The 144,179-nt window shown below is 38.1% G+C and overlaps 33 non-coding genes across 33 annotated transcripts; all 33 read right to left on the bottom strand.

Moving 5' to 3' along the window:
* Positions 1-34,264: 34,264 nt before the first annotated feature.
* TRNAR-UCG (transfer RNA arginine (anticodon UCG)) lies at positions 34,265-34,337 on the bottom strand. The gene has a single exon. It is a non-coding gene; the product is annotated as a tRNA-Arg (tRNA).
* A 2,248-nt stretch (positions 34,338-36,585) lies between these two features.
* TRNAQ-UUG (transfer RNA glutamine (anticodon UUG)) lies at positions 36,586-36,658 on the bottom strand. Its single transcript has one exon. It is a non-coding gene; the product is annotated as a tRNA-Gln (tRNA).
* A 6,233-nt stretch (positions 36,659-42,891) lies between these two features.
* On the bottom strand, positions 42,892-42,964 carry TRNAR-UCG (transfer RNA arginine (anticodon UCG)). The gene has a single exon. It is a non-coding gene; the product is annotated as a tRNA-Arg (tRNA).
* A 4,902-nt stretch (positions 42,965-47,866) lies between these two features.
* TRNAR-UCG (transfer RNA arginine (anticodon UCG)) lies at positions 47,867-47,939 on the bottom strand. The gene has a single exon. It is a non-coding gene; the product is annotated as a tRNA-Arg (tRNA).
* A 5,668-nt stretch (positions 47,940-53,607) lies between these two features.
* TRNAR-UCU (transfer RNA arginine (anticodon UCU)) lies at positions 53,608-53,680 on the bottom strand. Its single transcript has one exon. It is a non-coding gene; the product is annotated as a tRNA-Arg (tRNA).
* A 2,051-nt stretch (positions 53,681-55,731) lies between these two features.
* Positions 55,732-55,804, bottom strand: TRNAR-UCG (transfer RNA arginine (anticodon UCG)). The gene has a single exon. It is a non-coding gene; the product is annotated as a tRNA-Arg (tRNA).
* Positions 55,805-59,533: 3,729 nt separating this feature from the next.
* TRNAR-UCG (transfer RNA arginine (anticodon UCG)) lies at positions 59,534-59,606 on the bottom strand. Its single transcript has one exon. It is a non-coding gene; the product is annotated as a tRNA-Arg (tRNA).
* A 3,592-nt stretch (positions 59,607-63,198) lies between these two features.
* On the bottom strand, positions 63,199-63,271 carry TRNAR-UCG (transfer RNA arginine (anticodon UCG)). The gene has a single exon. It is a non-coding gene; the product is annotated as a tRNA-Arg (tRNA).
* A 4,970-nt stretch (positions 63,272-68,241) lies between these two features.
* TRNAR-UCG (transfer RNA arginine (anticodon UCG)) lies at positions 68,242-68,314 on the bottom strand. Its single transcript has one exon. It is a non-coding gene; the product is annotated as a tRNA-Arg (tRNA).
* Positions 68,315-70,580: 2,266 nt separating this feature from the next.
* TRNAR-UCG (transfer RNA arginine (anticodon UCG)) lies at positions 70,581-70,653 on the bottom strand. Its single transcript has one exon. It is a non-coding gene; the product is annotated as a tRNA-Arg (tRNA).
* A 2,265-nt stretch (positions 70,654-72,918) lies between these two features.
* On the bottom strand, positions 72,919-72,991 carry TRNAR-UCG (transfer RNA arginine (anticodon UCG)). Its single transcript has one exon. It is a non-coding gene; the product is annotated as a tRNA-Arg (tRNA).
* A 1,064-nt stretch (positions 72,992-74,055) lies between these two features.
* Positions 74,056-74,128, bottom strand: TRNAR-UCG (transfer RNA arginine (anticodon UCG)). The gene has a single exon. It is a non-coding gene; the product is annotated as a tRNA-Arg (tRNA).
* Positions 74,129-79,030: 4,902 nt separating this feature from the next.
* Positions 79,031-79,103, bottom strand: TRNAR-UCG (transfer RNA arginine (anticodon UCG)). Its single transcript has one exon. It is a non-coding gene; the product is annotated as a tRNA-Arg (tRNA).
* Positions 79,104-82,139: 3,036 nt separating this feature from the next.
* On the bottom strand, positions 82,140-82,212 carry TRNAR-UCG (transfer RNA arginine (anticodon UCG)). The gene has a single exon. It is a non-coding gene; the product is annotated as a tRNA-Arg (tRNA).
* Positions 82,213-84,478: 2,266 nt separating this feature from the next.
* TRNAR-UCG (transfer RNA arginine (anticodon UCG)) lies at positions 84,479-84,551 on the bottom strand. Its single transcript has one exon. It is a non-coding gene; the product is annotated as a tRNA-Arg (tRNA).
* A 1,061-nt stretch (positions 84,552-85,612) lies between these two features.
* TRNAR-UCG (transfer RNA arginine (anticodon UCG)) lies at positions 85,613-85,685 on the bottom strand. Its single transcript has one exon. It is a non-coding gene; the product is annotated as a tRNA-Arg (tRNA).
* A 1,061-nt stretch (positions 85,686-86,746) lies between these two features.
* TRNAR-UCG (transfer RNA arginine (anticodon UCG)) lies at positions 86,747-86,819 on the bottom strand. Its single transcript has one exon. It is a non-coding gene; the product is annotated as a tRNA-Arg (tRNA).
* Positions 86,820-87,880: 1,061 nt separating this feature from the next.
* On the bottom strand, positions 87,881-87,953 carry TRNAR-UCG (transfer RNA arginine (anticodon UCG)). Its single transcript has one exon. It is a non-coding gene; the product is annotated as a tRNA-Arg (tRNA).
* Positions 87,954-89,016: 1,063 nt separating this feature from the next.
* Positions 89,017-89,089, bottom strand: TRNAR-UCG (transfer RNA arginine (anticodon UCG)). Its single transcript has one exon. It is a non-coding gene; the product is annotated as a tRNA-Arg (tRNA).
* Positions 89,090-93,991: 4,902 nt separating this feature from the next.
* TRNAR-UCG (transfer RNA arginine (anticodon UCG)) lies at positions 93,992-94,064 on the bottom strand. Its single transcript has one exon. It is a non-coding gene; the product is annotated as a tRNA-Arg (tRNA).
* Positions 94,065-98,967: 4,903 nt separating this feature from the next.
* TRNAR-UCG (transfer RNA arginine (anticodon UCG)) lies at positions 98,968-99,040 on the bottom strand. The gene has a single exon. It is a non-coding gene; the product is annotated as a tRNA-Arg (tRNA).
* Positions 99,041-100,903: 1,863 nt separating this feature from the next.
* Positions 100,904-100,976, bottom strand: TRNAR-UCG (transfer RNA arginine (anticodon UCG)). The gene has a single exon. It is a non-coding gene; the product is annotated as a tRNA-Arg (tRNA).
* Positions 100,977-111,599: 10,623 nt separating this feature from the next.
* On the bottom strand, positions 111,600-111,672 carry TRNAR-UCG (transfer RNA arginine (anticodon UCG)). Its single transcript has one exon. It is a non-coding gene; the product is annotated as a tRNA-Arg (tRNA).
* A 1,726-nt stretch (positions 111,673-113,398) lies between these two features.
* Positions 113,399-113,471, bottom strand: TRNAR-UCG (transfer RNA arginine (anticodon UCG)). Its single transcript has one exon. It is a non-coding gene; the product is annotated as a tRNA-Arg (tRNA).
* Positions 113,472-115,186: 1,715 nt separating this feature from the next.
* TRNAR-UCG (transfer RNA arginine (anticodon UCG)) lies at positions 115,187-115,259 on the bottom strand. Its single transcript has one exon. It is a non-coding gene; the product is annotated as a tRNA-Arg (tRNA).
* Positions 115,260-116,985: 1,726 nt separating this feature from the next.
* On the bottom strand, positions 116,986-117,058 carry TRNAR-UCG (transfer RNA arginine (anticodon UCG)). Its single transcript has one exon. It is a non-coding gene; the product is annotated as a tRNA-Arg (tRNA).
* A 4,827-nt stretch (positions 117,059-121,885) lies between these two features.
* TRNAR-UCG (transfer RNA arginine (anticodon UCG)) lies at positions 121,886-121,958 on the bottom strand. Its single transcript has one exon. It is a non-coding gene; the product is annotated as a tRNA-Arg (tRNA).
* Positions 121,959-123,672: 1,714 nt separating this feature from the next.
* On the bottom strand, positions 123,673-123,745 carry TRNAR-UCG (transfer RNA arginine (anticodon UCG)). Its single transcript has one exon. It is a non-coding gene; the product is annotated as a tRNA-Arg (tRNA).
* Positions 123,746-128,572: 4,827 nt separating this feature from the next.
* TRNAR-UCG (transfer RNA arginine (anticodon UCG)) lies at positions 128,573-128,645 on the bottom strand. Its single transcript has one exon. It is a non-coding gene; the product is annotated as a tRNA-Arg (tRNA).
* A 6,626-nt stretch (positions 128,646-135,271) lies between these two features.
* Positions 135,272-135,344, bottom strand: TRNAR-UCG (transfer RNA arginine (anticodon UCG)). The gene has a single exon. It is a non-coding gene; the product is annotated as a tRNA-Arg (tRNA).
* Positions 135,345-137,070: 1,726 nt separating this feature from the next.
* Positions 137,071-137,143, bottom strand: TRNAR-UCG (transfer RNA arginine (anticodon UCG)). The gene has a single exon. It is a non-coding gene; the product is annotated as a tRNA-Arg (tRNA).
* Positions 137,144-141,971: 4,828 nt separating this feature from the next.
* Positions 141,972-142,044, bottom strand: TRNAR-UCG (transfer RNA arginine (anticodon UCG)). Its single transcript has one exon. It is a non-coding gene; the product is annotated as a tRNA-Arg (tRNA).
* A 1,714-nt stretch (positions 142,045-143,758) lies between these two features.
* TRNAR-UCG (transfer RNA arginine (anticodon UCG)) lies at positions 143,759-143,831 on the bottom strand. The gene has a single exon. It is a non-coding gene; the product is annotated as a tRNA-Arg (tRNA).
* Positions 143,832-144,179: the final 348 nt, after the last annotated feature.

Here is a 144,179-nt window from a genome sequence, read left to right as displayed (position 1 = left end):
ATATATTGGCATAGAACAAATACCATGTCCTACCAGAGGTGGAAATAGAAATAGTATTTTAGACAAGAGAGAGCTTTTCTGGATTTTTACTCTCCAGACTCGTATCCCATATGGTCTCAACTCTGACTGGGATTTAGGGCCTCTCTTGCTATAAGTATATAATATTCTTTACAATTTTCTTTCCATAATAGATGTGATGGGTAGTGTTTCTATATCATACGTTAAACCTGGGAGCGCTGAACTTTTTTCATGTGGTCTTAATGTGATGTGTTATGGAAAAATAACATTATATATTATTACATCTGTTTAATGATACTGTTGTTTTTAGTCATTTTTATTTTTTAATCACATTATTCTTCATATGTTCTGAACTAATTCTATTAGTTTGGTTTTGACACATTGTTAGGATTATAATATATTTGCACTCTGTTTAAAACCATTTTTTTAAATTCTTTTGAAATAAAATAACTGTGTTTAATAAACGTATTGATATGGTTTTGAACAGACTGATGTATTTGCTTAATTTGGATTATACAGTATATATTCTTTGAATTATTTATTAGGAAAATTAATTAATAATATATTTAACAATATATTTAATTTGTTCTTGGTTTATATACTGTATTACTGGGTATAATTTAATGTGCACATTTCTTGGAATGTGCTTATATGTATGTTATCATTCAATATATAATGTACCAAAGCAATCTTCACTGAGCATGATCTTTGGTTATTTTACAGATATAGAACATACTTTATTCATTATTGTATCGTATATCTATGCCCACAATTGAATGAATTTACCATTTAATGTTATATATATGTTTTTAACCTTGTTTTTAATGTTCATTGTGTATTTTCTCAGTTTTTTTTCCTTAGGTAGTTAGATTGTTAGATTGTTAGTATTGAATAAAGTTTTTTCATATTAGCGGCTCCAACGTGCTGACGTCACACGGCCCGCGTCACTTTACACATCAGGAATTGACGGGGGATAGGTTAGAGCGGCGCGAGGATCCGGTACTTAAACACACTCCGGTAAGTGTTCTGAATCTTGACATTGTGTTCTTAATCCGTCCATAGCCGAGCTACAAAGCCTCACTGCGCCTGCGTGTAATTCTCTTTGAGATGGGAACTTTGAGGCTTTGTTTACGGCAACGGTTTGGAAAACCCCTTCTCGAATTTGATTTGCACAGAGCATAACCTCTCTATGCGCCTGTGTGTAATCCTCTTTCGGATGGGAGCTAGTTGATTCCTGCTTATGCGCCTGTAGCTTCACCCACCACTGCTTGCTTGAGTGCCCCCACTTTTAATTTTAATTATGATTTTTTAACTGTTATTTTATCCACAAGCCGGCAAAAACAGTCTTGATATTACGATATTCAATCTGTGCGTTTGCCTGCACATGGTTGATTTGTGTGCTTTTTATGTACTGTATTTGGGGGTGTAGGGATCAAATTACAGTATTATGATGAACTGCCTTTTGAAATTACTGTACTGTACTCTACTCTATGTAATTTCTTTGAACTGCTGCACAACTAATCCTTCATCCCTCCCCCACGCACACACAATCTCTTATCGACAGACACCTCCACAGAGTCATTCATTTTCTGAAGTTAGGCATTGTGTTTTTAATCCGTCCCTAGCCGAGCATCAATCGCCTCACTGCGCCTGCGTGTACTCTAATCCTCTTTGAGATGGGAGCTAGGTGATTACTTCACATGACTCACCCCACCCCCCCAACCCTTTGAGGCTTTGTTTATGGTAACACTTTGGAAAATCCCTTCTCGAATTTGAAATGTAAATCTGATTTGCACAGCATTGTGAGAATTGAGAGTTAAAAAAACCATTAACTGATTCATGTTGTTTTGTCATTCATTCTTATTCATTGGTGTACTGTGGGTGTGGGGGCGGGGGTGTGTGTTGTTGTCAATGATTATGATTAGCAGGAATGTAAATAAATATTTATTTTATTTTATCAGGAACCAAAAAATACAAATAATACATAATGCAGTCTTTATTAAGTTCTTCTGGCAGATTGAAATAGGATAAACATTTAGAAAACATTTGTAAAACATGGATAAACATGAATAATGCACATTTATAAGAATATTATTTAATAATATATACTGTAATGTATAATATATATATATGTACAGTATATAAACAGCAGTAACGATGTATATATATAGTAATATAATTTTTTCCGTCTTTATCTTGTTCCTCATTCTGTGTACAGTACAGTAGTTCATTGAGAGAGGAGAGGTTTTGTGCACATCGTTACTGCTGTTTATATACTGTACATTTTACTGTACAAACAGATTAGACTGGACATAACACCCCACCTCCCCCCAGGCCACCCTTTTTTCCTGAAACGACAAGAAAACAAAAAATTAGTGCAGTTATGTGCGTACTTTATTATGGCATTGTGTGATGTGTAGTACTACTGTACTGTAGATTGCTGGTGCTGCTTTCTCTGGAAAGAAAAAAATTGAGCAGCTAGTAGGCAGTTGCTGTACTACTGTCAAACTAGTCTATACTGGAACTACTGTATACTCTGACTACTGTTAAATACTATGTAACCAGATGGCTGGTGCTGCTCTCTCTGTAAAGAAAAAACTGTAACTACTGTATACTCTGACTATCAGCAACGAAAAAATCTGTGCCATACTTACCTGTATCATACTGTACTAACAATACTACAGTACAGTACTACTTTCCTGATGCTTGCCCATTACGTGCGATCACAATGGGCAACACAGTCGCAATATGATCTATGTATTTATTGCAGCGTTCCACGGTGAGTACATCGTTCCAAAAACTCATTATGCCTTTCAATAACTCGTCCTTTTTGGAGGGTTTCACCACTTTCCGGATATGGTCCTTTAGCTGATGCCAGACCATTTCGATCGGATTGAAGTCTGGCGATCTGTAATTGGAAAAAAAGAACAATTAGTTTAAGAGATACAGTACACAGTGGGAAAAAATGAGACACGGTTACCGCACTTACTCTGCTGGCGTCTTCACCCAGTTGATACCGCGCTCAAGGATATGCGCTGTTGACGCAGTGTGCTTCGGATCGCTGTCCTGGTAGAAACGGTGATCATCCAGGAACTCGCGTGTGATGTATTGCACTATCTCAGGGACAATGTTGTCTTGGAAGAAAGCTTTATTCATGATTCCTATAGCAAGAAAAGAAAAGTGCTCAAAAAACTGCACAATAGTCCAGTACAGTGCATACAGTGAGGCTACACTAGGAAAGTACAGTGCATAAGGCAACATTATATTTGATATATTTAATCTTCAAAGATGACAATGCATCCTGGTCCACGCCTAGAGATGGCACCCCACACATGCAGCTTTACGGGTGTTTTGGCCGCGACTTCAAAGATATGCAGCCTTTTTTGTGGAATGCAAAGGTTGCAAATCTCTCCAGCTACACAGTGGACTCGTCAGTGAAGATGCAATCCTGGAAAGTTTCTCCACTGTCGATCCATGCCTGGGCCTGGACCACTTTTTTTATTTTGTTTACGTCCCGTATCATGGGGTACGCTCTGTAATGACAAGGAATAAATAATTATAGCTGTACAGTACAGTTTCCTAAACAATACTTTTACCTCCTGTACTGTCCTGTACTAACCTCACACGTCCATATTTCCATCCAACGCTGCGTCTCATCTTCTTTATGCTGGTCTCGGATACAGTGAGATTGTGATTTTCCTGCAGAGTGTATTTGACCCTTAATGCACTCTTCTCATCATTCTCCTCACTTATTTTGTCCACCAGAAGAGTTGTCTCCCTACAATGTAAAGAAAAGCAATCCGATAAGTAAAAATATTAGAGACAGTAGATCAACAGGATACAATATATTGTTCTATTAATATGCAGCAATATAAAAAAAAATATATATACTGTTGTAATATAAATATAAAAAATATATATACAGTACTGTTGTAATATAAATATACAAAATATACAAAATATATATACTGTTGTAATCTAAATCTAAATATAAAAAATATATATACTGTTGTAATACAGTATAAATATAAATATAAATATATATACTGTTGTAATACAGTATAAATATAAATATATAAAATATATATACTGTTGTAATATAAATATAAATATAAAAAATATATATACAGTACTGTTGTAATATAAATATACAAAATATAAAAAAATATATATACTGTTGTAATATAAATATAACTATAAAAAATATATATACTGTTCTAATCTAAATATAAATTTAAAAAATATATATACTGTTGTAATACAGTATAAATATAAATATACAAAATATATATACTGTTGTAATATAAATATAAATTAAAAAATATATAAATACTGTTGTAATCTAAATATAAATATAAAATATATATATACTGTTGTAATACAGTATAAATATAAATATACAAAATATATATACTGTTGTAATAGAAATAGAAATAGAAAAAATATATATACTGTTGTAATATAAATCTACAGAAATAACAAAAATATTAGATACAGTACTGTAGATCTACAGTACATTATTTGATATAATTTTTTTTTAAAGTTGTATAAATATACTTACACGTTTGTTACTCTTGGTGCCCTTTTGCGTTCTCTGTTTTTTCCGTGTGCATGATAGCTCACGGTGGTTGCTGGCACAATGAGGCCAGAAGTAGCTAACCAGCGTTGGATAGCAGCAATTCGGTGTCCGCTCGTGTATATCTCCTTAATTCGCATGCTGAGTTCCTTGGAAATCTTTTTAACAGGCATTGCTGCGAGTAGAAAGAAATACAAACACAAGAATGTATATTCGATGTTTAGTCGATGTGTATTCAATGTGCAGTGAATCCACAAAATGGATGGTGTATTTATACGGTAATGACTCACATTAGAGTACGCCCACTTTCAACACCTGTACCTCGCCGCCATGCATAAAAAGTTACACACTTTGCATAGCCCACCACTCGATGATCTGTATCTGAACTTGCCCTTGTCCAGATACTGCATTGTGCCACCTGCTTCCATGGAGCAACCCCGATTCTACGGATGCAGGAACCCACTCGCCTCTGCCGTGCCTGTCATGCAGAAAAAGCGAAAGGTGGTTGCCGTTTCAACGCCAAGGCAAAAGCGACAGGCTAAGGCCAATAAAGAAAACCTTCTGCTGACCCCAAAGGCTAAGGGTTTTCATAGACGTCAGCCTTATTATGTCAAAAAGGGAGAAGTATAGGGTGATGAGTGCTGGTGCACCCCACAAGTATGCCTTGTTACTTTATAAGCACCATGTGCCCTACTCTTTGTACTGCGACTGGGCCTTCAGAGTGAACTACGAAGGAAATCGCGTAAAAAAGGCACTTCCTGCCAATTTAAGAAAGACCATTCTTGGGGAATTGCGGCGCTTTTATACAATTAGATATCCTGTAATGAAAGGCGTTCGAGACTGCATTAATGGCGTTTTGCGCCATGCAAGGAATCGGCCATGGACGGACAATGTGGTGGACTTTCTGGTTTAATCACGGGTACTGTAAGACCATACTGTTGTGCTGAACTGTGCTGTACTGTACATGTTTTGACCTGCTGTACTTAAATAAAGGAGATGTTGTTGTGTGTTTTTTAACTTTAATTTATACAGAAATGTTTTAACTTGCTGTACACACACACAGGATACAAAGGTTACCCTGAAAACCGGGCCTGTTTGCTGCCCTCGAGGACTGTAGTGGTGCAGGCCTGACTGACTGTTTTGCACACGATCCCACTGTACTGTATATGTTTCTTTAATAAAGGAGATGTTGTGTTTTGTATACTGTATTTTATGAATAAAGATTTTTTTTAATCACAGGTAAGACCATACTGTTGTGCTGAACTGTATAGTACATTATTTGACCTGCTGTACTTAAATAAAGGAGATGTTGTTGTGTGTTATTTTTAACTTGTACTTATACAGAAATGTTTTAACTTGCTGTACTTGCTGTACACACACACAGGACCTGCACAATTCCAGTCCCTGAGGGCCGCAAACAGGCATGGTTTTCAAAGGTTACCCTGAAAACCGGGCCTGTTTGCCGCTCTCGAGGACTGTACTTGTGCAGACTGTTTTGCACACCATCCCACTGTATATGTTTTGACTTGCCGTTCTTTAATAAAGGAGATGTTGCGTTTTGTATATTTTATGAATAAAGAATTTGTTTTTAAAACATGTGACTTTAAACCATACTGACTGACTGTAAAAGTTTTAACTTTCTATACACTGGCGACACGTTTTATTGAAGCACGGCTAGCACCGCAAGCCGGGGGATGCCCCGGCGTGCTAGCCGCACTCACTCAGTGTGCCGTGCATCACCGAGGGAGCCCTGGTGTCCCGTGATGTGGGGGACGGCGGCAGGGGGTTCCGGGGGACCCGGCGGACCCGGCAGCGGGAGGGAGAGCGCCCCGATCGGAGGGCGCTCCTCCGCTGCTTCGGCGCGCGCACGGCACCCTCCGGCGCGCGCCAGGTTACTGCTGCGGCCGAGAACGGGCAAATGCTCGAATAAACTCGGCCGCAGCAGTACATAAATGTTTTCACTACTGTAGCAGTAAACCATACACCTGTTGATGTTTTGAATTGCTGTGCACTTAAAATGTTTCTACATTGTACAGTATTTGTAAGTAAATGTTTTTGTACTTATTCCACCAATAAAAGAACATGTTGATTTGTTTTACATTGTTCCATTGGCTCCTTTGCTACTGTAACAAAATACAGTGTTTCTAGAATGTCGAGGCATACTGTACTGTATACTGTAGGCATGCTCAGTAGAACAGTATTGTACTGTATGTACTGGCACTGTATAGAAGACACACACTGTATGTACAGTACTGTAATACATGTAGAATCAATGCATAGTTTTAATTTTTTCGGGTTTATTACACAGTATACTGTATATAAAAATGTATTGTATACTGTACGGCCGGAAAACATCAGCAAACTGTTTCAGGTATTCTATCCTAATCAATAACAGCGGTCACTAAACTGTAGACTCCGGTACGTGGGTTTTTAAATCCGATTCAGCAATGTGCAGGCATTGTTACACAAAGCGATATTATCCATCGAAATCCCTCCATTAGCCGTTTTCTTTTCTGAGGAAAAACAAAAAGAAAAGTTTTACTGTAATGGTCAGCCCCCTAAAGAAGTTCCCAGCCAGTCCCACCAATAATTTTGTCGGGGGGCGTCTCCTGTTCACATGCGCACGCGCCTACCATCGATGTAATGACACGCATATGCGTTTCAAGAAGGTTCCAATGCGCATGCGCCTAGCGTTCCACCAATTGTTCAGTATCTGCAGCACAGTACTGGAGAAGCCGCTCAGCCAATAATATTGCTTACAGGAGAATCGCTTGACTTTTGAATCTCGCCGATATTGATACTGCATTGTCAAAATAAAAAAAACACAGAAAATAATACGGCAACAATACTCACCATAGAATTTCCCATTCAGCTGGCGCCGGCGCCGGGCCACTGCCAGTCCAGTGTTCTTGATCATCCACGTCGATAGTTTGCAGCGGGACTAGTACACCTGTAGTGAGCTGATGTGGCTGGAAATTGCTTAGGTACATGCAAGCTTGATCGAAACTGCACGCGAAATCCAGCTCAGGCTTGCTGGATAGACAGCAAGGGTTGTCACTGACGGTGGGACCATTATTGGAAGCTGATGCTGGTGCTGGTGCATTGCTTGGCAGCGACTGTCGTTTCTTAGTTGGTTTTAAAACGACCTTTCGCCTTTTGCCGTCTGCATGATCATAGATACAGGAAAAGCCGATGATACACACCAATACCCTCCAAAAAATTGTGGCTCAATACGATAAAAACATGGATCGCTACATAACCTTTTCCTTATTGCACGCTTCCACGTATGAGGAGCTGGCGAAAATTTGTAAAAGTCATAGTTTTCAATAAAATACTGATAAATTTGAACAACTGTTGCCATCTTATCATCTGTTGCATTAATCGCGGCCCATATCAAATACGCGTAACTTCTGTCGGGTTTTTGGAAAGCGGGCTGCACTTGAACACTCATGGCGGGCGGCGGGTCTCTGGAGAATATTGTAACAGAAACTGGTCTTTGTCTTTATTTAATATGAAAAGTCTAAATTGATACATTTTTGCAACCTCTTCCTTCAGTCTCAAGGCCAAGTTACAATAGCACACTGTGGTATCTTTTTTAAACGAAACACCTGCAAGTCGACACATTACTGAAGCGGGTGCGCATTACAATTCATGCATATCTGCCATCTGGCGGACACGCGAAGAATTGCAACCTATTAAATCTGAACCATTCTCAATAAACTCATCAACCGCGCGTCAACCGCGCATGACCCGCGCATGACCCGTGGCTGAGAACGCAAAATGAATGCGGCATGTTCCCGGTGAAGTGCGTCGCATTCCAGGAAAAAGCCAGGGAAAAAACGGCGATGTGTTAGAATAAAATGAGCCGCAGCAGTACATCTGTTCCATGCAAACGGAGGCACATTGTACCCCAGGACCTGTGGACAGCAACGGCTCTCCATTACAAGAAGATCATTGCTGCATGTGAGTCTGTTCCATTATTCTGTTCCATCATGGGCTACAAGGATATTTATTGCTTATTTACCCCATTTCATTGTGATGTTTCATTAGTGCTGGACACCGGCGGGTGTGTGTTATCCTTACCTCATTGCTATATGGGATTCCATTTTCCAGCTATACATCTTTCTTTGGGAGTAATTCATCCTAGCCTTATCACTTACATTGGAGGGGTACTCCACATAAGACTTTGCTTTTCAATTGATACATTTACTGCTTTTAGTTTTTGGAGTACCATACAACAATTTTCTACCTGCTGGAAGGGATGCAAAGTTTTGCAAGGGCATACCTAGATGACATCGCTATATTTAGCAACTCTTGGAAATCACATATAGTACATGTAGCAGCGGTGAAGATAAGGATTGGGGAAGCGGGGCTGACACTCAAACCGTCCAAAGGGCCTACTGTATGCTGTAAGCACCGAAAAAGCATTTTCGGCAGGGCTTTGAACTTGCCATGTTTTTGTCGAGTTGCTCTCACGGTATGCAGAAAGGCCCGAATATCTGTGAGAGTAACCTGAGCAAACATGGCGAGTTGCAGGTGGCGAGATGACCTGCCTGCCGAGAAGGGCTCCCCTGGCGAAATCTATCTGCTTTAGGAGAGATCCGCCTCTCTCAGCGATAATCTCGCCAGGAATAAAATAATTTTTAAATAAAAATGTTATTCCTATTGTATTGTAGCAGGGGGTCTCAAGAGCAGAACCGCATTGGTTTGAGTTCCAGGGAACCCACTGCTTCCCGAGATACAGGTCCCGGTATGGTGTGCCGGTATCTCCTATGCATTTAAAGGTCCCGGTCACGTGATTTAAATCCTGGAGGGGGATACCGGCACCCCACAACGGGGCCTCTATCTCATGAAGTAGGGGGTCCCCGATGCTGAAACCAATGCGGTTCAGCTCAGAAGACACCCTGCACATCTACACTGGTCTCAAAACACACATATCAATAAACAATAATTAATTACCATAGCGGCTATCCGCTATGGTAATGAAGCAGCATTAATGTAATTTTTATTAATAGTGTGCGGGAGCAGGGGGTCTCCTGAGCTGAACCGCATTGATTTCAACATCGGGCCCGCTGCTTCACGAGTTACAGGCCCAGATATGGGGTGTCGGTATCTCCTCCATTATTTTCATGTCACGCGTCACGCGACGTGGACGCAATAAAAATGGAGGCGACACTGGCATCCGATGCCCCAAACCGGGGCCTGTAACTCGGGAAGCAGGGGGTCCCTGAGCCATAGATCAAAGCGGTTCAGCTCAGGGAACTAAATCCCCAAGCTAATTGGCTCAAGTACCATTTGACTCCCTTTGGATGGCGTCACATCCTTTCTCCCCCAAACCTCTGTCACATGATCTACTACAGCCAATCAGATTGGGGATTTAGTTCCCACGATCTGATTGGCTCAAGTACCATGTGACGGTGGCCATCTTGCTTTTGATGATGTCATCTTAAAGGGAAATGAAGCACAGCCATTCTGATTGGCTGGCTTCATTTCCTTTACATGACGTCATAAAAATTTAAAAAAAACCCACAAAATTTCATGGTTATCACTGTCCAATCAGGGCAATTTGATGGAAATGTGACGTCATTGGCCTATAAAAGCCTATGTTGCCTCATTTTGAGCAAGAAGCCTCGGACGACGGACCTCCTCCAGCAAGAAGAGAACAAAGCCGTGCCGGAAGAAGATACAGATGAAGAGGAAGAGACAGATGAAGACCCCGAAGACCCCAGAAGACCCCAAAGAGTGATGGTATGGTTTACTAATGGAAAGAAAGAAGAAAAATACATGTTTTTTTTTTACCTGGTTCCTGTGCATGGATTGGTTCGTGAGTATGCAGTGTCCCCGGGATTCGGTGGTTGAGGTCATCTAAAGGTAATAGGAGAGAACCGGGGTGCTCGCTGCCGTGAGACACAATGAAGAAAGGATAATAGGAACAAATACTACCCTACAGTAACTGTCACAGAGGGCCACTTATGGGGTATCAGAGTCCTGCTGCTCACCCAAAAGGATCTACCTGGATCCTTAGAGACAATAAATACAAAAGATAAGGGGAGCGCTGGTATAGTTACAAATGAATACACATAAGATCCTACTATAGAATCATGGAAATGGGGTGGGGGGGAAATAACAAAAGCAATAACACTACTCACACGGCCATATGTGAGCACACATGAGATGTTGGTATCTTTTTGGCGTCCTGCAACCGGTGTCCTCCCATGTCCTAGATGGGCCCCAGGGACCACAGGACTGCCACGGACCGGCCTTCCTTCACAGCAAGAAGGAACCCTCCAAGGTTGAAACCAGACTCAGTAGTAGTGAGTGGCTAACATCTCCCCCGTGGTTCCAATAAGGAAGAGACGCAGGTCAAAAGTATACAAAATGTATTGCAATGACAAATAAATAAAGCACTCACACTTCAAAAAGCACTGATCAGCTCCTGTCCTCGCCTTGATTTCTCCAGTTTGCGGTGAGCTCCTGCAAACACGTCCGACCGCAGGACCACTTGTGGAGAGCTCTATGGGAGTACGGTGACGGATAGTGGACACACTTTGCACGCACCGGCAGGGAACTACGCATTTCGCAGATTGCTTCCTCAGGTTCCTGCCAACTGCGTGCAGGACCCCCTGCACTTATACCCTGTATACTACAGTATTATTGGGGTAAAAGTCCCCCCAAATGACTAGTGCTACAGAGCGTTATACCCACATGATGATAATCAATTGCTGCATCCGGAGTCAAATGAAAATGAACAGTGGAGCTTATATTGTTTAACCCCTAGTTGGGACGTGGTCTGGCAAGACTATGAAGGGTTGCCTAGGTGAAGTCCTAAGACCCACCAGACCCCATACATAAGTCCTGCAACACAATATACCAGTACACCTGGGGAAGCTCCGATTTCCAAGGTAGTATAAAAGTACTCACATAATGTCTTTAAATCATCCGGTTATTTGTGTGCTCCACGCTGTTTGAAGATACAGAGGGAAATCGCCGTCACTGAGAAGGAGGGTAAGACAGTGGGCACGGCCGCACAGCAAAAATAGCACGGCTGGACTGTGCTATGAAATAACTTTATTAAAGCATAGGAAAGTTTAAAACAAGAGGAGGGGTGGCACCCCCCCGCGCCTCTAACACCGATAATGGGTGAAACGTGTTAGAGGCGCGGGGGGGTGCCACCCCTCCTCTTGTTTTAAACTTTCCTATGCTTTAATAAAGTTATTTCATAGCACAGTCCAGCCGTGCTATTTTTGCTGTGTGCCGTGCCCGCTGTCTTACCCGCCTTCTCAGTGACGGCGATTTCCCTCTCTACCCTGTATACTAATTGACAAATATGTCAATCAGGACTTGAAATTGCCATTTAAAATCAAAATAATCAATCTTAAAAACAATGCTGTTGCACCAAAAGAGTTAAAAAGTCCCCCGACAATAGTAGGGATATCCGATTGCTCCAAAAGATAAAAATACCAAAACGAGTGATGTAATGGCTAACTGATAATACAGCCATACATCTCATATTATTAATAAGCACAGAAGTACATCCATTTTAGCATTTTGAACAGATAAAACAAATACTTTTAACAGCGAAAAAAATGCACACATAAGTATGAAAACGTTATGCTGACTGAAGCAGAAGACTGTATGCAGAAGTAATATACATACGCAGCACAATTACTCCACCTGGTGGCAAGCGCTCGAAATACACACCCTCTACCAGCTAAATGAAAAGTCTAATGACTGGACCCCTCTGCCCAAAATGATATTTAGACAACCACACTTTGAGATGCCTAGTAAAAGGAGATCCTCACTGTAGTATATAATGATAGGAATCATTCCTTAAAGTATAAAAGTCAATGTCAAGCGATATCAATCTATACAACAATAACCAAATAATCTGAAGTTTCCAATGAATAAAGCTCCAGACGCACAGTGTCTCCTGTCATTTTTCATTAGCACACCGTGGGAGTCCAGCAGGATAAATCTTTCAGGGGATTGAAACTGTCCCCTTAAATTGGAGAGGAGGCAATCAGCTCCAAAAACTATGTCAGACATCTGAGGGGATGACCCAGGGACCCCCAGACACCTGTGGGCACCCCCCTCTGGTGCACTGTGGGGCCTGTGGACACCCATCAGGACCACCGAGGACTACCGTAGGCCTGGGGTTTTAAGCCTGTATGCAAAATAATAAATCATGTTTTTATGGGGGGACACAGGGGGGTGGGTGGGTTATGTAATGTTTATTAAATATGGTAATGTTTATTGTGGGGCCTAGGAGGTGGGTAGTGGGGCTGTTTTGTGTAGTGTTTTTATTGTGGGTAGTGGGTGGGGGGGTGAAGGGGGTATTGTCCCCAAGGGTGGGTGGGTAGGCATCCCGGGTGGGTAGTGGGGGAGGGTGGTTAGGTCTCCCGGGTGTGTAGTGGGTGAGGGTGGGTTAACCCCTTAATTACTATAGCGGTTACTAACCGCTTGGGTGATTAAGGGGTTAGGGGACATTAGATTGGCTCTTTTTATTCTCCTGTATTCTTTGAAGTTAACCCACCCTCACCCACTACCCACCCGAGAGGCCTAAACACCCTCTCCCACTACCCACCTGGGAGTCCTACCCACCCACCCTGGGGACAATACCCCCTTCACCCACCCCCGCTACCCACAATAAAAACACTACACAGAACAGCCCAACTACCCACCTCTTAGGCCTCACAATAAACATTACCATATTTAATAAACAATACAGAACCCACCCACCCCCTGAGCCCTCCCATAAAAACATGATTTATTATTTTACATACAGGCTTAATACCCGAGGCCTACGGTAGTCCCCGGTGGTCCCAACAGGTGAACCAGAGGGGGGTGCCCACAGGTGTCTGGGAGTCTCCGGGTCAACCCCACAGGTGTCTGGGGGCCCTTGGGTGGTTCCCATGGGGGTCTGGGGCCCTTTGGTGGTCCTTGTGGGTTCACGTGGACCTCAAATCTCAAAATCAAAACACCACATAGCAAAATCAAAACATCACATAGCAAAGGTAATGAAGTCCACCCACAGTCCCCTCGAAAGGCCTAAACACCCACAAAGGGCCAAATACCCCCTTTACCCACCCTTGCTACCCACTTTAAGCCTGGCATGGGTGGTTAACCACATCATTGCCTTAGTGGTTCGCCGCTATGGTAATGAAGTGGCTGAAAATGCATTTTTCCTGCATCGGATGTATGCCGGCGGTCTCCGGTGCTGGTATTAATGGTTATCAGCTCCAGAGACCCCCAGCATCAATTCGAGGCAGGAAAAGGGCCTGATTTTTTCTAAGTCCCGTCTCACCGCTCATCCCCAGCTTCTTGCCAACTTTTTTTGCCGAGGCAATTTGGCGATAAATTCGCCATTCTAGAGCGGCGATCAGCTGTGAGATGCTGATCGGGGTCAAATAGAATACAGCGAATTTGAATAGCTGGCATGAGCGGCGAGATAGGGCTTCTCGCCAAGCGGTGGCGAATTTTTTTTACGCCCAAAAATAAAGGCGAGTATTCCTATTCTCGCCAACTTCTCTGGGCTTACTCAATAACAGTAGGCTTTTTTGGTGAGATAGGGCTTATCAGCCCTTACTGCATGAGGCTCCAAGTGTCTAGTCGGGATGCCAGAGGTACTGTACCTCGGGCATAGAGTAGGCAGGGGGCATCTCAAGCCGGAGCCGGCTAAGGTAGAGGCAATTCTCGATTGGCTAGTGTCACTAGGAAACAGGTTATGGCTTTTATAGACACTGTTGAATACTATAGAAAGTTTGTGCCCCAGTATTGTACCCTGGCCAAATCCTTGACTGACTTGACCTAGAAGAAACTCTCAGTTCTGTTTGCCTGGTCTCCCACTTGGGGGAGTCATTCCAGTCTCTGAAGTCTGCCCTGGCTAGTGCTCCCATTCTGGCAGCACTCAACTACAGCAAGTGATTCCTGGTGCAGACAGATCACTCGGACTATGGTGTCTGCGCTATACTGAGCCAGGTAGGCGTGGATGGGGAAGAACACCCGATCATCTACCTGAGTCACAAGCTGTTGCCTCGGGAGGTGGTTTATGACACCATTGAAATAGAGTGCCTCGCAAATGTGTGGGCTCTAAAGAAACTCCAGCCCTACCTGTATGATAAAGCTTTTACTGTAATAATTGATCACAATCCCCTCAGTTGGTTACAGAGGGTGTCAGGGGAGAATGGACAATTGCTTCACAGGAGCCTTGCCCTGCAGGAATTTGACTTTACTATTCAGCACAAGAAGGGCAGTGAGCATGGCAATGCTGATAGACTCTCCCGAAAGGACATCCCCAGTGATCAGCATACCTACTGCACCGACACACTTTATTCAAGCAAATACCCGGTATGTACCTGGCAGATACCTGGAATGCGCCGCTCCTCACCTCTGACAAGCCCCGTTGCGTTTGCCTTCCCAGCCTGGGTTCATGCCTGGCTGACGGGCGGCTGAACTGTTAAATGATAATGATTAGGATTTAATAGGCTGCAATGCTTCGCGTGTCTACCAGATGGCATAAATTCATGAATTGTAATGCAGTATATATATATATACTGTGCAGTATTGCAGCCAGCGGGAATAAAATGCTTCAACCCCTGCCTGGAAAATACCTCAATGCACTCGGGCAGAAAACAGTCACAAACCTCAATACACCCGGGTATACCCGAATTCGTGGGACTAGCCGAGCTCGAATAAAGTGTGTCGCCAGTGTACAGAGCATCCAGTCTTGCGGAGCCACCGGAAGAGGTGACTGTCCCAGAGCCTTCGTCTTGAGGGGGGAGGTGTGACGGTCGGGGGTAACCGGTCTGCATCATAAAGGTTAAAAACGACTGTTACACCTGAAAATCGTGGGTCCCTGGTAGCTAAGCTGCACCATAAACCAGGGGCCATGTACTGTAATGTAAAAGTTAAAGTGTTCCCTGCTTTTCCACTTTTCATGTTTCCCTTGCCCCAGAGTCCTGAAACTTCTGAGTGTAAGTCTTAGGTGGGATATTTGGGTAGAAATGCAGTTATCTTATTTGCAGGAGATTGGGGCCAAAGTTATCGGTAGTCTCCTAATTTCCCCCCAAGCATGATTTGCCGGTACGCGGGTTGATTTACACCGGGGCTACCCATTGTCCCCCAAACTCCTGGTTTTCGAGCCCAGAATCCCCAACCCATTGCCCTCAAAGTTGTGGGTCTCCCCAAGTCATATTATATATTAAAATATGTTTTATCATGTTTGGTGCATTTACTATAAACGTCTATGCTGTCAGCCCGGGCATAATAATAATAGCATGTTCTTGTATAGCGTGCCAGTTTTTTTTACGTAGCACTTTACAGAGACATTTTGCAGACGCAGTCCCTGCCCTGTGGAGCTTACAATCAATGTTAAGGCACAGGGAGGTAAAGTGACTTGCCCAAGGTTACAAGGAGCACCAGGAATTAAACCAGGTTCCCTTGTCATTACTCACTGAGCCACTCCTTCTCCCATCCACATCGGTGCCGGGATGTCGGGATAGATATCAGAGTTCAAAGGTGACAAAAACATTTGGCGGGCGATGAAGGGCAAATTGCCAGGTCCGAAGAACAAAGGGCACCCTGTGGGGACACCTTTTGGGTCTGCCAGACCTGGCGGAGCCTGCTGCATCGGGTGGCAATGAGTTAGCCGGGGGAGAAACAGTTCGTAGGCACATTTCCCATTGGCTAATTCATATTTTCCGCCCAACCGGCTGTCACAGGAGTACAGGCAAGTTCACTGGGCAAAACAAGATAGTAAAATAAATTGTAGTTTATTCACTTAAAATAGGCATGCACACAGTGGAACACAAAATACATGACAAAGACACACTAACTGGGGGTCTGTGCTACAAAACTAGACTTTCCCAGCTGAATTGAATGAAAAAACAAAGTCTTTAGTTGACCGGACTTTGCCCGAAATGTCCTGGAACTCAAATCGACATAAAGTTCCTGACACCACCGCTCGGTTTCCTCCAGAGGACTTGCAATCTCTTCACCAGGAGTTAGCTCCAAACTGTCATAGTAAACACAAAAAACAAAACTGTGCGCTACTACCTAACTACCTATAAAGTTTAAATGTATAAATATATACAGTGCAGTGACTATACCATCAATTTAGTGATAAAAAATTTATAAAAAATTAAACCACAACTCCCACAGTGAGATAATTATACATTAAATAATAAGTGCCACATAACCGTGTTGGGGATAATGGCGTCTGCAGCTGTAAACGCAGGGGTGGCTCAGCACCCCACACACACTAAGAGAATGGAAACAAAAGAAAACAGCGCACAACGCCAAATAGTGAAGCAAATTCAACAATATATTATAGAATTAAAAGGGGGTAATATATCTGCGTACATGAAAAAAGTTGGTAAAAGGCATGTAGTGTGTATCACACTGTTTACCACTCGGCAGCTGTTAACTGTAGAATTGGGTGCTTGCTTCCCTCTGCTGCTGCAGCTCAGTTGATTCTGGGGCAGGACGTCAGTCTTTTCACTCCCAAGGGGATTTCCCTTCATGCAGCCAGGTTCAGCAGCTGGTACTGGGGCTCGGTGAAATCGCTCCTGCTTCCTGGCCGATATGAAGCTGCTCCTGTACCTCGGCAGGTGTATCCTCTGCACAGAGGTTAAAACGCAGCTTGCTGGGGTGCCCTCAGCGTGCCACGATGCCGCTCCGTCGCGGGACGCTGTGTAATGACGTCACTGTCTACACAGCACTGGTGGATTCAATAGGGAAGTTTGAACAGTCTTACAAAGTCTCTCACAAGTGTCCAAAACAGCACACAGGATGAAATAAAAACAGGACAGGCCAATACATAGACAAAGGCCAATGTAAGCAGATATAAGGCAATAGAATGTTACATCCAACTAGTTTCGTAGAATTAACTACTTCTTCAGGGAATAATTAGGCCATTACCCAGAGGTCTTAAATACCTCACATAGATACCTTATTGGTCAATAATTAGGGATAGACCAATCATCTATAATAGGTAATGGTCTGCGTGATAGGGAAGATGTGTAGTTTACTTTTAAAACAACAACTTTATTAACAAAAAACAAACAAAAAAACAAAACAACACCTATTTAATATACTCTTACATATAGACAAAACCTAGCATAAATAATTAAAAACATGCTGGAATAAAAGAAACACAATATTAGTCGACTTAAAATAGACACCATCATTACTTGCATAAAAAGATGTAACTAGAAAAAAGCGTAGGATAAAGAAAGGAAAACAGAGATACAGAGATAAATGATACATCCACTAGGTACAGAGGGGCGGTGAGCTAAAGATTCAATAAAGTGCCCAAATATCCACATCCTAATTTAACCCCTTAGGGGACATAGTATCTAACTTATGTATCCAATATGTCTCTTTAGAAGGCAATGTTTTAACTCTGTCCCCTCCTCTTCTATTTACAGGAATCAACTGAATCCCCTTAAAAGTGAGACTTGACGGATCTTTATTATGGTGTATCAGGAAGTGTCTAGATACACTATGTTTTTCAAAACCATTTTTAATATTTCTGACATGTTCCTGAATCCGAACTTTAAGGCTGCGTTTGGTTCTGCCTACATATTGATACCCACACGCACATTCCAATAGGTATACAATATGTGTAGAGGTACATAGAATAAAGTCATCAATATTAAAAACTTCCTTCGTTACTTGTGAATAAAAAGTGTGTTTGTCAGGATGTTGATATTTACAGATCGAGCAGTTACCACAGATATAGTTGCCTTTTGGTTTAGGCCCTAGCCAGTTCTTTTTCGATGTAGTATTGCTCTTACTTATAAAAACATCACTAGGAGCTAACAAGTTTTTGATATTTTTTGCTCTCCTGTAAATAAACCGTGATTTAACGTCAAGATGTGATCCCAAAATGGGATCATTGCACAATATACCCCAGTGTTTGTTAAAAACATTTCAATGTATCTTCAATGTTATAGATCGACGATTAAAAATAAAGAAGGTCAAAACACAAAAAAGGACACTCTTAATGTGGCTTTCATTACAGACTTTAATTCGGTTCATAGAGACATTGAAAAGGTTTTTAACAAACACTGGGGCATATTGTGCAATAATCCCATTTTGGGATCACATCTTGACGTCAAACCACGGTTTATTTGCAGGAGAGCAAAAAATATCAAAAACTTGTTAGCTCCTAGTGATGTTTTTATAAGTAAGAGCAATACTACATCGAAAAAGAACTGGCTAGGGCCTAAACCAAAAGGCAACTATATCTGTGGTAATTGCACGATTTGTAAATACCAACATCCTGACAAACACACTTTTTATTCACAAGTAACGAAGGAAGTTTTTAATATTGATGACTTTATTCTATGTACCTCTACACATATTGTATACCTATTGGAATGTGCGTGTGGGTATCAATATGTAGGCAGAACCAAACGCAGCCTTAAAGTTCGGATTCAGGAACATGTCAGAAATATTAAAAATGGTTTTGAAAAACATAGTGTATCTAGACACTTCCTGATACACCATAATAAAGATCCGTCAAGTCTCACTTTTAAGGGGATTCAGTTGATTCCTGTAAATAGAAGAGGAGGGGACAGAGTTAAAACATTGTCTTCTAAAGAGACATATTGGATACATAAGTTAGATACTATGTCCCCTAAGGGGTTAAATTAGGATGTGGATATTTGGCCACTTTATTGAATCTTTAGCTCACCACCCCTCTGTACCTAGGGGATGTATCATTTATCTCTGTATCTCTGTTTTCCTTTCTTTATCCTACGCTTTTTTCTAGTTACATCTTTTTATACAAGTAATGATGGTGTCTATTTTAAGTCGACTAATATTGTGTTTCTTTTATTCCAGCATGTTTTTAATTATTTATGCTAGGTTTTGTCTATATGTAAGTTTATATTAAATAGGTTTTTTTTGTTTGTTAATAAAGTTGTTGTTTTAAAAGTAAACTACACATCTTCCCTATCACGCAGACCATTACCTATTATAGATGATTGGTCTATCCCTAATTGGTTGACCAATAAGGTATCTATGTGAGGTATTTAAGACCTCTGGGTAATGGCCTAATTATTCCCTGAAGAAGTAGTTAATTCTACGAAACTAGTTGGATGTAACATTCTATTGCCTTATATCTGCTTACATTGGCCTTTGTCTATGTATTGGCCTGTCCTGTTTTTATTTCATCCTGTGTGCTGTTTTGGACACTTGTGAGAGACTTTGTAAGACTGTTCAAACTTCCCTATTGAATCCACCAGTGCTGTGTAGACAGTGACGTCATTACACAGCGTCCCGCGACGGAGCGGCATCGTGGCACGCTGAGGGCACCCCAGCAAGCTGCGTTTTAACCTCTGTGCAGAGGATACACCTGCCGAGGTACAGGAGCAGCTTCATATCGGCCAGGAAGCAGGAGCGATTTCACCGAGCCCCAGTACCAGCTGCTGAACCTGGCTGCATGAAGGGAAATCCCCTTGGGAGTGAAAAGACTGACGTCCTGCCCCAGAATCAACTGAGCTGCAGCAGCAGAGGGAAGCAAGCACCCAATTCTACAGTTAACAGCTGCCGAGTGGTAAACAGTGTGATACACACTACATGCCTTTTACCAACTTTTTTCATGTACGCAGATATATTACCCCCTTTTTAATTCTATAATATATTGTTGTATTTGCTTCACTATTTGGCGTTGTGCGCTGTTTTCTTTTGTTTCCAAACTGTCATGCCTGTATGCCCGCAGACCAAGCAAGACCCCAGTACTGAGGTGGGAACGGTATGATACCACACACCCACAGCTGTGGGAGCAAGCCCGGAGTGTGGTATAGCATTGCTGGGCCTGTAGAGAGAGTTGTTAGTATATACTTGCAACGTTTGGGAGTGTCCGTGAGAATTGTCGTGTCCGTTAGCCAATGTTCAGGGGATCCAGAGAGTAGAGTCGTCAGTGAACAAGCCAGGTCCTAGGAAGCCAGAGGTCAGCGAAGTTGTATGCGTAGCAGGGTTCAAGGGGTAACCAGAGAGCAGAGTACTCCAGGGAGAGCAGAGGTCAAAGCCAGGGAAATCCAAAATAACACAGGAGCAGGTAATCACAGGAGCACGGAGGGAGCACAGCATAGGACAGGTAACACACAGGGAAACAGGAACTATGCAGAGCGAGGAAGAGGTGGACAGACAGGGATTATAAAGGGAGGTGCACCAATGGTAGAGAGGGGAGGAGTAGAGAGAGAAGTGGGAGAAGCAAGAGATAGGTCAGGGAGAGAAGAGGAGGAGACAGAAGGGGCAGTCCTGGGAATGACCTGAACAGCTTGGGAGGCGGAGACAGGGAAATCTTGATAAGGATAGTCTGTGCGCGCGGCCCATTTAAGCTGGGGATGCGCGCGCACAGACTGCAACACAGGTGCGGCCCGCACAGAGCAGGGAAAGGCAGCAGAAGGGGGACGGAGCCAAGCAGAGGGAAACGCAGGCAAGGACTGCGCCCGCACGATGGCCAGTAAGGGCAGAGATGAGCATGCACGCGCGTCCCCCATGGGCAGAGGGGACGCGCGCACCAGACGCGTCACTAGGCGTGCGAAACGCCGCGCTGTGGGCACCACAGGCGGAGGAGGCAACAGGATGGATGGGGAAGGTAAGGGAGCTACCGCGGGGGAGAGGGAGCGGGGAGGATTATGGCAGGGACTGTGGGATCGCGTGGGTACGCGAGACCTGCGGGGAACGCGCTGTGGCAAGGGGGGAGAGGTAGATGGTGAAGGAGAGAACTGAGAAGGGGCAGGAAGGATAACGGGAGATGGGAGAGAGGGAGAGGAAGAGGAAGGAATCTCCTGAGTCGTCACACAAACGTCCTGGAGCTAAATTCGGCTTGCAATCCCAGCCGTAACCGCTACAGGTTCGTTCCTTTTTGAGAAACCTGGTCCCAAAAAGCTGGAAAAAATGTTCTGCCTTGAAATTTCTGAAGCCGGATCACTGCTATTTCTCCAAGAGCATATTTTGGTTGTTTCAAATTTGTCTCTGCTATTCTGACACTTAGAATCTGATCACCGGATTGGCTAAGGGATTCTAATAGTATTTCAGAGTTCATTCATGAAATACTACAGCCAATCCCAGCATGGGTACTTTCTCACCTACCAATCAGAGCGATGCCAGTCTTCTGGAGCCGGGTAAGTGGATTTTCTTAATTTGCCAAGGTCATGTGCAAGCTTGCCACCTTAGCTACTTGGTATGCAGAAGCTACCCATTGGTTTAGGCTCCACACAGTCTGGTGCGGCAAATGGTAGTCTGAGGACTTCCATTTATCCCAGGACGTGGGTACTCAAACCTAAACCTCCTGTCCAAATGTTCTTCACACCTCTGATATCCTCTGTGGCTTTCATGTCCGATGTCTGAGGAAACTTGCTGGCACCAAGCTGGTAGCCCAATGACTCACAAATAATCACAAGGATTCTATAAAGTCCCCAGTAGTTGCACTCAAGGTAGATAACACTATAGGTCAAAGTGTCATCTAATTGGAAGCCACAAAATAGCCTAATCCCTCAGTAGGGTCAGCTGCAAAAGGTCATACTCAAAATAAAATAAAAAAGTTTTAATAAACAAGATAAAACCCGACGAAACACCATAAAAATGCATAGAGATGCATAGAATAAAATCCCCAGGTGTATGGAGGTGAGAGAAAGGCAGTGTATATAATATATCTAAAGCCTATGTCACTCAGATCAAAAGTACTAAAGCTGTCCACTCGTAAACAGTCCCACACAAGCTATGTGTGAGGCTGTACGGGCACCAAATGTGCAAAGTACACAGCAACAGAGAAATGCTTGTGAATGCAAACAGACACACTGTAAATCATCCGTGAGGTAGTATACGACCTGATAACGGGTGTCCTGCGTATGTTTACTGAACAGCTGCAGCCCTGGAAGGTATCCGGAGCTGATCTCGCCTCTGTCACGCTGTGCAGCCCATAGACCAGGCCAGTCCCCTGTACTGAGGTGGGATGTTGAATATACACACCGACAGCAGAGGGAGCGGGTCCGGGATGTGGTTGTAGCATGGCCAGGCCTAGGTTAAGATTTAGAATAGTCGTTGTACTTGCCGATTTCAGGAGTATAGAGAGTTCCGTAGTTTAAATCCGTTTCCGTGTCCAAGGGTCTGAGAGGTAAGAATCGTGATGGGTAAGCTGAAGTCGGGAGCCAGAGGGGTAAGTCAGACAAGCCGGTTCAAATCTGTAGGAGAAAAGACAAACAGGAGCACGACACAGTTTCCAGGCTACACAGGAAGCAAGGAGCTATGCAGAGCAAGGAAGTGAAGTCACAGCCGGATATTTAAAGCGACAGTGACCAATCCGGACGAGGGGCATGGCGGAGGCGTGTTGAGGAGCTGCTCGTGAGTGGCTGAGAGACCAGGAAATAGTAGAGCCCAGCTGAGGGTCTGTAACACCAGTGCCAGAATCCAAGATGGTGACGGCAGAATTCAAGGTATGCACTGGGCGGCGGCATGGGTAGCGACGGGGGGCAGGGGCAGCAGCCGCTGCAGTACTGGTAGTGGGTAAGGAGGGGTCACGCTGCAAGGGACTTGGCCCCCGATTCCTTACAGTACCCCCCCTTCAGGATCGACCTCAGGACGATCCATCCAAGGCTTCTGCGGAAATTTCTTGTGGAAGCGGTCCAAGAGAACTGGAGCATGGATGTCCTCCTTGGGTACCCAAGAGCGTTCCTCTGGACCATAACCCTTCCAGTGAACAAGGAATTGTATCTTTCCTCTGGATACACGAGAATCCATGATTGTCTGGATTTTGAATTCAGGTTGTCCTTGGACCGTGACTGGTTTGGGTCTTTGGGTCTTAGCAGGGAACCGTTTGCTCTGGACGAATGGCTTGAGCAGGGAAACATGGAATACGTTTGGAATCCTCATGGAAGACGGAAGTTGCAGACGAAATGCCACAGGATTGATTTGTTCCTGGATCAGAAAAGGCCCTAAGAATCGAGGTGCTAATTTCGGGGTCGGAGACTTCAACTTGATATTTTTAGACGAAAGCCAAACTCGGTCCCCTGGCTTGTAATTAGGGGCCTCTTGACGACGGTGGTCTGCCTGAGACTTGAATTTCTGAGCGGCGCTAAGAGCGCGGACTGAATCTTGATCCATGACTTCTGAAGAGTAGTTACCCATTCATCAGCCGCCGGCACTCCTATCGGAATGTTTGAGATTGGCAGTCGACTTGGGTGGAAACCATAATTCACGAAGAACGGGGTTTCATGCGTGGATTCATTACGAAGTGAATTGGTTGCAAATTCTGCCCAAGGTAGCAGGTCAACCCAATTATCCTGGGACTCGGAAATATAACACCGCAGGTATTGTTCCAGCGTTTGATTAAGTCTTTCTGTTTGCCCCTTAGTTTGGGGGTGATAGCCTGATGAGAAGGATAGCGCCATGCCAAGCCTCTTGGAGAAAGCCCGCCAAAATTTCGATATAAATTGTGTGCCTCGGTCCGAGACTATGGATGTAGGTAGCCCATGGATACGAAACACCTCCTTGGTGAAGATATCAGCTAGGGTGGGCGAGGAGGGAAGTCCTTTGAGTGGAACAAAGTGGGCCTGTTTTGAAAAACGGTCAACGATGACCAAAATGGTATTCATCCCTCTGGAAGGGGGTAGATCCACAATGAAATCCATTGAAATATGTGACCATGGACGTTCGGGTACTGGCAAGGGCATGAGCAAGCCAGAGGGTCTTTGATGAAGAGTCTTGTTTTGTGCGCATACTGGACAAGCACTAGTAAATTCATGAACCATCTTTGCCATCTTAGGCCACCAAAAAGTACGTTTGATAAGATCCAAAGTTCTTTTGAAACCGGGATGGCCGGCTGAACGGACAGAGTGACCCCATTCTAATATCTTTTGATGAAACCTGGGTGCGGCATAAAGAGTTCCCTCCGGTATCTCTAGACCACTCGGAATTTGTGTTTGAGCTTCAACGATCTTTTCGAGAATGTCAAATGAGTTGGCGGAAATTATAAACTTAGAGGGTACGATAGTTTCAGGGGTTTCTTCGGATCTTTCCTCCGGAGAAAATTGTCGGGACAAGGCATCAGCTTTTGTGTTTTTAGAACCAGGAATATAGGACAGAGTATAATTAAATCTTGAGAAAAATAGTGCCCAGCGAGCTTGACGAGACCCCAGACGACGTGCATTTTCGATATACAGAAGGTTTTTATGGTCGGTCAAAATAGAAATAGGTTCGCGGGAACCTTCCAGGAGATGTCGCCATTCCTGTAAGGCCATCTTGATAGCCAAGAGCTCTCTATTGCCAACATCATAGTTCTTTTCAGCGGGCGAAAACTTCTTTGAAAAAAAACCGCATGGATGAAGCTTATCTTGAGGGAAGAATCTCTGGGACAGGATGGCGCCTGCACCACAATCAGACGCATCAACTTCTAAAGTAAAAGGAAGACTAACATCGGGATGTCGCAGGATGGGTGCCGAGACGAAAGCTTGTTTCAGGGTTTCGAAGGACGAGACGGCCTGCAGAGGCCATACAGACTGGTCAGCTTCCTTCTTGGTAAGGGCCGTAATGGGAGCCACAGTGGTGGAAAAATTTCGGATGAATTTCCTATAGTAATTGGAGAAGCCCAAAAAACGCTGGATGGCTTTGAGAGAGTTGGGCTGAGGCCAATCCAAAACAGCCTTAAGTTTTTCAGGGTCCATTGAAAATCCTTTATCAGAAATTATATAGCCTAAGAAGGCAGTAGAGGTTTGATGAAAAAGACATTTCTCGAGCTTAGCGTAGAGATTATTGACACGAAGGCGAGCGAGAACGAGCCTGGTATGCTGGACATGATCTTGAAGATTTTTAGAAAAAATTAGGATATCGTCCAGATAGACGATTACGAAAGAATTGAGAACATCACGGAAGACATCATTCATGAAATCCTGAAAAACAGCAGGAGCATTGCATAAGCCGAAGGGCATTACAAGATACTCGTAGTGGCCGCTTCTGGTATTGAAGGCAGTCTTCCATTCATCGCCTTCTCGGATGCGAACAAGATTGTAAGCTCCTCGGAGGTCTAGCTTGGAAATTTTTTTTGCCCCTTGAAGCCTATCAAAAAGTTCGGAGATCAGCGGAAGGGGGTATCGATTCTTGACTGTGATGAGATTGAGCCCTCGGTAATCAATGCATGGTCTCAGGGATCCATCTTTCTTTTTGACAAAAAAGAAACCGGCACCAGCGGGGGACGAAGAATTACGGATGAATCCTTTTTCAAGGTTTTCTTTGATGTATGCTGCCATGGCTTCAGTTTCAGGGAGAGGCAAGGGGTAGGACTTACATTTTGGAAGAACAGCGCCGGGAACCAGATAAATGGGGCAATCATAAGGTCTGTGAGGAGGTAGAACCTCCGATTGTGTCTTGCTAAACACGTCGATGAAATCCGCATATGCTTCAGGAAGAGTGGAATCATTAGCCGGGGGCGTTTCCACTCCCGCGAGGACTGTGGTAGGAGAAATGACCGGCAATGGTGAGGCGTCTGACTCTGGCTCCCACTGAATTGTCTTGCCATCCCTCCAATCAATGCGTGGGTTGTGCTGCTGTAGCCAGGGTAATCCTAGGATAACTGGAACGGCAGGAGAGTGCATCACGTCAAAGGATATGATTTCAGTATGAGTACCGGCAGAAAGGGTGAGAGGAAGAGTCTCTAACGTGATGAAGGCAGGTTGCAAAGGGCGACCATCAATAGCCTCGAGGCCAATCAGTGATTTCTTAGCGATGAGCGGAATCTTGTTAAGAGTAGCAAAATCTTGATCCACAAAGTTACCACCGGATCCTGAATCAAGAAAAGCGGCTGTGGTTACGCGAAAATTCGGACCCTCAAGCGAGACTGGAAGCATAATTCTCTTAGGGAGTTCCTCTTCAGAGATAGGGTGAGAAGATATTGACCCCAAAATGAGTCCCTCTTGCCCCATTGGTCGTGTTTGTTCTTTGGGCCTTAAAGGACAAAAACGTACCGTATGTTCAGGAGATCCACAATAGTAGCAAAGGCCCTCATTCCGGCGACGAGCCCTTTCGGCAGTCCGGTCAGGAGTTCTATCGGCAGTCCTGTCGGTATTACGGAACTCTTGACTGGCAATCTGCATGGGTTCCACAGTGTCTAGAACAGGACGAATAGCTGGGAAGGATCTGGGGAGAATAGGGTCAGAAGAGAAAATTCTGGGGCGCTGGCGTTCATGACGGCGCTGTTGAAGGCGCTGATCCACTCGTATGCATTGTGCGATCAATTCCTCCAATTCCTGGGGCCTGGGCTGAACTGCAAGTTCATCCTTTACAGAGTCGGACAAACCTTGCCAAAACACAGCAATAAGGGCTTCTTGGTTCCAATGCGTCTCCGCCGCGACAGTCCGGAATTCCAATGCATATTTGGCTACGGACCTACGACCTTGAGACAATTGAACAATAGAAGCAGCGGCAGTATCACTGCGGGCGGGAATATCAAATACCTGCTGGAATTCTTGGCGGAAGAGCTGGTAATCCTGGGTGGTTTCCGCACGCAACTCCCAGATGGGAGAGGCCCACGCCAAGGCGTCCCCTGTTAAAAGAGAGTAAACATAGGCTACCTTGGTGCGTCCGGTGGGGAACAGGCTGGGAGAAATCTCAAATTGTAATTCACATTGATTCAAAAAACCACGACAGGCTAGAGGGTCACCCGCATATGCTTTAGGCGTAGGAATCCTGAGTTCTGATGGCCAGTCGCCACCCTGCGCGGCTGGGGCCTATTGGCTGTAGTGAAAGCTGGGAAAGCTGTTGTACCAGGCATGTGATCTGAGTTCACAAAGTACCAATGCATTGCGCAAGTCCCCTGATTAGTTGGCCCACCTCAGTCATTTCTGTTGGGCTCTGCATAATGTCACGCTGTGCAGCCCATAGACCAGGCCAGTCCCCTGTACTGAGGTGGGATGTTGAATATACCCACCGACAACAGAGGGAGCGGGTCCGGGATGTGGTTGTAGCGTGGCCAGGCCTGGGTTAAGATTTAGAATAGTCGTTGTACTTGCCGAGTTCAGGAGTATAGAGAGTTCCGTAGTTTAAATCCGTTTCCGTGTCCAAGGGTCTGAGAGGTAAGAATCGTGATGGGTAAGCTGAAGTCGGGAGCCAGAGGGGTAAGTCAGACAAGCCGGTTCAAATCTGTAGGAGAAAAGACAAACAGGAGCACGACACAGTTTCCAGGCTACACAGGAAGCAAGGAGCTATGCAGAGCAAGGAAGTGAAGTCACAGCCGGATATTTAAAGCGACAGTGACCAATCCGGACGAGGGGCATGGCGGAGGCGTGTCGAGGAGCTGCTCGTGAGTGGCTGAGAGACCAGGAAATAGTAGAGCCCAGCTGAGAGATTCCAGTTCTTGTATTCTTTACCTACAATTCAACTCCAATTTGAACTCCATAGACACTTCATATGTAACACTTAAGATGTTATACAGCCAATGTGCAGTCTCACACTCTCATTGGCCTGTAAGGAATCAGGGAACACTTCCCCCACGGCATGTTCCCTCCTTACCTGCTGCTACACAAACCTCTGCACTTCTTATAGAGCATGTGCGTCCACAGAGAACTTTCAATGTTTACACGCAGCTTGGCTCCGTCCCCCGCGTGGGATGCATGTCCGCAATGCGCGCACTCGTGACACATATGCACCGCTCCCCAGCTGCGGGTAAACCTTCATTATCACTCCCACCTGTCTCCTGCACCTCCCTGTCCCCACAGAGGCCGCTCCTCCGCTCCACCCCCTCTCTCATTGGTCACATCCCTTCATTTATGCTCAGCAGTTCCCTTCATTCTTTGGCTGAGCATAGTTCATGGTAGCCTTGTGTTTTCACGTCCCTGTTCCTGCTGCGTTTTTGTGTTGTACCTTGCCTTACCTTGCTTTGCTAAAGTATTTTTTAGTTTAACTCTTTATAATATTTTTCATTTAGCCAATTTTAGAAAGCATCTAATTATTTTTGGTTTGTACTGTGGATGACTCCAGTACCGCATTACCCTTCGTTTGTGAGCTCTTTCTCACATAAGCAATTATGAAAAAAACACTTTTAACATATGTACATTGAGTAACACAGTGAACAGAACAGCACAAGTTCTGAACAGTTCCACCTTTGTTGAATATGTGTCCCAGTGTGTCCCAGCAGACACTAAAACTAAAGCAAAAACTTCAAGGGAAACTTTCACTTTATCTATCCTAAAATAATGAACATGTGGTGTGTGCTGGTACTGCAGTGCCCTTCGTGTCTCATCCACATACTGTACACATGAAGTACAAACATAAAGTGCGATTGGTTTTTTTTTTCATAACAATTTTTTTATTGGACACATTCAGATATTACAGTACATACAGGGGTGTCATGAGCCCATGGCATTGATGCTTATTACAATCTGTAAGTGACCAAATAACGGTTTCCGTTTCCTTTGGTGGGGGGGGATAGAGGGAGGGGTGAGAGAGGGGGGGGTGGAAGACATACAGGGGGGAAGGAGGGGAAGGGGGGTGGGGAGTCTGGAGGGTCAGGGGGGGGAGGGAGAGGCGTCCAAGCGACTCCCCCTCACCCACCCCCTCCCAAGAACTGGGGGGGGAGGCGCGCGCGTGCCACCGCGACCTAGCTCGGTTGGATCTAATTTTCTAACCAGGGATCCCAGGTATTCAGAAACTGGGGCATTTTCTTTTGGAGCATGGCTTTTAATTTCTCCATAGTCATAACTTCATTAATTCTCCTAGTAACGGTCGTTCTCGAGGGGGCTTTAATCTGCTTCCATGCGGCTGCTATAGAGCATCTGGCCGCCGTCAAAATGGCTGTAATTAATCTGGACATTGGGGGGGGGCAGGTCCTCGATTGGTTTGCTCAGCACCAGGGTCAGCGGGTCCAAAGGTAGAAATAGTCCTGAGACTTCGTGTATGAGCTTCAGGATCATGGTCCAGTACTTCTGAATCTCCGGACATGACCACCAAATGTGGGCCATGTCCCCCTTTTGACCACATCCCCGCCAGCACAGGTCAACTGTACCGGGGTAGATCTGTCTCAGCCTAGCGGGAGGCAGGTACCACTGAAATAGGATTTTATATATGTTTTCTTTTATTGTTGTGCAAATTGATGTTTTAGGGGCCTGCTCCCAGATTCCTTCCCAGTCCTCCAGGTCTATTGGTAGGCCTAGTTCCTCAGTCCATCTTTGCATGTACTGATGGTTCGGTGGAGTGGAAGGAAGGAAACTCCAGTCCTTTGTATATTTCGGAGATCAGTCCTTTTTGGTAAGTGCTTTTGACACATAAAGTTTCGAATTTAGTTAGTTGGGGGAATTTGGAGGTTGGGGAAAGGGACAAAAGGAAGTGCCGAACTTGCAAGTACTTAAACAAGTGGAGGCCCTGGATCTCGAATTTATCTCTAAGCGCCTGGTAAGTAGCGATCTCATTTTTCTGCAGCAGATCGGCCACCATCCTAATTTTGTGACTCTGAAATTGGTCAAATTGACTTGGGGAACACCCTGGTGGGAATTTGGGGTTCCCGAAGATGGGGGTGAGCTGTGAGGGGGATGCTACCAGACCATACTTCCCTTTGCATTTAAGCCATATTTCCCACGTGCATCTCATTGCTCCCAGGGCAAACCTTGGCGGCTTAGCCCCACTGCTGCTAGTAGACCACATTGCCACCTGGAAGGAGAGGGGGCGGGCGTAGTGAGATTCTATCTCTAGCCAAGAAGCTAAGGCCGGGTCGCAATTCCAAACTACAGCCTGCTTCAGCTGTGCTGCGATGTAGTATTTTGCTATGTCGGGGACCCCCACACCTCCTCTTGCTCTAGACGAGAGCATCACCGACCGAGGGACTCTGGGCCTTTTATCGTTCCATATAAATTGGAGAAGTAGAGACTGCATGTTTTTAAGCGATGTTCGTGGGACCGGGATTGGGAGGGTTTGAAAATTATACAACTGCCCCGACACAGAGATATCAGTACGCCAAAAATTGATAACGTTCTTTCAAATCAATAGAGGCTCCGCCTCAACCCCAGCCATGCTCTGGGAGGCTCATAAAGCCACCATCAGAGGAGATCTAATTTCCATTGCCTCATACAAAAAAAAGCAAAAACTTAAACTCCAAAAGGAGCTCACAGAAAAGATCTCCCAGCAAGAACACCAACATAAAATCAAGGCGTCTAAAAAGACGCTGAAGCAACTATCCTTAGCCAGAGCTGACCTTAAACATACCCAGCTTGAAGAAGTTGAGAAAGCTCTCCGATGGTCAAAACAAAAATACTTTGACAAGGGCAACAAAGCTGACAAGCTCCTGGCATCGAAACTAAGAGGCACCAGAGTAAAGTCCCAGATAGCTAAAATCCAGACTGCCAAAGGACAGGTCACATACTCAGAGAAGGAGATAGCACAGGAATTTGCAAAGTTTTATTCAGACCTGTACAACCTCCATCCCCCAGGGCAGGACCCAGTTAGCATCAATAAAATTACCCAATATCTAGAGCAATGCAACCTTCCCACCCTTGCCCCGGAAGAGACAGAGAGTTTGAATAAACCTATAACTCAAGAGGAACTTTCCCAAGCTATAAAATCCCTTAAGACAGCAAAAACACCGGGCCCAGACGGCTTTTCGAACATCTATTACAAGATGTTCATGCCAATTTTTTCCCCCTATCTTCTGGAAATGTATAACTCCTTTCTACAGGGAAAACCGATACCTGCCTCCATCTCAGCAGCAAATCTAGCGATCATTCACAAAGAGGGCAGAGACCCACTCCTTTGTGGAAATTATAGGCCCATCTCCCTGCTAAATACCGATCTCAAAATCTACAGTAAGATTCTGGCAAACAGGCTAAATCCAATTCTCCCTAGACTTATACATGTAGACCAAGTAGGATTTGTGTCTGGAAGACAGGCCTCCGACAACACCCGCAAAATAGTGGATATAATCGACCACGTGCATTTCTCTGAGTCCAGGGCAATGATTCTGAGCCTAGACGCTGAAAAGGCGTTCGACAGAATCAAGTGGGCTTTCCTAGATCAGACCATGCTACGGTTTGGATTCTCTGGCCCATTTCTAGAAGGTGTGAGAGCCCTTTATCAAAACCCAACAGCATATGTCAAATTGTCAGGTGGTTTCTCAGACCCAATAAAAATTAGGAACGGGACCAGAAAAGGCTGCCCACTCTCCCCCTATTATTTACCCTAACCATAGAGCCTTTAGCAGCTACGATCAGAAAAGAACCCAGTATAAAGGGTATCAAAATTGGAGATAGAGAACACAAAATCTCACTGTTTGCTGATGATGTAATTTTGACTCTCGCTGACCCCCACACGTCCCTCCCCAACCTCCAAAGGCACCTGACCAAATTCGGTCTAGTATCTGACTACAAAGTAAACATGGACAAATCTGAGGCCATAAATTTATCCCTCCCACCCCAGGATTGGAAACTCATTCAAGCCAACTATAAATACAGGTGGAGTTCCCCCATATTAAATACCTAGGGGTCAAAATCTCTAATTCTTACAATACCCTATACCAATACAACTACCCCCAATTATTTAGTCAGATTAAAAAATATCTAGAAATCTGGAAAAACCACCAAATTTCATGGTTTGGGAGAATGACGGTGATTGTTTTTTTATGAGAATAAAAAAAAAACGACCACGAAGTCAGACGCCTTATCCATTAGGCCACGCGGTCAACTGAAAAAGTGCCGATCTATGCTCAGAAGTATGCTTATGTTCATATTGATAATAGGCAAATTTATTTAATATCCTACTTGGTATTCAATTTTACCCAAACTGACGACAAGATGAGGAGCTAACTGCAGTTAACCAACCAATATAGGCATGTAATCGGGTAAACCAGGTGTTAACCCTCGCAGGGCATCAGAAGAAGGTTAGCAGCTGTATAATGCTAAAGATGCAACCCCACATGTGTTTATTGGTTTTACACCCTTCATAGGAGCACAAAAAGATCTTACTCCGGGTGAATTATTGTGGATTTAATTCACATTTGCTTATTGCATTTATACATTGATTGCCTTTTCACCTCTTCCTGAGCTCTACTTTGGGAGGTCTTTTCCTTCATTTCCCAGTCTCCTCATAAGTTAGATTGTCCATCCCCTTTATTAATTTGGTGGCTCTTCTCTGCACTCACTCTATTTCCAGAATGAGTTTTCTAAGGTGTGGTGCCCACAATTGTACGCCATATTCAAGTTGTGGTCTAACTAATGCTTTGTAATTATGTTTACTTCCCTTCCATCCATTGCCTACTTAATGCAGGATAAGATCTTGTTTGCCTTTGCAGCTATTGCATGACTTTGGGCACTATTGCTAAGCCTGCTGTCTACAAGCACTCCTAAATCCTTCTCCATCAAGGATTCCCCCAATTTATCCCCATTTAATGTGTAAGTCGGCAGTTTATTCTTGCATCCCAAATGCATAACCTTACATTTATCTGTATTAAACCTCATCTGCCATTTACCTGCCCACGTTTCCAGTCTCTCCAAGTTCTTCTGGAGAGAAATGACATCCTGCTCTGATTGTACTACCTTACACAATTTATTATCATCAGCAAAGATGGAGAATTTGCTCTCGATGCCAACCACAAAGTCATTAATAAGCAAGTTAAAAAGCAGGGGTCCCAGTGCCGATCCCTTAGGTACTCCACTCACAACTTTAGCCCAACCTGAAAAAGTTCAATTTATGACAACCCTCTGTTGTCTATTCTTCAACCAGTTTTCAATCCAGGTGCAAACATTTTACTGAGTCCAATTTGCTTTATTTTGTACACCAACCTCTTGTGTGGAACCGTATCAAAAGCCTTTGCAAAATCTAAGTTTACCACATCAACTGCATTACCCTGGTCTAAATTCCTACTTACCTCATCAAAGAAACAAATAAGGTTAGTTTGGCATGATCTATCCTTCATAAATCCATGCTGACTATTACTAATGAATTTGTTTTCCAATAGGTATTCCTGAATATTATCCTGTAAATAAATGTTTGCACTGAAATGAATTATGTAACGCTGCAAAAAATATGTTTCTATAGCCTGCTTCCTATAACTATTTCCTTAGTAAGAATGCAAGTAAAAACCATATTCAGGTGAAGATTAAACTCATTAAACTCAGGCACATAAGTAACATGCACTAATCAATTGCGCCACTGGAGTTTAGGAATGCATTGACTTGATATGTTGTAGGATTACATAGCACATGCATGTTTTCTGGCCATGTACCCATCTATTGTAACAATACACCTAGCTATTCAACTTTAAAGTATTTTTTAGTTTAACTCTTTATAATATTTTTCATTTAGCCAATTTTAGAAAGCATGTAATTATTGTTGGTTTGTACTGTGGATGACTCCAGTACCGCATTACCCTTCGTTTGTGAGCTCTTTCTCACATAAACAATTATGAAAAAAACACTTTTAGCATATGTACATTGAATAACACAGTGAACAGAACAGCACAAGTTCTGTACAGTTCCACCTTGGTTGAATATGTGTCCCAGTGTGTCCCAGCAGACACTAAAACTAAAGCAAAAACTTAAAGGGAAACTTTCACTGTATCTATCCTAAAATAATGAACATGTGGTGTGTGCTGGTACTGCAGTGCCCTTCGTGTCTCGTCCACATATTGTACACATGAAGTACAAACATAAAGTGCGATTGTTTTTTTATGAGAATAAAAAAAAACAACCACGAAGGGACTCAAACCCTCAATCTTCTGATTCGAAGTCAGACGCCATATCCATTAGGCCACGCAGTCACCTGAAGTATGCTGACTGTATGCTCAGAAGTATGCTTACTGTATGTCCATATTGATAATAGGCAAATGTATTTAATATCCTACTGGTATTCAATTTGACCCAAATTGGCGACAGGATGAGGAGCTAACTGCAGTTAACCAACTAATTTAAGCAAACCACCACTCCTGAGTAAAAAACAATAAAAATGCAAGTTTGATAGATTAATCAATAAAGAACAAGTGAATGCATATATAATAATGTTACTTAATTTGTGCTGTTGATTATCTTTGAAAGCTACAATTGAAATATGCTGTGGATATATAAAAAATAAAAGGAGTATTGGATCTAAACAAAGAATAAGGCACATGGGGCACAAGATTCAGTGAGTACAAACATTATTTCTCACTTACATGTTCATGTGATCCAGCTCCAGGGATTAATTTACCAATCAGTTGGGGGTCAGGTTGATTTACATTATGGTCTTCCAAGACATCTCCACATGTGTTTATTGGTTTTACACCCTTCATAGGAGCACAGTAGGATCTTACTCCGGATGAATTCTTGTGGATTTAATTCACATTTGCTTATTGCATTTATACATTGATTGCCTTTTCACCTCTTCCTGAGCTCTACTTTGGGAGGTCTTTTCCTTCATTTCCCAGTCTCCTCATAAGTTAGATTGTCCATCACCTTTATTAATTTGGTGGCTCTTCTCTGCACTCACTCTATTTCCAGAATGAGTTTTCTAAGGTGTGGTGCCCACAATTGTACGCCATATTCAAGTTGTGGTCTAACTAATGCTTTGTAATTATGTTTACTTCCCTTCCATCCATTGCCTACTTAATGCAGGATAAGATCTTGTTTGCCTTTGCAGCTATTGCATGACTTTGGGCACTATTGCTAAGCCTGCTGTCTACAAGCACTCCTAAATCCTTCTCCATCAAGGATTCCCCCAATTTATCCCCATTTAATGTGTAAGTCGCCAGTTTATTCTTGCATCCCAAATGCATAACCTTACATTTATCTGTATTAAAACTCATCTGCCATTTACCTGCCCACGTTTCCAGTCTCTCCAAGTTCTTCTGGAGAGAAATTACATCCTGCTCTGATTGTACTACCTTACACAATTTATTATCATCAGCAAAGATGGAGAATTTGCTCTCGATGCCAACCACAAAGTCATTAATAAGCAAGTTAAAAAGCAGGGGTCCCAGTGCCGATCCCTTAGGTACTCCACTCACAACTTTAGCCCAACCTGAAAAAGTTCAATTTATGACAACCCTCTGTTGTCTATTCTTCAACCAGTTTTCAATCCAGGTGCAAACATTTTACTGAGTCCAATTTGCTTTATTTTGTACACCAACCTCTTGTGTGGAACCGTATCAAAAGCCTTTGCAAAATCTAAGTTTACCACATCAACTGCATTACCCTGGTCTAAATTCCTACTTACCTCATCAAAGAAACAAATAAGGTTAGTTTGGCATGATCTATCCTTCATAAATCCATGCTGACTATTACTAATGAATTTGTTTTCCAATAGGTATTCCTGAATATTATCCTGTAAATAAATGTTTGCACTGAAATGAATTATGTAACGCTGCAAAAAATATGTTTCTATAGCCTGCTTCCTATAACTATTTCCTTAGTAAGAATGCAAGTAAAAACCATATTCAGGTGAAGATTAAACTCATTAAACTCAGGCACATAAGTAACATGCACTAATCAATTGCGCCACTGGAGTTTAGGAATGCATTGACTTGATATGTTGTAGGATTACATAGCACATGCATGTTTTCTGGCCATGTACCCATCTATTGTAACAATACACCTAGCTATTCAACTTTAAAGTATTTTTTAGTTTAACTCTTTATAATATTTTTCATTTAGCCAATTTTAGAAAGCATGTAATTATTGTTGGTTTGTACTGTGGATGACTCCAGTACCGCATTACCCTTCGTTTGTGAGCTCTTTCTCACATAAACAATTATGAAAAAAACACTTTTAGCATATGTACATTGAATAACACAGTGAACAGAACAGCACAAGTTCTGTACAGTTCCACCTTGGTTGAATATGTGTCCCAGTGTGTCCCAGCAGACACTAAAACTAAAGCAAAAACTTAAAGGGAAACTTTCACTATATCTATCCTAAAATAATGAACATGTGGTGTGTGCTGGTACTGCAGTGCCCTTTGTGTCTCGTCCACATATTGTACACATGAAGTACAAACATAAAGTGCGATTGTTTTTTTATGAGAATAAAAAAAAACAACCACGAAGGGACTCGAACCCTCAATCTTCTGATTCAAAGTCAGACGCCATATCCATTAGGCCACGCAGACAACTGAAGTATGCTTACTGTATGCTCAGAAGTATGCTTACTGTATGTCCATATTGATAATAGGCAAATGTATTTAATATCCTACTGGTATTCAATTTGACCCACATTGGCGACAGGATGAGGAGCTAACTGCAGTTAACCAACCAATTTAAGCAAACCACCACTCCTGAGTAAAAAACAATAAAAATGCAAGTTTGATAGATTAATCAATAAAGAACAAGTGAATGCATATATAATAATGTTACTTAATTTGTGCTTTTGATTATCTATGAAAGCAACAATTGAAATATGCTGTGGATATATAAAAAATAAAAGGAGTATTGGATCTAAACAAAGAATAAGGCACATGGGGCACAAGATTCAGTGAGTACAAACATTATTTCTCACTTACATGTTCATGTGATCCAGCTCCAGGGATTAATTTACCAATCAGTTGGGGGTCAGGTTGATTTACATTATGGTCTTCCAAGACATCTCCATGTGTTTATTGGTTTTACACCCTTCATAGGAGCACAATAGGATCTTACTCCGGATGAATTATTGTGGATTTAATTCACATTTGCTTATTGCATTTATACATTGGTTGCCTTTTCACCTCTTTCTGAGCACTACTTTGGGAGGTCTTTTTTGGGAGGTCTTTTCCTCCATTTCCCAGTCTGCTCATAAATTAGATTGTTCATCCCCTTTATTAATTTGGGGGCTCTTCTCTGCACTCACTCTAATTCCAGAATGTGTATTCTAAGGAATGGTGGCCACAATTGTACGCCATATTCAAGGTGTGGTCTAACTAATGCTTTGTAAAGGGGCATAATTATGTTTACTTCCCTTCCATCCATTGCCTATTTAATGCAAGATAAGATCTTGTTTGCCTTTGCAGCTATTGCATGACTTTAGGCACTACTGCTAAGCCTGCTGTCTACAAGCACTCCTAAATCCTTCTCCATCAAGGATTCCCCCAATTTATCCCCATTTAATGTGTAAGTCGCCAGTTTATTCTTGCATCCCAAATGAATAACCTTACATTTATATGTATTAAACCTCATCTGCCATTTACCTGCCCGCGTTTCAAGTCTCTCCAAGTTCTTCTGGAGAGAAATTACATCCTGCTCTGATTGTACTACCTTACACAATTTATCATCATCAGCAAAGATGGAGACTTTGCTCTCGATGCCAACCACAAAGTCATTAATAAGCAAGTTAAAAAGCAGGGGTCCCAGTGCCGATCCCTTAGGTACTCCATTCACAACTTTAGCATATGTACATTGAATAACACAGTGAACAGAACAGCACGAGTTCTGAACAGTTCCACCTTGGTTGAATATGTGTCCCAGTGTGTCCCAGCAGACACTAAAACTAAAGCAAAAACTTAAATGGAAAATTTCACTGTATCTATCCTAAAATAATGAACATGTGGTGTGTGCTGGTACTGCAGTGCCCTTCGTGTCTCGTCCACATACTGTACACATGAAGTACAAATATAAAGTGCAATTGTTTTTTTATGAGAATAAAAAAAAATGCAAGTTTGATAGATTAATCAATAAAGAACAAGTGAATGCATATATAATAATGTTACTTAATTTGTGCTATTGATTATCTATGAAAGCAACAATTGAAATATGCTGTGGATATATAAAAAATAAAAGGAGTATTGGATCTAAACAAAGAATAAGGCACATGGGGCACAAGATTCAGTGAGTACAAACATTATTTCTCACTTACATGTTCATGTGATCCAGCTCCAGGGATTAGTTTACCAATCAGATGGGGGTCAGGTTGATTTACATTATGGTCTTCCAAGACATCCCCACATGTGTTTATTGGTTTTACACCCTTCATAGGAGCACAATAGGATCTTACTACGGATGAATTATTGTGGATTTAATTCACATTTGCTTATTGCATTTATACATTGGTTGCCTTTTCACCTCTTTCTGAGCACTACTTTGTGAGTTCTTTTTTGGGAGGTCTTTTCCTCCATTTCCCAGTCTGCTCATAAATTAGATTGTCCTTCCCCTTTATTAATTTGGGGGCTCTTCTCTGCACTCACTCTAATTCCAGAATGTGTTTTCTAAGGAGTGGTGGCCACAATTGTACGCCATATTCAAGGTGTGGTCTAACTTATGCTTTGTAAAGGGGCATAATTATGTTTACTTCCCTTCCATCCATTGCCTATTTAATGCAAGATAAGATCTTGTTTGCCTTTGCAGCTATTGCATGACTTTAGGCACTACTGCTAAGCCTGCTGTCTACAAGCACTCCTAAATCCTTCTCCATAAAGGATTCCCCCAATTTATCCCCATTTAATGTGTAAGTCGCCAGTTTATTCTTGCATCCCAAATGAATAACCTTACATTTATATGTATTAAACCTCATCTGCCATTTACCTGCCCACGTTTCCAGTCTCTCCAAGTTCTTCTGGAGAGAAATTACATCCTGCTCTGATTGTACTACCTTACACAATTTATTATCATCAGCAAAGATGGAGACTTTGCTCTCGATGCCAACCACAAAGTCATTAATAAACAAGTTAAAAAGCAGGGGTCCCAGTGCCGATCCCTTAGGTACTCCACTCACAACTTTAGCCCAACCTGAAAAAGTTCAATTTATGACAACCCTCTGTTGTCTATCCTTCAACCAGTTTTCAATCCAGGTGCAAACATTTTTACTGAGTCCAATTTGCTTATGTTCATTTTGATAATAGGCAAATGTATTTAATATCCTACTTGGTATTCAATTTGACCCACATTGGCGACAGGATGAGGAGCTAACTGCAGTTAACCAACCAATTTAAGCAAACCACCACTCCTGAGTAAAAAACAATAAAAATGCAAGTTTGATAGATTAATCAATAAAGAACAAGTGAATGCATATATAATAATGTTACTTAATTTGTGCTTTTGATTATCTATGAAAGCAACAATTGAAATATGCTATGGATATATAAAAAATAAAAGGAGTATTGGATCTAAACAAAGAATAAGGCACATGGGGCACAAGATTCAGTGAGTACAAACATTATTTCTCACTTACATGTTCATGTGATCCAGCTCCAGGGATTAGTTTACCATTCAGTTGGGGGTCAGGTTGATTTACATTATGGTCTTCCAAGACATCCCCACATGTGTTTATTGGTTTTACACCCTTCATAGGAGCACAATAGGATCTTACTCGGGATGAATTATTGTGGATTTAATTCACATTTTCTTATTGCATTTATACATTGATTGCCTTTTCACCTCTTCCTGAGCTCTACTTTGGGAGGTCCTTTCCTTCATTTCCCAGTCTCCTCATAAGTTAGATTGTCCATCCCCTGTGCCGATCCCTTAGGTACTCCACTCACAACTTTAGCCCAACCTGAAAAAGTTCAATTTATGACAACCCTCTGTTGTCTATCCTTCAACCAGTTTTCAATCCAGGTGCAAACATTTTACTGAGTCCAATTTGCTTTATTTTGTACACCAACCTCTTGTGTGGAACCGTATCAAAAGCCTTTGCAAAATCTAAGTTTACCACATCAAATGCATTACCCTGGTCTAAATTCCTACTTACCTCATCAAAGAAACAAATAAGGTTAGTTTGGCATGATCTATCCTTCATAAATCCATGCTGACTATTACTAATAAATTTGTTTTCCAATAGGTATTCCTGAATATTATCCTTTAAATAAATGTTTGCACTGAAATGAATTATGTAACGCTGTAAAAAATATGTTTCTATAGCCTGCTTCCTATAACTATTTCCTTAGTAAGAATGCAAGTAAAAACCATATTCAGGTGAAGATTAAACTCATTAAACTCAGGCACATAAGTAACATGCACTAATCAATTGCACCACTGGAGTTTAGGAATGCATTGACTTGATATGTTGTAGGATTACATAGTACATGCATGTTTTCTGGCCATGTACCCATCTATTGTAACAATACACTTAGCTATTCAACTTTAAAGTATTTTTTAGTTTAACTCTTTATAATAGTTTTCATTTAGCCAATTTTAGAAAGCATCTAATTATTTTTGGTTTGTACTGTGGATGACTCCAGTACCACATTACCCTTCGTTTGTGAGCTCTTTCTCACATAAACAATTATGAAAAAAACACCTTTAGCATATGTACATTGAATAACACAGTGAACAGAACAGCACAAGTTCTGAACAGTTCCACCTTTGTTGAATATGTGTCCCAGTGTGTCCCAGCAGACACTAAAACTAAAGCAAAAACTTAAATGGAAAATTTCACTGTATCTATCCTAAAATAATGAACATGTGGTGTGTGCTGGTACTGCAGTGCCCTTCGTGTCTCGTCCACATACTGTACACATGAAGTACAAATATAAAGTGCAATTGTTTTTTTATGAGAATATAAAAAAATGCAAGTTTGATAGATTAATCAATAAAGAACAAGTGAATGCATATATAATAATGTTACTTCATTTGTGCTATTGATTATCTATGAAAGCAACAATTGAAATATGCTGTGGATATATAAAAAATAAAAGGAGTATTGGATCTAAACAAAGAATAAGGCACATGGGGCACAAGATTCAGTGAGTACAAACATTATTTCTCACTTACATGTTCATGTGATCCAGCTCCAGGGATTAGTTTACCAATCAGTTGGGGATCAGGTTGATTTACATTATGGTCTTCCAAGACATCCCCACATGTGTTTATTGGTTTTACACCCTTCATAGGAGCACAATAGGATCTTACTCCGGATGAATTATTGTGGATTTAATTCACATTTGCTTATTGCATTTATACATTGGTTGCCTTTTTACCTCTTTCTGAGCACTACTTTGTGAGTTCTTTTTTGGGAGGTCTTTTCCTCCATTTCCCAGTCTGCTCATAAATTAGATTGTCCTTCCCCTTTATTAATTTGGGGGCTCTTCTCTGCACTCACTCTAATTCCAGAATGTGTTTTCTAAGGAGTGGTGGCCACAATTGTACGCCATATTCAAGGTGTGGTCTAACTTATGCTTTGTAAAGGGGCATAATTATGTTTACTTCCCTTCCATCCATTGCCTATTTAATGCAAGATAAGATCTTGTTTGCCTTTGCAGCTATTGCATGACTTTAGGCACTACTGCTAAGCCTGCTGTCTACAAGCACTCCTAAATCCTTCTCCATCAAGGATTCCCCCAATTTATCCCCATTTAATGTGTAAGTCGCCAGTTTATTCTTGCATCCCAAATGAATAACCTTACATTTATATGTATTAAACCTCATCTGCCATTTACCTGCCCACGTTTACCACATCAAATGCATTACCCTGGTCTAAATTCCTACTTACCTCATCAAAGAAACAAATAATAGAAAAGAAGAGAAAAAAGCGGAGCACTGCCAGGGGATAAAGAAAAAGGCTGGGGCAAAAAATGAATAAAGATTATTTATTGGGCATAATGGCCAAAAAAAACAAACACACAAGGTTAAAAAACTCTGACGCGTTTCCCGCCATGGAGGCGCTTTATCAAAGAGTACTGAGGTTCTCACAGTATCAGAATATATAGCAGTCTCTAAAGTATACGCCCTGATCTGAAACCAATGAATCAGAAGATGGTCTAATTGATTATGCAGACAGCTGTGATTTAAAGCTGTTGTAAGGGTCTTATGGTATAAGATGTTAACATGACACTAATCATCATACTGTATGAGACTGTGAGAGCCTAAATGGTTACAACAAATAACAATAAATATAAAAACAAAAACAAAAGAAGAAAAGGACTAATAGTGAACATCATAGCAACAATGTATCAAATGTGTTAATATAATAAAGATATATGTGCATGAAATATAATAAAAATAATATATATATATAATCAGATAGTGTATTGACGCTAGATAAACACTAATGAGATGTGATAGTATAAGTGAATATTCAAATAGCAATATAAACCATGTGTTTACCTAATGTATAGACATAGAGATATATAGTATAAATGCTTTATCAAAAAAAATAATTCATTAAATCTATAAATAATAAAATGTAAAAAAGTGATAATAAAATTAGTGAATAGAATTAGTCAAATCCTCAGATGTGAAATAAACAAATTGATACAGATAAATTAAAAAATGGTGATAAAAAACCCTAATAACAGAATAGTGCATATATAATATAATATAGTCACCTATGTATAGCTATGAGATAAATAATAAATACATATATAAATTTAGATCTATAATAGTTATAATAATGAAATTTATATAACGAATATAAATATATGAGAATAAAAAAAAACGACCACGAAGGGACTCGAACCCTCAATCTTCTGATTCGAAGTCAGACGCCTTATCCATTAGGCCACGCGGTCAACTGAAAAAAAGTGCCCGATCTATGCTCAGAAGTATGCTTATGTTCATATTCATATAGGCAAATGTATTTAATATCCTACTTGGTATTCAATTTGACCCACATTGGCGACAGGATGAGGAGCTAACTGCAGTTAACCAACCAATTTAAGCAAACCACCACTCCTGAGTAAAAAACAATAAAAATGCAAGTTTGATAGATTAATCAATAAAGAACAAGTGAATGCATATATAATAATGTTACTTAATTTGTGCTTTTGATTATCTATGAAAGCAACAATTGAAATATGCTGTGGATATATAAAAAATAAAAGGAGTATTGGATCTAAACAAAGAATAAGGCACATGGGGCACAAGATTCAGTGAGTACAAACATTATTTCTCACTTACATGTTCATGTGATCCAGCTCCAGGGATTAGTTTACCAATCAGTTGGGGGTCAGGTTGATTTACATTATGGTCTTCCAAGACATCCCCACATGTGTTTATTGGTTTTACACCCTTCATAGGAGCACAATAGGATCTTACTCCGGATGAATTATTGTGGATTTAATTCACATTTGCTTATTGCATTTATACATTGGTTGCCTTTTTACCTCTTTCTGAGCACTACTTTGTGAGTTCTTTTTTGGGAGGTCTTTTCCTCCATTTCCCAGTCTGCTCATAAATTAGATTGTCCTTCCCCTTTATTAATTTGGGGGCTCTTCTCTGCACTCACTCTAATTCCAGAATGTGTTTTCTAAGGAGTGGTGGCCACAATTGTACGCCATATTCAAGGTGTGGTCTAACTTATGCTTTGTAAAGGGGCATAATTATGTTTACTTCCCTTCCATCCATTGCCTATTTAATGCAAGATAAGATCTTGTTTGCCTTTGCAGCTATTGCATGACTTTAGGCACTACTGCTAAGCCTGCTGTCTACAAGCACTCCTAAATCCTTCTCCATCAAGGATTCCCCCAATTTATCCCCATTTAATGTGTAAGTCGCCAGTTTATTCTTGCATCCCAAATGAATAACCTTACATTTATATGTATTAAACCTCATCTGCCATTTACCTGCCCACGTTTCCAGTCTCTCCAAGTTCTTCTGGAGAGAAATTACATCCTGCTCTGATTGTACTACCTTACACAATTTATTATCATCAGCAAAGATGGAGACTTTGCTCTCGATGCCAACCACAAAGTCATTAATAAATAAGTTAAAAAGCAGGGGTCCCAGTGCCGATCCCTTAGGAATCCACTCACAACTTTAGCCCAACCTGAAAAAGTTCAATTTATGACAACCCTCTGTTGTCTATCCTTCAACCAGTTTTCAATCCAGGTGCAAACATTTTTACTGAGTCCAATTTGCTTATGTTCATTTTGATAATAGGCAAATGTATTTAATATCCTACTTGGTATTCAATTTGACCCACATTGGCGACAGGATGAGGAGCTAACTGCAGTTAACCAACCAATTTAAGCAAACCACCACTCCTGAGTAAAAAACAATAAAAATGCAAGTTTGATAGATTAATCAATAAAGAACAAGTGAATGCATATATAATAATGTTACTTAATTTGTGCTATTGATTATCTATGAAAGCAACAATTGAAATATGCTGTGGATATATAAAAAATAAAAGGAGTATTGGATCTAAACAAAGAATAAGGCACATGGGGCACAAGATTCAGTGAGTACAAACATTATTTCTCACTTACATGTTCATGTGATCCAGCTCCAGGGATTAGTTTACCATTCAGTTGGGGGTCAGGTTGATTTACATTATGGTCTTCCAAGACATCCCCACATGTGTTTATTGGTTTTATACCCTTCATAGGAGAACAATAGGATCTTACTCGGGATGAATTATTGTGGATTTAATTCACATTTTCTTATTGCATTTATACATTGATTGCCTTTTCACCTCTTCCTGAGCTCTACTTTGGGAGGTCCTTTCCTTCATTTCCCAGTCTCCTCATAAGTTAGATTGTCCATCCCCTGTGCCGATCCCTTAGGTACTCCACTCACAACTTTAGCCCAACCTGAAAAAGTTCAATTTATGACAACCCTCTGTTGTCTATCCTTCAACCAGTTTTCAATCCAGGTGCAAACATTTTACTGAGTCCAATTTGCTTTATTTTGTACACCAACCTCTTGTGTGGAACCGTATCAAAAGCCTTTGCAAAATCTAAGTTTACCACATCAAATGCATTATCCTGGTCTAAATTCCTACTTACCTCATCAAAGAAACAAATAAGGTTAGTTTGGCATGATCTATCCTTCATAAATCCATGCTGACTATTACTAATAAATTTGTTTTCCAATAGGTATTCCTGAATATTATCCTTTAAATAAATGTTTGCACTGAAATGAATTATGTAACGCTGTAAAAAATATGTTTCTATAGCCTGCTTCCTATAACTATTTCCTTAGTAAGAATGCAAGTAAAAACCATATTCAGGTGAAGATTAAACTCATTAAACTCAGGCACATAAGTAACATGCACTAATCAATTGCACCACTGGAGTTTAGGAATGCATTGACTTGATATGTTGTAGGATTACATAGTACATGCATGTTTTCTGGCCATGTACCCATCTATTGTAACAATACACTTAGCTATTCAACTTTAAAGTATTTTTTAGTTTAACTCTTTATAATAGTTTTCATTTAGCCAATTTTAGAAAGCATCTAATTATTTTTGGTTTGTACTGTGGATGACTCCAGTACCACATTACCCTTCGTTTGTGAGCTCTTTCTCACATAAACAATTATGAAAAAAACACCTTTAGCATATGTACATTGAATAACACAGTGAACAGAACAGCACAAGTTCTGAACAGTTCCACCTTTGTTGAATATGTGTCCCAGTGTGTCCCAGCAGACACTAAAACTAAAGCAAAAACTTAAATGGAAAATTTCACTGTATCTATCCTAAAATAATGAACATGTGGTGTGTGCTGGTACTGCAGTGCCCTTCGTGTCTCGTCCACATACTGTACACATGAAGTACAAATATAAAGTGCAATTGTTTTTTTATGAGAATATAAAAAAATGCAAGTTTGATAGATTAATCAATAAAGAACAAGTGAATGCATATATAATAATGTTACTTAATTTGTGCTATTGATTATCTATGAAAGCAACAATTGAAATATGCTGTGGATATATAAAAAATAAAAGGAGTATTGGATCTAAACAAAGAATAAGGCACATGGGGCACAAGATTCAGTGAGTACAAACATTATTTCTCACTTACATGTTCATGTGATCCAGCTCCAGGGATTAGTTTACCAATCAGTTGGGGGTCAGGTTGATTTACATTATGGTCTTCCAAGACATCCCCACATGTGTTTATTGGTTTTACACCCTTCATAGGAGCACAATAGGATCTTACTCCGGATGAATTATTGTGGATTTAATTCACATTTGCTTATTGCATTTATACATTGGTTGCCTTTTTACCTCTTTCTGAGCACTACTTTGTGAGTTCTTTTTTGGGAGGTCTTTTCCTCCATTTCCCAGTCTGCTCATAAATTAGATTGTCCTTCCCCTGTATTAATTTGGGGGCTCTTCTCTGCACTCACTCTAATTCCAGAATGTGTTTTCTAAGGAGTGGTGGCCACAATTGTACGCCATATTCAAGGTGTGGTCTAACTTATGCTTTGTAAAGGGGCATAATTATGTTTACTTCCCTTCCATCCATTGCCTATTTAATGCAAGATAAGATCTTGTTTGCCTTTGCAGCTATTGCATGACTTTAGGCACTACTGCTAAGCCTGCTGTCTACAAGCACTCCTAAATCCTTCTCCATCAAGGATTCCCCCAATTTATCCCCATTTAATGTGTAAGTCGCCAGTTTATTCTTGCATCCCAAATGAATAACCTTACATTTATATGTATTAAACCTCATCTGCCATTTACCTGCCCACGTTTACCACATCAAATGCATTACCCTGGTCTAAATTCCTACTTACCTCATCAAAGAAACAAATAATAGAAAAGAAGAGAAAAAAGCGGAGCACTGCCAGGGGATAAAGAAAAAGGCTGGGGCAAAAAATGAATAAAGATTATTTATTGGGCATAATGGCCAAAAAAAACAAACACACACGGTTAAAAAACTCTGACGCGTTTCCCGCCATGGAGGCGCTTTATCAAAGAGTACTGAGGTTCTCACAGTATCAGAATATATAGCAGTCTCTAAAGTATACGCCCTGATCTGAAACCAATGAATCAGAAGATGGTCTAATTGATTATGCAGACAGCTGGGATTTAAAGCTGTTGTAAGGGTCTTATGGTATAAGATGTTAACATGACACTAATCATCATACTGTATGAGACTGTGAGAGCCTAAATGGTTACAACAAATAACAATAAATATAAAAACAAAAACAAAAGAAGAAAAGGACTAATAGTGAACATCATAGCAACAATGTATCAAATGTGTTAATATAATAAAGATATATGTGCATGAAATATAATAAAAATAATATATATATATAATCAGATAGTGTATTGACGCTAGATAAACACTAATGAGATGTGATAGTATAAGTGAATATTCAAATAGCAATATAAACCATGTGTTTACCTAATGTATAGACATAGAGATATATAGTATAAATGCTTTATCAAAAAAATTAATTCATTAAATCTATAAATAATAAAATGTAAAAAAGTGATAATAAAATTAGTGAATAGAATTAGTCAAATCCTCAGATGTGAAATAAACAAATTGATACAGATAAATTAAAAAATGGTGATAAAAAACCCTAATAACAGAATAGTGCATATATAATATAATATAGTCACCTATGTATAGCTATGAGATAAATAATAAATACATATATAAATTTAGATCTATAATAGTTATAATAATGAAATTTATATAACGAATATAAATATATGAGAATAAAAAAAAACGACCACGAAGGGACTCGAACCCTCAATCTTCTGATTCGAAGTCAGACGCCTTATCCATTAGGCCACGCGGTCAACTGAAAAAAAGTGCCCGATCTATGCTCAGAAGTATGCTTATGTTCATATTGATATAGGCAAATGTATTTAATATCCTACTTGTATTCAATTTGACCCACATTGGCGACAGGATGAGGAGCTAACTGCAGTTAACCAACCAATTTAAGCAAACCACCACTCCTGAGTAAAAAACAATAAAAATGCAAGTTTGATAGATTAATCAATAAAGAACAAGTGAATGCATATATAATAATGTTACTTAATTTGTGCTTTTGATTATCTATGAAAGCAACAATTGAAATATGCTGTGGATATATAAAAAATAAAAGGAGTATTGGATCTAAACAAAGAATAAGGCACATGGGGCACAAGATTCAGTGAGTACAAACATTATTTCTCACTTACATGTTCATGTGATCCAGCTCCAGGGATTAGTTTACCAATCAGTTGGGGGTCAGGTTGATTTACATTATGGTCTTCCAAGACATCCCCACATGTGTTTATTGGTTTTACACCCTTCATAGGAGCACAATAGGATCTTACTCCGGATGAATTATTGTGGATTTAATTCACATTTGCTTATTGCATTTATACATTGGTTGCCTTTTTACCTCTTTCTGAGCACTACTTTGTGAGTTCTTTTTTGGGAGGTCTTTTCCTCCATTTCCCAGTCTGCTCATAAATTAGATTGTCCTTCCCCTTTATTAATTTGGGGGCTCTTCTCTGCACTCACTCTAATTCCAGAATGTGTTTTCTAAGGAGTGGTGGCCACAATTGTACGCCATATTCAAGGTGTGGTCTAACTTATGCTTTGTAAAGGGGCATAATTATGTTTACTTCCCTTCCATCCATTGCCTATTTAATGCAAGATAAGATCTTGTTTGCCTTTGCAGCTATTGCATGACTTTAGGCACTACTGCTAAGCCTGCTGTCTACAAGCACTCCTAAATCCTTCTCCATCAAGGATTCCCCCAATTTATCCCCATTTAATGTGTAAGTCGCCAGTTTATTCTTGCATCCCAAATGAATAACCTTACATTTATATGTATTAAACCTCATCTGCCATTTACCTGCCCACGTTTCCAGTCTCTCCAAGTTCTTCTGGAGAGAAATTACATCCTGCTCTGATTGTACTACCTTACACAATTTATTATCATCAGCAAAGATGGAGACTTTGCTCTCGATGCCAACCACAAAGTCATTAATAAACAAGTTAAAAAGCAGGGGTCCCAGTGCCGATCCCTTAGGTACTCCACTCACAACTTTAGCCCAACCTGAAAAAGTTCAATTTATGACAACCCTCTGTTGTCTATCCTTCAACCAGTTTTCAATCCAGGTGCAAACATTTTTACTGAGTCCAATTTGCTTATGTTCATTTTGATAATAGGCAAATGTATTTAATATCCTACTTGGTATTCAATTTGACCCACATTGGCGACAGGATGAGGAGCTAACTGCAGTTAACCAACCAATTTAAGCAAACCACCACTCCTGAGTAAAAAACAATAAAAATGCAAGTTTGATAGATTAATCAATAAAGAACAAGTGAATGCATATATAATAATGTTACTTAATTTGTGCTTTTGATTATCTATGAAAGCAACAATTGAAATATGCTATGGATATATAAAAAATAAAAGGAGTATTGGATCTAAACAAAGAATAAGGCACATGGGGCACAAGATTCAGTGAGTACAAACATTATTTCTCACTTACATGTTCATGTGATCCAGCTCCAGGGATTAGTTTACCATTCAGTTGGGGGTCAGGTTGATTTACATTATGGTCTTCCAAGACATCCCCACATGTGTTTATTGGTTTTACACCCTTCATAGGAGCACAATAGGATCTTACTCGGGATGAATTATTGTGGATTTAATTCACATTTTCTTATTTCATTTATACATTGATTGCCTTTTCACCTCTTCCTGAGCTCTACTTTGGGAGGTCCTTTCCTTCATTTCCCAGTCTCCTCATAAGTTAGATTGTCCATCCCCTGTGCCGATCCCTTAGGTACTCCACTCACAACTTTAGCCCAACCTGAAAAAGTTCAATTTATGACAACCCTCTGTTGTCTATCCTTCAACCAGTTTTCAATCCAGGTGCAAACATTTTTACTGAGTCCAATTTGCTTATGTTCATTTTGATAATAGGCAAATGTATTTAATATCCTACTTGGTATTCAATTTGACCCACATTGGCGACAGGATGAGGAGCTAACTGCAGTTAACCAACCAATTTAAGCAAACCACCACTCCTGAGTAAAAAACAATAAAAATGCAAGTTTGATAGATTAATCAATAAAGAACAAGTGAATGCATATATAATAATGTTACTTAATTTGTGCTTTTGATTATCTATGAAAGCAACAATTGAAATATGCTATGGATATATAAAAAATAAAAGGAGTATTGGATCTAAACAAAGAATAAGGCACATGGGGCACAAGATTCAGTGAGTACAAACATTATTTCTCACTTACATGTTCATGTGATCCAGCTCCAGGGATTAGTTTACCATTCAGTTGGGGGTCAGGTTGATTTACATTATGGTCTTCCAAGACATCCCCACATGTGTTTATTGGTTTTACACCCTTCATAGGAGCACAATAGGATCTTACTCGGGATGAATTATTGTGGATTTAATTCACATTTTCTTATTGCATTTATACATTGATTGCCTTTTCACCTCTTCCTGAGCTCTACTTTGGGAGGTCCTTTCCTTCATTTCCAAGTCTCCTCATAAGTTAGATTGTCCATCCCCTGTGCCGATCCCTTAGGTACTCCACTCACAACTTTAGCCCAACCTGAAAAAGTTCAATTTATGACAACCCTCTGTTATCTATCCTTCAACCAGTTTTCAATCCAGGTGCAAACATTTTTACTGAGTCCAATTTGCTTTATTTTGTACACCAACCTCTTGTGTGGAACCGTATCAAAAGCCTTTGCAAAATCTAAGTTTACCACATCAAATGCATTACCCTGGTCTAAATTCCTACTTACCTCATCAAAGAAACAAATAAGGTTAGTTTGGCATGATCTATCCTTCATAAATCCATGCTGACTATTACCTAAAAATTTGTTTTCCAATAGGTATTCCTGAATATTATCCTTTAAATAAATGTTTGCACTGAAATGAATTATGTAACGCTGTAAAAAATATGTTTCTATAGCCTGCTTCCTATAACTATTTCCTTAGTAAGAATGCAAGTAAAAACCATATTCAGGTGAAGATTAAACTCATTAAACTCAGGCACATAAGTAACATGCACTAATCAATTGCACCACTGGAGTTTAGGAATGCATTGACTTGATATGTTGTAGGATTACATAGTACATGCATGTTTTCTGGCCATGTACCCATCTATTGTAACAATACACTTAGCTATTCAACTTTAAAGTATTTTTTAGTTTAACTCTTTATAATAGTTTTCATTTAGCCAATTTTAGAAAGCATCTAATTATTTGTGGTTTGTACTGTGGATGACTCCAGTACCACATTACCCTTCGTTTGTGAGCTCTTTCTCACATAAACAATTATGAAAAAAACACCTTTAGCATATGTACATTGAATAACACAGTGAACAGAACAGCACAAGTTCTGAACAGTTCCACCTTTGTTGAATATGTGTCCCAGTGTGTCCCAGCAGACACTAAAACTAAAGCAAAAACTTAAATGGAAAATTTCACTGTATCTATCCTAAAATAATGAACATGTGGTGTGTGCTGGTACTGCAGTGCCCTTCGTGTCTCGTCCACATACTGTACACATGAAGTACAAATATAAAGTGCAATTGTTTTTTTATGAGAATAAAAAAAATGCAAGTTTGATAGATTAATCAATAAACACCAAGTGAATGCATATATAATAATGTTACTTAATTTGTGCTATTGATTATCTATGAAAGCAACAATTGAAATATGCTGTGGATATATAAAAAATAAAAGGAGTATTGGATCTAAACAAAGAATAAGGCACATGGGGCACAAGATTCAGTGAGTACAAACATTATTTCTCACTTACATGTTCATGTGATCCAGCTCCAGGGATTAGTTTACCAATCAGTTGGGGATCAGGTTGATTTACATTATGGTCTTCCAAGACATCCCCACATGTGTTTATTGGTTTTACACCCTTCATAGGAGCACAATAGGATCTTACTCCGGATTAATTATTGTGGATTTAATTCACATTTGCTTATTGCATTTATACATTGGTTGCCTTTTTACCTCTTTCTGAGCACTACTTTGTGAGTTCTTTTTTGGGAGGTCTTTTCCTCCATTTCCCAGTCTGCTCATAAATTAGATTGTCCTTCCCCTGTATTAATTTGGGGGCTCTTCTCTGCACTCACTCTAATTCCAGAATGTGTTTTCTAAGGAGTGGTGGCCACAATTGTACGCCATATTCAAGGTGTGGTCTAACTTATGCTTTGTAAAGGGGCATAATTATGTTTACTTCCCTTCCATCCATTGCCTATTTAATGCAAGATAAGATCTTGTTTGCCTTTGCAGCTATTGCATGACTTTAGGCACTACTGCTAAGCCTGCTGTCTACAAGCACTCCTAAATCCTTCTCCATCAAGGATTCCCCCAATTTATCCCCATTTAATGTGTAAGTCGCCAGTTTATTCTTGCATCCCAAATGAATAACCTTACATTTATATGTATTAAACCTCATCTGCCATTTACCTGCCCACGTTTACCACATCAAATGCATTACCCTGGTCTAAATTCCTACTTACCTCATCAAAGAAACAAATAATAGAAAAGAAGAGAAAAAAGCGGAGCACTGCCAGGGGATAAAGAAAAAGGCTGGGGCAAAAAATGAATAAAGATTATTTATTGGGCATAATGGCCAAAAAAAACAAACACACAAGGTTAAAAAACTCTGATGCGTTTCCCGCCATGGAGGCGCTTTATCAAAGAGTACTGAGGTTCTCACAGTATCAGAATATATAGCAGTCTCTAAAGTATACGCCCTGATCTGAAACCAATGAATCAGAAGATGGTCTAATTGATTATGCAGACAGCTGTGATTTAAAGCTGTTGTAAGGGTCTTATGGTATAAGATGTTAACATGACACTAATCATCATACTGTATGAGACTGTGAGAGCCTAAATGGTTACAACAAATAACAATAAATATAAAAACAAAAACAAAAGAAGAAAAGGACTAATAGTGAACATCATAGCAACAATGTATCAAATGTGTTAATATAATAAAGATATATGTGCATGAAATATAATAAAAATAATATATATATATAATCAGATAGTGTATTGACGCTAGATAAACACTAATGAGATGTGATAGTATAAGTGAATATTCAAATAGCAATATAAACCATGTGTTTACCTAATGTATAGACATAGAGATATATAGTATAAATGCTTTATCAAAAAAATTAATTCATTAAATCTATAAATAATAAAATGTAAAAATGTGATAATAAAATTAGTGAATAGAATTAGTCAAATCCTCAGATGTGAAATAAACAAATTGATACAGATAAATTAAAAAATGGTGATAAAAAACCCTAATAACAGAATAGTGCATATATAATATAATATAGTCACCTATGTATAGCTATGAGATAAATAATAAATACATATATAAATTTAGATCTATAATAGTTATAATAATGAAATTTATATAACGAATATAAATATATGAGAATAAAAAAAAACGACCACGAAGGGACTCGAACCCTCAATCTTCTGATTAGAAGTCAGACGCCATATCCATTAGGCCACACGGTCAACTGAAAAAAAGTGCCCGATCTATGCTCAGAAGTATGCTTATGTTCATATTGATATAGGCAAATGTATTTAATATCCTACTTGGTATTCAATTTGACCCACATTGGCGACAGGATGAGTAGCTAACTGCAGTTAACCAACCAATTTAAGCAAACCACCACTCCTGAGTAAAAAACAATAAAAATGCAAGTTTGATAGATTAATCAATAAAGAACAAGTGAATGCATATATAATAATGTTACTTAATTTGTGCTTTTGATTATCTATGAAAGCAACAATTGAAATATGCTGTGGATATATAAAAAATAAAAGGAGTATTGGATCTAAACAAAGAATAAGGCACATGGGGCACAAGATTCAGTGAGTACAAACATTATTTCTCACTTACATGTTCATGTGATCCAGCTCCAGGGATTAGTTTACCAATCAGTTGGGGGTCAGGTTGATTTACATTATGGTCTTCCAAGACATCCCCACATGTGTTTATTGGTTTTACACCCTTCATAGGAGCACAATAGGATCTTACTCCGGATGAATTATTGTGGATTTAATTCACATTTGCTTATTGCATTTATACAGTGGTTGCCTTTTTACCTCTTTCTGAGCACTACTTTGTGAGTTCTTTTTTGGGAGGTCTTTTCCTCCATTTCCCAGTCTGCTCATAAATTAGATTGTCCTTCCCCTTTATTAATTTGGGGGCTCTTCTCTGCACTCACTCTAATTCCAGAATGTGTTTTCTAAGGAGTGGTGGCCACAATTGTACGCCATATTCAAGGTGTGGTCTAACTTATGCTTTGTAAAGGGGCATAATTATGTTTACTTCCCTTCCATCCATTGCCTATTTAATGCAAGATAAGATCTTGTTTGCCTTTGCAGCTATTGCATGACTTTAGGCACTACTGCTAAGCCTGCTGTCTACAAGCACTCCTAAATCCTTCTCCATCAAGGATTCCCCCAATTTATCCCCATTTAATGTGTAAGTCGCCAGTTTATTCTTGCATCCCAAATGAATAACCTTACATTTATATGTATTAAACCTCATCTGCCATTTACCTGCCCACGTTTACCACATCAAATGCATTACCCTGGTCTAAATTCCTACTTACCTCATCAAAGAAACAAATAATAGAAAAGAAGAGAAAAAAGCGGAGCACTGCCAGGGGATAAAGAAAAAGGCTGGGGCAAAAAATGAATAAAGATTATTTATTGGGCATAATGGCCAAAAAAAACAAACACACAAGGTTAAAAAACTCTGACGCGTTTCCCGCCATGGAGGCGCTTTATCAAAGAGTACTGAGGTTCTCACAGTATCAGAATATATAGCAGTCTCTAAAGTATACGCCCTGATCTGAAACCAATGAATCAGAAGATGGTCTAATTGATTATGCAGACAGCTGGGATTTAAAGCTGTTGTAAGGGTCTTATGGTATAAGATGTTAACATGACACTAATCATCATACTGTATGAGACTGTGAGAGCCTAAATGGTTACAACAAATAACAATAAATATAAAAACAAAAACAAAAGAAGAAAAGGACTAATAGTGAACATCATAGCAACAATGTATCAAATGTGTTAATATAATAAAGATATATGTGCATGAAATATAATAAAAATAATATATATATATAATCAGATAGTGTATTGACGCTAGATAAACACTAATGAGATGTGATAGTATAAGTGAATATTCAAATAGCAATATAAACCATGTGTATACCTAATGTATAGACATAGAGATATATAGTATAAATGCTTTATCAAAAAAATTAATTCATTAAATCTATAAATAATAAAATGTAAAAAAGTGATAATAAAATTAGTGAATAGAATTAGTCAAATCCTCAGATGTGAAATAAACAAATTGATACAGATAAATTAAAAAATGGTGATAAAAAACCCTAATAACAGAATAGTGCATATATAATATAATATAGTCACCTATGTATAGCTATGAGATAAATAATAAATACATATATAAATTTAGATCTATAATAGTTATAATAATGAAATTTATATAACGAATATAAATATATGAGAATAAAAAAAAACGACCACGAAGGGACTCGAACCCTCAATCTTCTGATTCGAAGTCAGACGCCTTATCCATTAGGCCACGCGGTCAACTGAAAAAAAGTGCCCGATCTATGCTCAGAAGTATGCTTATGTTCATATTGATATAGGCAAATGTATTTAATATCCTACTTGGTATTCAATTTGACCCACATTGGCGACAGGATGAGGAGCTAACTGCAGTTAACCAACCAATTTAAGCAAACCACCACTCTCTGAAGTATGCTTATGTTCATTTTGATAATAGGCAAATGTATTTAATATCCTACTTGGTATTCAATTTGACCCACATTGGCGACAGGATGAGGAGCTAACTGCAGTTAACCAACCAATTTAAGCAAACCACCACTCCTGAGTAAAAAACAATAAAAATGCATGTTTGATAGATTAATCAATAAAGAACAAGTGAATGCATATATAATAATGTTACTTAATTTGTGCTATTGATTATCTATGAAAGCAACAATTGAAATATGCTGTGGATATATAAAAAATAAAAGGAGTATTGGATCTAAACAAAGAATAAGGCACATGGGGCACAAGATTCAGTGAGTACAAACATTATTTCTCACTTACATGTTCATGTGATCCAGCTCCAGGGATTAGTTTACCATTCAGTTGGGGGTCAGGTTGATTTACATTATGGTCTTCCAAGACATCCCCACATGTGTTTATTGGTTTTACACCCTTCATAGGAGCACAATAGGATCTTACTCCGGATGAATTATTGTGGATTTAATTCACATTTTCTTATTGCATTTATACATTGATTGCCTTTTCACCTCTTCCTGAGCTCTACTTTGGGAGGTCCTTTCCTTCATTTCCCAGTCTCCTCATAAGTTAGATTGTCCATCCCCTGTGCCGATCCCTTAGGTACTCCACTCACAACTTTAGCCCAACCTGAAAAAGTTCAATTTATGACAACCCTCTGTTATCTATCCTTCAACCAGTTTTCAATCCAGGTGCAAACATTTTTACTGAGTCCAATTTGCTTTATTTTGAACACCAACCTCTTGTGTGGAACCGTATCAAAAGCCTTTGCAAAATCTAAGTTTACCACATCAAATGCATTACCCTGGTCTAAATTCCTACTTACCTCATCAAAGAAACAAATAAGGTTAGTTTGGCATGATCTATCCTTCATAAATCCATGCTGACTATTACTAATAAATTTGTTTTCCAATAGGTATTCCTGAATATTATCCTTTAAATAAATGTTTGCACTGAAATGAATTATGTAACGCTGTAAAAAATATGTTTCTATAGCCTGCTTCCTATAACTATTTCCTTAGTAAGAATGCAAGTAAAAACCATATTCAGGTGAAGATTAAACTCATTAAACTCAGGCACATAAGTAACATGCACTAATCAATTGCACCACTGGAGTTTAGGAATGCATTGACTTGATATGTTGTAGGATTACATAGTACATGCATGTTTTCTGGCCATGTACCCATCTATTGTAACAATACACTTAGCTATTCAACTTTAAAGTATTTTTTAGTTTAACTCTTTATAATAGTTTTCATTTAGCCAATTTTAGAAAGCATCTAATTATTTGTGGTTTGTACTGTGGATGACTCCAGTACCACATTACCCTTCATTTGTGAGCTCTTTCTCACATAAACAATTATGAAAAAAACACCTTTAGCATATGTACATTGAATAACACAGTGAACAGAACAGCACAAGTTCTGAACAGTTCCACCTTTGTTGAATATGTGTCCCAGTGTGTCCCAGCAGACACTAAAACTAAAGCAAAAACTTAAATGGAAAATTTCACTGTATCTATCCTAAAATAATGAACATGTGGTGTGTGCTGGTACTGCAGTGCCCTTCGTGTCTCGTCCACATACTGTACACATGAAGTACAAATATAAAGTGCAATTGTTTTTTTATGAGAATAAAAAAAATGCAAGTTTGATAGATTAATCAATAAAGAACAAGTGAATGCATATATAATAATGTTACTTAATTTGTGCTATTGATTATCTATGAAAGCAACAATTGAAATATGCTGTGGATATATAAAAAATAAATGGAGTATTGGATCTAAACAAAGAATAAGGCACATGGGGCACAAGATTCAGTGAGTACAAACATTATTTCTCACTTACATGTTCATGTGATCCAGCTCCAGGGATTAGTTTACCAATCAGTTGGGGATCAGGTTGATTTACATTATGGTCTTCCAAGACATCCCCACATGTGTTTATTGGTTTTACACCCTTCATAGGAGCACAATAGGATCTTACTCCGGATGAATTATTGTGGATTTAATTCACATTTGCTTATTGCATTTATACATTGGTTGCCTTTTTACCTCTTTCTGAGCACTACTTTGTGAGTTCTTTTTTGGGAGGTCTTTTCCTCCATTTCCCAGTCTGCTCATAAATTAGATTGTCCTTCCCCTGTATTAATTTGGGGGCTCTTCTCTGCACTCACTCTAATTCCAGAATGTGTTTTCTAAGGAGTGGTGGCCACAATTGTACGCCATATTCAAGGTGTGGTCTAACTTATGCTTTGTAAAGGGGCATAATTATGTTTACTTCCCTTCCATCCATTGCCTATTTAATGCAAGATAAGATCTTGTTTGCCTTTGCAGCTATTGCATGACTTTAGGCACTACTGCTAAGCCTGCTGTCTACAAGCACTCCTAAATCCTTCTCCATCAAGGATTCCCCCAATTTATCCCCATTTAATGTGTAAGTCGCCAGTTTATTCTTGCATCCCAAATGAATAACCTTACATTTATATGTATTAAACCTCATCTGCCATTTACCTGCCCACGTTTACCACATCAAAAGCATTACCCTGGTCTAAATTCCTACTTACCTCATCAAAGAAACAAATAATAGAAAAGAAGAGAAAAAAGCGGAGCACTGCCAGGGGATAAAGAAAAAGGCTGGGGCAAAAAATGAATAAAGATTATTTATTGGGCATAATGGCCAAAAAAAACAAACATACAAGGTTAAAAAACTCTGACGCGTTTCCCGTCATGGAGGCGCTTTATCAAAGAGTACTGAGGTTCTCACAGTATCAGAATATATAGCAGTCTCTAAAGTATACGCCCTGATCTGAAACCAATGAATCAGAAGATGGTCTAATTGATTATGCAGACAGCTGTGATTTAAAGCTGTTGTAAGGGTCTTATGGTATAAGATGTTAACATGACACTAATCATCATACTGTATGAGACTGTGAGAGCCTAAATGGTTACAACAAATAACAATAAATATAAAAACAAAAACAAAAGAAGAAAAGGACTAATAGTGAACATCATAGCAACAATGTATCAAATGTGTTAATATAATAAAGATATATGTGCATGAAATATAATAAAAATAATATATATATATAATCAGATAGTGTATTGACGCTAGATAAACACTAATGAGATGTGATAGTATAAGTGAATATTCAAATAGCAATATAAACCATGTGTTTACCTAATGTATAGACATAGAGATATATAGTATAAATGCTTTATCAAAAAAATTAATTCATTAAATCTATAAATAATAAAATATAAAAAAGTGATAATAAAATTAGTGAATAGAATTAGTCAAATCCTCAGATGTGAAATAAACAAATTGATACAGATAAATTAAAAAATGGTGATAAAAAACCCTAATAACAGAATAGTGCATATATAATATAATATAGTCACCTATGTATAGCTATGAGATAAATAATAAATACATATATAAATTTAGATCTATAATAGTTATAATAATGAAATTTATATAACGAATATAAATATATGAGAATAAAAAAAAACGACCACGAAGGGACTCGAACCCTCAATCTTCTGATTCGAAATCAGATGCCTTATCCATTAGGCCACACGGTCAACTGAAAAAAAGTGCCCGATCTATGCTCAGAAGTATGCTTATGTTCATATTGATATAGGCAAATGTATTTAATATCCTACTTGGTATTCAATTTGACCCACATTGGCGACAGGATGAGGAGCTAACTGCAGTTAACCAACCAATTTAAGCAAACCACCACTCCTGAGTAAAAAACAATAAAAATGCAAGTTTGATAGATTAATCAATAAAGAACAAGTGAATGCATATATAATAATGTTACTTAATTTGTGCTTTTGATTATCTATGAAAGCAACAATTGAAATATGCTATGGATATATAAAAAATAAAAGGAGTATTGGATCTAAACAAAGAATAAGGCACATGGGGCACAAGATTCAGTGAGTACAAACATTATTTCTCACTTACATGTTCATGTGATCCAGCTCCAGGGATTAGTTTACCATTCAGTTGGGGGTCAGGTTGATTTACATTATGGTCTTCCAAGACATCCCCACATGTGTTTATTGGTTTTACACCCTTCATAGGAGCACAATAGGATCTTACTCGGGATGAATTATTGTGGATTTAATTCACATTTTCTTATTGCATTTATACATTGATTGCCTTTTCACCTCTTCCTGAGCTCTACTTTGGGAGGTCCTTTCCTTCATTTCCCAGTCTCCTCATAAGTTAGATTGTCCATCCCCTGTGCCGATCCCTTAGGTACTCCACTCACAACTTTAGCCCAACCTGAAAAAGTTCAATTTATGACAACCCTCTGTTATCTATCCTTCAACCAGTTTTCAATCCAGGTGCAAACATTTTTACTGAGTCCAATTTGCTTTATTTTGTACACCAACCTCTTGTGTGGAACCGTATCAAAAGCCTTTGCAAAATCTAAGTTTACCACATCAAATGCATTACCCTGGTCTAAATTCCTACTTACCTCATCAAAGAAACAAATAAGGTTAGTTTGGCATGATCTATCCTTCATAAATCCATGCTGACTATTACTAATAAATTTGTTTTCCAATAGGTATTCCTGAATATTATCCTTTAAATAAATGTTTGCACTGAAATGAATTATGTAACACTGTAAAAAATATGTTTCTATAGCCTGCTTCCTATAACTATTTCCTTAGTAAGAATGCAAGTAAAAACCATATTCAGGTGAAGATTAAACTCATTAAACTCAGGCACATAAGTAACATGCACTAATCAATTGCACCACTGGAGTTTAGGAATGCATTGACTTGATATGTTGTAGGATTACATAGTACATGCATGTTTTCTGGCCATGTACCCATCTATTGTAACAATACACTTAGCTATTCAACTTTAAAGTATTTTTTAGTTTAACTCTTTATAATAGTTTTCATTTAGCCAATTTTAGAAAGCATCTAATTATTTGTGGTTTGTACTGTGGATGACTCCAGTACCACATTACCCTTCATTTGTGAGCTCTTTCTCACATAAACAATTATGAAAAAAACACCTTTAGCATATGTACATTGAATAACACAGTGAACAGAACAGCACAAGTTCTGAACAGTTCCACCTTTGTTGAATATGTGTCCCAGTGTGTCCCAGCAGACACTAAAACTAAAGCAAAAACTTAAATGGAAAATTTCACTGTATCTATCCTAAAATAATGAACATGTGGTGTGTGCTGGTACTGCAGTGCCCTACGTGTCTCGTCCACATACTGTACACATGAAGTACAAATATAAAGTGCAATTGTTTTTTTATGAGAATAAAAAAAATGCACGTTTGATAGATTAATCAATAAAGAACAAGTGAATGCATATATAATAATGTTACTTAATTTGTGCTATTGATTATCTATGAAAGCAACAATTGAAATATGCTGTGGATATATAAAAAATAAAAGGAGTATTGGATCTAAACAAAGAATAAGGCACATGGGGCACAAGATTCAGTGAGTACAAACATTATTTCTCACTTACATGTTCATGTGATCCAGCTCCAGGGATTAGTTTACCAATCAGTTGGGGATCAGGTTGATTTACATTATGGTCTTCCAAGACATCCCCACATGTGTTTATTGGTTTTACACCCTTCATAGGAGCACAATAGGATCTTACTCCGGATGAATTATTGTGGATTTAATTCACATTTGCTTATTGCATTTATACATTGGTTGCCTTTTTACCTCTTTCTGAGCACTACTTTGTGAGTTCTTTTTTGGGAGGTCTTTTCCTCCATTTCCCAGTCTGCTCATAAATTAGATTGTCCTTCCCCTTTATTAATTTGGGGGCTCTTCTCTGCACTCACTCTAATTCCAGAATGTGTTTTCTAAGGAGTGGTGGCCACAATTGTACGCCATATTCAAGGTGTGGTCTAACTTATGCTTTGTAAAGGGGCATAATTATGTTTACTTCCCTTCCATCCATTGCCTATTTAATGCAAGATAAGATCTTGTTTGCCTTTGCAGCTATTGCATGACTTTAGGCACTACTGCTAAGCCTGCTGTCTACAAGCACTCCTAAATCCTTCTCCATCAAGGATTCCCCCAATTTATCCCCATTTAATGTGTAAGTCGCCAGTTTATTCTTGGATCCCAAATGAATAACCTTACATTTATATGTATTAAACCTCATCTGCCATTTACCTGCCCACGTTTACCACATCAAATGCATTACCCTGGTCTAAATTCCTACTTACCTCATCAAAGAAACAAATAATAGAAAAGAAGAGAAAAAAGCGGAGCACTGCCAGGGGATAAAGAAAAAGGCTGGGGCAAAAAATGAATAAAGATTATTTATTGGGCATAATGGCCAAAAAAAACAAACACACAAGGTTAAAAAACTCTGACGCGTTTCCCGCCATGGAGGCGCTTTATCAAAGAGTACTGAGGTTCTCACAGTATCAGAATATATAGCAGTCTCTAAAGTATACGCCCTGATCTGAAACCAATGAATCAGAAGATGGTCTAATTGATTATGCAGACAGCTGTGATTTAAAGCTGGTGTAAGGGTCTTATGGTATAAGATGTTAACATGACACTAATCATCATACTGTATGAGACTGTGAGAGCCTAAATGGTTACAACAAATAACAATAAATATAAAAACAAAAACAAAAGAAGAAAAGGACTAATAGTGAACATCATAGCAACAATGTATCAAATGTGTTAATATAATAAAGATATATGTGCATGAAATATAATAAAAATAATATATATATATAATCAGATAGTGTATTGACGCTAGATAAACACTAATGAGATGTGATAGTATAAGTGAATATTCAAATAGCTATATAAACCATGTGTATACCTAATGTATAGACATAGAGATATATAGTATAAATGCTTTATCAAAAAAATTAATTCATTAAATCTATAAATAATAAAATGTAAAAAAGTGATAATAAAATTAGTGAATAGAATTAGTCAAATCCTCAGATGTGAAATAAACAAATTGATACAGATAAATTAAAAAATGGTGATAAAAAACCCTAATAACAGAATAGTGCATATATAATATAATATAGTCACCTATGTATAGCTATGAGATAAATAATAAATACATATATAAATTTAGATCTATAATAGTTATAATAATGAAATTTATATAACGAATATAAATATAAGAAAATAAAAAAAAACGACCACGAAGGGACTCGAACCCTCAATCTTCTGATTCGAAGTCAGACGCCTTAACCATTAGGCCACGCGGTCAACTGAAAAAAAGTGTCCGATCTATGCTCAGAAGTATGCTTATGTTCATATTGATATAGGCAAATGTATTTAATATCCTACTTGGTATTCAATTTGACCCACATTGGCGACAGGATGAGGAGCTAACTGCAGTTAACCAACCAATTTAAGCAAACCACCACTCTCTGAAGTATGCTTATGTTCATTTTGATAATAGGCAAATGTATTTAATATCCTACTTGGTATTCAATTTGACCCACATTGGCGACAGGATGAGGAGCTAACTGCAGTTAACCAACCAATTTAAGCAAACCACCACTCCTGAGTAAAAAACAATAAAAATGCATGTTTGATAGATTAATCAATAAAGAACAAGTGAATGCATATATAATAATGTTACTTAATTTGTGCTATTGATTATCTATGAAAGCAACAATTGAAATATGCTGTGGATATATAAAAAATAAAAGGAGTATTGGATCTAAACAAAGAATAAGGCACATGGGGCACAAGATTCAGTGAGTACAAACATTATTTCTCACTTACATGTTCATGTGATCCAGCTCCAGGGATTAGTTTACCATTCAGTTGGGGGTCAGGTTGATTTACATTATGGTCTTCCAAGACATCCCCTCATGTGTTTATTGGTTTTACACCCTTCATAGGAGCACAATAGGATCTTACTCCGGATGAATTATTGTGGATTTAATTCACATTTTCTTATTGCATTTATACATTGATTGCCTTTTCACCTCTTCCTGAGCTCTACTTTGGGAGGTCCTTTCCTTCATTTCCCAGTCTCCTCATAAGTTAGATTGTCCATCCCCTGTGCCGATCCCTTAGGTACTCCACTCACAACTTTAGCCCAACCTGAAAAAGTTCAATTTATGACAACCCTCTGTTATCTATCCTTCAACCAGTTTTCAATCCAGGTGCAAACATTTTTACTGAGTCCAATTTGCTTTATTTTGAACACCAACCTCTTGTGTGGAACCGTATCAAAAGCCTTTGCAAAATCTAAGTTTACCACATCAAATGCATTACCCTGGTCTAAATTCCTACTTACCTCATCAAAGAAACAAATAAGGTTAATTTGGCATGATCTATCCTTCATAAATCCATGCTGACTATTACTAATAAATTTGTTTTCCAATAGGTATTCCTGAATATTATCCTTTAAATAAATGTTTGCACTGAAATGAATTATGTAACGCTGTAAAAAATATGTTTCTATAGCCTGCTTCCTATAACTATTTCCTTAGTAAGAATGCAAGTAAAAACCATATTCAGGTGAAGATTAAACTCATTAAACTCAGGCACATAAGTAACATGCACTAATCAATTGCACCACTGGAGTTTAGGAACGCATTGACTTGATATGTTGTAGGATTACAAAGTACATGCATGTTTTCTGGCCATGTACCCATCTATTGTAACAATACACTTAGCTATTCAACTTTAAAGTATTTTTTAGTTTAACTCTTTATAATATTTTTCATTTAGCCAATTTTAGAAAGCATCTAATTATTTGTGGTTTGTACTGTGGATGACTCCAGTACCGCATTACCCTTCGTTTGTGAGCTCTTTCTCACATAAACAATTATGAAAAAAACACCTTTAGCATATGTACATTGAATAACACAGTGAACAGAACAGCACAAGTTCTGAACAGTTCCACCTTTGTTGAATATGTGTCCCAGTGTGTCCCAGCAGACACTAAAACTAAAGCAAAAACTTAAATGGAAAATTTCACTGTATCTATCCTAAAATAATGAACATGTGGTGTGTGCTGGTACTGCAGTGCCCTTCGTGTCTCGTCCACATACTGTACACATGAAGTACAAATATAAAGTGCAATTGTTTTTTTATTAGAATAAAAAAAAATACCACGAAGGGACTCAAACCCTCAATCTTCTGATTCGAAGTCAGACGCCTTATCCATTAGGCCACTCGGTCAACTGAAAAAAAGTGCCCGATCTATGCTGAGAAGTATGCTTATGTTCATATTATTATAGGCAAATGTATTTAATATCCTACTTGGTATTCAATTTGACCCACATTGGCGACAGGATGAGGAGCTAACTGCAGTTAACCAACCAATTTAAGCAAACCACCACTCCTGAGTAAAAACAATAAAAATGCAAGTTTGATAGATGAATCAATAAAGAACAAGTGAATGCATATATAATAATGTTACTTAATTTGTGCTATTGATTATCTATGAAAGCAACAATTGAAATATGCTGTGGATATATAAAAAATGAAAGGAGTATTGGATCTAAACAAAGAATAAGGCACATGGGGCACAAGATTCAGTGAGTACAAACATTATTTCTCACTTACATGTTCATGTGATCCAGCTCCAGGGATTAGTTTACCAATCAGTTGGGGGTCAGGTTGATTTACATTATGGTCTTCCAAGACATCCCCACATGTGTTTATTGGTTTTACACCCTTCATAGGAGCACAATAGGATCTTACTCCGGATGAATTATTGTGGATTTAATTCACATTTGCTTATTGCATTTATACATTGGTTGCCTTTTCACCTCTTTCTGAGCACTACTTTGTGAGTTCTTTTTTGGGAGGTCTTTTCCTCCATTTCCCAGTCTGCTCATAAATTAGATTGTCCTTCCCCTTTATTAATTTGGGGGCTCTTCTCTGCACTCACTCTAATTCCAGAATGTGTTTTCTAAGGAGTGGTGGCCACAATTGTACGCCATATTCAAGGTGTGGTCTAACTTATGCTTTGTAAAGGGGCATAATTATGTTTACTTCCCTTCCATCCATTGCCTATTTAATGCAAGATAAGATCTTGTTTGCCTTTGCAGCTATTGCATGACTTTAGGCACTACTGCTAAGCCTGCTGTCTACAAGCACTCCTAATTCCTTCTCCATCAAGGATTCCCCCAATTTATCCCCATTTAATGTGTAAGTCGCCAGTTTATTCTTGCATCCCAAATGAATAACCTTACATTTATATGTATTAAACCTCATCTGCCATTTACCTGCCCACGTTTCCAGTCTCTCCAAGTTCTTCTGGAGAGAAATTACATCCTGCTCTGATTGTACTACCTTACACAATTTATTATCATCAGCAAAAATGGAGACTTTGCTCTCGATGCCAACCACAAAGTCATTAATAAACAAGTTAAAAAGCAGGGGTCCCAGTGCCGATCCCTTAGGTACTCCACTCACAACTTTAGCCCAACCTGAAAAAGTTCAATTTATGACAACCCTCTGTTGTCTATCCTTCAACCAGTTTTCAATCCAGGTGCAAACATTTTTACTGAGTCCAATTTGCTTATGTTCATTTTGATAATAGGCAAATGTATTTAATATCCTACTTGGTATTCAATTTGACCCACATTGGCGACAGGATGAGGAGCTAACTGCAGTTAACCAACCAATTTAAGCAAACCACCACTCCTGAGTAAAAAACAATAAAAATGCATGTTTGATAGATTAATCAATAAAGAACAAGTGAATGCATATATAATAATGTTACTTAATTTGTGCTATTGATTATCTATGAAAGCAACAATTGAAATATGCTGTGGATATATAAAAAATAAAAGGAGTATTGGATCTAAACAAAGAATAAGGCACATGGGGCTCAAGATTCAGTGAGTACAAACATTATTTCTCACTTACATGTTCATGTGATCCAGCTCCAGGGATTAGTTTACCATTCAGTTGGGGGTCAGGTTGATTTACATTATGGTCTTCCAAGACATCCCCACATGTGTTTATTGGTTTTACACCCTTCATAGGAGCACAATAGGATCTTACTCCGGATGAATTATTGTGGATTTAATTCACATTTTCTTATTGCATTTATACATTGATTGCCTTTTCACCTCTTCCTGAGCTCTACTTTGGGAGGTCCTTTCCTTCATTTCCCAGTCTCCTCATAAGTTAGATTGTCCATCCCCTGTGCCGATCCCTTAGGTACTCCACTCACAACTTTAGCCCAACCTGAAAAAGTTCAATTTATGACAACCCTCTGTTATCTATCCTTCAACCAGTTTTCAATCCAGGTGCAAACATTTTTACTGAGTCCAATTTGCTTTATTTTGTACACCAACCTCTTGTGTGGAACCGTATCAAAAGCCTTTGCAAAATCTAAGTTTACCACATCAAATGCATTACCCTGGTCTAAATTCCTACTTACCTCATCAAAGAAACAAATAAGGTTAGTTTGGCATGATCTATCCTTCATAAATCCATGCTGACTATTACTAATGAATTTGTTTTCCAATAGGTATTCCTGAATATTATCCTGTAAATAAATGTTTGCACTGAAATGAATTATGTAACGCTGCAAAAAATATGTTTCTATAGCCTGCTTCCTATAACTATTTCCTTAGTAAGAATGCAAGTAAAAACCATATTCAGGTGAAGATTAAACGCATTAAACTCAGGCACATAAGTAACATGCACTAATCAATTGCGCCACTGGAGTTTAGGAATGCATTGACTTGATCTGTTGTAGGATTACATAGCACATGCATGTTTTCTGGCCATTTACCCATCTATTGTAACAATACACCTAGCTATTCAACTTTAAAGTATTTTTTAGTTTAACTCTTTATAATATTTTTCATTTAGCCAATTTTAGAAAGCATCTAATTATTTTTGGTTTGTACTGTGGATGACTCCAGTACCGCATTACCCTTCGTTTGTGAGCTCTTTCTCACATAAACAATTATGAAAAAAACACTTTTAGCATATGTACATTGAATAAAACAGTGAACAGAACCGCACGAGTTCTGAACAGTTCCACCTTGGTTGCATATGTGTCCCAGTGTGTCCCAGCAGACATTAAACTAAAGCAAAAACTGAAAGGGAAACTTTCACTGTATCTATCCTAAAATAATGAACATGTGGTGTGTGCTGGTACTGCAGTACCCTTCGTGTCTCGTCCACATACTGTACACATGAAGTACAAATATAAAGTGCAATTGTTTTTTTATGAGAATAAAAAAAAACGACCACGAAGGGACTCGAACCCTCAATCTTCTGAATCGAAGTCAGACGCCTTATCCATTAGGCCACGCGGTCAAATGAAAAAATCCCGATCTATGCTGAGAAGTATGCTTATGTTCATATTGATATAGGCAAATGTATTTAATATCCTACTTGGTATTCAATTTGACCCACATTGGCGACAGGATGAGGAGCTAACTGCAGTTAACCAACCAATTTAAGCAAACCACCACTCCTGAGTAAAAAATAATAAAAATGCAAGTTTGATAGATTAATCAATAAAGAACAAGTGAATGCATATATAATAATGTTACTTAATTTGTGCTATTGATTATCTATGAAAGCAACAATTGAAATATGCTGTGGATATATAAAAAATAAAAGGAGTATTGGATCTAAACAAAGAATAAGGCACATGGGGCACAAGATTCAGTGAGTACAAACATTATTTCTCACTTACATGTTCATGTGATCCAGCTCCAGGGATTAATTTACCAATCAGTTTGGGTCAGGTTGATTTACATTATGGTCTTCCAAGACATCTCCACATGTGTTTATTGGTTTTACACCCTTCATAGGAGCACAATAGGATCTTACTCCGGATGAATTATTGTGGATTTAATTCACATTTGCTTATTGCATTTATACATTGGTTGCCTTTTCACCTCTTTCTGAGCACTACTTTGGGAGGTCTTTTTTGGGAGGTCTTTTCCTCCATTTCCCAGTCTGCTCATAAATTAGATTGTTCATCCCCTTTATTAATTTGGGGGCTCTTCTCTGCACTCACTCTAATTCCAGAATGTGTATTCTAAGGAGTGGTGGCCACAATTGTACGCCATATTCAAAGTGTGGTCTAACTAATGCTTTGTAAAGGGGCATAATTATGTTTACTTCCCTTCCATCCATTGCCTATTTAATGCAAGATAAGATCTTGTTTGCCTTTGCAGCTATTGCATGACTTTAGGCACTACTGCTAAGCCTGCTGTCTACAAGCACTCCTAAATCCTTCTCCATCAAGGATTCCCCCAATTTATCCCCATTTAATGTGTAAGTCGCCAGTTTATTCTTGCATCCCAAATGAATAACCTTACATTTATATGTATTAAACCTCATCTGCCATTTACCTGCCCGCGTTTCAAGTCTCTCCAAGTTCTTCTGGAGAGAAATTACATCCTGCTCTGATTGTACTACCTTACACAATTTATTATCATCAGCAAAGATGGAGACTTTGCTCTCGATGCCAACCACAAAGTCATTAATAAGCAAGTTAAAAAGCAGGGGTCCCAGTGCCGATCCCTTAGGTACTCCACTCACAACTTTAGCCCAACCTGAAAAAGTTCAATTTATGACAACCCTCTGTTATCTATCCTTCAACCAGTTTTCAATCCAGGTGCAAACATTTTTACTGAGTCCAATTTGCTTTATTTTGTACACCAACCTCTTGTGTGGAACCGTATCAAAAGCCTTTGCAAAATCTAAGTTTACCACATCAAATGCATTACCCTGGTCTAAATTCCTACTTACCTCATCAAAGAAACAAATAAGGTTAGTTTGGCATGATCTATCCTTCATAAATCCATGCTGACTATTACTAATGAATTTGTTTTCCAATAGGTATTCCTGAATATTATCCTGTAAATAAATGTTTGCACTGAAATGAATTATGTAACGCTGCAAAAAATATGTTTCTATAGCCTGCTTCCTATAACTATTTCCTTAGTAAGAATGCAAGTAAAAACCATATTCAGGTGAAGATTAAACGCATTAAACTCAGGCACATAAGTAACATGCACTAATCAATTGCGCCACTGGAGTTTAGGAATGCATTGACTTGATCTGTTGTAGGATTACATAGCACATGCATGTTTTCTGGCCATTTACCCATCTATTGTAACAATACACCTAGCTATTCAACTTTAAAGTATTTTTTAGTTTAACTCTTTATAATATTTTTAATTTAGCCAATTTTAGAAAGCATCTAATTATTTTTGGTTTGTACTGTGGATGACTCCAGTACCGCATTACCCTTCGTTTGTGAGCTCTTTCTCACATAAACAATTATGAAAAAAACACTTTTAGCATATGTACATTGAATAAAACAGTGAACAGAACCGCACGAGTTCTGAACAGTTCCACCTTGGTTGCATATGTGTCCCAGTGTGTCCCAGCAGACATTAAACTAAAGCAAAAACTGAAAGGGAAACTTTCACTGTATCTATCCTAAAATAATGAACATGTGGTGTGTGCTGGTACTGCAGTACCCTTCGTGTCTCGTCCACATACTGTACACATGAAGTACAAATATAAAGTGCAATTGTTTTTTTATGAGAATAAAAAAAAACGACCACGAAGGGACTCGAACCCTCAATCTTCTGAATCGAAGTCAGACGCCTTATCCATTAGGCCACGCGGTCAAATGAAAAAATCCCGATCTATGCTGAGAAGTATGCTTATGTTCATATTGATATAGGCAAATGTATTTAATATCCTACTTGGTATTCAATTTGACCCACATTGGCGACAGGATGAGGAGCTAACTGCAGTTAACCAACCAATTTAAGCAAACCACCACTCCTGAGTAAAAAATAATAAAAATGCAAGTTTGATAGATTAATCAATAAAGAACAAGTGAATGCATATATAATAATGTTACTTAATTTGTGCTATTGATTATCTATGAAAGCAACAATTGAAATATGCTGTGGATATATAAAAAATAAAAGGAGTATTGGATCTAAACAAAGAATAAGGCACATGGGGCACAAGATTCAGTGAGTACAAACATTATTTCTCACTTACATGTTCATGTGATCCAGCTCCAGGGATTAATTTACCAATCAGTTGGGGGTCAGGTTGATTTACATTATGGTCTTCCAAGACATCTCCACATGTGTTTATTGGTTTTACACCCTTCATAGGAGCACAATAGGATCTTACTCCGGATGAATTATTGTGGATTTAATTCACATTTGCTTATTGCATTTATACATTGGTTGCCTTTTCACCTCTTTCTGAGCACTACTTTGGGAGGTCTTTTTTGGGAGGTCTTTTCCTCCATTTCCCAGTCTGCTCATAAATTAGATTGTTCATCCCCTTTATTAATTTGGGGGCTCTTCTCTGCACTCACTCTAATTCCAGAATGTGTATTCTAAGGAGTGGTGGCCACAATTGTACGCCATATTCAAGGTGTGGTCTAACTAATGCTTTGTAAAGGGGCATAATTATGTTTACTTCCCTTCCATCCATTGCCTATTTAATGCAAGATAAGATCTTGTTTGCCTTTGCAGCTATTGCATGACTTTAGGCACTACTGCTAAGCCTGCTGTCTACAAGCACTCCTAAATCCTTCTCCATCAAGGATTCCCCCAATTTATCCCCATTTAATGTGTAAGTCGCCAGTTTATTCTTGCATCCCAAATGAATAACCTTACATTTATATGTATTAAACCTCATCTGCCATTTACCTGCCCGCGTTTCAAGTCTCTCCAAGTTCTTCTGGAGAGAAATTACATCCTGCTCTGATTGTACTACCTTACACAATTTATTATCATCAGCAAAGATGGAGACTTTGCTCTCGATGCCAACCACAAAGTCATTAATAAGCAAGTTAAAAAGCAGGGGTCCCAGTGCCGATCCCTTAGGTACTCCATTCACAACTTTAGCCAAACCTGAAAAAGTTCAATTTATGACAACCCTCTGTTGTCTATCCTTGAACCAGTTTTCAATCCAGGTGCAAACATTTTACTGAGTCCAATTTGCTTTATTTTGTACACCAACCTCTTGTGTGGAACCGTATCAAAAGCCTTTGCAAAATCTAAGTTTACCACATCAACTGCATTACCCTGGTCTAAATTCCTACTTACCTCATCAAAGAAACAAATAAGGTTAGTTTGGCATGATCTATCCTTCATAAATCCATGCTGACTATTACTAATGAATTTGTTTTCCAATAGGTATTCCTGAATATTATCCTGTAAATAAATGTTTGCACTGAAATGAATTATGTAACGCTGCAAAAAATATGTTTCTATAGCCTGCTTCCTATATCTATTTCCTTAGTAAGAATGCAAGTAAAAACCATATGCAGGTGAAGATCAAACGCATAAAACTCAGTAACATAAGTAACATGCACTAATCAATTGCACCACTGGAGTTTAGGAATGCATTGACTTGATATGTTGTAGGATTACATAGTACATGCATGTTTTCTGGCCATGTACCCATCTATTGTAACAATACACTTAGCTATTCAACTTTAAAGTATTTTTTAGTTTAACTCTTTATAATATTTTTCATTTAGCCAATTTTAGAAAGCATATAATTATTTTTGGTTTGTACTGTGGATGACTCCAGTACCGCATTACCCATCGTTTGTGAGCTCTTTCTCACATAAACAATTATGATTATTTTTTTTTAGCATATGTACATTGAATAACACAGTGAACAGAACAGCACGAGTTCTGAACAGTTCCACCTTGGTTGAATATGTGTCCCAGTGTGTCCCAGCAGACATTAAACTAAAGCAAAAACTGAAAGGGAAACTTTTACTGTATCTATCCTAAAATAATGAACATGTGGTGTGTGCTGGTACTGAAGTGCCCTTCGTGTCTCGTCCACATACTGTACACATGAAGTACAAATATAAAGTGCAATTGTTTTTTTATGAGAATAAAAAAAAACGACCACGAAGGGACTCGAACCCTCAATCTTCTGATTCGAAGTCAGACGCCTTATCCATTAGGCCACGCGGTCAACTGAAAAAGTGCCCGATCTATGCTCAGAAGTATGCTTATGTCCATATTGATAATTGGCAAATGTATTTAATATCCTACTTGGTATTAAATTTGACCCACATTGGCGACAGAATGAGGAGCTAACTGCAGTTAACCAAACAATTTAAGCAAACCACCACTCCTGTGTGGAACTGTATCAAAAGCCTTTGCAAAATATAAGTTTACCACATCAACTGCTTTACCCTGGTCTAAATTCCTACTTACCTCATCAAAGAAACAAATAAGGTTAGTTTGGCATGATCTATCCTTCATAAATCCATGCTGACTATTACTAATGAATTTGTTTCCCAATAGGTATTCCTGAATATTATCCTTTAAATAAATGTTTGCACTGAAATGAATTATGTAACGCTGCAAAAAATATGTTTCTATAGCCTGCTTCCTATAACTATTTCCTTAGTTAGAATGCAAGTAAAATCCATATTCAGGTGAAGATCAAAAGCATAAAACTCAGCCACATAAGTAACATGCACTAATCAATTGCACCACTGGAGTTTAGGAATGCATTGACTTTATATGTTGTAGGATTACATAGTACATGCATATTTTCTGGCCATGTACCCATCTATTGTAACAATACACTTTGCTATTCAACTTTAAAGTATTTTTTAGTTTAACTCTTTATAATATTTTTCATTTAGCCAATTTTAGAAAGCATCTAATTATTTTTGGTTTGTACTGTGGATGACTCCAGTACCGCATTACCCATCGTTTGCGAGCTCTTTCTCACATAAACAATTATGAAAAAAACACTTTTAGCATATGTACATTGAATAACACAGTGAACAGAACAGCACAAGTTCTGAACAGTTCCACCTTTGTTGAATATGTGTCCCAGTGTGTCCCAGCAGACACTAAAACTAAAGCAAAAACTGAAAGGGAAAATTTCACTGTATCTATCCTAAAATAATGAACATGTGGTGTGTGCTGGTACTGCAGTGCCCTTCGTGTCTTGTCCACATACTGTACACATGAAGTACAAACATAAAGTGCAATTGTTTTTTTATGAGAATAAAAAAAAAACAACCACGAAGGGACTCGAACCCTCAATCTTCTGATTCGAAGTCCGACGCCTTATCCATTAGGCCACGCGGTCAACTGAAAAAGTGCCTGATCTATGCTCTGAAGTATGCTTATGTTCATTTTGATAATAGGCATATGTATTTAATATCCTACTTGGTATTCAATTTGACCCACAATCGCGACAGGATGAGGAGCTAACTGCAGTTAACCAACCAATTTAAGCAAACCACCACTCCTGAGTAAAAAACAATAAAAATGCAAGTTTGATAGATTAATCAATAAAGAACAAGTGAATGCATATATAATAATGTTACTTAATTTGTGCTATTGATTATCTATGAAAGCAACAATTGAAATATGCTGTGGATATATAAAAAATAAAAGGAGTATTGGATCTAAACAAAGAATAAGGCACATGGGGCACAAGATTCAGTGAGTACAAACATTATTTCTCACTTACATGTTCATGTGATCCAGCTCCAGGGATTAGTTTACCAATCAGATGGGGGTCAGGTTGATTTACATTATGGTCTTCCAAGACATCCCCACATGTGTTTATTGGTTTTACACCCTTCATAGGAGCACAATAGGATCTTACTACGGATGAATTATTGTGGATTTAATTCACATTTGCTTATTGCATTTATACATTGGTTGCCTTTTCACCTCTTTCTGAGCACTACTTTGTGAGTTCTTTTTTGGGAGGTCTTTTCCTCCATTTCCCAGTCTGCTCATAAATTAGATTGCCCTTCCCCTTTATTAATTTGGGGGCTCTTCTCTGCACTCACTCTAATTCCAGAATGTGTTTTCTAAGGAGTGGTGGCCACAATTGTACGCCATATTCAAGGTGTGGTCTAACTTATGCTTTGTAAAGGGGCATAATTATGTTTACTTCCCTTCCATCCATTGCCTATTTAATGCAAGATAAGATCTTGTTTGCCTTTGCAGCTATTGCATGACTTTAGGCACTACTGCTAAGCCTGCTGTCTACAAGCACTCCTAAATCCTTCTCCATAAAGGATTCCCCCAATTTATCCCCATTTAATGTGTAAGTCGCCAGTTTATTCTTGCATCCCAAATGAATAACCTTACATTTATATGTATTAAACCTCATCTGCCATTTACCTGCCCACGTTTCCAGTCTCTCCAAGTTCTTCTGGAGAGAAATTACATCCTGCTCTGATTGTACTACCTTACACAATTTATTATCATCAGCAAAGATGGAGACTTTGCTCTCGATGCCAACCACAAAGTCATTAATAAACAAGTTAAAAAGCAGGGGTCCCAGTGCCGATCCCTTAGGTACTCCACTCACAACTTTAGCCCAACCTGAAAAAGTTCAATTTATGACAACCCTCTGTTGTCTATCCTTCAACCAGTTTTCAATCCAGGTGCAAACATTTTTACTGAGTCCAATTTGCTTATGTTCATTTTGATAATAGGCAAATGTATTTAATATCCTACTTGGTGTTCAATTTGACCCACATTGGCGACAGGATGAGGAGCTAACTGCAGTTAACCAACCAATTTAAGCAAACCACCACTCCTGAGTAAAAAACAATAAAAATGCAAGTTTGATAGATTAATCAATAAAGAACAAGTGAATGCATATATAATAATGTTACTTAATTTGTGCTTTTGATTATCTATGAAAGCAACAATTGAAATATGCTATGGATATATAAAAAATAAAAGGAGTATTGGATCTAAACAAAGAATAAGGCACATGGGGCACAAGATTCAGTGAGTACAAACATTATTTCTCACTTACATGTTCATGTGATCCAGCTCCAGGGATTAGTTTACCATTCAGTTGGGGGTCAGGTTGATTTACATTATGGTCTTCCAAGACATCCCCACATGTGTTTATTGGTTTTACACCCTTCATAGGAGCACAATAGGATCTTACTCGGGATGAATTATTGTGGATTTAATTCACATTTTCTTATTGCATTTATACATTGATTGCCTTTTCACCTCTTCCTGAGCTCTACTTTGGGAGGTCCTTTCCTTCATTTCCCAGTCTCCTCATAAGTTAGATTGTCCATCCCCTGTGCCGATCCCTTAGGTACTCCACTCACAACTTTAGCCCAACCTGAAAAAGTTCAATTTATGACAACCCTCTGTTGTCTATCCTTCAACCAGTTTTCAATCCAGGTGCAAACATTTTACTGAGTCCAATTTGCTTTATTTTGTACACCAACCTCTTGTGTGGAACCGTATCAAAAGCCTTTGCAAAATCTAAGTTTACCACATCAAATGCATTATCCTGGTCTAAATTCCTACTTACCTCATCAAAGAAACAAATAAGGTTAGTTTGGCATGATCTATCCTTCATAAATCCATGCTGACTATTACTAATAAATTTGTTTTCCAATAGGTATTCCTGAATATTATCCTTTAAATAAATGTTTGCACTGAAATGAATTATGTAACGCTGTAAAAAATATGTTTCTATAGCCTGCTTCCTATAACTATTTCCTTAGTAAGAATGCAAGTAAAAACCATATTCAGGTGAAGATTAAACTCATTAAACTCAGGCACATAAGTAACATGCACTAATCAATTGCACCACTGGAGTTTAGGAATGCATTGACTTGATATGTTGTAGGATTACATAGTACATGCATGTTTTCTGGCCATGTACCCATCTATTGTAACAATACACTTAGCTATTCAACTTTAAAGTATTTTTTAGTTTAACTCTTTATAATAGTTTTCATTTAGCCAATTTTAGAAAGCATCTAATTATTTTTGGTTTGTACTGTGGATGACTCCAGTACCACATTACCCTTCGTTTGTGAGCTCTTTCTCACATAAACAATTATGAAAAAAACACCTTTAGCATATGTACATTGAATAACACAGTGAACAGAACAGCACAAGTTCTGAACAGTTCCACCTTTGTTGAATATGTGTCCCAGTGTGTCCCAGCAGACACTAAAACTAAAGCAAAAACTTAAATGGAAAATTTCACTGTATCTATCCTAAAATAATGAACATGTGGTGTGTGCTGGTACTGCAGTGCCCTTCGTGTCTCGTCCACATACTGTACACATGAAGTACAAATATAAAGTGCAATTGTTTTTTTATGAGAATAAAAAAAAATGCAAGTTTGATAGATTAATCAATAAAGAACAAGTGAATGCATATATAATAATGTTACTTAATTTGTGCTATTGATTATCTATGAAAGCAACAATTGAAATATGCTGTGGATATATAAAAAATAAAAGGAGTATTGGATCTAAACAAAGAATAAGGCACATGGGGCACAAGATTCAGTGAGTACAAACATTATTTCTCACTTACATGTTCATGTGATCCAGCTCCAGGGATTAGTTTACCAATCAGTTGGGGATCAGGTTGATTTACATTATGGTCTTCCAAGACATCCCCACATGTGTTTATTGGTTTTACACCCTTCATAGGAGCACAATAGGATCTTACTCCGGATGAATTATTGTGGATTTAATTCACATTTGCTTATTGCATTTATACATTGGTTGCCTTTTTACCTCTTTCTGAGCACTACTTTGTGAGTTCTTTTTTGGGAGGTCTTTTCCTCCATTTCCCAGTCTGCTCATAAATTAGATTGTCCTTCCCCTGTATTAATTTGGGGGCTCTTCTCTGCACTCACTCTAATTCCAGAATGTGTTTTCTAAGGAGTGGTGGCCACAATTGTACGCCATATTCAAGGTGTGGTCTAACTTATGCTTTGTAAAGGGGCATAATTATGTTTACTTCCCTTCCATCCATTGCCTATTTAATGCAAGATAAGATCTTGTTTGCCTTTGCAGCTATTGCATGACTTTAGGCACTACTGCTAAGCCTGCTGTCTACAAGCACTCCTAAATCCTTCTCCATCAAGGATTCCCCCAATTTATCCCCATTTAATGTGTAAGTCGCCAGTTTATTCTTGCATCCCAAATGAATAACCTTACATTTATATGTATTAAACCTCATCTGCCATTTACCTGCCCACGTTTACCACATCAAATGCATTACCCTGGTCTAAATTCCTACTTACCTCATCAAAGAAACAAATAATAGAAAAGAAGAGAAAAAAGCGGAGCACTGCCAGGGGATAAAGAAAAAGGCTGGGGCAAAAAATGAATAAAGATTATTTATTGGGCATAATGGCCAAAAAAAACAAACACACAAGGTTAAAAAACTCTGACGCGTTTCCCGCCATGGAGGCGCTTTATCAAAGAGTACTGAGGTTCTCACAGTATCAGAATATATAGCAGTCTCTAAAGTATACGCCCTGATCTGAAACCAATGAATCAGAAGATGGTCTAATTGATTATGCAGACAGCTGTGATTTAAAGCTGTTGTAAGGGTCTTATGGTATAAGATGTTAACATGACACTAATCATCATACTGTATGAGACTGTGAGAGCCTAAATGGTTACAACAAATAACAATAAATATAAAAACAAAAACAAAAGAAGAAAAGGACTAATAGTGAACATCATAGCAACAATGTATCAAATGTGTTAATATAATAAAGATATATGTGCATGAAATATAATAAAAATAATATATATATATAATCAGATAGTGTATTGACGCTAGATAAACACTAATGAGATGTGATAGTATAAGTGAATATTCAAATAGCAATGTAAACCATGTGTTTACCTAATGTATAGACATAGAGATATATAGTATAAATGCTTTATCAAAAAAATTAATTCATTAAATCTATAAATAATAAAATGTAAAAAAGTGATAATAAAATTAGTGAATAGAATTAGTCAAATCCTCAGATGTGAAATAAACAAATTGATACAGATAAATTAAAAAATGGTGATAAAAAACCCTAATAACAGAATAGTGCATATATAATATAATATAGTCACCTATGTATAGCTATGAGATAAATAATAAATACATATATAAATTTAGATCTATAATAGTTATAATAATGAAATTTATATAACGAATATAAATATATGAGAATAAAAAAAAACGACCACGAAGGGACTCGAACCCTCAATCTTCTGATTCGAAGTCAGACGCCTTATCCATTAGGCCACGCGGTCAACTGAAAAAAAGTGCCCGATCTATGCTCAGAAGTATGCTTATGTTCATATTGATATAGGCAAATGTATTTAATATCCTACTTGGTATTCAATTTGACCCACATTGGCGACAGGATGAGGAGCTAACTGCAGTTAACCAACCAATTTAAGCAAACCACCACTCCTGAGTAAAAAACAATAAAAATGCAAGTTTGATAGATTAATCAATAAAGAACAAGTGAATGTATATATAATAATGTTACTTAATTTGTGCTTTTGATTATCTATGAAAGCAACAATTGAAATATGCTGTGGATATATAAAAAATAAAAGGAGTATTGGATCTAAACAAAGAATAAGGCACATGGGGCACAAGATTCAGTGAGTACAAACATTATTTCTCACTTACATGTTCATGTGATCCAGCTCCAGGGATTAGTTTACCAATCAGTTGGGGGTCAGGTTGATTTACATTATGGTCTTCCAAGACATCCCCACATGTGTTTATTGGTTTTACACCCTTCATAGGAGCACAATAGGATCTTACTCCGGATGAATTATTGTGGATTTAATTCACATTTGCTTATTGCATTTATACATTGGTTGCTTTTTTACCTCTTTCTGAGCACTACTTTGTGAGTTCTTTTTTGGGAGGTCTTTTCCTCCATTTCCCAGTCTGCTCATAAATTAGATTGTCCTTCCCCTTTATTAATTTGGGGGCTCTTCTCTGCACTCACTCTAATTCCAGAATGTGTTTTCTAAGGAGTGGTGGCCACAATTGTACGCCATATTCAAGGTGTGGTCTAACTTATGCTTTGTAAAGGGGCATAATTATGTTTACTTCCCTTCCATCCATTGCCTATTTAATGCAAGATAAGATCTTGTTTGCCTTTGCAGCTATTGCATGACTTTAGGCACTACTGCTAAGCCTGCTGTCTACAAGCACTCCTAAATCCTTCTCCATCAAGGATTCCCCCAATTTATCCCCATTTAATGTGTAAGTCGCCAGTTTATTCTTGCATCCCAAATGAATAACCTTACATTTATATGTATTAAACCTCATCTGCCATTTACCTGCCCACGTTTCCAGTCTCTCCAAGTTCTTCTGGAGAGAAATTACATCCTGCTCTGATTGTACTACCTTACACAATTTATTATCATCAGCAAAGATGGAGACTTTGCTCTCGATGCCAACCACAAAGTCATTAATAAACAAGTTAAAAAGCAGGGGTCCCAGTGCCGATCCCTTAGGTACTCCACTCACAACTTTAGCCCAACCTGAAAAAGTTCAATTTATGACAACCCTCTGTTGTCTATCCTTCAACCAGTTTTCAATCCAGGTGCAAACATTTTTACTGAGTCCAATTTGCTTATGTTCATTTTGATAATAGGCAAATGTATTTAATATCCTACTTGGTATTCAATTTGACCCACATTGGCGACAGGATGAGGAGCTAACTGCAGTTAACCAACCAATTTAAGCAAACCACCACTCCTGAGTAAAAAACAATAAAAATGCATGTTTGATAGATTAATCAATAAAGAACAAGTGAATGCATATATAATAATGTTACTTAATTTGTGCTATTGATTATCTATGAAAGCAACAATTGAAATATGCTGTGGATATATAAAAAATAAAAGGAGTATTGGATCTAAACAAAGAATAAGGCACATGGGGCACAAGATTCAGTGAGTACAAACATTATTTCTCACTTACATGTTCATGTGATCCAGCTCCAGGGATTAGTTTACCATTCAGTTGGGGGTCAGGTTGATTTACATTATGGTCTTCCAAGACATCCCCACATGTGTTTATTGGTTTTACACCCTTCATAGGAGCACAATAGGATCTTACTCCGGATGAATTATTGTGGATTTAATTCACATTTTCTTATTGCATTTATACATTGATTGCCTTTTCACCTCTTCCTGAGCTCTACTTTGGGAGGTCCTTTCCTTCATTTCCCAGTCTCCTCATAAGTTAGATTGTCCATCCCCTGTGCCGATCCCTTAGGTACTCCACTCACAACTTTAGCCCAACCTGAAAAAGTTCAATTTATGACAACCCTCTGTTATCTATCCTTCAACCAGTTTTCAATCCAGGTGCAAACATTTTTACTGAGTCCAATTTGCTTTATTTTGTACACCAACCTCTTGTGTGGAACCGTATCAAAAGCCTTTGCAAAATCTAAGTTTACCACATCAAATGCATTACCCTGGTCTAAATTCCTACTTACCTCATCAAAGAAACAAATAAGGTTAGTTTGGCATGATCTATCCTTCATAAATCCATGCTGACTATTACTAATGAATTTGTTTTCCAATAGGTATTCCTGAATATTATCCTGTAAATAAATGTTTGCACTGAAATGAATTATGTAACGCTGCAAAAAATATGTTTCTATAGCCTGCTTCCTATAACTATTTCCTTAGTAAGAATGCAAGTAAAAACCATATTCAGGTGAAGATTAAACTCATTAAACTCAGGCACATAAGTAACATGCACTAATCAATTGCGCCACTGGAGTTTAGGAATGCATTGACTTGATATGTTGTAGGATTACATAGCACATGCATGTTTTCTGGCCATTTACCCATCTATTGTAACAATACACCTAGCTATTCAACTTTAAAGTATTTTTTAGTTTAACTCTTTATAATATTTTTCATTTAGCCAATTTTAGAAAGCATCTAATTATTTTTGGTTTGTACTGTGGATGACTCCAGTACCGCATTACCCTTCGTTTGTGAGCTCTTTCTCACATAAACAATTATGAAAAAAACACTTTTAGCATATGTACATTGAATAAAACAGTGAACAGAACCGCACGAGTTCTGAACAGTTCCACCTTGGTTGCATATGTGTCCCAGTGTGTCCCAGCAGACATTAAACTAAAGCAAAAACTGAAAGGGAAACTTTCACTGTATCTATCCTAAAATAATGAACATGTGGTGTGTGCTGGTACTGCAGTACCCTTCGTGTCTCGTCCACATACTGTACACATGAAGTACAAATATAAAGTGCAATTGTTTTTTTATGAGAATAAAAAAAAACGACCACGAAGGGACTCGAACCCTCAATCTTCTGAATCGAAGTCAGACGCCTTATCCATTAGGCCACGCGGTCAACTGAAAAAAATCCCGATCTATGCTGAGAAGTATGCTTATGTTCATATTGATATAGGCAAATGTATTTAATATCCTACTTGGTATTCAATTTGACCCACATTGGTGACAGGATGAGGAGCTAACTGCAGTTAACCAACCAATTTAAGCAAACCACCACTCCTGAGTAAAAAACAATAAAAATGCAAGTTTGATAGATTAATCAATAAAGAACAAGTGAATGCATATATAATAATGTTACTTAATTTGTGCTATTGATTATCTATGAAAGCAACAATTGAAATATGCTGTGGATATATAAAAAATAAAAGGAGTATTGGATCTAAACAAAGAATAAGGCACATGGGGCACAAGATTCAGTGAGTACAAACATTATTTCTCACTTACATGTTCATGTGATCCAGCTCCAGGGATTAATTTACCAATCAGTTGGGGGTCAGGTTGATTTACATTATGGTCTTCCAAGACATCCCCACATGTGTTTATTGGTTTTACACCCTTCATAGGAGCACAATAGGATCTTACTCCGGATGAATTATTGTGGATTTAATTCACATTTGCTTATTGCATTTATACATTGGTTGCCTTTTCACCTCTTTCTGAGCACTACTTTGGGAGGTCTTTTTTGGGAGGTCTTTTCCTCCATTTCCCAGTCTGCTCATAAATTAGATTGTTCATCCCCTTTATTAATTTGGGGGCTCTTCTCTGCACTCACTCTAATTCCAGAATGTGTATTCTAAGGAGTGGTGGCCACAATTGTACGCCATATTCAAGGTGTGGTCTAACTAATGCTTTGTAAAGGGGCATAATTATGTTTACTTCCCTTCCATCCATTGCCTATTTAATGCAAGATAAGATCTTGTTTGCCTTTGCAGCTATTGCATGACTTTAGGCACTACTGCTAAGCCTGCTGTCTACAAGCACTCCTAAATCCTTCTCCATCAAGGATTCCCCCAATTTATCCCCATTTAATGTGTAAGTCGCCAGTTTATTCTTGCATCCCAAATGAATAACCTTACATTTATATGTATTAAACCTCATCTGCCATTTACCTGCCCGCGTTTCAAGTCTCTCCAAGTTCTTCTGGAGAGAAATTACATCCTGCTCTGATTGTACTACCTTACACAATTTATTATCATCAGCAAAGATGGAGACTTTGCTCTCGATGCCAATCACAAAGTCATTAATAAGCAAGTTAAAAAGCAGGGGTCCCAGTGCCGATCCCTTAGGTACTCCATTCACAACTTTAGCCAAACCTGAAAAAGTTCAATTTATGACAACCCTCTGTTGTCTATCCTTGAACCAGTTTTCAATCCAGGTGCAAACATTTTACTGAGTCCAATTTGCTTTATTTTGTACACCAACCTCTTGTGTGGAACCGTATCAAAAGCCTTTGCAAAATCTAAGTTTACCACATCAACTGCATTACCCTGGTCTAAATTCCTACTTACCTCATCAAAGAAACAAATAAGGTTAGTTTGGCATGATCTATCCTTCATAAATCCATGCTGACTATTACTAATGAATTTGTTTTCCAATAGGTATTCCTGAATATTATCCTGTAAATAAATGTTTGCACTGAAATGAATTATGTAACGCTGCAAAAAATATGTTTCTATAGCCTGCTTCCTATATCTATTTCCTTAGTAAGAATGCAAGTAAAAACCATATGCAGGTGAAGATCAAACGCATAAAACTCAGTAACATAAGTAACATGCACTAATCAATTGCACCACTGGAGTTTAGGAATGCATTGACTTGATATGTTGTAGGATTACATAGTACATGCATGTTTTCTGGCCATGTACCCATCTATTGTAACAATACACTTAGCTATTCAACTTTAAAGTATTTTTTAGTTTAACTCTTTATAATATTTTTCATTTAGCCAATTTTAGAAAGCATCTAATTATTTTTGGTTTGTACTGTGGATGACTCCAGTACCGCATTACCCATCGTTTGTGAGCTCTTTCTCACATAAACAATTATGATTTTTTTTTTTTAGCATATGTACATTGAATAACACAGTGAACAGAACAGCACGAGTTCTGAACAGTTCCACCTTGGTTGAATATGTGTCCCAGTGTGTCCCAGCAGACATTAAACTAAAGCAAAAACTGAAAGGGAAACTTTTACTGTATCTATCCTAAAATAATGAACATGTGGTGTGTGCTGGTACTGAAGTGCCCTTCGTGTCTCGTCCACATACTGTACACATGAAGTACAAATATAACGTGCAATTGTTTTTTAATGAGAATAAAAAAAAACGACCACGAAGGGACTCGAACCCTCAATCTTCTGATTCGAAGTCAGACGCCTTATCCATTAGGCCACGCGGTCAACTGAAAAAGTGCCCGATCTATGCTCAGAAGTATGCTTATGTCCATATTGATAATTGGCAAATGTATTTAATATCCTACTTGGTATTAAATTTGACCCACATTGGCGACAGAATGAGGAGCTAACTGCAGTTAACCAAACAATTTAAGCAAACCACCACTCCTGTGTGGAACTGTATCAAAAGCCTTTGCAAAATATAAGTTTACCACATCAACTGCGTTACCCTGGTCTAAATTCCTACTTACCTCATCAAAGAAACAAATAAGGTTAGTTTGGCATAATCTATCCTTCATAAATCCATGCTGACTATTACTAATGAATTTGTTTCCCAATAGGTATTCCTGAATATTATCCTTTAAATAAATGTTTGCACTGAAATGAATTATGTAACGCTGCAAAAAATATGTTTCTATAGCCTGCTTCCTATAACTATTTCCTTAGTTAGAATGCAAGTAAAATCCATATTCAGGTGAAGATCAAAAGCATAAAACTCAGCCACATAAGTAACATGCACTAATCAATTGCACCACTGGAGTTTAGGAATGCATTGACTTTATATGTTGTAGGATTACATAGTACATGCATATTTTCTGGCCATGTACCCATCTATTGTAACAATACACTTTGCTATTCAACTTTAAAGTATTTTTTAGTTTAACTCTTTATAATATTTTTCATTTAGCCAATTTTAGAAAGCATCTAATTATTTTTGGTTTGTACTGTGGATGACTCCAGTACCGCATTACCCATCGTTTGTGAGCTCTTTCTCACATAAACAATTATGATTTTTTTTTTTTAGCATATGTACATTGAATAACACAGTGAACAGAACAGCACGAGTTCTGAACAGTTCCACCTTGGTTGAATATGTGTCCCAGTGTGTCCCAGCAGACATTAAACTAAAGCAAAAACTGAAAGGGAAACTTTTACTGTATCTATCCTAAAATAATGAACATGTGGTGTGTGCTGGTACTGAAGTGCCCTTCGTGTCTCATCCACATACTGTACACATGAAGTACAAATATAACGTGCAATTGTTTTTTAATGAGAATAAAAAAAAATGACCACGAAGGGACTCGAACCCTCAATCTTCTGATTCGAAGTCAGACGCCTTATCCATTAGGCCACGCGGTCAACTGAAAAAGTGCCCGATCTATGCTCAGAAGTATGCTTATGTCCATATTGATAATTGGCAAATGTATTTAATATCCTACTTGGTATTAAATTTGACCCACATTGGCGACAGAATGAGGAGCTAACTGCAGTTAACCAAACAATTTAAGCAAACCACCACTCCTGTGTGGAACTGTATCAAAAGCCTTTGCAAAATATAAGTTTACCACATCAACTGCTTTACCCTGGTCTAAATTCCTACTTACCTCATCAAAGAAACAAATAAGGTTAGTTTGGCATGATCTATCCTTCATAAATCCATGCTGACTATTACTAATGAATTTGTTTCCCAATAGGTATTCCTGAATATTATCCTTTAAATAAATGTTTGCACTGAAATGAATTATGTAACGCTGCAAAAAATATGTTTCTATAGCCTGCTTCCTATATCTATTTCCTTAGTAAGAATGCAAGTAAAAACCATATGCAGGTGAAGATCAAACGCATAAAACTCAGTAACATAAGTAACATGCACTAATCAATTGCACCACTGGAGTTTAGGAATGCATTGACTTGATATGTTGTAGGATTACATAGTACATGCATGTTTTCTGGCCATGTACCCATCTATTGTAACAATACACTTAGCTATTCAACTTTAAAGTATTTTTTAGTTTAACTCTTTATAATATTTTTCATTTAGCCAATTTTAGAAAGCATATAATTATTTTTTGTTTGTACTGTGGATGACTCCAGTACCGCATTACCCATCGTTTGTGAGCTCTTTCTCACATAAACAATTATGATTTTTTTTTTTTAGCATATGTACATTGAATAACACAGTGAACAGAACAGCACGAGTTCTGAACAGTTCCACCTTGGTTGAATATGTGTCCCAGTGTGTCCCAGCAGACATTAAACTAAAGCAAAAACTGAAAGGGAAACTTTTACTGTATCTATCCTAAAATAATGAACATGTGGTGTGTGCTGGTACTGAAGTGCCCTTCGTGTCTCGTCCACATACTGTACACATGAAGTACAAATATAACGTGCAATTGTTTTTTAATGAGAATAAAAAAAAACGACCACGAAGGGACTCGAACCCTCAATCTTCTGATTCGAAGTCAGACGCCTTATCCATTAGGCCACGCGGTCAAATGAAAAAGTGCCCGATCTATGCTCAGAAGTATGCTTATGTCCATATTGATAATTGGCAAATGTATTTAATATCCTACTTGGTATTAAATTTGACCCACATTGGCGACAGAATGAGGAGCTAACTGCAGTTAACCAAACAATTTAAGCAAACCACCACTCCTGTGTGGAACTGTATCAAAAGCCTTTGCAAAATATAAGTTTACCACATCAACTGCGTTACCCTGGTCTAAATTCCTACTTACCTCATCAAAGAAACAAATAAGGTTAGTTTGGCATAATCTATCCTTCATAAATCCATGCTGACTATTACTAATGAATTTGTTTCCCAATAGGTATTCCTGAATATTATCCTTTAAATAAATGTTTGCACTGAAATGAATTATGTAACGCTGCAAAAAATATGTTTCTATAGCCTGCTTCCTATAACTATTTCCTTAGTTAGAATGCAAGTAAAATCCATATTCAGGTGAAGATCAAAAGCATAAAACTCAGCCACATAAGTAACATGCACTAATCAATTGCACCACTGGAGTTTAGGAATGCATTGACTTTATATGTTGTAGGATTACATAGTACATGCATATTTTCTGGCCATGTACCCATCTATTGTAACAATACACTTTGCTATTCAACTTTAAAGTATTTTTTAGTTTAACTCTTTATAATATTTTTCATTTAGCCAATTTTAGAAAGCATCTAATTATTTTTGGTTTGTACTGTGGATGACTCCAGTACCGCATTACCCATCGTTTGTGAGCTCTTTCTCACATAAACAATTATGATTTTTTTTTTTTAGCATATGTACATTGAATAACACAGTGAACAGAACAGCACGAGTTCTGAACAGTTCCACCTTGGTTGAATATGTGTCCCAGTGTGTCCCAGCAGACATTAAACTAAAGCAAAAACTGAAAGGGAAACTTTTACTGTATCTATCCTAAAATAATGAACATGTGGTGTGTGCTGGTACTGAAGTGCCCTTCGTGTCTCGTCCACATACTGTACACATGAAGTACAAATATAACGTGCAATTGTTTTTTAATGAGAATAAAAAAAAACGACCACGAAGGGACTCGAACCCTCAATCTTCTGATTCGAAGTCAGACGCCTTATCCATTAGGCCACGCGGTCAACTGAAAAAGTGCCCGATCTATGCTCAGAAGTATGCTTATGTCCATATTGATAATTGGCAAATGTATTTAATATCCTACTTGGTATTAAATTTGACCCACATTGGCGACAGAATGAGGAGCTAACTGCAGTTAACCAAACAATTTAAGCAAACCACCACTCCTGTGTGGAACTGTATCAAAAGCCTTTGCAAAATATAAGTTTACCACATCAACTGCGTTACCCTGGTCTAAATTCCTACTTACCTCATCAAAGAAACAAATAAGGTTAGTTTGGCATAATCTATCCTTCATAAATCCATGCTGACTATTACTAATGAATTTGTTTCCCAATAGGTATTCCTGAATATTATCCTTTAAATAAATGTTTGCACTGAAATGAATTATGTAACGCTGCAAAAAATATGTTTCTATAGCCTGCTTCCTATAACTATTTCCTTAGTTAGAATGCAAGTAAAATCCATATTCAGGTGAAGATCAAAAGCATAAAACTCAGCCACATAAGTAACATGCACTAATCAATTGCACCACTGGAGTTTAGGAATGCATTGACTTTATATGTTGTAGGATTACATAGTACATGCATATTTTCTGGCCATGTACCCATCTATTGTAACAATACACTTTGCTATTCAACTTTAAAGTATTTTTTAGTTTAACTCTTTATAATATTTTTCATTTAGCCAATTTTAGAAAGCATCTAATTATTTTTGGTTTGTACTGTGGATGACTCCAGTACCGCATTACCCATCGTTTGCGAGCTCTTTCTCACATAAACAATTATGAAAAAAACACTTTTAGCATATGTACATTGAATAACACAGTGAACAGAACAGCACAAGTTCTGAACAGTTCCACCTTTGTTGAATATGTGTCCCAGTGTGTCCCAGCAGACACTAAAACTAAAGCAAAAACTGAAAGGGAAAATTTCACTGTATCTATCCTAAAATAATGAACATGTGGTGTGTGCTGGTACTGCAGTGCCCTTCGTGTCTTGTCCACATACTGTACACATGAAGTACAAACATAAAGTGCAATTGTTTTTTATGAGAATAAAAAAAAAACAACCACGAAGGGACTCGAACCCTCAATCTTCTGATTCGAAGTCCGACGCCTTATCCATTAGGCCACGCGGTCAACTGAAAAAGTGCCTGATCTATGCTCTGAAGTATGCTTATGTTCATTTTGATAATAGGCATATGTATTTAATATCCTACTTGGTATTCAATTTGACCCACAATCGCGACAGGATGAGGAGCTAACTGCAGTTAACCAACCAATTTAAGCAAACCACCACTCCTGAGTAAAAAACAATAAAAATGCAAGTTTGATAGATTAATCAATAAAGAACAAGTGAATGCATATATAATAATGTTACTTAATTTGTGCTATTGATTATCTATGAAAGCAACAATTGAAATATGCTGTGGATATATAAAAAATAAAAGGAGTATTGGATCTAAACAAAGAATAAGGCACATGGGGCACAAGATTCAGTGAGTACAAACATTATTTCTCACTTACATGTTCATGTGATCCAGCTCCAGGGATTAGTTTACCAATCAGATGGGGGTCAGGTTGATTTACATTATGGTCTTCCAAGACATCCCCACATGTGTTTATTGGTTTTACACCCTTCATAGGAGCACAATAGGATCTTACTACGGATGAATTATTGTGGATTTAATTCACATTTGCTTATTGCATTTATACATTGGTTGCCTTTTCACCTCTTTCTGAGCACTACTTTGTGAGTTCTTTTTTGGGAGGTCTTTTCCTCCATTTCCCAGTCTGCTCATAAATTAGATTGTCCTTCCCCTTTATTAATTTGGGGGCTCTTCTCTGCACTCACTCTAATTCCAGAATGTGTTTTCTAAGGAGTGGTGGCCACAATTGTACGCCATATTCAAGGTGTGGTCTAACTTATGCTTTGTAAAGGGGCATAATTATGTTTACTTCCCTTCCATCCATTGCCTATTTAATGCAAGATAAGATCTTGTTTGCCTTTGCAGCTATTGCATGACTTTAGGCACTACTGCTAAGCCTGCTGTCTACAAGCACTCCTAAATCCTTCTCCATAAAGGATTCCCCCAATTTATCCCCATTTAATGTGTAAGTCGCCAGTTTATTCTTGCATCCCAAATGAATAACCTTACATTTATATGTATTAAACCTCATCTGCCATTTACCTGCCCACGTTTCCAGTCTCTCCAAGTTCTTCTGGAGAGAAATTACATCCTGCTCTGATTGTACTACCTTACACAATTTATTATCATCAGCAAAGATGGAGACTTTGCTCTCGATGCCAACCACAAAGTCATTAATAAACAAGTTAAAAAGCAGGGGTCCCAGTGCCGATCCCTTAGGTACTCCACTCACAACTTTAGCCCAACCTGAAAAAGTTCAATTTATGACAACCCTCTGTTGTCTATCCTTCAACCAGTTTTCAATCCAGGTGCAAACATTTTTACTGAGTCCAATTTGCTTATGTTCATTTTGATAATAGGCAAATGTATTTAATATCCTACTTGGTATTCAATTTGACCCACATTGGCGACAGGATGAGGAGCTAACTGCAGTTAACCAACCAATTTAAGCAAACCACCACTCCTGAGTAAAAAACAATAAAAATGCAAGTTTGATAGATTAATCAATAAAGAACAAGTGAATGCATATATAATAATGTTACTTAATTTGTGCTTTTGATTATCTATGAAAGCAACAATTGAAATATGCTATGGATATATAAAAAATAAAAGGAGTATTGGATCTAAACAAAGAATAAGGCACATGGGGCACAAGATTCAGTGAGTACAAACATTATTTCTCACTTACATGTTCATGTGATCCAGCTCCAGGGATTAGTTTACCATTCAGTTGGGGGTCAGGTTGATTTACATTATGGTCTTCCAAGACATCCCCACATGTGTTTATTGGTTTTACACCCTTCATAGGAGCACAATAGGATCTTACTCGGGATGAATTATTGTGGATTTAATTCACATTTTCTTATTGCATTTATACATTGATTGCCTTTTCACCTCTTCCTGAGCTCTACTTTGGGAGGTCCTTTCCTTCATTTCCCAGTCTCCTCATAAGTTAGATTGTCCATCCCCTGTGCTGATCCCTTAGGTACTCCACTCACAACTTTAGCCCAACCTGAAAAAGTTCAATTTATGACAACCCTCTGTTGTCTATCCTTCAACCAGTTTTCAATCCAGGTGCAAACATTTTACTGAGTCCAATTTGCTTTATTTTGTACACCAACCTCTTGTGTGGAACCGTATCAAAAGCCTTTGCAAAATCTAAGTTTACCACATCAAATGCATTATCCTGGTCTAAATTCCTACTTACCTCATCAAAGAAACAAATAAGGTTAGTTTGGCATGATCTATCCTTCATAAATCCATGCTGACTCTTACTAATAAATTTGTTTTCCAATAGGTATTCCTGAATATTATCCTTTAAATAAATGTTTGCACTGAAATGAATTATGTAACGCTGTAAAAAATATGTTTCTATAGCCTGCTTCCTATAACTATTTCCTTAGTAAGAATGCAAGTAAAAACCATATTCAGGTGAAGATTAAACTCATTAAACTCAGGCACATAAGTAACATGCACTAATCAATTGCACCACTGGAGTTTAGGAATGCATTGACTTGATATGTTGTAGGATTACATAGTACATGCATGTTTTCTGGCCATGTACCCATCTATTGTAACAATACACTTAGCTATTCAACTTTAAAGTATTTTTTAGTTTAACTCTTTATAATAGTTTTCATTTAGCCAATTTTAGAAAGCATCTAATTATTTTTGGTTTGTACTGTGGATGACTCCAGTACCACATTACCCTTCGTTTGTGAGCTCTTTCTCACATAAACAATTATGAAAAAAACACCTTTAGCATATGTACATTGAATAACACAGTGAACAGAACAGCACAATTTCTGAACAGTTCCACCTTTGTTGAATATGTGTCCCAGTGTGTCCCAGCAGACACTAAAACTAAAGCAAAAACTTAAATGGAAAATTTCACTGTATCTATCCTAAAATAATGAACATGTGGTGTGTGCTGGTACTGCAGTGCCCTTCGTGTCTCGTCCACATACTGTACACATGAAGTACAAATATAAAGTGCAATTGTTTTTTTATGAGAATAAAAAAAAATGCAAGTTTGATAGATTAATCAATAAAGAACAAGTGAATGCATATATAATAATGTTACTTAATTTGTGCTATTGATTATCTATGAAAGCAACAATTGAAATATGCTGTGGATATATAAAAAATAAAAGGAGTATTGGATCTAAACAAAGAATAAGGCACATGGGGCACAAGATTCAGTGAGTACAAACATTATTTCTCACTTACATGTTCATGTGATCCAGCTCCAGGGATTAGTTTACCAATCAGTTGGGGATCAGGTTGATTTACATTATGGTCTTCCAAGACATCCCCACATGTGTTTATTGGTTTTACACCCTTCATAGGAGCACAATAGGATCTTACTCCGGATGAATTATTGTGGATTTAATTCACATTTGCTTATTGCATTTATACATTGGTTGCCTTTTTACCTCTTTCTGAGCACTACTTTGTGAGTTCTTTTTTGGGAGGTCTTTTCCTCCATTTCCCAGTCTGCTCATAAATTAGATTGTCCTTCCCCTGTATTAATTTGGGGGCTCTTCTCTGCACTCACACTAATTCCAGAATGTGTTGTCTAAGGAGTGGTGGCCACAATTGTACGCCATATTCAAGGTGTGGTCTAACTTATGCTTTGTAAAGGGGCATAATTATGTTTACTTCCCTTCCATCCATTGCCTATTTAATGCAAGATAAGATCTTGTTTGCCTTTGCAGCTATTGCATGACTTTAGGCACTACTGCTAAGCCTGCTGTCTACAAGCACTCCTAAATCCTTCTCCATCAAGGATTCCCCCAATTTATCCCCATTTAATGTGTAAGTCGCCAGTTTATTCTTGCATCCCAAATGAATAACCTTACATTTATATGTATTAAACCTCATCTGCCATTTACCTGCCCACGTTTACCACATCAAATGCATTACCCTGGTCTAAATTCCTACTTACCTCATCAAAGAAACAAATAATAGAAAAGAAGAGAAAAAAGCAGAGCACTGCCAGGGGATAAAGAAAAAGGCTGGGGCAAAAAATGAATAAAGATTATTTATTGGGCATAATGGCCAAAAAAAACAAACACACAAGGTTAAAAAACTCTGACGCGTTTCCCGCCATGGAGGCGCTTTATCAAAGAGTACTGAGGTTCTCACAGTATCAGAATATATAGCAGTCTCTAAAGTATACGCCCTGATCTGAAACCAATGAATCAGAAGATGGTCTAATTGATTATGCAGACAGCTGTGATTTAAAGCTGTTGTAAGGGTCTTATGGTATAAGATGTTAACATGACACTAATCATCATACTGTATGAGACTGTGAGAGCCTAAATGGTTACAACAAATAACAATAAATATAAAAACAAAAACAAAAGAAGAAAAGGACTAATAGTGAACATCATAGCAACAATGTATCAAATGTGTTAATATAATAAAGATATATGTGCATGAAATATAATAAAAATAATATATATATATAATCAGATAGTGTATTGACGCTAGATAAACACTAATGAGATGTGATAGTATAAGTGAATATTCAAATAGCAATATAAACCATGTGTTTACCTAATGTATAGACATAGAGATATATAGTATAAATGCTTTATCAAAAAAATTAATTCATTAAATCTATAAATAATAAAATGTAAAAAAGTGATAATAAAATTAGTGAATAGAATTAGTCAAATCCTCAGATGTGAAATAAACAAATTGATACAGATAAATTAAAAAATGGTGATAAAAAACCCTAATAACAGAATAGTGCATATATAATATAATATAGTCACCTATGTATAGCTATGAGATAAATAATAAATACATATATAAATTTAGATCTATAATAGTTATAATAATGAAATTTATATAACGAATATAAATATATGAGAATAAAAAAAAACGACCACGAAGGGACTCGAACCCTCAATCTTCTGATTCGAAGTCAGACGCCTTATCCATTAGGCCACGCGGTCAACTGAAAAAAAGTGCCCGATCTATGCTGAGAAGTATGCTTATGTTCATATTATTATAGGCAAATGTATTTAATATCCTACTTGGTATTCAATTTGACCCACATTGGCGACAGGATGAGGAGCTAACTGCAGTTAACCAACCAATTTAAGCAAACCACCACTCCTGAGTAAAAAACAATAAAAATGCAAGTTTGATAGATTAATCAATAAAGAACAAGTGAATGCATATATAATAATGTTACTTAATTTGTGCTATTGATTATCTATGAAAGCAACAATTGAAATATGCTGTGGATATATAAAAAATAAAAGGAGTATTGGATCTAAACAAAGAATAAGGCACATGGGGCACAAGATTCAGTGAGTACAAACATTATTTCTCACTTACATGTTCATGTGATCCAGCTCCAGGGATTAGTTTACCAATCAGATGGGGGTCAGGTTGATTTACATTATGGTCTTCCAAGACATCCCCACATGTGTTTATTGGTTTTACACCCTTCATAGGAGCACAATAGGATCTTACTACGGATGAATTATTGTGGATTTAATTCACATTTGCTTATTGCATTTATACATTGGTTGCCTTTTCACCTCTTTCTGAGCACTACTTTGTGAGTTCTTTTTTGGGAGGTCTTTTCCTCCATTTCCCAGTCTGCTCATAAATTAGATTGTCCTTCCCCTTTATTAATTTGGGGGCTCTTCTCTGCACTCACTCTAATTCCAGAATGTGTTTTCTAAGGAGTGGTGGCCACAATTGTACGCCATATTCAAGGTGTGGTCTAACTTATGCTTTGTAAAGGGGCATAATTATGTTTACTTCCCTTCCATCCATTGCCTATTTAATGCAAGATAAGATCTTGTTTGCCTTTGCAGCTATTGCATGACTTTAGGCACTACTGCTAAGCCTGCTGTCTACAAGCACTCCTAAATCCTTCTCCATAAAGGATTCCCCCAATTTATCCCCATTTAATGTGTAAGTCGCCAGTTTATTCTTGCATCCCAAATGAATAACCTTACATTTATATGTATTAAACCTCATCTGCCATTTACCTGCCCACGTTTCCAGTCTCTCCAAGTTCTTCTGGAGAGAAATTACATCCTGCTCTGATTGTACTACCTTACACAATTTATTATCATCAGCAAAGATGGAGACTTTGCTCTCGATGCCAACCACAAAGTCATTAATAAACAAGTTAAAAAGCAGGGGTCCCAGTGCCGATCCCTTAGGTACTCCACTCACAACTTTAGCCCAACCTGAAAAAGTTCAATTTATGACAACCCTCTGTTGTCTATCCTTCAACCAGTTTTCAATCCAGGTGCAAACATTTTTACTGAGTCCAATTTGCTTATGTTCATTTTGATAATAGGCAAATGTATTTAATATCCTACTTGGTATTCAATTTGACCCACATTGGCGACAGGATGAGGAGCTAACTGCAGTTAACCAACCAATTTAAGCAAACCACCACTCCTGAGTAAAAAACAATAAAAATGCAAGTTTGATAGATTAATCAATAAAGAACAAGTGAATGCATATATAATAATGTTACTTAATTTGTGCTTTTGATTATCTATGAAAGCAACAATTGAAATATGCTATGCATATATAAAAAATAAAAGGAGTATTGGATCTAAACAAAGAATAAGGCACGTGGGGCACAAGATTCAGTGAGTACAAACATTATTTCTCACTTACATGTTCATGTGATCCAGCTCCAGGGATTAGTTTACCATTCAGTTGGGGGTCAGGTTGATTTACATTATGGTCTTCCAAGACATCCCCACATGTGTTTATTGGTTTTACACCCTTCATAGGAGCACAATAGGATCTTACTTGGGATGAATTATTGTGGATTTAATTCACATTTTCTTATTGCATTTATACATTGATTGCCTTTTCACCTCTTCCTGAGCTCTACTTTGGGAGGTCCTTTCCTTCATTTCCCAGTCTCCTCATAAGTTAGATTGTCCATCCCCTGTGCCGATCCCTTAGGTACTCCACTCACAACTTTAGCCCAACCTGAAAAAGTTCAATTTATGACAACCCTCTGTTGTCTATCCTTCAACCAGTTTTCAATCCAGGTGCAAACATTTTACTGAGTCCAATTTGCTTTATTTTGTACACCAACCTCTTGTGTGGAACCGTATCAAAAGCCTTTGCAAAATCTAAGTTTACCACATCAAATGCATTATCCTGGTCTAAATTCCTACTTACCTCATCAAAGAAACAAATAAGGTTAGTTTGGCATGATCTATCCTTCATAAATCCATGCTGACTCTTACTAATAAATTTGTTTTCCAATAGGTATTCCTGAATATTATCCTTTAAATAAATGTTTGCACTGAAATGAATTATGTAACGCTGTAAAAAATATGTTTCTATAGCCTGCTTCCTATAACTATTTCCTTAGTAAGAATGCAAGTAAAAACCATATTCAGGTGAAGATTAAACTCATTAAACTCAGGCACATAAGTAACATGCACTAATCAATTGCACCACTGGAGTTTAGGAATGCATTGACTTGATATGTTGTAGGATTACATAGTACATGCATGTTTTCTGGCCATGTACCCATCTATTGTAACAATACACTTAGCTATTCAACTTTAAAGTATTTTTTAGTTTAACTCTTTATAATAGTTTTCATTTAGCCAATTTTAGAAAGCATCTAATTATTTGTGGTTTGTACTGTGGATGACTCCAGTACCACATTACCCTTCGTTTGTGAGCTCTTTCTCACATAAACAATTATGAAAAAAACACCTTTAGCATATGTACATTGAATAACACAGTGAACAGAACAGCACAAGTTCTGAACAGTTCCACCTTTGTTGAATATGTGTCCCAGTGTGTCCCAGCAGACACTAAAACTAAAGCAAAAACTTAAATGGAAAATTTCACTGTATCTATCCTAAAATAATGAACATGTGGTGTGTGCTGGTACTGCAGTGCCCTTCGTGTCTCATCCACATACTGTACACATGAAGTACAAATATAAAGTGCAATTGTTTTTTTATGAGAATAAAAAAAAATGCAAGTTTGATAGATTAATCAATAAAGAACAAGTGAATGCATATATAATAATGTTACTTAATTTGTGCTATTGATTATCTATGAAAGCAACAATTGAAATATGCTGTGGATATATAAAAAATAAAAGGAGTATTGGATCTAAACAAAGAATAAGGCACATGGGGCACAAGATTCAGTGAGTACAAACATTATTTCTCACTTACATGTTCATGTGATCCAGCTCCAGGGATTAGTTTACCAATCAGTTGGGGATCAGGTTGATTTACATTATGGTCTTCCAAGACATCCCCACATGTGTTTATTGGTTTTACACCCTTCATAGGAGCACAATAGGATCTTACTCCGGATGAATTATTGTGGATTTAATTCACATTTGCTTATTGCATTTATACATTGGTTGCCTTTTTACCTCTTTCTGAGCACTACTTTGTGAGTTCTTTTTTGGGAGGTCTTTTCCTCCATTTCCCAGTCTGCTCATAAATTAGATTGTCCTTCCCCTTTATTAATTTGGGGGCTCTTCTCTGCACTCACTCTAATTCCAGAATGTGTTGTCTAAGGAGTGGTGGCCACAATTGTACGCCATATTCAAGGTGTGGTCTAACTTATGCTTTGTAAAGGGGCATAATTATGTTTACTTCCCTTCCATCCATTGCCTATTTAATGCAAGATAAGATCTTGTTTGCCTTTGCAGCTATTGCATGACTTTAGGCACTACTGCTAAGCCTGCTGTCTACAAGCACTCCTAAATCCTTCTCCATCAAGGATTCCCCCAATTTATCCCCATTTAATGTGTAAGTCGCCAGTTTATTCTTGCATCCCAAATGAATAACCTTACATTTATATGTATTAAACCTCATCTGCCATTTACCTGCCCACGTTTACCACATCAAATGCATTACCCTGGTCTAAATTCCTACTTACCTCATCAAAGAAACAAATAATAGAAAAGAAGAGAAAAAAGCGGAGCACTGCCAGGGGATAAAGAAAAAGGCTGGGGCAAAAAATGAATAAAGATTATTTATTGGGCATAATGGCCAAAAAAAACAAACACACAAGGTTAAAAAACTCTGACGCGTTTCCCGCCATGGAGGCGCTTTATCAAAGAGTACTGAGGTTCTCACAGTATCAGAATATATAGCAGTCTCTAAAGTATACGCCCTGATCTGAAACCAATGAATCAGAAGATGGTCTAATTGATTATGCAGACAGCTATGATTTAAAGCTGTTGTAAGGGTCTTATGGTATAAGATGTTAACATGACACTAATCATCATACTGTATGAGACTGTGAGAGCCTAAATGGTTACAACAAATAACAATAAATATAAAAACAAAAACAAAAGAAGAAAAGGACTAATAGTGAACATCATAGCAACAATGTATCAAATGTGTTAATATAATAAAGATATATGTGCATGAAATATAATAAAAATAATATATATATATAATCAGATAGTGTATTGACGCTAGATAAACACTAATGAGATGTGATAGTATAAGTGAATATTCAAATAGCAATATAAACCATGTGTATACCTAATGTATAGACATAGAGATATATAGTATAAATGCTTTATCAAAAAAATTAATTCATTAAATCTATAAATAATAAAATGTAAAAAAGTGATAATAAAATTAGTGAATAGAATTAGTCAAATCCTCAGATGTGAAATAAACAAATTGATACAGATAAATTAAAAAATGGTGATAAAAAACCCTAATAACAGAATAGTGCATATATAATATAATATAGTCACCTATGTATAGCTATGAGATAAATAATAAATACATATATAAATTTAGATCTATAATAGTTATAATAATGAAATTTATATAACGAATATAAATATATGAGAATAAAAAAAAACGACCACGAAGGGACTCGAACCCTCAATCTTCTGATTCGAAGTCAGACGCCTTATCCATTAGGCCACGCGGTCAACTGAAAAAAAGTGCCCGATCTATGCTCAGAAGTATGCTTATGTTCATATTGATATAGGCAAATGTATTTAATATCCTACTTGGTATTCAATTTGACCCACATTGGCGACAGGATGAGGAGCTAACTGCAGTTAACCAACCAATTTAAGCAAACCACCACTCTCTGAAGTATGCTTATGTTCATTTTGATAATAGGCAAATGTATTTAATATCCTACTTGGTATTCAATTTGACCCACATTGGCGACAGGATGAGGAGCTAACTGCAGTTAACCAACCAATTTAAGCAAACCACCACTCCTGAGTAAAAAACAATAAAAATGCATGTTTGATAGATTAATCAATAAAGAACAAGTGAATGCATATATAATAATGTTACTTCATTTGTGCTATTGATTATCTATGAAAGCAACAATTGAAATATGCTGTGGATATATAAAAAATAAAAGGAGTATTGGATCTAAACAAAGAATAAGGCACATGGGGCACAAGATTCAGTGAGTACAAACATTATTTCTCACTTACATGTTCATGTGATCCAGCTCCAGGGATTAGTTTGCCATTCAGTTGGGGGTCAGGTTGATTTACATTATGGTCTTCCAAGACATCCCCACATGTGTTTATTGGTTTTACACCCTTCATAGGAGCACAATAGGATCTTACTCCGGATGAATTATTGTGGATTTAATTCACATTTTCTTATTGCATTTATACATTGATTGCCTTTTCACCTCTTCCTGAGCTCTACTTTGGGAGGTCCTTTCCTTCATTTCCCAGTCTCCTCATAAGTTAGATTGTCCATCCCCTGTGCCGATCCCTTAGGTACTCCACTCACAACTTTAGCCCAACCTGAAAAAGTTCAATTTATGACAACCCTCTGTTATCTATCCTTCAACCAGTTTTCAATCCAGGTGCAAACATTTTTACTGAGTCCAATTTGCTTTATTTTGAACACCAACCTCTTGTGTGGAACCGTATCAAAAGCCTTTGCAAAATCTAAGTTTACCACATCAAATGCATTACCCTGGTCTAAATTCCTACTTACCTCATCAAAGAAACAAATAAGGTTAGTTTGGCATGATCTATCCTTCATAAATCCATGCTGACTATTACTAATAAATTTGTTTTCCAATAGGTATTCCTGAATATTATCCTTTAAATAAATGTTTGCACTGAAATGAATTATGTAACGCTGTAAAAAATATGTTTCTATAGCCTGCTTCCTATAACTATTTCCTTAGTAAGAATGCAAGTAAAAACCATATTCAGGTGAAGATTAAACTCATTAAACTCAGGCACATAAGTAACATGCACTAATCAATTGCACCACTGGAGTTTAGGAACGCATTGACTTGATATGTTGTAGGATTACAAAGTACATGCATGTTTTCTGGCCATGTACCCATCTATTGTAACAATACACTTAGCTATTCAACTTTAAAGTATTTTTTAGTTTAACTCTTTATAATATTTTTCATTTAGCCAATTTTAGAAAGCATCTAATTATTTGTGGTTTGTACTGTGGATGACTCCAGTACCGCATTACCCTTCGTTTGTGAGCTCTTTCTCACATAAACAATTATGAAAAAAACACCTTTAGCATATGTACATTGAATAACACAGTGAACAGAACAGCACAAGTTCTGAACAGTTCCACCTTTGTTGAATATGTGTCCCAGTGTGTCCCAGCAGACACTAAAACTAAAGCAAAAACTTAAATGGAAAATTTCACTGTATCTATCCTAAAATAATGAACATGTGGTGTGTGCTGGTACTGCAGTGCCCTTCGTGTCTCGTCCACATACTGTACACATGAAGTACAAATATAAAGTGCAATTGTTTTTTTATTAGAATAAAAAAAAATGACCACGAAGGGACTCGAACCCTCAATCTTCTGATTCGAAGCCAGACGCCTTATCCATTAGGCCACGCGGTCAACTGAAAAAAAGTGCCCGATCTATGCTGAGAAGTATGCTTATGTTCATATTATTATAGGCAAATGTATTTAATATCCTACTTGGTATTCAATTTGACCCACATTGGCGACAGGATGAGGAGCTAACTGCAGTTAACCAACCAATTTAAGCAAACCACCACTCCTGAGTAAAAACAATAAAAATGCAAGTTTGATAGATGAATCAATAAAGAACAAGTGAATGCATATATAATAATGTTACTTAATTTGTGCTTTTGATTATCTATGAAAGCAACAATTGAAATATGCTGTGGATATATAAAAAATGAAAGGAGTATTGGATCTAAACAAAGAATAAGGCACATGGGGCACAAGATTCAGTGAGTACAAACATTATTTCTCACTTACATGTTCATGTGATCCAGCTCCAGGGATTAGTTTACCAATCAGTTGGGGGTCAGGTTGATTTACAGTATGGTCTTCCAAGACATCCCCACATGTGTTTATTGGTTTTACACCCTTCATAGGAGCACAATAGGATCTTACTCCGGATGAATTATTGTGGATTTAATTCACATTTGCTTATTGCATTTATACATTGGTTGCCTTTTCACCTCTTTCTGAGCACTACTTTGGGAGGTCTTTTTTGGGAGGTCTTTTCCTCCATTTCCCAGTCTGCTCATAAATTAGATTGTCCTTCCCCTTTATTAATTTGGGGGCTCTTCTCTGCACTCACTCTAATTCCAGAATGTGTTTTCTAAGGAGTGGTGGCCACAATTGTACGCCATATTCAAGGTGTGGTCTAACTTATGCTTTGTAAAGGGGCATAATTATGTTTACTTCCCTTCCATCCATTGCCTATTTAATGCAAGATAAGATCTTGTTTGCCTTTGCAGCTATTGCATGACTTTAGGCACTACTGCTAAGCCTGCTGTCTACAAGCACTCCTAAATCCTTCTCCATCAAGGATTCCCCCAATTTATCCCCATTTAATGTGTAAGTCGCCAGTTTATTCTTGCATCCCAAATGAATAACCTTACATTTATATGTATTAAACCTCATCTGCCATTTACCTGCCCACGTTTCCAGTCTCTCCAAGTTCTTCTGGAGAGAAATTACATCCTGCTCTGATTGTACTACCTTACACAATTTATTATCATCAGCAAAAATGGAGACTTTGCTCTCGATGCCAACCACAAAGTCATTAATAAACAAGTTAAAAAGCAGGGGTCCCAGTGCCGATCCCTTAGGTACTCCACTCACAACTTTAGCCCAACCTGAAAAAGTTCAATTTATGACAACCCTCTGTTGTCTATCCTTCAACCAGTTTTCAATCCAGGTGCAAACATTTTTACTGAGTCCAATTTGCTTATGTTCATTTTGATAATAGGCAAATGTATTTAATATCCTACTTGGTATTCAATTTGACCCACATTGGCGACAGGATGAGGAGCTAACTGCAGTTAACCAACCAATTTAAGCAAACCACCACTCCTGAGTAAAAAACAATAAAAATGCAAGTTTGATAGATTAATCAATAAAGAACAAGTGAATGCATATATAATAATGTTACTTAATTTGTGCTTTTGATTATCTATGAAAGCAACAATTGAAATATGCTGTGGATATATAAAAAATGAAAGGAGTATTGGATCTAAACAAAGAATAAGGCACATGGGGCACAAGATTCAGTGAGTAAAAACATTATTTCTCACTTACATGTTCATGTGATCCAGCTTCAGGGATTAGTTTACCATTCAGTTGGGGGTCAGGTTGATTTACATTATGGTCTTCCAAGACATCCCCACATGTGTTTATTGGTTTTACACCCTTCATAGGAGCACAATAGGATCTTACTCCGGATTAATTATTGTGGATTTAATTCACATTTTCTTATTGCATTTATACATTGATTGCCTTTTCACCTCTTCCTGAGCTCTACTTTGGGAGGTCCTTTCCTTCATTTCCCAGTCTCCTCATAAGTTAGATTGTCCATCCCCTGTGCCGATCCCTTAGGTACTCCACTCACAACTTTAGCCCAACCTGAAAAAGTTCAATTTATGACAACCCTCTGTTATCTATCCTTCAACCAGTTTTCAATCCAGGTGCAAACATTTTTACTGAGTCCAATTTGCTTTATTTTGTACACCAACCTCTTGTGTGGAACCATATCAAAAGCCTTTGCAAAATCTAAGTTTACCACATCAAATGCATTACCCTGGTCTAAATTCCTACTTACCTCATCAAAGAAACAAATAAGGTTAGTTTGGCATGATCTATCCTTCATAAATCCATGCTGACTATTACTAATAAATTTGTTTTCCAATAGGTATTCCTGAATATTATCCTTTAAATAAATGTTTGCACTGAAATGAATTATGTAACGCTGTAAAAAATATGTTTCTATAGCCTGCTTCCTATAACTATTTCCTTAGTAAGAATGCAAGTAAAAACCATATTAAGGGGGGAACTTCCGGTGACGTCACCCGGTATGGACGGCTGCTAGAGGAGCTCCTGAAACCCGTGGGTTATACAGCGAAAAAACCCCCACTTACCTCAAAATTTATGGATGAAAATAGTCCCCTCAGATAGACAAACAGAAGGGGAATGTCAAAAACAAAAAAACGAACAACCAGGCTGTTTCCAAATTTTTCTCACCGTCTCAGCGAGGGAAAGCAAGCACCATGAATCCCCAAGATGGCGGCGGACCGCATGGCGCTACCTCCCAATCGGGGAAAAAGACCCAGCTAGAGAAAGTCCCTCTACAAGCCCAGAACATGCAATAACCAGGGCATATTTGGAGGAACTGATGGCAGGAATGGCTGCTACCCTCAAAACCTCCTTCCAAACGGAATTGCGGTCTGCAGTGAGCGACATAAGGAAGGAAATCTCAGGGCTAACAGAAAAGACCACTACCCTAGAGACTAAGCTCTCCGAATCCCTACAAAGACAGGGAGAAGAAGAAGAAGAGATCAGCCGCCTGGGTGAAGAGATCTCCCTCCTCAAAGAAGGCATGGAAGAACAAGAAAACCGTGACCGGAGACAAAACATCCGTGTGAGGAATGTTCCAGAGTCAGTCACACAAGAACAGATTCGGCCTTACCTCCTGGAGTTTTTCAATCTGGTCTGCGGGGAGATGGAGGAAAAAGAGATGGAAATGGACAGAGCCCATCGTGCGTTAGGACCCAAGTCTGACGATCCAAAACGCAGAAGGGCTATCATAATAAAAATGCATAAATACACCTCAAAAGAAAGAATTATTTCAGCATGCCGAGACATGGGAGAAATAACTTTTCAAAACGAGACACTACCGCAGACGGGAGCTAAAGCCGCTGACTAACCTGCTTCGGGAGAAGGGAATACAGTACAGATGGGGCTTACCGTTTAAAATCTCGGTGAACAGAAACGGAAAGTTCCTGTCCCTGAAATACCCCGCGGACATGGCCCCATTCACTAAGGCCTTGGGCCTAACCCCTCCACAGGCATGGCTACCGGGCAACCTGCCATCTGGAGACGCCGCAGGAGACCCACTCCGGACATCGGAGAGGATCGCGGCCCAGCACTCCAAAGACAAGTAAGTAACAGCCGCCACCGCACCCAAACAACACCCCCTACGTGATCCCGAGGGAGAGAGGAGACCCACAACCACATCGGAGGGCATCCCGTCGGGCCGGAGCTGTACCTGGAGAGAAGCCGCTGACTTCCCGAACAAGACGACACTGGACACCGCTACCCACATTGGACCACGGGTCATCTACTCCCGCGATGGCACCGAGGCTGATCCCGCCAGCCAAGTTGAAATCCTGGTCCACACTCGACTCGACCGGATGGAACAGGATCGTGGTTTCCCCAATGCCGGTTTGCGATGAGATCCTGGCTCTAGGCCTTGTTCTGCTATGCCCCGATCTCCAGTTTTTTAGATTAGGCCGCAGGGGTGTTCGCTCCACCCCCCCCTCCAGCCGGTGGTCCCGATCCCACGGGATGATTTTTTTTGGCCCACTGGGGGGGGGGGGGGGGTACGGCCCATCAACAAGTAAGCAGCAGAGCCCGAACCAACAAAAACGCATTGGCTCAAGAGATGGAGGACAACTGCGACCCCGAGGACCCAGTTCATCCGATTTGTTTTAAAGGATGCACAAACACAAGTTGAGGTTTTGCGCCCTGGAGGCCGTGAGTAATATAATAAAATGCTATATCATAGAAAGTACCCCGCGGCCCCCCCCGTTTCAGCCTTAACCCAAGCACATAGCCCCCCGCCCTCCCCCCCCCCTCCCCATCCTCCACCCCCTCTCCTTCACACGTCCCCCCCTTCCCCCCGCACTCCTCCTCTCACCCCCCCCCCCCACCCTGGTCCCCTTTTCCCCCCCCCCAGCCCCCACCCTCCCCCTCACCCCCAAAACCCAGGTCCACAGTACATGGGAGTGATATATATAAACCCATGAATCACTAAACTGCGCAATACCCAATAAATCAACAAATTTGTAACCTAACTGCACAGGTCACAGCATGAAAAATAGCCCTAGTCATCCTCCCCTTCTCCCCCCCTCCCCCCACACACCTTTGCCAGCAAACTCACTGATCGCCAAAAGGTTTACAATACAAATGTGAAACAGATAGGAACGACAATGGTACTGTATAAAAGCCGAAAAGTATATATAACGTGTGGAATGCCCCTATGCCTCCCCTTATACTTCCCCCCTCTAGAATGACATCCAGAGGAAGTAAAAGTACATAGAAAAGCCATAAGTATCCTCGCTGATCTCTAAACAGCACATAGCATACTTATGGGACAGAGTGATATAACAGATGTAACATACAAAAATGTGAAATGCCTGTACTGCCTGAAATGTTCCGTCAACCTCCCCCCCTCCATCCCCCCTCCCCCCCCCACTCCCCCCCTCCCTCCCCCCCTCCCCCCCCCCGGCGCTAGATAAAGTTGAAAAATATATGCAATGTGTGATGTGCACCTATGCCTCCCTTGGAACAGCACCCAGAGGAAGCAAGGGCATGTAAGGAAACTAAATACGCCTTGGCTGACCCTCAGACAGTATATAAGATACTCATTACATAGAGTGGTATAGGAGATACAACATACAAAAATGTGAAATGCCTGTACTGCCTGAAATGTTCTGTCAACCCCCCCCCCCCATCCCTCCCCCCTCCCCCCCACTCCCCCCTCCCTTCCCCCCCTCTCCCCCCCCCCACTCCCCCCCCCGGGTGCTATACAAAAGTTGAAAAATGTATGCAATAAGCGATATGTACCTATGTCCTCCCTTGGAACAGAACCTAGAGGAAGCAAAGGCTCATAGGAAAACTGAATGTGCCTAGGCTGATTGCCAGACAGTGTATAGCATACTTATTGTATAGAGTGGTACAACAGACGCAGCACACAAAAATGTGAAATGCCCACACTGTTGGAAAGGCTCCGTAAAACCCCCCCTACCCCCACATCCACCATCCCCACCCCCACCCCCCTCCCCTCACCCCTCCTGCCCCCCCCCTCCCCTACCCCCCCACCCACCCCCTCCCCCCCCGGTACTATATAAAAGTTGTGAATTAAACGCAATGTGATATATGCACCTATGCCTTCCTTTGGAACAGAACCCAGGGGACGCAAGAGTTTATAAGAAAACAAAAAGTGCTTTGGTGATTTCCAGATAATATATAGCATACTTATTGCAAAGAGTGGTATAATAGATGCAGCATACAAAAATGTGAAAGGCCTATATTGTTGGAAAGGTTCCGTCAACCCCCCCCCCATCCACCCCCCCCCCCATCCACCCCCCCCATCCACCCCCCCACCACCCCCCACCCCCCCCCCACCCCCCTACCCCCCAACCCCCCCTCACCCCCCCCCACCCCCCCCACCCCCCCCACCCCCCACCCCCCACACCCCACCCCCCACACCCACCCCACCCCATCCCCCCCTCCCCCCTTCCCCCCTTCCCATTCAGACGAAGCAAATTTACAGAAGAAAGTTGAAACTGCTTGGGTGGAAAATCAAAATGTGCACAGTGGGTCCGTGGTGTAATGCTACATAACAGATGCTGTACAAAAATGCAAAATGTTTAAACTGCCTGAATCACACCTTCACCTCCCCTATCTTCCCTCACCTGTGGATTGAGGATCTACGTAAAAAAGGGGTTAAGTAAATTCTTTAGAGGGTTTGGACCCCTCAGATGTCCAACGGTGGACTGACCCGGAATCACCCCAGAAGGGCTCTTATAGCCCAAATGCCGGCTGTTTTTAAAGCTGGCAAAAGTTTGTTGAAGCCTTTTCAAGGCCTCGTTACAACCTATTTCTATCAGCTGACTCTGTCCCAGCTGATCTTCGCCCTACCCCCGTTGACCCTCCCCCACGCCCTCCCCCCTCAGCTTAAAATAGCTATTCTAGCCAAAAAAAACTCGCAACTCCCACACCTACAGAGATATAAGCTAGACTCAGACTTACTGAATCAGGGCCTCTCAAATGGGAAAGATGAGGCCTTACGGTACCTTCTAAAAAAGAACCCAAATGGCTAGCCAAACCACAATTAAATTCACCTCACTCAATGTGAAGGGCCTCCAGAATAACCGAAAAAGGAGGCTAGCACTCAAAGATATGAAAAGATCAGGGGGGGACATCATATTTCTACAGGAGACCCACTTCACATCACAAGACCCCCCAAATTTATTCAAAAAAGTGTTCCCAATGTGTTTTTTCGCATCATTTACTAGCAAAAAAAGGGGTGTAGCTGTCCTGATCAGACAGGGCACCCCATTCAATCATATCAAAACAACTGCGGACCCAGAGGGTAGATTCCTAGTGGTATATGGCTCCTTAGCGGGCTCAGCGATCGCTCTTATGAATGTATATGCCCCAAACGAGAACCAAACCGAATTCCTAAAGAAAGTACTCGAGGGCATAGACCCGGGATATCTGTCATCGATGATAGTGGGAGGGGACCTAAACATGGTCCTCAACCCTACCGAGGACAGATCGACCACAATGGGTCCCCCCCGTACAACCCCCTCCCAGATCACAGGGAAAAGGTTTAGGGGAATCTTGAGCGAGTTTTCACTGGTGGACATCTGGAGAACCCAACACCAGGGCCAGAGAGACTATACTTTCTACTCAGCACCTCACCAGACCTACTCTCGAATAGACCACTTTCTGGCCACAAAAAATGTGGTGGCGGCAACAACTGACTCCGACATAGGACCGATCACATGGTCTGATCATGCCCCGATTACCATAACCTTGACAACACCCTTCGAAAAGACAATAAATTACTCATGGAGGCTAAATGACTCACTACTCAACCATCCTGAGATAGAAAGAGAGATCAGAGCTGCCATTCGAGACTACTTTTTTTTTAACTCAGTATCCGTCTCCTCACCAGCAATCCTGTGGGAAGCTCATAAGGCAACCATTAGAGGGAAATTCATCTCCATCGCATCCCACAGGAAAAAAGCCCGCCAAAAACTAATAAAGGAGCTCAAGGATGATATCAAAATAATAGGACAAACTCATAATGCTAACCCCTCAAAAAAAATATATAAAACATTGACAACAGCTAGAGCAAAACTTAGACAAATCCAGCTGGAGGATGTTGAGAAAGCCCTCAAATGGACCAACCAACAATATTATGATAAAGGGAACAAGGCAGACAGACTTCTAGCGACTAAATTAAGAGGGGTGCATAAACGGTCCCAAATCACGGCGATCAAGAGTTGGTCTGGTGAGATACAACATAGTGACAATAAAATAGCAGCCGAATTCACAAAATTTTACACCGAACTTTATAACTTAAGATCCAAAAAGGGCCGCCCCGAATCAGTAGCATCCGAATTAATAGCACAATACTTAGATAAGTGTCAGCTCCCCACACTAATGGAGGAGGAAAACACAGTCCTCAATGCTGAGATTTCAAAAGAGGAACTGGAAGAGGCGGTCAAATCATTAAAAATCACTAAGTCTCCTGGCCCAGATGGCTTCACTAATGTCTACTATAAGAGATTCTTGCCAGTATTATCCACGCATCTCCTAAGAATATTTAATGATTTTATGGAAGGAAATCAATTCCCTACGTCAATGTCCCTGGCCACCCTGGCCATAATACACAAAGAAGGCAGGGACCCGATGCAATGTGGAAGCTACCGTCCAATCTCCCTGCTTAATTGTGATCTCAAACTATATAGCAAAATACTCGCAAATAGATTGAATCCCATTTTACCAAGATTAATAGATAAAGACCAAGTGGGATTCGTAGCAGGCAGACAGGCCTCGGACAATACCCGAAAGATAATTGACATTATTGAACATGTCCATCTCACAGGGACCAAAGCACTACTCCTTAGCTTGGACGCAGAGAAGGCGTTCGATAGAATAGACTGGCTATTCATGGACCATGTTATGCGCAAATTCGGCTTCAAAGACGCATATCTAGAAGGAGTCCGTAGATTATATCAAAATCCATCTGCAACAGTAAAACTACCAGGGGGCAGTAACCAGAGATTTGAGATTACTAATGGAACTCGACAGGGATGCCCCCTATCTCCTCTTCTCTTTGCATTAACAATAGAACCCCTAGCAGCGGCAATAAGAACCAATAGAGACATCAATGGAATAGAAATTGGACACAGGCAGCACAAAATATCACTATTCGCAGATGATGTCATTTTAACCCTGACGTAACCCCAAACATCCCTACCTAACCTCCAAAAAGAACTCCGAGATTTTGGAGATAAATCAGGCTATAAAATCAATAACGATAAATCGGAAGCATTAAATTTAAGCCTGCCAGAGCCAGAGGTGAAACTCCTCAAATTAAACTTTAATTACCATTGGAGCTCCTCGAGTATCAAATATCTGGGAGTAAAGATAGCGAGGAACTACCAATCCCTATATCAACAAAATTACCCGACCCTGTTCCGGAAAATTAAACAAGACTTAGCGAAATGGGGAGGACATCAAATATCATGGATCGGGAGAATGATCTCGGTTAAAATGAACATACTCCCCAGATTATTATATTATTTCCAGACGCTCCCGGTCCACATCCCTGGCTCAGAATTAAAAAATATACAAAAACTAATCTTCCACTTCATTTGGCAGGGTAAGAAACCCAGAACCGCTAGGACAGTTCTCCTGGCATCAAGGGGTAGAGGAGGACTTGGTGTCCCAGACATCACCAAATACTACCTAGTTTTCCAATAGGTATTCCTGAATTGCCTATTTAATGCAAGATAAGATCTTGTTTGCCTTTGCAGCTATTGCATGACTTTGGGCACTATTGCTAAGCCTGCTGACTACAAGCACTCTTAAATCCTTCTCCATCAAGGATTCCCCCAATTTATCCCCATTTAATGTGTAAGTCGACAGTTTATTCTTGCATCCCAAATGCATAACCTTACATTTATCTGTATTAAACCTCATCTGCCATTTACCTGCCCACGTTTCCAGTCTCTCCAAGTTCTTCTGGAGAGAAATTACATCCTGCTCTGATTGTACTACCTTACACAATTTCTTATCATCAGCAAAGATGGAGACTTTGCTCTCGATGCCAACCACGCAGTCATTAATAAGCAAGTTAAAAAGCAGGGGTCCCAGTGCCGATCCCTTAGGTACTCCACTCACAACTTTAGCCCAACCTGAAAAAGTTCAATTTATGACAACCCTCTGTTGTCTATCCTTCAACCAGTTTTCAATCCAGGTGCAAACATTTTACTGAGTCCAATTTGCTTTATTTTGTACACCAACCTCTTGTGTGGAACCGTATCAAAAGCCTTTGCAAAATCTAAGTTTACCACATCAACTGCATTACCCTGGTCTAAATTCCTACTTACCTCATCAAATAAACAAATAATGTTAGTTTGGCATGATCTATCCTTCATAAATCCATGCTGACTATTACTAATGAATTTGTTTTCCAATAGGTATTCCTGAATATTATCCTTTAAATAAATGTTTGCACTGAAATGAATTAAGTAACGCTGCAAAAAATATGTTTCTATAGCCTGCTTCCTATAACTATTTCCTTAGTAAGAATGCAAGTAAAAACCATATTCAGGTGAAGATCAAACACATTAAACTCAGCCACATAAGTAACATGCACTAATCAATTGCACCACTGGAGTTTAGGAATGCATTGACTTGATATGTTGTAGTATTACATAGTACATGCATGTTTTCTGGCCATGTACCCATCTATTGTAACAATACACTTAGCTATTCAACTTTAAAGTATTTTTAAGTTTAACTCTTTATAATATTTTTCATTTAGCCAATTTTAGAAAGCATCTAATTATTTGTGGTTTGTACTGTGGATGACTCCAGTACCGCATTACCCATCGTTTGTGAGCTCTTTCTCACATAAACAATTATGAAAAAAACACTTTTAGCATATGTACATTGAATAAAACAGTGAACAGAACAGCACGAGTTTTGAACAGTTCCACCTTGGTTGAATATGTGTCCCAGTGTGTCCCAGCAGACATTAAACTAAAGCAAAAACTGAAAGGGAAACTTTCACTGTATCTATCCTAAAATAATGAACATGTGGTGTGTGCTGGTACTGAAGTGCCCTTCGTGTCTCGTCCACATACTGTACACATGAAGTACAAATATAACGTGCAATTGTTTTTTAATGAGAATATAAAAAAACAACCACGAAGGGACTCGAAACCTCAATCTTCTGATTCGAAGTCAGACGCCTTATCCATTAGGCCACGCGGTCAACTGAAAAAGTTCCCGATCTATGCTCAGAAGTATGCTTATGTCCATATTGATAATAGGCAAATGTATTTAATATCCTACTTGGTATTAAATTTGACCCACATTGGCGACAGAATGAGGAGCTAACTGCAGTTAACCAACCAATTTAAGCAAACCACCACTCCTGAGTAAAAAACAATAAAAATGCAAGTTTGATAGATTAATCAATAAAGAACAAATGAATGCATATATAATAATGTTACTTAATTTGTGCTATTGATTATCTATGAAAGCAACAATTGAAATATGCTGTGGATATATAAAAAATAAAAGGAGTATTGGATCTAAACAAAGAATAAGGCACATGGGGCACAAGATTCAGTGAGTACAAACATTATTTCTCACTTACATGTTCATGTGATCCAGCTCCAGGGATTAGTTTACCATTCAGTTGGGGGTCAGGTTGATTTACATTATGGTCTTCCAAGACATCCCCACATGTGTTTATTGGTTTTACACCCTTCATAGGAGCACATTAGGATCTTACTCCGGATGAATTATTGTGGATTTAATTCACATTTTCTTATTGCATTTATACATTGATTGCCTTTTCACCTCTTCCTGAGCTCTACTTTGGGAGGTCCTTTCCTTCATTTCCCAGTCTCCTCATAAGTTAGATTGTCCATCCCCTGTGCCGATCCCTTAGGTACTCCACTCACAACTTTAGCCCAACCTAAAAAAGTTCAATTTATGACAACCCTCTGTTATCTATCCTTCAACCAGTTTTCAATCCAGGTGCAAACATTTTTACGGAGTCCAATTTGCTTTATTTTGTACACCAACCTCTTGTGTGGATCCGTATCAAAAGCCTTTGCAAAATCTAAGTTTACCACATCAAATGCATTACCCTGGTCTAAATTCCTACTTACCTCATCAAAGAAACAAATAAGGTTAGTTTGGCATGATCTATCCTTCATAAATCCATGCTGACTATTACTAATGAATTTGTTTTCCAATAGGTATTCCTGAATATTATCCTTTAAATAAATGTTTGCACTGAAATGAATTATGTAACGCTGTAAAAAATATGTTTCTATAGCCTGCTTCCTATAACTATTTCCTTAGTAAGAATGCAAGTAAAAACCATATTCAGGTGAAGATTAAACTCATAAAACTCAGGCACATAAGTAACATGCACTGATCAATTGCACCACTGGAGTTTAGGAACGCATTGACTTGATATGTTTTAGGATTACATAGTACATGCATGTTTTCTGGCCATGTACCCATCTATTGTAACAATACACTTAGCTATTCAACTTTAAAGTATTTTTTCGTTTAACTCTTTATAATATTTTTCATTTAGCCAATTTTAGAAAGCATCTAATTATTTGTGGTTTGTACTGTGGATGACTCCAGTACCGCATTACCCTTCGTTTTGTGAGCTCTTTCTCACATAAACAATTATGAAAAAAACACCTTTAGCATATGTACATTGAATAACACAGTGAACAGAACAGCACAAGTTCTGAACAGTTCCACCTTGGTTTAATATGTGTCCCAGTGTGTCCCAGCAGACACTAAAACTAAAGCAAAAACTTAAAGGGAAACTTTCACTGTATCTATCCTAAAATAATGAACATGTGGTGTGTGCTGGTACTGCAGTGCCCTTCGTGTCTCATCCACATACTGTACACATGAAGTACAAACATAAAGTGCGATTGTTTTTTTATGAGAATAAAAAAAAACAACCACGAAGGGACTCGAACCCTCAATCTTCTGATTCGAAGTCAGACGCCTTAGCCATTAGGCCACGCGGTCAACGGAAATAGTGCCTGATCTATGCTCTGAAGTATGCTTATGTTCATATTGATAATAGGCAAATGTATTTAATATCCTACTTGGTATTAAATTTGACCCACATTGGCGACAGAATGAGGAGCTAACTGCAGTTAACCAACCAATTTAAGCAAACCACCACTCCTGAGTAAAAAACAATAAAAATGCAAGTTTGATAGATTAATCAATAAAGAACAAATGAATGCATATATAATAATGTTACTTAATTTGTGCTATTGATTATCTATGAAAGCAACAATTGAAATATGCTGTGGATATATAAAAAATAAAAGGAGTATTGGATCTAAACAAAGAATAAGGCACATGGGGCACAAGATTCAGTGAGTACAAACATTATTTCTCACTTACATGTTCATGTGATCCAGCTCCAGGGATTAGTTTACCATTCAGTTGGGGGTCAGGTTGATTTACATTATGGTCTTCCAAGACATCCCCACATGTGTTTATTGGTTTTACACCCTTCATAGGAGCACATTAGGATCTTACTCCGGATGAATTATTGTGGATTTAATTCACATTTTCTTATTGCATTTATACATTGATTGCCTTTTCACCTCTTCCTGAGCTCTACTTTGGGAGGTCCTTTCCTTCATTTCCCAGTCTCCTCATAAGTTAGATTGTCCATCCCCTGTGCCGATCCCTTAGGTACTCCACTCACAACTTTAGCCCAACCTAAAAAAGTTCAATTTATGACAACCCTCTGTTATCTATCCTTCAACCAGTTTTCAATCCAGGTGCAAACATTTTTACGGAGTCCAATTTGCTTTATTTTGTACACCAACCTCTTGTGTGGATCCGTATCAAAAGCCTTTGCAAAATCTAAGTTTACCACATCAAATGCATTACCCTGGTCTAAATTCCTACTTACCTCATCAAAGAAACAAATAAGGTTAGTTTGGCATGATCTATCCTTCATAAATCCATGCTGACTATTACTAATGAATTTGTTTTCCAATAGGTATTCCTGAATATTATCCTTTAAATAAATGTTTGCACTGAAATGAATTATGTAACGCTGTAAAAAATATGTTTCTATAGCCTGCTTCCTATAACTATTTCCTTAGTAAGAATGCAAGTAAAAACCATATTCAGGTGAAGATTAAACTCATAAAACTCAGGCACATAAGTAACATGCACTGATCAATTGCACCACTGGAGTTTAGGAACGCATTGACTTGATATGTTTTAGGATTACATAGTACATGCATGTTTTCTGGCCATGTACCCATCTATTGTAACAATACACTTAGCTATTCAACTTTAAAGTATTTTTTCGTTTAACTCTTTATAATATTTTTCATTTAGCCAATTTTAGAAAGCATCTAATTATTTGTGGTTTGTACTGTGGATGACTCCAGTACCGCATTACCCTTCGTTTTGTGAGCTCTTTCTCACATAAACAATTATGAAAAAAACACCTTTAGCATATGTACAGTGAACAGAACAGCACAAGTTCTGAACAGTTCCACCTTTGTTGAATATGTGTCCCAGTGTGTCCCAGCAGACACTAAAACTAAAGCAAAAACTGAAAGGGAAAATTTCACTGTATCTATCCTAAAATAATGAACATGTGGTGTGTGCTGGTACTGCAGTGCCCTTCGTGTCTCGTCCACATACTGTACACATGAAGTTCAAACATAAAGTGCAATTGTTTTTTTATGAGAATAAAAAAAAAATGACTACGAAGGGACTCAAACCCTCAATCTTCTGATTCGAAGTCAGACGCCTTATCCAATAGGCCACGCGGTCAACCGAAAAAGTGCCTGATCTATGCTCAGAAGTATGCTTATGTTCATTTTGATAATAGGCAAATGTATTTAATATCCAAATTGGTATTCAATTTTACCCACATTGGCGACAGGATGAGGAGCTAACTGCAGTTAACCAACCAATTTAAGCAAACCACCACTCCTGAGTAAAAAACAATAAAAATGCAAATTTGATAGATTAATCAATAAAGAACAAGTGAATGCATATATAATAATGTTACTTAATTTGTGCTATTGATTATCTATGAAAGCAACAATTGACATATGCTGTGGATATATAAAAAATAAAAGGAGTATTTGATCTAAACAAAGAATAAGGCACATGGGGCACAAGATTCAGTGAGCACAAACATTATTTCTCACTTACATGTTCATGTGATCCAGCTCCAGGGATTAGTTTACCATTCAGTTGGGGGTAAGGTTGATTTACATTATGGTCTTCCAAGACATCCCCACATGTGTTTATTGGTTTTACACCCTTCATAGGAGCACAATAGGATCTTACTCCGGATGAATTATTGTGGATTTAATTCACATTTTCTTATTGCATTTATACATTGATTGCCTTTTCACCTCTTCCTGAGCTCTACTTTGGGAGGTCCTTTCCTTCATTTCCCAGTCTCCTCATAAGTTAGATTGTCCATCCCCTGTGCCGATCCCTTAGGTACTCCACTCACAACTTTAGCCCAACCTAAAAAAGTTCAATTTATGACAACCCTCTGTTATCTATCCTTCAACCAGTTTTCAATCCAGATGCAAACATTTTTACTGAGTCCAATTTGCTTTATTTTGTACACCAACCTCTTGTGTGGAACCGTATCAAAAGCCTTTGCAAAATCTAAGTTTACCACATCAAATGCATTACCCTGGTCTAAATTCCTACTTACCTCATCAAAGAAACAAATAAGGTTAGTTTGGCATGATCTATCCTTCATAAATCCATGCTGACTATTACTAATGAATTTGTTTTCCAATAGGTATTCCTGAATATTATCCTTTAAATAAATGTTTGCACTGAAATGAATTATGTAACGCTGTAAAAAATATGTTTCTATAGCCTGCTTCCTATAACTATTTCCTTAGTTAGAATGCAAGTAAAAACCATATTCAGGTGAAGATTAAACTCATTTAACTCAGGCACATAAGTAACATGCACTAATCAATTGCACCACTGGTGTTTAGGAACGCATTGACTTGATATGTTGTAGGATTATATAGTACATGCATGTTTTCTGGCCATGTACCCATCTATTGTAACAATACACTTAGCTATTCAACTTTAAAGTATTTTTTAGTTTAACTCTTTATAATATTTTTCATTTAGCCAATTTTAGAAAGCATCTAATTATTTGTGGTTTGTACTGTGGATGACTCCAGTACCGCATTACCCTTCGTTTGTGAGCTCTTTCTCACATAAACAATTATGAAAAAAACACCTTTAGCATATGTACATTGAATAACACAGTGAACAGAACAGCACAAGTTCTGAACAGTTCCACCTTTGTTGAATATGTGTCCCAGTGTGTCCCAGCAGACACTAAAACTAAAGCAAAAACTGAAAGGGAAAATTTCACTGTATCTATCCTAAAATAATGAACATGTGGTGTGTGTTGGTACTGCAGTGCCCTTCGTGTCTCGTCCACATACTGTACACATGAAGTTCAAACATAAAGTGCAATTGTTTTTTTATGAGAATAAAAAAAAAATGACTACGAAGGGACTCCAACCCTCAATCTTCTGATTCGAAGTCAGACGCCTTATCCATTAGGCCACGCGGTCAACCGAAAAAGTGCCTGATCTATGCTCAGAAGTATGCTTATGTTCATTTTGATAATAGGCAAATGTATTTAATATCCAAATTGGTATTCAATTTTACCCACATTGGCGACAGGATGAGGAGCTAACTGCAGTTAACCAACCAATTTAAGCAAACCACCACTCCTGAGTAAAAAACAATAAAAATGCAAGTTTGATAGATTAATCAATAAAGAACAAGTGAATGCATATATAATAATGTTACTTAATTTGTGCTATTGATTATCTATGAAAGCAACAATTGAAATATGCTGTGGATATATAAAAAATAAAAGGAGTATTGGATCTAAACAAAGAAAAAGGCACATGGGGCACAAGATTCAGTGAGTACAAACATTATTTCTCACTTACATGTTCATGTGATCCAGCTCCAGAGATTAGTTTACCATTCAGTTCGGTGTCAGGTTGATTTACATTATGGTCTTCCAAGACATCCCCACATGTGTTTATTGGTTTTACACCCTTCATAGGAGCACAATAGGATCTTACTCCGGATGAATTATTGTGGATTTAATTCACATTTTCTTATTGCATTTATACATTGGTTGCCTTTTCACCTCTTTCTGAGCACTACTTTGGGAGGTCTTTTTTGGGAGGTCTTTTCCTCCATTTCCCAGTCTGCTCATAAATTAGATTGTTCATCCCCTTTATTAATTTGGGGGCTCTTCTCTGCACTCACTAATTCCAGAATGTGTTTTCTAAGGTGTGGTGGCCACAATTGTACGCCATATTCAAGGTGTGGTCTAACTAATGCTTTGTAAAGGGGCATAATTATGTTTACTTCCCTTCCATCCATTGCCTATTTAATGCAAGATAAGATCTTGTTTGCCTTTGCAGCTATTGCATGACTTTGGGCACTATTGCTAAGCCTGCTGTCTACAAGCATTCCTAAATCCTTCTCCATCAAGGATTCCCCCAATTTATCCCCATTTAATGTGTAAGTCGCCAGTTTATTCTTGCATCCCAAATGCATAACCTTACATTTATCTGTATTAAACCTCATCTGCCATTTACCTGCCCACGTTTCCAGTCTCTCCAAGTTCTTCTGGAGAGAAATTACATCCTGCTCTGATTGTACTACCTTACACAATTTATTATCATCAGCAAAGATGGAGACTTTGCTCTCGATGCCAACCACGAAGTCATTAATAAGCAAGTTAAAAAGCAGGGGTCCCAGTGCCGATCCCTTAGGTACTCCACTCACAACTTTAGCCCAACCTGAAAAAGTTCAATTTATGACAACCCTCTGTTGTCTATCCTTCAACCAGTTTTCAATCCAGGTGCAAACATTTTACTGAGTCCAATTTGCTTTATTTTGTACACCAACCTCTTGTGTGGAACCGTATCAAAAGCCTTTGCAAAATCTAAGTTTACCACATCAACTGCATTACCCTGGTCTAAATTCCTACTTACCTCATCAAATAAACAAATAAGGTTAGTTTGGCATGATCTATCCTTCATAAATCCATGCTGACTATTACTAATGAATTTGTTTTCCAATAGGTATTCCTGAATATTATCCTTTAAATAAATGTTTGCACTGAAATGAATTAAGTAACGCTGCAAAAAATATGTTTCTATAGCCTGCTTCCTATAACTATTTCCTTAGTAAGAATGCAAGTAAAAACCATATTCAGGTGAAGATCAAACACATTAAACTCAGCCACATAAGTAACATGCACTAATCAATTGCACCACTGGAGTTTAGGAATGCATTGACTTGATATGTTGTAGTATTACATAGTACATGCATGTTTTCTGGCCATGTACCCATCTATTGTAACAATACACTTAGCTATTCAACTTTAAAGTACTTTTAAGTTTAACTCTTTATAATATTTTTCATTTAGCCAATTTTAGAAAGCATCTAATTATTTGTGGTTTGTACTGTGGATGACTCCAGTACCGCATTACCCATCGTTTGTGAGCTCTTTCTCACATAAACAATTATGAAAAAAACACTTTTAGCATATGTACATTGAATAAAACAGTGAACAGAACAGCACGAGTTCTGAACAGTTCCACCTTGGTTGAATATGTGTCCCAGTGTGTCCCAGCAGACATTAAACTAAAGCAAAAACTGAAAGGGAAACTTTCACTGTATCTATCCTAAAATAATGAACACGTGGTGTGTGCTGGTACTGAAGTGCCCTTCGTGTCTCGTCCACATACTGTACACATGAAGTACAAATATAACGTGCAATTGTTTTTTAATGAGAATATAAAAAAACGACCACGAAGGGACTCGAACCCTCAATCTTCTGATTCGAAGTCAGACGCCGTAGCCATTAGGCCACGCTCAGAAGTATGCTTATGTTCATATTGATAATAGGCAAATTTATTTAATATCCTACTTGGTATTCAATTTTACCCAAATTGGCGACAAGATGAGGAGCTAACTGCAGTTAACCAACCAATTACAGCAAACCACCACTCCTGAGTAAAAAACAATAAAAATGCAAGTTTGATAGATTAATCAATAGAGAACAAGTGAATGCATATATAATAATGTTACTTAAAATATGCTATTGATAATCTATGAAAGTAACAATTGAAATATGCTGTGGATATATAAAAAATAAAAGGAGTATTGGATCTAAACAAAGAATAATGCACATGGGGCACAAGATTCAGTTACATATTTACATAGTAGATGTGGTTGAAAAAAGACGTACGTCCATCAAGCTCAACTTATGCTAAATTTAGACAACAGATACTTTATTCTATATCTATACTTACTTATTGATCCAGAGGAAGGCAAACAAAAAACCCCATTAAGGGGAAAAATTAATTCCTTCCTGACTCCAAGAATTGGCAATCGGATTAATCCCTGGATCAACATCCTTCCCATGTATATTTATTTGGTATATCCCTGTATACCTTTCCCATCTAAAAAGATGTCCAACCTTTTTTTGAACAAATCTATTGTATTTGCCATCACAGTCTCCATGGGTAATGAATTCCACATTTTAACTGCCCTTACTGTAAAAAACCCTTTCCTTTGTTTCTGGTGAAATTTCCTTTCCTCCAACCTTAAGGGATGGCCCCGAGTCCTTTGTACTGTCCGTGGGATGAATAGTTCTTTTGAAAGCTCCTTGTTTTGTCCCTGAATATATTTGTATATAGTTATCATATCCCCTCTTAGACGCCTCTTTTCTAATGTAAACAAATCCAATATAGCTAGCCTCTCCTCATAAGTTAGAATGTCCATCCCCTTTATTAATGTGGTGGCTCGTCTCTGCACTCTCTCTAGTTCCATATTGTCTTTTCTTAGGATTGGTGCCCAAAATTGTACTCCATATTCAAGTTGTGGTCTTACTAATGCTTTGTAAAGGGGCATAAATATGTTTACTTCCCTTCCATCCATTGCCCGTTTGATGCAAGATAAGATCTTGTTTGCCTTTGTAGCTACTGCATGACATTGGGCACTATTGCTAAGCCTGCTGTCTACAAGCACTCCTAAATCCTTCTCATCAAGAATTCCCCCAATATATCTCCATTTAATTTGTAAGTCGCCTTTTTATTCTTGCATCCCAAATGCATAACCTTACATTTATCTGTATTAAACTTCATTTGCCATTTACCTGCCCACGTTTCCAGTCTCTCCAACTCCTTCTGGAGAGAAATTACATCCTGCTCTTATTCTATTACCTTACACAATTTAGTATCATCAGCAAAGATGGAGACTTTGCTCTTGATCCCAACCTCATGGTCATTAATAAACAAGTTAAAAAGCAGGGGTCCCAGTACCGATCCTTGAGGTACTCCACTCACGACTTTAGCCCAACCTGAAAAAGTTCCATTTATGACAACCCTCTGTTGTCTGTCCTTTAACCAGTTTTCAATCCAGGTGCATATATTATTACTGAGTCCAATTTTCTTTATTTTGTACACCAACCTCTTGTGTGATACCATATCAAAAGCCTTTGCAAAATCTAAGTTTACCACATCAAATGCATTATCCTGGTCTAAATTCCTACTTACCTCATCAAAGAAACAAATAAGGTTAGTTTGGCATGATCTATCCTTCATAAATCCATGCTGACTATTACTAATGAATTTGTTTTCCAATAGGTATTCCTGAATATTATCCTTTAAATAAATGTTTGCACTGAAATGAATTATGTAACGCTGTAAAAAATATGTTTCTATAGCCTGCTTCCTATAACTATTTCCTTAGTTAGAATGCAAGTAAAAACCATATTCAGGTGAAGATTAAACTCATTTAACTCAGGCACATAAGTAACATGCACTAATCAATTGCACCACTGGTGTTTAGGAACGCATTGACTTGATATGTTGTAGGATTATATAGTACATGCATGTTTTCTGGCCATGTACCCATCTATTGTAACAATACACTTAGCTATTCAACTTTAAAGTATTTTTTAGTTTAACTCTTTATAATATTTTTCATTTAGCCAATTTTAGAAAGCATCTAATTATTTGTGGTTTGTACTGTGGATGACTCCAGTACCGCATTACCCTTCGTTTGTGAGCTCTTTCTCACATAAACAATTATGAAAAAAACACCTTTAGCATATGTACAGTGAACAGAACAGCACAAGTTCTGAACAGTTCCACCTTTGTTGAATATGTGTCCCAGTGTGTCCCAGCAGACACTAAAACTAAAGCAAAAACTGAAAGGGAAAATTTCACTGTATCTATCCTAAAATAATGAACATGTGGTGTGTGCTGGTACTGCAGTGCCCTTCGTGTCTCGTCCACATACTGTACACATGAAGTTCAAACATAAAGTGCAATTGTTTTTTTATGAGAATAAAAAAAAAATGACTACGAAGGGACTCAAACCCTCAATCTTCTGATTCGAAGTCAGACGCCTTATCCAATAGGCCACGCGGTCAACCGAAAAAGTGCCTGATCTATGCTCAGAAGTATGCTTATGTTCATTTTCATAATAGGCAAATGTATTTAATATCCAAATTGGTATTCAATTTTACCCACATTGGCGACAGGATGAGGAGCTAACTGCAGTTAACCAACCAATTTAAGCAAACCACCACTCCTGAGTAAAAAACAATAAAAATGCAAGTTTGATAGATTAATCAATAAAGAACAAGTGAATGCATATATAATAATGTTACTTAATTTGTGCTATTGATTATCTATGAAAGCAACAATTGACAAATGCTGTGGATATATAAAAAATAAAAGGAGTATTGGATCTAAACAAAGAATAAGGCACATGGGGCACAAGATTCAGTGAGCACAAACATTATTTCTCACTTACATGTTCATGTGATCCAGCTCCAGGGATTAGTTTACCATTCAGTTGGGGGTAAGGTTGATTTACATTATGGTCTTCCAAGACATCCCCACATGTGTTTATTGGTTTTACACCCTTCATAGGAGCACAATAGGATCTTACTCCGGATGAATTATTGTGGATTTAATTCACATTTTCTTATTGCATTTATACATTGATTGCCTTTTCACCTCTTCCTGAGCTCTACTTTGGGAGGTCCTTTCCTTCATTTCCCAGTCTCCTCATAAGTTAGATTGTCCATCCCCTGTGCCGATCCCTTAGGTACTCCACTCACAACTTTAGCCCAACCTAAAAAAGTTCAATTTATGACAACCCTCTGTTATCTATCCTTCAACCAGTTTTCAATCCAGATGCAAACATTTTTACTGAGTCCAATTTGCTTTATTTTGTACACCAACCTCTTGTGTGGAACCGTATCAAAAGCCTTTGCAAAATCTAAGTTTACCACATCAAATGCATTACCCTGGTCTAAATTCCTACTTACCTCATCAAAGAAACAAATAAGGTTAGTTTGGCATGATCTATCCTTCATAAATCCATGCTGACTATTACTAATGAATTTGTTTTCCAATAGGTATTCCTGAATATTATCCTTTAAATAAATGTTTGCACTGAAATGAATTATGTAACGCTGTAAAAAATATGTTTCTATAGCCTGCTTCCTATAACTATTTCCTTAGTTAGAATGCAAGTAAAAACCATATTCAGGTGAAGATTAAACTCATTTAACTCAGGCACATAAGTAACATGCACTAATCAATTGCACCACTGGTGTTTAGGAACGCATTGACTTGATATGTTGTAGGATTATATAGTACATGCATGTTTTCTGGCCATGTACCCATCTATTGTAACAATACACTTAGCTATTCAACTTTAAAGTATTTTTTAGTTTAACTCTTTATAATATTTTTCATTTAGCCAATTTTAGAAAGCATCTAATTATTTGTGGTTTGTACTGTGGATGACTCCAGTACCGCATTACCCTTCGTTTGTGAGCTCTTTCTCACATAAACAATTATGAAAAAAACACCTTTAGCATATGTACAGTGAACAGAACAGCACAAGTTCTGAACAGTTCCACCTTTGTTGAATATGTGTCCCAGTGTGTCCCAGCAGACACTAAAACTAAAGCAAAAACTGAAAGGGAAAATTTCACTGTATCTATCCTAAAATAATGAACATGTGGTGTGTGCTGGTACTGCAGTGCCCTTCGTGTCTCGTCCACATACTGTACACATGAAGTTCAAACATAAAGTGCAATTGTTTTTTTATGAGAATAAAAAAAAAATGACTACGAAGGGACTCCAACCCTCAATCTTCTGATTCGAAGTCAGACGCCTTATCCATTAGGCCACGCGGTCAACCGAAAAAGTGCCTGATCTATGCTCAGAAGTATGCTTATGTTCATTTTGATAATAGGCAAATGTATTTAATATCCAAATTGGTATTCAATTTTACCCACATTGGCGACAGGATGAGGAGCTAACTGCAGTTAACCAACCAATTTAAGCAAACCACCACTCCTGAGTAAAAAACAATAAAAATGCAAGTTTGATAGATTAATCAATAAAGAACAAGTGAATGCATATATAATAATGTTACTTAATTTGTGCTATTGATTATCTATGAAAGCAACAATTGAAATATGCTGTGGATATATAAAAAATAAAAGGAGTATTGGATCTAAACAAAGAAAAAGGCACATGGGGCACAAGATTCAGTGAGTACAAACATTATTTCTCACTTACATGTTCATGTGATCCAGCTCCAGAGATTAGTTTACCATTCAGTTCGGTGTCAGGTTGATTTACATTATGGTCTTCCAAGACATCCCCACATGTGTTTATTGGTTTTACACCCTTCATAGGAGCACAATAGGATCTTACTCCGGATGAATTATTGTGGATTTAATTCACATTTTCTTATTGCATTTATACATTGGTTGCCTTTTCACCTCTTTCTGAGCACTACTTTGGGAGGTCTTTTTTGGGAGGTCTTTTCCTCCATTTCCCAGTCTGCTCATAAATTAGATTGTTCATCCCCTTTATTAATTTGGGGGCTCTTCTCTGCACTCACTAATTCCAGAATGTGTTTTCTAAGGTGTGGTGGCCACAATTGTACGCCATATTCAAGGTGTGGTCTAACTAATGCTTTGTAAAGGGGCATAATTATGTTTACTTCCCTTCCATCCATTGCCTATTTAATGCAAGATAAGATCTTGTTTGCCTTTGCAGCTATTGCATGACTTTGGGCACTATTGCTAAGCCTGCTGTCTACAAGCATTCCTAAATCCTTCTCCATCAAGGATTCCCCCAATTTATCCCCATTTAATGTGTAAGTCGCCAGTTTATTCTTGCATCCCAAATGCATAACCTTACATTTATCTGTATTAAACCTCATCTGCCATTTACCTGCCCACGTTTCCAGTCTCTCCAAGTTCTTCTGGAGAGAAATTACATCCTGCTCTGATTGTACTACCTTACACAATTTATTATCATCAGCAAAGATGGAGACTTTGCTCTCGATGCCAACCACGAAGTCATTAATAAGCAAGTTAAAAAGCAGGGGTCCCAGTGCCGATCCCTTAGGTACTCCACTCACAACTTTAGCCCAACCTGAAAAAGTTCAATTTATGACAACCCTCTGTTGTCTATCCTTCAACCAGTTTTCAATCCAGGTGCAAACATTTTACTGAGTCCAATTTGCTTTATTTTGTACACCAACCTCTTGTGTGGAACCGTATCAAAAGCCTTTGCAAAATCTAAGTTTACCACATCAACTGCATTACCCTGGTCTAAATTCCTACTTACCTCATCAAATAAACAAATAAGGTTAGTTTGGCATGATCTATCCTTCATAAATCCATGCTGACTATTACTAATGAATTTGTTTTCCAATAGGTATTCCTGAATATTATCCTGTAAATAAATGTTTGCACTGAAATGAATTATGTAACGCTGCAAAAAATATGTTTCTATAGCCTGCTTCCTATAACTATTTCCTTAGTAAGAATGCAAGTAAAAACCATATTCAGGTGAAGATCAAACACATTAAACTCAGCCACATAAGTAACATGCACTAATCAATTGCACCACTGGAGTTTAGGAATGCATTGACTTGATATGTTGTAGTATTACATAGTACATGCATGTTTTCTGGCCATGTACCCATCTATTGTAACAATACACTTAGCTATTCAACTTTAAAGTATTTTTAAGTTTAACTCTTTATAATATTTTTCATTTAGCCAATTTTAGAAAGCATCTAATTATTTGTGGTTTGTACTGTGGATGACTCCAGTACCGCATTACCCATCGTTTGTGAGCTCTTTCTCACATAAACAATTATGAAAAAAACACTTTTAGCATATGTACATTGAATAAAACAGTGAACAGAACAGCACGAGTTCTGAACAGTTCCACCTTGGTTGAATATGTGTCCCAGTGTGTCCCAGCAGACATTAAACTAAAGCAAAAACTGAAAGGGAAACTTTCACTGTATCTATCCTAAAATAATGAACACGTGGTGTGTGCTGGTACTGAAGTGCCCTTCGTGTCTCGTCCACATACTGTACACATGAAGTACAAATATAACGTGCAATTGTTTTTTAATGAGAATATAAAAAAACGACCACGAAGGGACTCGAACCCTCAATCTTCTGATTCGAAGTCAGGCGCCGTAGCCATTAGGCCACGCTCAGAAGTATGCTTATGTCCATATTGATAATAGGCAAATTTATTTAATATCCTACTTGGTATTCAATTTTACCCAAATTGGCGACAAGATGAGGAGCTAACTGCAGTTAACCAACGAATTACAGCAAACCACCACTCCTGAGTAAAAAACAATAAAAATGCAAGTTTGATAGATTAATCAATAGAGAACAAGTGAATGCATATATAATAATGTTACTTAAAATATGCTATTGATAATCTATGAAAGTAACAATTGAAATATGCTGTGGATATATAAAAAATAAAAGGAGTATTGGATCTAAACAAAGAATAATGCACATGGGGCACAAGATTCAGTTACATATTTACATAGTAGATGTGGTTGAAAAAAGACGTACGTCCATCAAGCTCAACTTATGCTAAATTTAGACAACAGATACTTTATTCTATATCTATACTTACTTATTGATCCAGAGGAAGGCAAACAAAAAACCCCATTAAGGGGAAAAATTAATTCCTTCCTGACTCCAAGAATTGGCAATCGGATTAATCCCTGGATCAACATCCTTCCCATGTATATTTATTTGGTATATCCCTGTATACCTTTCCCATCTAAAAAGATGTCCAACCTTTTTTTGAACAAATCTATTGTATTTGCCATCACAGTCTCCATGGGTAATGAATTCCACATTTTAACTGCCCTTACTGTAAAAAACCCTTTCCTTTGTTGCTGGTGAAATTTCCTTTCCTCCAACCTTAAGGGATGGCCCCGAGTCCTTTGTACTGTCCGTGGGATGAATAGTTCTTTTGAAAGCTCCTTGTTTTGTCCCTGAATATATTTGTATATAGTTATCATATCCCCTCTTAGACGCCTCTTTTCTAATGTAAACAAATCCAATATAGCTAGCCTCTCCTCATAAGTTAGAATGTCCATCCCCTTTATTAATGTGGTGGCTCGTCTCTGCACTCTCTCTAGTTCCATATTGTCTTTTCTTAGGATTGGTGCCCAAAATTGTACTCCATATTCAAGTTGTGGTCTTACTAATGCTTTGTAAAGGGGCATAAATATGTTTACTTCCCTTCCATCCATTGCCCGTTTGATGCAAGATAAGATCTTGTTTGCCTTTGTAGCTACTGCATGACATTGGGCACTATTGCTAAGCCTGCTGTCTACAAGCACTCCTAAATCCTTCTCATCAAGAATTCCCCCAATATATCTCCATTTAATTTGTAAGTCGCCTTTTTATTCTTGCATCCCAAATGCATAACCTTACATTTATCTGTATTAAACTTCATTTGCCATTTACCTGCCCACGTTTCCAGTCTCTCCAAGTCCTTCTGGAGAGAAATTACATCCTGCTCTTATTCTATTACCTTACACAATTTAGTATCATCAGCAAAGATGGAGACTTTGCTCTTGATCCCAACCTCATGGTCATTAATAAACAAGTTAAAAAGCAGGGGTCCCAGTACCGATCCTTGAGGTACTCCACTCACGACTTTAGCCCAACCTGAAAAAGTTCCATTTATGACAACCCTCTGTTGTCTGTCCTTTAACCAGTTTTCAATCCAGGTGCATATATTATTACTGAGTCCAATTTTCTTTATTTTGTACACCAACCTCTTGTGTGATACCATATCAAAAGCCTTTGCAAAATCTAAGTTTACCACATCAAATGCATTATCCTGGTCTAAATTCCTACTTACCTCATCAAAGAAACAAATAAGGTTAGTTTGGCATGATCTATCCTTCATAAATCCATGCTGACTATTACTAATGAATTTGTTTTCCAATAGGTATTCCTGAATATTATCCTTTAAATAAATGTTTGCACTGAAATGAATTATGTAACGCTGTAAAAAATATGTTTCTATAGCCTGCTTCCTATAACTATTTCCTTAGTTAGAATGCAAGTAAAAACCATATTCAGGTGAAGATTAAACTCATTTAACTCAGGCACATAAGTAACATGCACTAATCAATTGCACCACTGGTGTTTAGGAACGCATTGACTTGATATGTTGTAGGATTATATAGTACATGCATGTTTTCTGGCCATGTACCCATCTATTGTAACAATACACTTAGCTATTCAACTTTAAAGTATTTTTTAGTTTAACTCTTTATAATATTTTTCATTTAGCCAATTTTAGAAAGCATCTAATTATTTGTGGTTTGTACTGTGGATGACTCCAGTACCGCATTACCCTTCGTTTGTGAGCTCTTTCTCACATAAACAATTATGAAAAAAACACTTTTAGCATATGTACAGTGAACAGAACAGCACAAGTTCTGAACAGTTCCACCTTTGTTGAATATGTGTCCCAGTGTGTCCCAGCAGACACTAAAACTAAAGCAAAAACTGAAAGGGAAAATTTCACTGTATCTATCCTAAAATAATGAACATGTGGTGTGTGCTGGTACTGCAGTGCCCTTCGTGTCTCGTCCACATACTGTACACATGAAGTTCAAACATAAAGTGCAATTGTTTTTTTATGAGAATAAAAAAAAAATGACTACGAAGGGACTCAAACCCTCAATCTTCTGATTCGAAGTCAGACGCCTTATCCAATAGGCCACGCGGTCAACCGAAAAAGTGCCTGATCTATGCTCAGAAGTATGCTTATGTTCATTTTGATAATAGGCAAATGTATTTAATATCCAAATTGGTATTCAATTTTACCCACATTGGCGACAGGATGAGGAGCTAACTGCAGTTAACCAACCAATTTAAGCAAACCACCACTCCTGACTAAAAAACAATAAAAATGCAAGTTTGATAGATTAATCAATAAAGAACAAGTGAATGCATATATAATAATGTTACTTAATTTGTGCTATTGATTATCTATGAAAGCAACAATTGACATATGCTGTGGATATATAAAAAATAAAAGGAGTATTGGATCTAAACAAAGAATAAGGCACATGGGGCACAAGATTCAGTGAGCACAAACATTATTTCTCACTTACATGTTCATGTGATCCAGCTCCAGGGATTAGTTTACCATTCAGTTGGGGGTAAGGTTGATTTACATTATGGTCTTCCAAGACATCCCCACATGTGTTTATTGGTTTTACACCCTTCATAGGAGCACAATAGGATCTTACTCCGGATGAATTATTGTGGATTTAATTCACATTTTCTTATTGCATTTATACATTGATTGCCTTTTCACCTCTTCCTGAGCTCTACTTTGGGAGGTCCTTTCCTTCATTTCCCAGTCTCCTCATAAGTTAGATTGTCTATCCCCTGTGCCGATCCCTTAGGTACTCCACTCACAACTTTAGCCCAACCTAAAAAAGTTCAATTTATGACAACCCTCTGTTATCTATCCTTCAACCAGTTTTCAATCCAGATGCAAACATTTTTACTGAGTCCAATTTGCTTTATTTTGTACACCAACCTCTTGTGTGGAACCGTATCAAAAGCCTTTGCAAAATCTAAGTTTACCACATCAAATGCATTACCCTGGTCTAAATTCCTACTTACCTCATCAAAGAAACAAATAAGGTTAGTTTGGCATGATCTATCCTTCATAAATCCATGCTGACTATTACTAATGAATTTGTTTTCCAATAGGTATTCCTGAATATTATCTTTTAAATAAATGTTTGCACTGAAATGAATTATGTAACGCTGTAAAAAATATGTTTCTATAGCCTGCTTCCTATAACTATTTCCTTAGTTAGAATGCAAGTAAAAACCATATTCAGGTGAAGATTAAACTCATTTAACTCAGGCACATAAGTAACATGCACTAATCAATTGCACCACTGGTGTTTAGGAACGCATTGACTTGATATGTTGTAGGATTATATAGTACATGCATGTTTTCTGGCCATGTACCCATCTATTGTAACAATACACTTAGCTATTCAACTTTAAAGTATTTTTTAGTTTAACTCTTTATAATATTTTTCATTTAGCCAATTTTAGAAAGCATCTAATTATTTGTGGTTTGTACTGTGGATGACTCCAGTACCGCATTACCCTTTGTTTGTGAGCTCTTTCTCACATAAACAATTATGAAAAAAACACCTTTAGCATATGTACATTGAATAACACAGTGAACAGAACAGCACAAGTTCTGAACAGTTCCACCTTTGTTGAATATGTGTCCCAGTGTGTCCCAGCAGACACTAAAACTAAAGCAAAAACTGAAAGGGAAAATTTCACTGTATCTATCCTAAAATAATGAACATGTGGTGTGTGCTGGTACTGCAGTGCCCTTCGTGTCTCGTCCACATATTGTACACATGAAGTTCAAACATAAAGTGCAATTGTTTTTTTATGAGAATAAAAAAAAAATGACTACGAAGGTACTCCAACCCTCAATCTTCTGATTCGAAGTCAGACGCCTTATCCATTAGGCCACGCGGTCAACCAAAAAAGTGCCTGATCTATGCTCAGAAGTATGCTTATGTTCATTTTGATAATAGGCAAATGTATTTAATATCCAAATTGGTATTCAATTTTACCCACATTGGCGACAGGATGAGGAGCTAACTGCAGTTAACCAACCAATTTAAGCAAACCACCACTCCTGAGTAAAAAACAATAAAAATGCAAGTTTGATAGATTAATCAATAAAGAACAAGTGAATGCATATATAATAATGTTACTTAATTTGTGCTATTGATTATCTATGAAAGCAACAATTGAAATATGCTGTGGATATATAAAAAATAAAAGGAGTATTGGATCTAAACAAAGAAAAAGGCACATGGGGCACAAGATTCAGTGAGTACAAACATTATTTCTCACTTACATGTTCATGTGATCCAGCTCCAGAGATTAGTTTACCATTCAGTTCGGTGTCAGGTTGATTTACATTATGGTCTTCCAAGACATCCCCACATGTGTTTATTGGTTTTACACCCTTCATAGGAGCACAATAGGATCTTACTCCGGATGAATTATTGTGGATTTAATTCACATTTTCTTATTGCATTTATACATTGGTTGCCTTTTCACCTCTTTCTGAGCACTACTTTGGGAGGTCTTTTTTGGGAGGTCTTTTCCTCCATTTCCCAGTCTGCTCATAAATTAGATTGTTCATCCCCTTTATTAATTTGGGGGCTCTTCTCTGCACTCACTAATTCCAGAATGTGTTTTCTAAGGTGTGGTGGCCACAATTGTACGCCATATTCAAGGTGTGGTCTAACTAATGCTTTGTAAAGGGGCATAATTATGTTTACTTCCCTTCCATCCATTGCCTATTTAATGCAAGATAAGATCTTGTTTGCCTTTGCAGCTATTGCATGACTTTGGGCACTATTGCTAAGCCTGCTGTCTACAAGCATTCCTAAATCCTTCTCCATCAAGGATTCCCCCAATTTATCCCCATTTAATGTGTAAGTCGCCAGTTTATTCTTGCATCCCAAACGCATAACCTTACATTTATCTGTATTAAACCTCATCTGCCATTTACCTGCCCACGTTTCCAGTCTCTCCAAGTTCTTCTGGAGAGAAATTACATCCTGCTCTGATTGTACTACCTTACACAATTTATTATCATCAGCAAAGATGGAGACTTTGCTCTCGATGCCAACCACGAAGTCATTAATAAGCAAGTTAAAAAGCAGGGGTCCCAGTGCCGATCCCTTAGGTACTCCACTCACAACTTTAGCCCAACCTGAAAAAGTTCAATTTATGACAACCCTCTGTTGTCTATCCTTCAACCAGTTTTCAATCCAGGTGCAAACATTTTACTGAGTCCAATTTGCTTTATTTTGTACACCAACCTCTTGTGTGGAACCGTATCAAAAGCCTTTGCAAAATCTAAGTTTACCACATCAACTGCATTACCCTGGTCTAAATTCCTACTTACCTCATCAAATAAACAAATAAGGTTAGTTTGGCATGATCTATCCTTCATAAATCCATGCTGACTATTACTAATGAATTTGTTTTCCAATAGGTATTCCTGAATATTATCCTTTAAATAAATGTTTGCACTGAAATGAATTAAGTAACGCTGCAAAAAATATGTTTCTATAGCCTGCTTCCTATAACTATTTCCTTAGTAAGAATGCAAGTAAAAACCATATTCAGGTGAAGATCAAACACATTAAACTCAGCCACATAAGTAACATGCACTAATCAATTGCACCACTGGAGTTTAGGAATGCATTGACTTGATATGTTGTAGTATTACATAGTACATGCATGTTTTCTGGCCATGTACCCATCTATTGTAACAATACACTTAGCTATTCAACTTTAAAGTATTTTTAAGTTTAACTCTTTATAATATTTTTCATTTAGCCAATTTTAGAAAGCATCTAATTATTTGTGGTTTGTACTGTGGATGACTCCAGTACCGCATTACCCATCGTTTGTGAGCTCTTTCTCACATAAACAATTATGAAAAAAACACTTTTAGCATATGTACATTGAATAAAACAGTGAACAGAACAGCACGAGTTCTGAACAGTTCCACCTTGGTTGAATATGTGTCCCAGTGTGTCCCAGCAGACATTAAACTAAAGCAAAAACTGAAAGGGAAACTTTCACTGTATCTATCCTAAAATAATGAACACGTGGTGTGTGCTGGTACTGAAGTGCCCTTCGTGTCTCGTCCACATACTGTACACATGAAGTACAAATATAACGTGCAATTGTTTTTTAATGAGAATATAAAAAAACGACCACGAAGGGACTCGAACCCTCAATCTTCTGATTCGAAGTCAGACGCCGTAGCCATTAGGCCACGCTCAGAAGTATGCTTATGTTCATATTGATAATAGGCAAATTTATTTAATATCCTACTTGGTATTCAATTTTACCCAAATTGGCGACAAGATGAGGAGCTAACTGCAGTTAACCAACCAATTACAGCAAACCACCACTCCTGAGTAAAAAACAATAAAAATGCAAGTTTGATAGATTAATCAATAGAGAACAAGTGAATGCATATATAATAATGTTACTTAAAATATGCTATTGATAATCTATGAAAGTAACAATTGAAATATGCTGTGGATATATAAAAAATAAAAGGAGTATTGGATCTAAACAAAGAATAATGCACATGGGGCACAAGATTCAGTTACATATTTACATAGTAGATGTGGTTGAAAAAAGACGTACGTCCATCAAGCTCAACTTATGCTAAATTTAGACAACAGATACTTTATTCTATATCTATACTTACTTATTGATCCAGAGGAAGGCAAACAAAAAACCCCATTAAGGGGAAAAATTAATTCCTTCCTGACTCCAAGAATTGGCAATCGGATTAATCCCTGGATCAACATCCTTCCCATGTATATTTATTTGGTATATCCCTGTATACCTTTCCCATCTAAAAAGATGTCCAACCTTTTTTTGAACAAATCTATTGTATTTGCCATCACAGTCTCCATGGGTAATGAATTCCACATTTTAACTGCCCTTACTGTAAAAAACCCTTTCCTTTGTTTCTGGTGAAATTTCCTTTCCTCCAACCTTAAGGGATGGCCCCGAGTCCTTTGTACTGTCCGTGGGATGAATAGTTCTTTTGAAAGCTCCTTGTTTTGTCCCTGAATATATTTGTATATAGTTATCATATCCCCTCTTAGACGCCTCTTTTCTAATGTAAACAAATCCAATATAGCTAGCCTCTCCTCATAAGTTAGAATGTCCAACCCCTTTATTAATGTGGTGGCTCGTCTCTGCACTCTCTCTAGTTCCATATTGTCTTTTCTTAGGATTGGTGCCCAAAATTGTACTCCATATTCAAGTTGTGGTCTTACTAATGCTTTGTAAAGGGGCATAAATATGTTTACTTCCCTTCCATCCATTGCCCGTTTGATGCAAGATAAGATCTTGTTTGCCTTTGTAGCTACTGCATGACATTGGGCACTATTGCTAAGCCTGCTGTCTACAAGCACTCCTAAATCCTTCTCATCAAGAATTCCCCCAATATATCTCCATTTAATTTGTAAGTCGCCTTTTTATTCTTGCATCCCAAATGCATAACCTTACATTTATCTGTATTAAACTTCATTTGCCATTTACCTGCCCACGTTTCCAGTCTCTCCAACTCCTTCTGGAGAGAAATTACATCCTGCTCTTATTCTATTACCTTACACAATTTAGTATCATCAGCAAAGATGGAGACTTTGCTCTTGATCCCAACCTCATGGTCATTAATAAACAAGTTAAAAAGCAGGGGTCCCAGTACCGATCCTTGAGGTACTCCACTCACGACTTTAGCCCAACCTGAAAAAGTTCAATTTATGACAACCCTCTGTTGTCTGTCCTTTAACCAGTTTTCAATCCAGGTGCATATATTATTACTGAGTCCAATTTTCTTTATTTTGTACACCAACCTCTTGTGTGATACCATATCAAAAGCCTTTGCAAAATCTAAGTTTACCACATCAAATGCATTATCCTGGTCTAAATTCCTACTTACCTCATCAAAGAAACAAATAAGGTTAGTTTGGCATGATCTATCCTTCATAAATCCATGCTGACTATTACTAATGAATTTGTTTTCCAATAGGTATTCCTGAATATTATCCTTTAAATAAATGTTTGCACTGAAATGAATTATGTAACGCTGTAAAAAATATGTTTCTATAGCCTGCTTCCTATAACTATTTCCTTAGTTAGAATGCAAGTAAAAACCATATTCAGGTGAAGATTAAACTCATTTAACTCAGGCACATAAGTAACATGCACTAATCAATTGCACCACTGGTGTTTAGGAACGCATTGACTTGATATGTTGTAGGATTATATAGTACATGCATGTTTTCTGGCCATGTACCCATCTATTGTAACAATACACTTAGCTATTCAACTTTAAAGTATTTTTTAGTTTAACTCTTTATAATATTTTTCATTTAGCCAATTTTAGAAAGCATCTAATTATTTGTGGTTTGTACTGTGGATGACTCCAGTACCGCATTACCCTTCGTTTGTGAGCTCTTTCTCACATAAACAATTATGAAAAAAACACCTTTAGCATATGTACAGTGAACAGAACAGCACAAGTTCTGAACAGTTCCACCTTTGTTGAATATGTGTCCCAGTGTGTCCCAGCAGACACTAAAACTAAAGCAAAAACTGAAAGGGAAAATTTCACTGTATCTATCCTAAAATAATGAACATGTGGTGTGTGCTGGTACTGCAGTGCCCTTCGTGTCTCGTCCACATACTGTACACATGACGTTCAAACATAAAGTGCAATTGTTTTTTTATGAGAATAAAAAAAAAATGACTACGAAGGGACTCAAACCCTCAATCTTCTGATTCGAAGTCAGACGCCTTATCCAATAGGCCACGCGGTCAACCGAAAAAGTGCCTGATCTATGCTCAGAAGTATGCTTATGTTCATTTTGATAATAGGCAAATGTATTTAATATCCAAATTGGTATTCAATTTTACCCACATTGGCGACAGGATGAGGAGCTAACTGCAGTTAACCAACCAATTTAAGCAAACCACCACTCCTGAGTAAAAAACAATAAAAATGCAAGTTTGATAGATTAATCAATAAAGAACAAGTGAATGCATATATAATAATGTTACTTAATTTGTGCTATTGATTATCTATGAAAGCAACAATTGAAATATGCTGTGGATATATAAAAAATAAAAGGAGTATTGGATCTAAACAAAGAATAAGGCACATGGGGCACAAGATTCAGTGAGCACAAACATTATTTCTCACTTACATGTTCATGTGATCCAGCTCCAGGGATTAGTTTACCATTCAGTTGGGGGTAAGGTTGATTTACATTATGGTCTTCCAAGACATCCCCACATGTGTTTATTGGTTTTACACCCTTCATAGGAGCACAATAGGATCTTACTCCGGATGAATTATTGTGGATTTAATTCACATTTTCTTATTGCATTTATACATTGATTGCCTTTTCACCTCTTCCTGAGCTCTACTTTGGGAGGTCCTTTCCTTCATTTCCCAGTCTCCTCATAAGTTAGATTGTCCATCCCCTGTGCCGATCCCTTAGGTACTCCACTCACAACTTTAGCCCAACCTAAAAAAGTTCAATTTATGACAACCCTCTGTTATCTATCCTTCAACCAGTTTTCAATCCAGATGCAAACATTTTTACTGAGTCCAATTTGCTTTATTTTGTACACCAACCTCTTGTGTGGAACCGTATCAAAAGCCTTTGCAAAATCTAAGTTTACCACATCAAATGCATTACCCTGGTCTAAATTCCTACTTACCTCATCAAAGAAACAAATAAGGTTAGTTTGGCATGATCTATCCTTCATAAATCCATGCTGACTATTACTAATGAATTTGTTTTCCAATAGGTATTCCTGAATATTATCCTTTAAATAAATGTTTGCACTGAAATGAATTATGTAACGCTGTAAAAAATATGTTTCTATAGCCTGCTTCCTATAACTATTTCCTTAGTTAGAATGCAAGTAAAAACCATATTCAGGTGAAGATTAAACTCATTTAACTCAGGCACATAAGTAACATGCACTAATCAATTGCACCACTGGTGTTTAGGAACGCATTGACTTGATATGTTGTAGGATTATATAGTACATGCATGTTTTCTGGCCATGTACCCATCTATTGTAACAATACACTTAGCTATTCAACTTTAAAGTATTTTTTAGTTTAACTCTTTATAATATTTTTCATTTAGCCAATTTTAGAAAGCATCTAATTATTTGTGGTTTGTACTGTGGATGACTCCAGTACCGCATTACCCTTCGTTTGTGAGCTCTTTCTCACATAAACAATTATGAAAAAAACACCTTTAGCATATGTACATTGAATAACACAGTGAACAGAACAGCACAAGTTCTGAACAGTTCCACCTTTGTTGAATATGTGTCCCAGTGTGTCCCAGCAGACACTAAAACTAAAGCAAAAACTGAAAGGGAAAATTTCACTGTATCTATCCTAAAATAATGAACATGTGGTGTGTGTTGGTACTGCAGTGCCCTTCGTGTCTCGTCCACATACTGTACACATGAAGTTCAAACATAAAGTGCAATTGTTTTTTTATGAGAATAAAAAAAAAATGACTACGAAGGGACTCCAACCCTCAATCTTCTGATTCGAAGTCAGACGCCTTATCCATTAGGCCACGCGGTCAACCGAAAAAGTGCCTGATCTATGCTCAGAAGTATGCTTATGTTCATTTTGATAATAGGCAAATGTATTTAATATCCAAATTGGTATTCAATTTTACCCACATTGGCGACAGGATGAGGAGCTAACTGCAGTTAACCAACCAATTTAAGCAAACCACCACTCCTGAGTAAAAAACAATAAAAATGCAAGTTTGATAGATTAATCAATAAAGAACAAGTGAATGCATATATAATAATGTTACTTAATTTGTGCTATTGATTATCTATGAAAGCAACAATTGAAATATGCTGTGGATATATAAAAAATAAAAGGAGTATTGGATCTAAACAAAGAAAAAGGCACATAGGGCACAAGATTCAGTGAGTACAAACATTATTTCTCACTTACATGTTCATGTGATCCAGCTCCAGAGATTAGTTTACCATTCAGTTCGGTGTCAGGTTGATTTACATTATGGTCTTCCAAGACATCCCCACATGTGTTTATTGGTTTTACACCCTTCATAGGAGCACAATAGGATCTTACTCCGGATGAATTATTGTGGATTTAATTCACATTTTCTTATTGCATTTATACATTGGTTGCCTTTTCACCTCTTTCTGAGCACTACTTTGGGAGGTCTTTTTTGGGAGGTCTTTTCCTCCATTTCCCAGTCTGCTCATAAATTAGATTGTTCATCCCCTTTATTAATTTGGGGGCTCTTCTCTGCACTCACTAATTCCAGAATGTGTTTTCTAAGGTGTGGTGGCCACAATTGTACGCCATATTCAAGGTGTGGTCTAACTAATGCTTTGTAAAGGGGCATAATTATGTTTACTTCCCTTCCATCCATTGCCTATTTAATGCAAGATAAGATCTTGTTTGCCTTTGCAGCTATTGCATGACTTTGGGCACTATTGCTAAGCCTGCTGTCTACAAGCATTCCTAAATCCTTCTCCATCAAGGATTCCCCCAATTTATCCCCATTTAATGTGTAAGTCGCCAGTTTATTCTTGCATCCCAAATGCATAACCTTACATTTATCTGTATTAAACCTCATCTGCCATTTACCTGCCCACGTTTCCAGTCTCTCCAAGTTCTTCTGGAGAGAAATTACATCCTGCTCTGATTGTACTACCTTACACAATTTATTATCATCAGCAAAGATGGAGACTTTGCTCTCGATGCCAACCACGAAGTCATTAATAAGCAAGTTAAAAAGCAGGGGTCCCAGTGCCGATCCCTTAGGTACTCCACTCACAACTTTAGCCCAACCTGAAAAAGTTCAATTTATGACAACCCTCTGTTGTCTATCCTTCAACCAGTTTTCAATCCAGGTGCAAACATTTTACTGAGTCCAATTTGCTTTATTTTGTACACCAACCTCTTGTGTGGAACCGTATCAAAAGCCTTTGCAAAATCTAAGTTTACCACATCAACTGCATTACCCTGGTCTAAATTCCTACTTACCTCATCAAATAAACAAATAAGGTTAGTTTGGCATGATCTATCCTTCATAAATCCATGCTGACTATTACTAATGAATTTGTTTTCCAATAGGTATTCCTGAATATTATCCTTTAAATAAATGTTTGCACTGAAATGAATTAAGTAACGCTGCAAAAAATATGTTTCTATAGCCTGCTTCCTATAACTATTTCCTTAGTAAGAATGCAAGTAAAAACCATATTCAGGTGAAGATCAAACACATTAAACTCAGCCACATAAGTAACATGCACTAATCAATTGCACCACTGGAGTTTAGGAATGCATTGACTTGATATGTTGTAGTATTACATAGTACATGCATGTTTTCTGGCCATGTACCCATCTATTGTAACAATACACTTAGCTATTCAACTTTAAAGTATTTTTAAGTTTAACTCTTTATAATATTTTTCATTTAGCCAATTTTAGAAAGCATCTAATTATTTGTGGTTTGTACTGTGGATGACTCCAGTACCGCATTACCCATCGTTTGTGAGCTCTTTCTCACATAAACAATTATGAAAAAAAACACTTTTAGCATATGTACATTGAATAAAACAGTGAACAGAACAGCACGAGTTCTGAACAGTTCCACCTTGGTTGAATATGTGTCCCAGTGTGTCCCAGCAGACATTAAACTAAAGCAAAAACTGAAAGGGAAACTTTCACTGTATCTATCCTAAAATAATGAACACGTGGTGTGTGCTGGTACTGAAGTGCCCTTCGTGTCTCGTCCACATACTGTACACATGAAGTACAAATATAACGTGCAATTGTTTTTTAATGAGAATATAAAAAAACGACCACAAAGGGACTCGAACCCTCAATCTTCTGATTCGAAGTCAGACGCCGTAGCCATTAGGCCACGCTCAGAAGTATGCTTATGTTCATATTGATAATAGGCAAATTTATTTAATATCCTACTTGGTATTCAATTTTACCCAAATTGGCGACAAGATGAGGAGCTAACTGCAGTTAACCAACCAATTACAGCAAACCACCACTCCTGAGTAAAAAACAATAAAAATGCAAGTTTGATAGATTAATCAATAGAGAACAAGTGAATGCATATATAATAATGTTACTTAAAATATGCTATTGATAATCTATGAAAGTAACAATTGAAATATGCTGTGGATATATAAAAAATAAAAGGAGTATTGGATCTAAACAAAGAATAATGCACATGGGGCACAAGATTCAGTTACATATTTACATAGTAGATGTGGTTGAAAAAAGACGTACGTCCATCAAGCTCAACTTATGCTAAATTTAGACAACAGATACTTTATTCTATATCTATACTTACTTATTGATCCAGAGGAAGGCAAACAAAAAACCCCATTAAGGGGAAAAATTAATTCCTTCCTGACTCCAAGAATTGGCAATCGGATTAATCCCTGGATCAACATCCTTCCCATGTATATTTATTTGGTATATCCCTGTATACCTTTCCCATCTAAAAAGATGTCCAACCTTTTTTTGAACAAATCTATTGTATTTGCCATCACAGTCTCCATGGGTAATGAATTCCACATTTTAACTGCCCTTACTGTAAAAAACCCTTTCCTTTGTTTCTGGTGAAATTTCCTTTCCTCCAACCTTAAGGGATGGCCCCGAGTCCTTTGTACTGTCCGTGGGATGAATAGTTCTTTTGAAAGCTCCTTGTTTTGTCCCTGAATATATTTGTATATAGTTATCATATCCCCTCTTAGACGCCTCTTTTCTAATGTAAACAAATCCAATATAGCTAGCCTCTCCTCATAAGTTAGAATGTCCATCCCCTTTATTAATGTGGTGGCTCGTCTCTGCACTCTCTCTAGTTCCATATTGTCTTTTCTTAGGATTGGTGCCCAAAATTGTACTCCATATTCAAGTTGTGGTCTTACTAATGCTTTGTAAAGGGGCATAAATATGTTTACTTCCCTTCCATCCATTGCCCGTTTGATGCAAGATAAAATCTTGTTTGCCTTTGTAGCTACTGCATGACATTGGGCACTATTGCTAAGCCTGCTGTCTACAAGCACTCCTAAATCCTTCTCATCAAGAATTCCCCCAATATATCTCCATTTAATTTGTAAGTCGCCTTTTTATTCTTGCATCCCAAATGCATAACCTTACATTTATCTGTATTAAACTTCATTTGCCATTTACCTGCCCACGTTTCCAGTCTCTCCAACTCCTTCTGGAGAGAAATTACATCCTGCTCTTATTCTATTACCTTACACAATTTAGTATCATCAGCAAAGATGGAGACTTTGCTCTTGATCCCAACCTCATGGTCATTAATAAACAAGTTAAAAAGCAGGGGTCCCAGTACCGATCCTTGAGGTACTCCACTCACGACTTTAGCCCAACCTGAAAAAGTTCCATTTATGACAACCCTCTGTTGTCTGTCCTTTAACCAGTTTTCAATCCAGGTGCATATATTATTACTGAGTCCAATTTTCTTTATTTTGTACACCAACCTCTTGTGTGATACCATATCAAAAGCCTTTGCAAAATCTAAGTTTACCACATCAAATGCATTATCCTGGTCTAAATTCCTACTTACCTCATCAAAGAAACAAATAAGGTTAGTTTGGCATGATCTATCCTTCATAAATCCATGCTGACTATTACTAATGAATTTGTTTTCCAATAGGTATTCCTGAATATTATCCTTTAAATAAATGTTTGCACTGAAATGAATTATGTAACGCTGTAAAAAATATGTTTCTATAGCCTGCTTCCTATAACTATTTCCTTAGTTAGAATGCAAGTAAAAACCATATTCAGGTGAAGATTAAACTCATTTAACTCAGGCACATAAGTAACATGCACTAATCAATTGCACCACTGGTGTTTAGGAACGCATTGACTTGATATGTTGTAGGATTATATAGTACATGCATGTTTTCTGGCCATGTACCCATCTATTGTAACAATACACTTAGCTATTCAACTTTAAAGTATTTTTTAGTTTAACTCTTTATAATATTTTTCATTTAGCCAATTTTAGAAAGCATCTAATTATTTGTGGTTTGTACTGTGGATGACTCCAGTACCGCATTACCCTTCGTTTGTGAGCTCTTTCTCACATAAACAATTATGAAAAAAACACCTTTAGCATATGTACAGTGAACAGAACAGCACAAGTTCTGAACAGTTCCACCTTTGTTGAATATGTGTCCCAGTGTGTCCCAGCAGACACTAAAACTAAAGCAAAAACTGAAAGGGAAAATTTCACTGTATCTATCCTAAAATAATGAACATGTGGTGTGTGCTGGTACTGCAGTGCCCTTCGTGTCTCGTCCACATACTGTACACATGAAGTTCAAACATAAAGTGCAATTGTTTTTTTATGAGAATAAAAAAAAAATGACTACGAAGGGACTCAAACCCTCAATCTTCTGATTCGAAGTCAGACGCCTTATCCAATAGGCCACGCGGTCAACCGAAAAAGTGCCTGATCTATGCTCAGAAGTATGCTTATGTTCATTTTCATAATAGGCAAATGTATTTAATATCCAAATTGGTATTCAATTTTACCCACATTGGCGACAGGATGAGGAGCTAACTGCAGTTAACCAACCAATTTAAGCAAACCACCACTCCTGAGTAAAAAACAATAAAAATGCAAGTTTGATAGATTAATCAATAAAGAACAAGTGAATGCATATATAATAATGTTACTTAATTTGTGCTATTGATTATCTATGAAAGCAACAATTGACATATGCTGTGGATATATAAAAAATAAAAGGAGTATTGGATCTAAACAAAGAATAAGGCACATGGGGCACAAGATTCAGTGAGCACAAACATTATTTCTCACTTACATGTTCATGTGATCCAGCTCCAGGGATTAGTTTACCATTCAGTTGGGGGTAAGGTTGATTTACATTATGGTCTTCCAAGACATCCCCACATGTGTTTATTGGTTTTACACCCTTCATAGGAGCACAATAGGATCTTACTCCGGATGAATTATTGTGGATTTAATTCACATTTTCTTATTGCATTTATACATTGATTGCCTTTTCACCTCTTCCTGAGCTCTACTTTGGGAGGTCCTTTCCTTCATTTCCCAGTCTCCTCATAAGTTAGATTGTCCATCCCCTGTGCCGATCCCTTAGGTACTCCACTCACAACTTTAGCCCAACCTAAAAAAGTTCAATTTATGACAACCCTCTGTTATCTATCCTTCAACCAGTTTTCAATCCAGATGCAAACATTTTTACTGAGTCCAATTTGCTTTATTTTGTACACCAACCTCTTGTGTGGAACCGTATCAAAAGCCTTTGCAAAATCTAAGTTTACCACATCAAATGCATTACCCTGGTCTAAATTCCTACTTACCTCATCAAAGAAACAAATAAGGTTAGTTTGGCATGATCTATCCTTCATAAATCCATGCTGACTATTACTAATGAATTTGTTTTCCAATAGGTATTCCTGAATATTATCCTTTAAATAAATGTTTGCACTGAAATGAATTATGTAACGCTGTAAAAAATATGTTTCTATAGCCTGCTTCCTATAACTATTTCCTTAGTTAGAATGCAAGTAAAAACCATATTCAGGTGAAGATTAAACTCATTTAACTCAGGCACATAAGTAACATGCACTAATCAATTGCACCACTGGTGTTTAGGAACGCATTGACTTGATATGTTGTAGGATTATATAGTACATGCATGTTTTCTGGCCATGTACCCATCTATTGTAACAATACACTTAGCTATTCAACTTTAAAGTATTTTTTAGTTTAACTCTTTATAATATTTTTCATTTAGCCAATTTTAGAAAGCATCTAATTATTTGTGGTTTGTACTGTGGATGACTCCAGTACCGCATTACCCTTCGTTTGTGAGCTCTTTCTCACATAAACAATTATGAAAAAAACACCTTTAGCATATGTACAGTGAACAGAACAGCACAAGTTCTGAACAGTTCCACCTTTGTTGAATATGTGTCCCAGTGTGTCCCAGCAGACACTAAAACTAAAGCAAAAACTGAAAGGGAAAATTTCACTGTATCTATCCTAAAATAATGAACATGTGGTGTGTGCTGGTACTGCAGTGCCCTTCGTGTCTCGTCCACATACTGTACACATGAAGTTCGAACATAAAGTGCAATTGTTTTTTTATGAGAATAAAAAAAAAATGACTACGAAGGGACTCCAACCCTCAATCTTCTGATTCGAAGTCAGACGCCTTATCCATTAGGCCACGCGGTCAACCGAAAAAGTGCCTGATCTATGCTCAGAAGTATGCTTATGTTCATTTTGATAATAGGCAAATGTATTTAATATCCAAATTGGTATTCAATTTTACCCACATTGGCGACAGGATGAGGAGCTAACTGCAGTTAACCAACCAATTTAAGCAAACCACCACTCCTGAGTAAAAAACAATAAAAATGCAAGTTTGATAGATTAATCAATAAAGAACAAGTGAATGCATATATAATAATGTTACTTAATTTGTGCTATTGATTATCTATGAAAGCAACAATTGAAATATGCTGTGGATATATAAAAAATAAAAGGAGTATTGGATCTAAACAAAGAAAAAGGCACATGGGG

This window comes from Ascaphus truei, chromosome 16 (genome assembly GCF_040206685.1).
Source record: "Ascaphus truei isolate aAscTru1 chromosome 16, aAscTru1.hap1, whole genome shotgun sequence".
In the NCBI taxonomy this organism is placed as follows: Eukaryota; Metazoa; Chordata; class Amphibia; order Anura; family Ascaphidae; genus Ascaphus; species Ascaphus truei.
Note: the sequence above shows the minus strand (reverse complement) of the source record. Positions and strands in the feature narration are given on the sequence as shown.